Raw genomic sequence first — 144,179 nt, 5'->3', positions numbered from 1 at the left:
AAAGTGTTTTATTGTTAAAGTTCCATCGTCAAGTGTCGTTGATGGCTGTTAACCGGAATTGACTCTTCCGCGATTGGTTTTGAGTGTACTTGTAGATGTGATGTCTTCATTCGAGGCAAGTAATGAGAAAAGTGTTTGATTAAAACTCTCTGTTAATAAAATACCTTTCGATTTTTTATGTAATCTTTTTAGGTATATACTTGACAGAATGCTACCAAGAAAGTTTTGTACAAGACTTCTCACCTTACACGCATGCATAACAAAGCTAACTTAGTCTACGTCTAGAAAACTATGTAATTAGAAAATAGTTCAATTTTATTGATTAAGCTTACGAGGACTGCTCAAGTAATTCATCATAATTAAGAAATTTATTTAGGCAATAATAATGTAATACGAAGACGTAAAGTAAACAATAGTAATAATAATAGATCTCCAAATTTGCATAATTTCATGAATTGAATAACATTACAATTCCAAATAGCCGTAAGAGACTTAAACACTTGATAATAATTAGGTTAATGTACTGTAAATGTAAGCAAACAATATTGATGTACAATATTGATGTATTAGTATGCATTACTTAGCTACGCAGTTATGGCAATTTCTGTGAGCGTGACAGCGCTCTACATGACGTGGTACTTTGTCTCTTTTCCACAACTGTAATAGTATTACTTTAAGATGCTGTAGTAGACACTTTACATTTGTTATTGCAATTACGTTTATGTGAGACGACAGGTGACCTCTAGGTGATTTACGGCCGCTTTCTATATTCGATCTCAATCCCTAATTTACGGATCGAGATTGACATTTGAATCCATTTCCAACTTTTAGTGTTTCTATAACCGATCCATGGATCGTTTTCTCGCTCTTTTTCTTCAATCTATCTTTGGGAGGGCGGATCGAGATTTTAGATTGGTATTTATATGAAAGTGACAGTTATGCGTTTTCTATAACCGATCTCTGGTTTTGACAAATCGATTTTTGACGTTTTTGATCTATAATCGCGATCCCCAAATTTTTACGGATTGTACTGAGAAATCTGTGAAAATGGAAATATTTTCAAGTAATAAGTGGTAACGATCTTGAAGTATTAGCTCAGCTATCGGACTGGGATAGTAGTGACAGCGAAGACGAACAAAATCTGTCCTCAAAATTTGTAATTGTGATGTATCGAGTGGCTGTTTTTTTTTCTGTACTTTACTTGTAAACGGGGGTCAAGGATTTAAGCTGAAGACCAGCGCTCAGTAATTCTTTTGGATTGCTATGCATAAGCTGACGCTTAAACTTTTTTGCTTTCGGTATTATAGTTTTTGTGTACTAAGTACACTTTTACCAATATCTGTAATACTGGAATCAATAGATAACGATTATAATATTCTCGTTTTGATTTATTTATTTAAAACCATGAAGTATCATTACAGGGTTTACCCTAATGCGACAACTTAGAACTTAAACTAAACAAAAATTGCAACACATTACATTATTAAAAACACATAAACACGTCAGTCTGATTTTGAAGAAGTTGGTGGTGTGGAGAGCTCTTTTAAGAGGTGCTTTGGCGAGCAAATTTGTTCTCGCTGTAGGTGCGGGTTTCGCCGCCGCCACACGAAGCGGTCCGGTACACACGCTCAAGCGCTGCAATACTTCCGGGTGATTCTCCACTCCACGAAGCACCTTCACCAAGAAGACGACCAGTGCAAACTCCCGTCTCATATACAGTTGATCATTGCCAACCATGCTCAGAACAAACAGAGTGGGATCCATGAGTAGGTAGAACGGATACACCCCATACAGTTTCTTGTACAGATGGCGCGTGAACTTATTCTGAACGCGTTCGAATATTGCCGCTGTATTCTATTCTATAACTGAGACAACGGAAAAACAAACAACAAATAAACTTGCGATTTTAAAATATATTATGTTAATGTCAAACTGACTGACAACTTTTCGATTGACTGACGCTCCGTTGCTGGTCAATAAACGTTTATTGTCGTTTATGCTTTTTCTAATCTTGAGGTAGAATTACAGAATTTTACCGCTACGACTTCCCAATCATTTATTTTTGTATTTTGTGCACTTTCTAGTGATTATACATAAAATAGATAAACTTTAAGAAAAAAGTCACCATTTTACTCATTAATAATCGCTGAAGTACTTTTTCTGCACATGCGTAAAACAAAACGTTTAGCAGGGCGATCTATCCGTTTTTTTTCGATGGATTTCGAGACGAGATCGATTAATGAAATGCAGATTCAAGCTCAATCGAGGGATTGAGTAAAATCTGGATTGATCGGAATCTTAGATTCAGGATCGAATATAGAAAGCGGCCGTTAGAAGTCAAGAAACAATAGAATCAAGATTTTTACTCTTCGTTTTGTTTGACAGAATTTTGAAATTTTCCAAAATGTTTATTACTTACTGCGGAGGTTTTGTTTTTCAAAACAAAATACAAATTTATTACTTTTTGTTGTGTATAAATAAACTGATAACTGGTATATTTGTATTTTTGAATAGGGACGATGACTGGGTATAAAAAGAAAAAATAATTGAAAAGTATGAGACACGTATTTTTTCAGAAAAACTAGAATTGACAAAGATTACCTGCTAAAGTTTAGGAGAGGGGCCTTGTGACGTAACGATATGGTAAAATTTATACTCAAACGTGACGTCACGCGTACGTTTCATTCACTGTAATTTGGTCAATTTATGTTTGCGGGACGAATAAAAAAATACGTATCCATTATTATACAAAAAACTACAAGAAGGACACTGCAAAAGATAATTGTCATCATCCCTACTATGTGAATCTATTTATGTACAAAAAAGTCAATAAAGTGCGTTGGATGTGACTTGGAACGTCTAAAAAGAGCTGCAAAATATCGAGTGTATACTTTAATCTTGCTCTGTCAATTTTTTTTTGTGAAAAAAAAAGTATTTCGTACGTACTGCACGAAATTCAAATATCTAAAAGTAATTTTTAATAAAACAATGGACTTAATGGACTATCACAGCATTCATTCTGAGTGAAGACAGTTCCTTTTCATCATCAAAAGCATTTGATTGATAGCTTGACTGCAATAAATTAATATTCACACGTCCATGTGTTAGATATGAATAGTTTTAATAGTCTGCTTTCAGAACTTATGCATTTTCAATAGCTATCAGCAATATAGTAATAAATTAAACGCTATGAATGATTGGTCATGTATCTAAGAAACCCTGACATTACTAAAGCAATTAATCTAGGTCATGTCTTTATTTGAGGTGTCCCTCAAGGCTGCACACTGGCCCCTGTACTGCTAATCAATTTTAAGGACATATTTTTCCAAATTGTTTGACAATAAAATTACATCAAACATTGATTAAATAATGTGACAATAGTGACAGATTAAGTGACGAAACAGGTAGGTGTTAACAACTTGCCAATAAACCTTCGACTTGTAGTTTTATACATAGCGGTATTTTGGAGATAACCAACAGTTGGATCAAACATTTGTCGACCGAACACATGTTTGTCCCAATTCTGCTTCATGAATATTAAAGTGGTTTTAAATGAAGCCTTTACAAGTAAACGTAATATTTTAAACTACTGTGACAGCACGTATGTCATCACTAGAACATTGCATCAACATAGTTAAGTCAACTAAAACCCGGCCAAGCGCGAGCCGAACTCGTGCACGAAGGGCTCCGTACCATTATTTATGAAAATAGTAAAGATTTTTTTTTCAGTTGGAGCCGCTTTAAAACTTTTTTTTAGTGCGTTATTATTTGTTCTTATATCAGCAAAATAATATCTGAATGTAAATATCGTATATGAACATTTCAAATGTCTAACCATCACGACTCATAAGCAGCAGCCTGCCTCGTGATAGGCAGACAGATAAGGCTTCTGACCAAGTAAAACGGGTTCCACTTTACCCTTCGGAACCCTGAAACGGCTAATTCCGATAACTACGGAATGTTTTAGTGAACAGTGTTTTTTGTCACGGTAGCGAGTTCGCCAGCTACAATTATTTGCCATTCTGTTACAGCAGCCATGAAATCGTTTGTATTTCTCAACCTAGTTTCTTTATAAGATACCTAGCTAAGGTGATATTTAGTATTTGTTTGTTTTGTTTTTTTATTGTGAGGAATTAGGTCACGTCGCTGTGCGGCGATGCGAGACGTAACACTAAGATTATATTATAGAATGTTAGACAATAATCAGTAGGTAATGTGGTTTTCTTGTAAACATACAATTTTTAAGTTTATTAGAAAGATTCGAATTTATGGAGATGACAGGCCAAGATCATGTGACTTATCGAAATGAAATGTCATTTTCATACATTTGAGCGCAATTTATAGACTTTAACGATTGCAGATATTTGACTTGGCTATAGGGGCTGCGGTTTTCTGCTTAGTCATTACATAGGAATTACTCTTAATACTCTTATCGTGACGTCTTCCATATAAAACAAGCATGTAACGAAATCCATAGCGATTACCGCCAGCTCTACGCCATTATGTTTGTAGCAATCGAAATAAAAAAGTTGCATCGTTTACGATAACATTGGACGTAACACGACCTTGTATTTCATAACTATGGAATGAGGTGTAATGCGTAATGATATGTAACGTATAGCCTGAGGTTGCTGAAATAATATTACTGAAAACTTAGCTTGTAGATACATTTCTCCTAGTGGTAACCCTAATCGATTCACCCACATGTTGATTTATTTTTTCTGGCTCTTCTCGGTTAGTGTTGCCCAACACACGTTGATTTACATGTAAAAGTCCTTTCACTTTTTAAAAAAGGAATGTCGTTTGTAGTTTTTTTTTTCGTGGCTATAGTAATCCGACAAGCCATTATCTAGGCCTTATTGACTAGTGCAGTTTACACAGAAAACTCAACTTGGACGACAGCTAAGCCCGCATTTGCGGTCAAAGTTTGTGGTTGACAATCAAATCCGTCCTTGAATGGTTCAATGGAGTGTAGTGCTACGAGTTAGTACGGTCAGCATCAAAAGTCGGTTAACACAAGTCATGATAATAACAAAATTGTAGTATTTCGCATTAAATTATCGGAATTGGTGTTAAGTATGTTTTTAATAGCTGTCAACCCTATTATTTGACCTAAAAGTAAAAGAGCAAATTAATGAAATTTTGCAAATTTTGATTGTGTACCTTCAGTTGTTTTGAAATTTGGTTTATTTTATCCGACTTCTGTTGTTGACTGTATTAAGTACTGGTGACATTGAATGCATCGCTCAAAAAATAGTGATGCTTGTATTCTGATCACGAACGTCCAACGATGGACGATAGTGCGTGCGTCATCGTTAAGTTACCAAGCGCCCCAAGCGGTTGTATGGTTATCCATGAATGGGAGACGGTTTAACGATTTTATGTTCATTGGAACGCATGACTTTTAAATTTTGAAGTGTGTGTTCTTTTTTTAAATTTTTAGAATAGAATCTATAGTCAGATAATATCGTATCGATTTTTTAAAAGCACGTAAATATTGTTTCCAATTACAATTTTTATTATCTTTCAGTGCGCAGTAGTGTTGTGTATTATTAATTATTTAAACACAAATCGAAATAAGATGTTCTAGTTTTTGTTTCTTAAAATTATTGTATTTTCGGACGAAATTCGCTTGTAGATATCATCTTGTCTAAATAATTGCAGGTTTATAAAAAATTGCAGTTCCTTCTCACATTGCTTGTTTCAACAGTATGCACTTACTTATCAAATGCAATTGTAATCATAGTTTTCATAATTTCTATCTATTGCGATATTGTTGCAGCTGTTCACAACCTAGCCTAGGTTGTGAACAGCTATGTTCTGTTGTTCTAGAAGTTCAGCAATAATTGGCTATTATACTAAAAATTACATTGATTATACCTCGTATGTATCTAGCGATATCTTATATCATACATAGACGACATAACGTAATATATTCTTTTTACAAATCTTATTTTAATAAAAATGATGAATGTCTTCATATCATCTAATGAAATCTGATTGTTTTTAAGTTGTATATAATAAAACTCATTACTGTAAACCTTGTTGTGCGCAGAAACTAAAACCTTATTGCTAAGTGTAAAAAATTAATATCCAATAAACAAAAAAAAAACAGCTCATCATTTAGTGATTGATTTCCTGCCTATTTCGATTTAAGAATATTAGTATTCTGAATTTTAAAACATTTAATTTTTTATGTAGAATAGATAGAGCATAAAATTTTATTGGACGATTTGGATCCGCCATTAACGCAAGTTCTTTTTTTTTAATTTGTTTGCAAAACAAGTGGAGGACAAGCGCATTCAAGCTGAGTGTGGAAAACTACGCATAGCCAGTAACTATTAATTTGCAATTATCATAAACATTATATTCGAGGTTTTTATGATACCCAACGATAATTTAAAAATGAAAAAATATCTTACTCTATTGTATTTGATTTGCAATTCCTTTAAGTTACGGGGTTTTTTTAAAAGCCTTAGGTATGGCAAGGTTTATTAAATTTAAAACATATAGCACCGACGTCATTCAGCTATGTCACAGGCCCAAATTTTTTTACTAATGGATTGAAAACTTTAAAAGTATAATTCAACACTTTTTATACCAATCAACACCCCTATTATAATTACATAAGATATCCTACATTAGATACTTTGATTATTACTGTTAGGTTTCTAGTACCTAAATTAATTGTTATCATCAATTAACTGTTATTCAATTTGATGTATTAGCACTTATTAAAGTAAATTTGTTATTAGTTAAAATAAATTGCAAAAGTAAATTCTGTTTTTTTTTCAACATTTTGATTACATGTACCTATACCAGTAATAACATTAACGTGTTTTTATGTTGTCAAGTTGCTCTTTAACCCTTTGATATCACGGGTGATTGATATGCTATTTTCTGCATTGGCATTTCTATATTTATCATAAAACTGCATTCCTATTTAAAAAAATATTTTATAATCTAAAAATAGGTTTAAAAAGTAAAAGGTCCCTTATTATTTTATTAAACTTAACTATTGGCACATTCAAATAAAAAAAAGAACACGGCGAAAAAAAAGGAAATATGGATTGTTTTTTTTTAATAGGCTCTAGACAAAGATTAAACGTCCGTTGAAACAAAACCAAACTTTTTAATTTCTTATTGGCATTGACAGTTATATCCTAGGAACAGTCAAATAAACTCATTGATAATATTATAGTCGACCTTCATCGATAGTCAGTGTAGAGTGTAGTTTGTGCAATGCTTGCATTCACCGGCCGCTGGCACGGCTTGCGACACCAGCCGTGTGAGGGAGAACACCGCCATCCACTCCCATAGACAACTACTAATGCATTAGACAAATTCTTTTGGTTCACAAGGTATACAAAATATTTAAATATCTACTGAGAGTGGAAACAGTTCTGATACGATTTATTTTTATGACTTTTTTTTTCAAAGTCTGTTTAATTGCTCGATATTAGATATTTGCTTAGTAAAAAATACAATCTGCTCCATAATGTTTTTGAAAACGATTGTTTTTTTATGATTATACCTTTTTATATAAATTGTATCTAGTCTATATCTATATCTATATACTTATAATAAATCTGTAGAGAGGTCAATTCTGTACATAAAATATATTTAAAAAATAACTATCAAGGGGTGGTTAGGGATCGCTACTGATGCCAAAAATGCAATCAGTAAAATTTTTGTCTGTCTGTCTGTCTGTCTGTCTGTCTGTCTGTCTGTCTGTATATTCGTTATAGAAACAAAAACTACTCGACGGATTTTAACGAAATTTGGCACAATTATTTTTCATACTCTTGGGCAGGTTATAGTATACTTTTCATTACGCTACGACCAATAGGAGCAGAGCAGTGAAGGGAAATATTGGGAAAACGGGGTAAGTTACTCCATTTTTTAAGCTTCCGTCACGTGTGCAGGCTTATAGGTTAAAGCTACATAGAAATCATGTATGACGGAAATATTCTCCCTAAAATTATATAAAAAATATTCCTCGACAGCATATGTCTAACTTTTATGGTTGACTCACAATAACACGTGAAACTCCCGATAGCTTAGCAATTCGGAGATTTCTGATTGTATTTGTCTACTCTAACGTTTACAACACTATCACTCATCCCCAATTAAAAAAGTTAACATTATTACCTATTCAATAAAAAAAGAATCATGTAAATCGGTGTAGAAACACCAAAGTTATACATGAAATAATAAGAAATCGCGCGTGAATACAGAGTCATGCTATAAGGATTATTTTTGTGTATCGGTTGCCGCGCTCGACGCGCGTCGTGGCGGGAGGTGTAAAAAGGCGGGGGGTCCGCGCTCGAGCGTCATACAATATTTGGCTGTTGATGCGAATAGACGTTCAGACTGTTCGACCTTATTGACAATCAATAATTGTTATTTGCAAACCGTGCTTATCAGCACGACTTTTAGTCTTTGAATAGTTTATTTTTAGAATTGTTTTGTTGTTAGTTTATATAATAGGTATTAGATTAATAGTATTAGTAGTAGGTACACCTATTAGTTATTTTGGTAGTGTTTAATTGTATTAATAGTTTATTTTCGTAATTGGTAGTGTTTAATTATATTAATAGTTTATTTTCGTAATTTTTATATTATTTATTTTGGTAGTGTTTAATTGTATTAATAGTTTATTTTCGTAATTTGGTAGTGTTTAATTAAATTAATAGTTTATTTTCGTAATTGGTAGTGTTTAATTAAATTAATAGTTTATTTTCGTAATTGGTAGTGTTTAATTATATTAATAGTTTATTTTCGTTATTATTATATTAGTTATTTTGGTAGTGTTTAATTGTATTAATAGTTTATTTTCGTAATTGGTAGTGTTTTATTATATTAATAGTTTATTTTCGTAATTATTACATAATAACTATATATAATTGTAAGTGTAAGGTAGCTTCAGTTACCGTCGATTAAAAATACACAATGCCACCTAAAAAACGACCATCTTTATCTCGAAATTCGAGAGATGCTAAAAGGATGAGAAATGCGCGTTCTCAAGAATCGGCAGAGGAAAGAGCACATCGGTTAAACTCTATGAGAGTTAGTGCCTCAACCTCTCGAGCCAATGAAAGCTCTCCAGAGAGAGAGATGCGATTAGCAGCTGACAGAGCGAGACGAGCTACATCACGGGCGTCTCAAAGCTCTTCTCAACGAGAGCTGAGGCTTACCATTGACCGAGAACAACATGTGTTATCCCGAGATGCTGAAACTGCGTCACAACGAGAATTGCGTCTCACTGCTGACCGCGAACGGCATACATTGTCTCGCGAGTCAGAAACCTACACTGAGAGGGAATTGCGTCTCACAGCTGACCGCGAACGTCATATATTGTCTCGCGAGTCAGAAACCTTCACTGACAGAGAATTGCGTCTCACAGCTGACCGCGAACGTCATATATTGTCTCGCGAGTCAGAAACCTACACTGAGAGGGAATTGCGTCTCACAGCTGACCGCGAACGTCATATATTGTCTCGCGAGTCAGAAACCTACACTGAGAGGGAATTGCGTCTCACAGCTGACCGCGAACGTCATATATTGTCTCGCGAGTCAGAAACCTACACTGAGAGGGAATTGCGTCTCACAGCTGACCGCGAACGTCATATATTGTCTCGCGAGTCAGAAACCTACACTGAGAGGGAATTGCGTCTCACAGCTGACCGCGAACGTCATATTTTATCTCGAGAATCTGAAACTTTAACTCAATATGAAGACCGTTTGACAAATGATAGGGTGCACCATAATGTTATTCGATCTCTCGAAGACGCACATGAGCATGAACAACGACTAGAGTCGGTACGCGAATATTATAATTCTTTGAGACAAGAACGATCAGTAAGTTTGTCTAATGAAAGATTAAGAATCGAAAATATTCGGTCTCTTGAAACGGACGAACAGCGAGAGGCCCGTCTTACTGCAGACAGATTTCGACATAGCCTTAATAACTTAGATGTACACATAGAAGATCAATCTAGAAATTCGGTGGCTTGGTCCGACAAATATAAAAGTGGGTTTGCTTATAACCTCACAATTGATTATGGATCATCTTCTGTAATAGGCGATATGAACGTGGTATGTCGTTTTTGTAATGCTTCAAAGTGGAGTAAGGAGTCAGCTGGTTTCTGTTGTTCTACAGGTAAAATAAATTTGCCTTCATTCGAAGACCCACCGGAACCTTTGAAATCACTACTTTTAGGGGAACATATACAATCTAAACAGTTTTTAGATAATATTCGCACTTATAATAGTGCATTTCAAATGACATCCTTTGGCGCTCAACAAATCTCAGAAGGTCATTTCATGCCTACTTTTAAGATACAAGGTCAGGTTTACCATTTGATAGGATCCCTTTTGCCTGAAAACCAACCTAAGTTTCTTCAAATATATTTTGTATCCGACTACAACGAACAGTCGAATATAAGAAATCAATATTTCCCGAATTTAAATACTGAACTCATATCACAACTTCAGAACATGTTGCATCAGGTTAATTCGTATGTATGCAGTTTTAAATCGGCATTAGAAGCTCTTCCTCGAGATGATGATAACAATTATAAAATTGTTATAAATGCCGATAGGCGTCCAACTCAGGAACACCCTGGGCGTTATAATGCTCCATCCACGAATGAAGTTGCTGTGGTATTGGTCGACCAGGAATGTGATAGGCGTGATATCGTTATCCGTTCCAGAGATAATCGTTTGCAACGTATTTATGAAACCCACAGGGCTTACGACAGTTTGCAATATCCTTTGATATACTGTCGAGGGGAAGATGGTTATAATTTTGCTTTATACCAAACTGATCCGCGTACAGGCGCACCTAATTATAATAAAAAGATTTCATGCCTTCAATTTTACTGTTACCACTTGCAAGTAAGACGGAATAGGTTTGTATACTTTCAACGTTTTCGTGGCTTATTCAATCAGTTTATTGTAGACATGTACGCAAAAATTGAAACCGAAAGATTAGTTTATATACGATCTAATCAAAGGCAGCTGCGCGTTGAAGAATACGTGCACCTTCGCGACGCCATGCAGCAAGATAACGATACGGTGAATATGGGTCGTTTAGTTATTTTGCCCTCTTCTTTTACTGGTGGTCCACGATACATGCACGAACGTACTCAAGATGCTTTTTGTTACGTAAGAAAATATGGACGTCCCGACTTATTTATTACAGTAACTACCAATCCTAAGTGGGATGGAATTACTCGGGAGCTTCTTGAGGGTCAAGCACCGCATGACCGCCATGATATCATAGCAAGAGTTTTTCATTTAAAATTAAAATCAATGATAGATCTACTTACCAAAGATAAAATTTTTGGAGAAGTATTGTGTTATATGTATAGTATTGAATGGCAAAAACGCGGCTTACCTCACGCACATATCCTGCTTTGGTTAAAAGATAAGGTTCGACCTAATGATGTAGACAGTTTAATCAGTGCTGAAATTCCAAGTCCGATTGCAGATCCCGTGTTATACGACATTGTTAAAACTCATATGATACATGGTCCATGTGGTTCGTTTAACGGGAATTCTCCTTGCATGCAAGACGGTCGTTGCACTAAAAGATATCCAAAAGCCTTAGTGGATGGCACTGTAACAGGACATGATGGATACCCATTATATCGTCGCCGTTCAAGAGATAATGATGGTTTTACTGTTGAAAAGCGAGTGTCTGGACAACAAGTTACTTTAGATAATAGGTGGGTCGTTCCGTATTCTCCTGTGTTGTCCAGAGCATTTCAAGCTCACATAAATGTTGAAATGTGTAATAGTGTAGAGTCAATAAAATATATTTGTAAGTATATTAATAAGGGCAGTGACCAAGCTACATTTGCTTTGAGAAATGAACATGATGAAGTTACAAGATTTCAGTCAGGCAGATATATAAGTTCTTCAGAAGCTGTGTGGCGGATCTTAAGTTTCAACATTCACGAAAGATATCCACCTGTGACTCATCTGGATGTTCATCTTGAAGGCGGCCAACGTATATATTTCAACGCCGAAAATGTCACAGAACGGTTAGAGAACCCTAGACAAACAAGTTTATTAGCATTCTTTCGACTTTGCCAAACTGATGATTTTGCAAAATCTCTTTTGTATGAGGAAGTTCCATCGTATTATACCTACGATAAGCAACGGGGTGTCTTTAATCGAAGACGCCGTGGCAGGCCTGTAGATGGCGAGTCTGGTATTTTTAAAGAACATGTTCTTGGTAGAGTGTACACCGTTCATTCTAACAACGCTGAGTGTTTCTATTTGCGATTATTATTACATACCGTGCGAGGACCAACCTCATTTATAGATTTGAGAAAAGTAGACGATGTTGTTTATCCCACTTATCAAGCAGCTTGCCAAGCGCGTCATTTGCTTGAAAATGATCAGCATTGGGATGACGCTTAAGCAGAATCCTGTGTTAGTGATAATCCACGACGGTTACGCCATTTATTTGTAACATTACTCACATTTTGTAATTTGTCAGATGCTGTAACATTATGGGAAAAATATAAAGAAAAATTTTCAGAAGACTTTCTTAGAAATATACCTAACAATGATGAAGGCACAACTAATGATAATTTCCGTGATCTTGCCATAAATCAGTGCTTATTAGCTCTTCAGGATGACTTAACAGCAGTAGGCGGTAAATCACTCTGTGAATATGGTTTGCCAACACCAACCTCAGTCGGAGAGGTAACTAATAGGGAATATTCCGCAGAGATTGGTTACAATTTAACGGAACTGCTGACAACATTAGAAAACGGTGTCCCAATGATGACTGCAGAACAACGTTCAGTTTATGACCGCGTGTGCAATAGTGTTCAAAATAATTTGGGAACAATATGGTTTTTAGATGCACCTGGAGGAACTGGAAAAACCTTTTTGACTAAATTAATATTGGCTTATGTTCGAAATCAGCGTAAAATTGCTCTTGCCGTAGCTTCATCAGGGATAGCTGCAACATTGCTACCAGGAGGTAAAACTGCTCACAGTATGTTTAAAATACCAATTGATTTAGATCGCACGGAAAATCCAACCTGTAGTATTTCAAGAAATAGCGACAAAGCTAAGGTATTACGCGAGTGTAGTTTAATCATATGGGATGAATGTACGATGGCCCATCGAAAAGGAGTAGAAGCGGTAGACAGAACTTTAAGGGATATAAGATAAAATGATCGACCAATGGGCGGTATCACGGTTTTATTTTGTGGTGATTTCCGACAAACCTTACCGGTAATACCACGGGGAACCCGAGCTGATGAGGTTAGGGCTTGCCTGAAAAGCTCTTATTTATGGCGAGATATACAATCGGTGCATTTGACTATAAATATGCGAGTGAGAACTGGAGATAACCCGGATGATAGTCAATTTTCTGACACATTATTAAAGATTGGTGAAGGTACCTATCCACAACTACACCAAGGAAAACTTATACTGACGCCTGAATTATGTTGTATGGTGCAATCTCAACCACATCTTATATCGTCGGTTTACGGTGACGTAACAAATATATTAAATAGGGACAATTCTTGGCTATGCGAAAGATCTATTTTAACTCCTCGCAATGACCAGGCATCTGAGATCAATAACAAAATACTGTCGAATATACAGGGGGAAAGCAAAGTTTATAGATCAATAAATAGAATGGTCGATGAACAAGAAGCCACTAATTACCCGATAGAATTTTTAAATTCTTTAAATATGCCCGGACTTCCCTCTCATGAAATTTGTTTAAAAATTGGGATACCGATTATTATGCTCCGAAATTTAAAACCACCACAACTTTGCAATGGAACTCGACTAAAAGTAACCCAGTTGCAACAAAATATAATCGAGGCTCAAATTTTAACAGGTTACGGTGCAGGAGAAACCGTCTTTATTCCCAGAATACCCTTAATACCAAATAATTTTCCATTCCAATTTAAAAGGACGCAATTCCCAGTATCGGTGTGTTATGCAATGACAATTAACAAGGCTCAAGGGCAGACTTTTCGTGTTGCTGGAGTAGATCTCAGTGTCAGTTGTTTCTCACATGGTCAGTTGTATGTTGCTCTTTCCCGTGTTAGCAGTTCTAAAAGTCTTTATGTTCACGTGCCGGACGGGTCAACTTTCAATATAGTTTACCCGGAAGCTTTGCACTAAAGTATTTTCGTTTTATAGGTACCTTTACCTTACCTTTATAAGGCAGTGGTACTTATATTGCCACCAGAATTTGAACCTTAACACATTATTATAAAGTTTAAAAGCTATAAATATTTTTAAGTTCTGTGTCTTATAAAGGGTTAAGCCTTATGTGAACGTGATCTAAACAATATTACCAATATAAATAATAATAATAAATATTACCAATACATTAACTTAATACACAAGGAGTTACACGCTGACGGAGTCGCGGACACAGCTATCTATACTTTTCTGCCGGAAGTCACTATTCCACGCGGACGAAGTCGCGGGCACAAGCTAGTAATTAATAAAATTACTACTTAAAAAGTTGTATTATATAAATGCGCACAATATGTACGAAATTTTAAGTTTTTTTCTAAAATACTGATTAATAATACCCATCTAAAAGTATTATAATACAATTTTTTAATACTGGTTTACCTTGAATGAATTTTTTATTGTTATTTTATTCAAGCACTCAATAATCATTCAAATAAATAATTGTAATTGAATCGTCGAGAAACTAGTTTTACAAGTGATTAAAATACTATTAACTCTCATTCCAGTATACAATTAATTTGTATCATATCCGAAACTCATCTGATTTCAAAGTTTCCTTCTCTCATTTATTTTAATTGCATCGAACACTAAACATCACTTGTGATTTGATCATTTCAAAATTTGATCACAAAAAATATGTACTTTTTAACCTTCCTTATTTCAAATACACAAATAAAACAAATGTAAAACACGTAGTAGGTGTTGTCTTAGTTCTATTTTCCCACATTTTTAAAACACTCACTTTCTTGTTTGTTTGTCGTTTCGGTTGGATTTTTGTAACTCAATTTTGAGGTACTGCCCTATAAGCCAGCAGGCTGAAATTTTCAGGTTAGCTTCAGACCCGATGACAATACAATTTATAACTATAAAAACGGCTGGACCGATTTTAACGGAAATTTAAAAACGTGGGCTTTTAGATTTTTTTAAATCTTTTAATTACGATAAATAGTCGTTTATTTGTTTAATGAATCACTTCACAATGGACATAATCACAGATCCATCACCATGGTATTTGTTCGCTTAATTCGAATTTTAAATTCAAAAACTGCAATAATACGAAAACCGGTCTCGTGTTTTTTATCGAGTGTTTAACCATATTGAATTGTAATTGGTTACAGTATTTTATTTAACACACCAATGCAGTTAGTATTAGTGTAGGATTTGATTGCTTAACCTATCTATTTATAGACATAGTAACACTGAATCATGCTATTATTATTGTTTTGTCATTCATTTGTCATTTAAACTTTAAAATCTTAATTAAAATGGTCCAAAAGTCTAATAAATTTAACAACGGAAAGGTCAACTAAATATCGGTTCATAAATCATTTTATTATATTTACGGATATAGTTCTTTTTTATTTCCGTGATTGAATAGGTATAGCATTTTAATTCGAAGTTGTATTATCAAAATGAACGAAAGCTCCCAAGTTATTTTATGGAACTAAGTGTTGATAAAAATGTGATTTCTACCACATGACGACACACTTTGACAAAATTTTGTATTACATTTGTTTTCAATAAAAAATATATACATATACATAATATGTATGTTTATCGAAATATATTATTTTGGCTGTCAAGGTAACATTTTGTATGCTTAGCAAAAACATTCGATTTAGGTATAAAACATATTTCCAAAACTTAAAAGCCAAGGCATTAGTGCCTAGAAACCAAAAAAACAAATATTTAAATTTAAATATTTTGAACCGAGAAATCATTTTTCTCATAGTACAATCCAATATTTGAATTCAAGGATATATTTGCCTTACAAATATTTAAAAAACACGCAGGAATTATTTCCTTGTAGACTATAATGATTAATGATTAATAAAAAAATATCTAATTATTTGTAAATAGTGTTCTTTAGTCATTCTTTAAAGCGTATTACACTGTTTTTTCTACATTCAATACCAGTATTATAGAAATAGCAGTTGTTTATTTAACATTGTAGCTAAGGTATACTTAATATAATTATGGCAATCATGAGCTATCACATAACTCCCATCTATTGTCAGACTAGTAATAACTACTTACATATCGTATTTTATGACGCAATTTAGAGTAATTTTTGTTTATATAACTTTAATTGTGATGTTATAAAACCATCGAACTTAAGGCTCATGTAAACGAGGCAAGGAACATCGTGTTGTGCACAATACATTGCGGAGTCTCGCAGTTCTAATATCAAAAGTTATAAATCAAAGCCAGCAATGTATCTATTCAATTAGGCTTCATTGTCATTTAAATGAAATATCTGTCTTATTTCTTTGTGGTTACATGTTTTAATAAGTAAATGAAGTTGTTTAATCTTAAGAAACATGTATGAGTAGCTTATCATCCAATTGCGAAATATACTTTATATTATGCAACTATGTCTACGAATGTGGATCGCAGATTATAGTAAGACCTTACTAGTTAGACGTTATGGAATATGTATTGAAGATATTTATTTCAAAAAGATTTATTTTTTTATATACTTCCTTTAATATAGTAATAACATACGTCATGGATAGCCCGGTGGTATAGTTATAGCCAAACCCACTGTGATAGTACATTGTTATAAAATGACATCAAACTATATCAATGGAATTTCAATGGCCTAACATTTCTTGGTCATGTCACCGGGTTATCGTTTACACCTTAACTAATAGATAAATACCTTAAGAAATATATTACTAAGCAGTTCATAATATACATGCAATCTATCCCCACCCAATGAAGAAAACATCACGTACTTGTGTGACTGCAATCATTCTAATACCAATATTTCCTTTTATTACAGGTACAAAGCGTGCAGTGTTAAAACGTTCAGTGATAGTGATGTTCAGTGGTTGGTTAAACTAGAATATTAACAAAACAAACATGTCCGTGGAAACTCAAGATTACATCAACGGGATGAGACAGGGGCCCCTGACGAGGGAGATCCCAGAATGCATGCGGAACAAATACACCGTCGTGCAAGCAATTATAGACGTTATAATGTTTGTCATCGTCGGTATAGGCTATGTGATAAAGGCGACATACCAAAGTATCGTCGGGAAGCATAAAAAGGACTTGAAGGGCGCTGTGGCCGTGGTCACTGGAGGCGGCGGCGGCTTGGGCAGTCTCATATCCCTAAGATTAGCAAGGCTCGGCTGCACCGTCGTTTTATGGGATATTAACAAACAAGGTCAGTTAATTAATTGGTATATTATAGCAACTCACGTACAGATCATAATCATGATGCATGTTGACACGTCTCTCTGTTTTAATTACGTAACATTCTTATAGTCTCTTGCCTAGGCTATTTGAGCAAGATATCTAATATTGCATGTAGTTATTATTTAAATTGAACTTTTACATTGCAATTATTGTAAATTACTTGAATATTAACAAAAAGACTGTCTACCTAATGAAAAAAAGTAAAACAATCTAGATGTTTCTTTTTATGCAAACAAAAAGATATTGAAAAAATAAGTCTTACGAATTTTAGTGCCATATTGGATTTGGTAATCTTTTATGTTGTTTTACATTACTTTTTGTTGATTAGGTCTCGTTTTATTTTTGAAGTTCGATGACCTGAGTTTCAAGACAAAAAGACACACTAAGAGGTACCTTTTTTAAGTACCTGAACAAATGACGTACGAATCTACCTATAGCTGTATAAAGTTCAGAAACAAAAGTAATGTAATGGCATTTAGCGTTAATGTCTGAGTTGTTAACTTTGCGGGACATTTACTTCGCTATTAAATTCAAAAGTGTGAGAAATTCTGAACAATTGTCTGCCCATCGACAGGTTATAACATAAAGAGAAGGTTTATATCAAGTGTTAAGTTTCAAGAATAGAGAGCCTCGTAGAAGAGAGATGCCGCTATATGCGGCAATCTGCTCAATCAAATCTGCTATTTACAATGGCCGATAAGGTAATGGAAATTGGATTAAATTGAATGAATTTCCAATTATTGTGTTGGCAAAATGCTTGGAAGAACACGAATTTCCATTCAATGATTGGTGAATAGCGGAATTAGGACCCTGCTGTGCTTGCCATTCCAATAACGAATCGATTTACTAGAGATTTAATAGATGTGGTCTTAGGAGTCCAAAAAAAGTCTTTACTATGTGTTCATCTGAGGATAAGCAGAAAACAAAGTAGGAAAAACAATACCAATCGCATCATAACTCATCTCGATTGGCTTAACACCTTAAGGCTTAATGACTTCCTCGTCAATAAACCATAAATTAATTAATTGAGTAGCGCTAAGTACTGGTGACATTGTGGCTGACTATTAAATGGAGAATTGCAATCTTTTATCGCTTTTACGTTGATGTTACTAACATCCGGTAATGAATAAAGGATCGTCGAATACGACGCAACCTAAGCCTGATGATTTGACACAAAAATATCAAATGAAATTAAAATACCTTACCTTCAGAAGACGCGACCCAAATGTAGGGATCGCGTTACGTATTTAGGGCTCCATATCTAAAATCGGATGCCTATTAAAGATCAAGGTTAAATACCGGTTGCTTGCCGGGGCAGCGGGATTGTCCTAAAGGGTTAACGTGGCCCCGCTATAGGAAGGGCAAAGGAAGGAACATGCGCGGTTTTAGTCAGTAGAAATCCAACCCTGCCGCTCAACCCAAATCGGTTATTTGATGATTTCCAATCGGAAAAAAAGTTTAAACCCCGGTTACTTACTTTAAGTTTTATTACTGTCATAAAATGAATTTGAGGGTACTCACTTTTTTTGGCACCCAATCAATTTGATTGTCATCTAGCCTGTTTGTACGGAACTGTCGGTTATTTAAATCCGTATCGCACTTGACCCGTTATTAAACTTTCATGCGTTGATGGACACAACGATAGCTTAAATATACCTCTTTGAATAAACCATATTTGTTTGACCAAAGATATAATTTGAATACAACTAGACCAGTAATTATGGTGAATGAAATAGGACACTGCATTAGCCAGATGGCTAATAATCTTGTTCTATTGCATTGCTATGTTACGAAAAGCTCTGCTAATTCTTGCTTTTGTCTTCAACCCTTTTAAAGGTGGCTATGGCACTGGTTTACCAAGCTATATTGATAGTGATATGTGAATAGATGTTTCTATTTAAGTTTATAAAATTGTTTTACTAAATCGGCAATTACATTGTTTTTGTTACGTGATTAAATGGAGCTAAGGAGGGGTCTCATAAGTTAAGGGTAAGACGTGTCCAATCTATATCCTTCGGGTACGGAACCCCAAAAACAATCTTAGCAAAAAATACAATTTAACGTGTACACCTTTTAACATAAATCTGAACATTGTTAGATACAAAAACAAATTACTTTGAATCTGCTTAAAACCTTTTTTGCTTACTTTTGGAGGTCATTGAGTGTTCGTGCATATTTCGAATGCATAAGATGTAATTATTTTTGTAAGTCGGTGATTTAAGACAATGTAATGTATAATTTTTGCCATTTATGCAAACTCTTGTTTGATTGTTTTACTTTCAATGTTAGACAATCAAATTCATATTAGAGTTATTTTGAACTATAACTGAAGCGGGCATTAAAACAAAAACGAACTCCCTTTTTATGAAGTGGTAAACGTCATTAGAATTAAGAACTCCTTTTTGACGTCGATTGGAAAATATTTCCATTAAAACAACTTTTGACTAGTAATTGCATAAATCTCCATTTTTTTTACAACATGTTAATTAAATTATTAAGAATAATTCAGATAAGATTACCCATAACTTAATCTGTATTATTTACCATAAGTTCTGTGTATTAAGTACCATTTTTCAATATCAATCCGTCTTGTCCGGTGCGTGAAACATCTAAGGTATAATACACGGTTGACTAACATCTTCACACGAGATATTGTAATGCGCGTGCGTCGTGAAGACTGTGTTGTGTTTCCCAACACAAACTGTACTTTCCGCAAATGTTAGTGCAACAGACAAACATACAAGATATTAACGTAATGTGGAACCAAATGTACGAATCTAAATACCGTTGGAAATCATAAATAGTTGTTAAATTGTTTATTGGATAAATCAATTTTACAGTTAACGAGATATTTTGAAATACATGTCACGTTATTCAGACTTTATAATGTTTGCAGTTGTATTGACGTAAGCAACGTCACATACATATATACGAGCATTTTCTATCAAACACTAACAATTGTCAATATTTCATTTGACTAGAAGAGCAATGTAGGGCTCCTATTCTGATATTTACAATGGCCGATGAATTAATGAAATTTAGCTTAAAATGGCAATTTTTGTATTCTCTTAAGCATTTCTCCTATACAATAATTGGAAATTCAATACGGGACGGCAAACTCAAGGTCAATACAATGCATTTCCAATTATTCTGTTGTCAAAATGCTTAAGAGAATAGGAACAATTTCAAATTTTATCCAATTGACATTAATTCATCGCCCATTGTATATAGCGGAATCGGGGCCCGATCTCAAAGGCATCGTCAGTCACTTAGCAAAGACATGTGTTGCATCCAATTACGAAGGTTAACTCTCCTAAAGGTAAATGTAGTTATTTAAATGTGTTTTTTTAATGAGGCGATGGCCAAAATGATGGTTCGCATTATGGAGCTCAAGATAAAGCGGGACCGGTTCTCCGGTCAAGGCACTGAGCTAATTTACCGTTCTTTCGTTGCTTCTTGTTATTTTTTTTGGGTTCGAAATGATTTCGGTGTTGTAGGAATTTCGCAGAACACCTATTTAATTTAATTTATAAATCATTTAGTTGTGAATCTATACTAATATTAAAAATCTATGGAAATGTTTTTTTGAACTTGATTAGCAAGCAAAAAAAGAAATTCTGTAGATTCAGATTCTATTTATCAGGAAATAGGAGTCGGAATTAGTCAATAGGAGCAGAGCATAAAACGGGAAGACGAAACATGTAGTCTAAAACATTTAATGCGATTTTAAAAAATCCTTTCTTATACCTTCATAACCACGTGGACAAGGTCGTGGGCAACAGCTAGAGCTAAAGCTCACAGTCTTTATTGTTACTATTTCTCTACAATTCCTCAGAATTCTATACCTATTAATGGTTAAAACGTGCATTTATATTTAAATCACAGTAAAACCTTCGCCTTTAACTGAAGTCATACTTAACACCTCTTTTTTCCTCATTACATTCAAACCATTGATTTAAACCGATCATAAATGATTGTTTTTATTTCTTCCCTTGACACAACACATAAATTATATACGGACTCATAAATCTTAGTACAAGATATCGACATTTTAAAACGTCTTTATCTTGACCATACAACATAATTCAATGTTGCATTATTGAAATAAACATGCAAGACATTATGAAATAGGTCTTATATCTTAACTTGACAGCTAATAATTTAGAATTAAATAATTAAAATTAGAATGCATCTCAGGTTATTCTCTAAGTATAGATAAACTACTCAAGATGATGCATAAGATCTAAAAGGTAAATATATGCGGCTGCTTTTAAGGTCATCACAAAAGATTTTCCTAGTTCTAAGCTGTTTGCGTATCGCCCTTTAATGGTAATTGACGCATTTGCGTCCTACGCTTGTATTTTGTTTAAGGAGGTGTGAAAGGCCGATTAATTTGGTTTTATGTCATTTTAAAGATAATAGTTTTCTTGCGTCAGCGAGGAATAGGGATCTTATAAGAAAAAACGTCCTTTAGAAAACTTTGAACATAAATGATTTGGCTATCGTCAACCAACCCATGTTTCTTCCTTTGCCCTATGTCTTTCTCGCTAGCCCAGCAGACATCGGCGCAGGAAAACTTGGATCTGAACTTGCTGACATCTTGAGGTACACAGGGCTTACGATTTTCAAAATGTAACTTATCTATTGAGACTATCTTTTTAATTCCACCTTTTTAGTTGAAAATAACTACAGCCCCTTAGCCAGACAGCGAGATCTGTGCTACGAGTAAGTCAGGCAATTAGTAATGTTTAACGTTATTAGAACTAATTGTGCGCGTCATTGACTAGGCATGCAGTCACACATCTTAAGATGGTACTTGAAAAGAGATATCAAGTACTTATAAATGGATCTGCAGAATATGAATAGGTCTCCGTTATTAGTTTAATCTAAAAATAACTTCATCGTCGTGCGGCAATGGTTTTACGCAATATATGAACTCACGACAAACAAAGCTAAGGGGGAAATGGAACAAGGAAAGCCGGACTGGTTTTATATTTATTCAATCGTTCTAAAATTATATCGACGCGTGAAAAAGGAGCAACATGCAGGAAGCGAATAAAATATTTTATTAGTTCAGAGACCTTTAACAAAATTCATATTCGTGTCTGCGTTTAGATGCGTAAAAAGAACTTGTTTTTTTTCTCGCTTTTTTTTAGAACAGGAACTTTAAAATGTCGCTTATTTGAATTAGTTTTGATAAGATTAGAATACCTTTGTTCTCAAAAAGTTTTATTGCCTCTGTTTGAATATTTTTTATTAATTTAAACATTAAAAATTAAACGTGTTAGTCATCTGCATACTGATGAATTTATGTTTGAAAATACACGCAAATATTTATGTTCCGAAAAGATAAAAATCTCTGGCAATAAATTCAAATGCCATGTGCCTGCTAAAAATGTCTATACCTGAATGAAAAAAAAGTTTTTAATTTCAGTCCAAGGTCTGTTTTGATGAAGTATTTAGTTTTTAAAACACATTCATAAATGGCAGCTTATGAAGGTATGTGAGCTTGCTGCTTGCTCTAATTATAAAATTTTAAATAAATTGGCCAGCAGCAAGCCTTGGCCGCGTTAACTAATAGATAGTATATATGTTATGGTAATAACTTAAAGTTTGAACAAAATACTTCTTGATTACGTCACATTATGATGTAAACGAGTTTTCAATCGATGTGAAATAAAGCTGTCATCAATCTTTACCAACTTATAAATAGGGTGGTAGAAAATCAAACCACTTTTTAATACATTGCGAAGTCACTACTATAACTTTCATACCACATCCGTTGATAACGCGCAATGTATTCGCTCCTAACATCTTAGTATCGCGTTTGAGTCTTACATTCTGAGCGTAGTTCATTGTACGTATGTAGGTAAATATTTGTTGATCTCGCGCAGTTTTCGAAACAGCTGACGTTTGTCGCAGCCTCCGGTTATGTATTGCAATAGCTATGTGTAAAATAGCCATGAGCATGTTACATGCAGATGAGCATACATATTTTGTTTTTGCTAAGCGATAGTGGCTGGTATATTTAATAAAAGATTTATGTATTTTGTGGAATCAGTCTTTCCGTGTAATGCACTTTTATTATTAAATGATGTAACGGTTTACTCACGCGTATTCAGTTCGACTCGCGATCCCGCCGCGTCTGCTCATGATTAAGGACTCCGGTTGGGTCCGAAACTAGTCAGGCTACCCCGATAAATACGCGTGAGTAAACCGTTACATCATTTAATAATGAATCATTCTTACGACAGTAACTATCAAAAAAATGCACTTTTAGCTAGGAAAATGAAAAACTTTCCTAAAGAAACCAAAAATGTTGCAAATTAATAGTGTATAACAAACTTAAACTGTTCTACTTACATCCTGCTGAAATTTCCTACTTGTTTCCCTAATCGTATATTAGAAGTATGCAATCTTCATAATATTATAGAGCAAGAGTTCACGATGGCTTTTCATTATTTTATTAAAGGTTAAAAGTTTTCCTGTACATTTCCCCTTAGCGAATAAGAATGAAAAGTGCCTAAAGACTCTATACCTAACGTAACTGTAAATAACGAATTTCTGGCATTCGTGGGCTCTTCGGCTATTATGGTTAAACTATATCAAAAAATAAAAGAGATTCACAAACATAGATATAATTTACCCCATAGTCAATTGTTTATAATATTACGAATATTGAGTAATATTTGTTCAAATGCTTTTTTTATTAAAAGTTAAACAGAGCCGTGGAATTTTAAAACTTATTAAATATTTACACTTACACACACATTGACCTTCTATGTATTTTGTTTAGTGACCGAAGTGTTTGCATGTGTATGAAAGTTGAATGGATAGAGGAAAAGCATGAGTTCTTTTAAGTACTTCCTATTAAATAATCGGGAGACATATTAATACTGAAATTTAACTAATCAAGGATTTTTAGGGTTCCCTACCCAAAGGGAAAATATGGAATCCTTTTAATAAGGCTCTGGCTTCGTCTATCACCAGGCAATGACCGCGATTGTAAGAGAGTCTAATTTTTTGCAGAAAGATTATGTATCTATCTCGCTGCATGGTTGAAAAAAATTTGTTCGTATCAACCAAACATTGCCTATGTTTGGTTGATACAGATTTTTTTTCTCTTATATTATTTTTACGTCTATAAAGAACTCTCAGTGTTTCGAGTACGACAAGCATTGGATAGGTTTTTAATTTTATTGCATCACATAAACTGATGGCGATGATAGGTTCATCACAATCATTTTGTTTTTCGATATACTCCCAAAATAATACTAGCACACTTACACACACATTACTTATAACAAACCAATCGAAAAATTTCAGGGATAACGTCCAGGAAAATGTTCTTAAGGTGTAAAATGTGAATTGTTTTACAACCTCTAAAACAAGACGAACGTATAGCCAGCAATAACGTGTGTTGTTATGACGTATTTGATTGATCTATAAAGTTTATATGTTTTCGTTCATAAGCTATAAAACATAACAGTTAAGATATACCGGTACTATTTGTGTTAATATTAATGTTGAGAACCTCTGATGAATATAACGTGACAATTAATAAATGTACTCTGAATGGTCGAAGTTCATATTATGACCATGAATGTTTACTGTTACGAACTTCTGTAATAAATTATAAGAAATATTTATTTTTAAAATAAATAGGGCTGGCGTTTTTTGTTGGACGCTAACAACAACGTCACTATCTCGTGTGGCGGGAGCATATACACAGAAAATATTACCGTTAGTAAATTTAAGTACATTGTTGGTACTTAGTATTTGATCTTAAATAAAAGTTTGCCCAGCGTTCAAATACATATTTATCTTGGCTATTTACAACCGTTAAATGGTTACAAATTAAGATTTCTTTTATGTTTTGGCTACTCCATAATTATATTAAGATAAAGTACAGGAGCTGAGGTCATTTACCAGGGGCAGGGAGCAAGGATTAGTATCTCATCATCATACTAGACTTTTCCCAACTATGTCGAGGCCTGCGTCCAGTCTAATCGGATACAGCTGGCTATCCTCTGCAACTCAGTTACTTGGACAACGCGATACCCCTTAATCAGCTAGCCAGTAGTCAGTATCTATTGAGCCCATTATAATTGCGACACAAATTATTTAAAGTGTGTACGTCAGAATTACAAAAAGAGGTAGATATTTTTACAATAAGTCGACCTTCACACTGGTTTAGCCTATAATAACTACTATTATAACGTTTAATTACCTGAACCTCATACTTACAAGTATTTATAGCAATCATGTCAATACGTAATACGGAATTACCGATACTTATGACAAATAATCATTAAATAAGCTCTAACATAGCTCTAGCTCTTAAATACATATACTTACACTAGCTGTTGCCTGCGACTTCGTCCCCGTGGGTAGAAGATATAAGTTATGATTTATACCTGCCTGCCCTGTTTTTTTCACATTTTCCATTGTATCTTCGTTCCTATTAGTCGCAGCGTGATGGTTTATAGACTAAAGCCTTCCTCGATGAATGGTCTATTCAACACAAAAAGAATTTTTCAATTTGGACCAGTAGTTCCTGAGATTAGCCGTTCAAACAAACAAACAAACAAACTCTTCAGCTTTATATATTAGTATACATTACATAGGTTAAAACTCAATGTCGTTTGTCATTGATCACGTACTAAACGTACTTAACTATTATATTCATATTTAGAAACTATTAACTCTAATTTAAGCAAAAAATCAGTTACATACCGGCCACGTTCACAGTTACTATAAATACATAATACTTAGAAAACAATAAAATGTATAATTCGTTATTTTGTAGAGCAGGTGTTTGACGAATACAAGTACAAAATACATACGTATTATATGATTTGCTCACTTTTTGTAGTAGGTCTTTAAATCATAAATTCATAACTGTCGTCATTATGATATTAAACTTTTTTTTTTAATTATTAGCTCTCCGCTACAAACAAGTCTAATAATTTCTTAGAGGAAAACTAACTACATTATCTTGTTGGATCAGTAAACTGGACGGTTCTAATAGCTTCACCCCGGCTTGATTGTGCATCATTACAAAATTGCTACGTAAGTGAGTCGTAAGAATTTGAATTATACGAAAGCGGATCTGTAGGATGCCAGTGAAAATATTTATTCTGTGTAAAAGAAAATAGGTTTATAAGTATTATGCGTTTCATAATATTTAAATTGTGTCGGATTTTTTTTATGTTAAATTCGCGATCGTAAAAATATCTACAACATAACCAACAGAATTGAAATTACGACAGCGTTTTCAGCTTTTCCCAACTATGTTGGGGTCGGCTACCAGTCTAACCGGTTTCAGCTAAGTACCAGTGTTTTACAAGGAGCGACTGCCTATCTGACCTCCTCAACCCATTTACCTGGGCAACACGATACCCCTTGGTTAGACTGATTGTCAGACTTTTCAAGCTTCTGACTACCTGTAACGACTGACAAAGATGTAGGAATAACAGCCGGGACCCACAATTTAACGTGCCTTCCGAAACAGACATTTTCAGCATCATTAATTGTTATTTAAGATTTGAACTCTTTCCTTCTAACCGAACTTTCTATATTACAAAGTTTTGAGTATAAAAACTTCACCCTCTACTAAAACAGACATTGTATTAATCAACCGTTTATCTATTCAGTTGATGTAAGCTTGACACGCGACCTTTAATGGTCTGAAACCTTTAATCCTGAATATGATTAGCATCTTAAATCTAAGCGAACAATCTGACGACAAATGAGATATTATCTACAAATGTAATTACTCTGTACATGATACAATGTGCTTATTAACATAATAACGAGGAAAATCAAAACGCGGGCAAACATTAATAATATAGATCGATATATAACTAAGATAACTCTAGAATTCATAAACGGTTAGTGAAAATATACTATTAGCGAGAAAAGAAATAGGGAAAGCGCAACGGCAGATTATAATGGAATCTTTTTAACGATTAAGTTAATAAACTACATTATTAATATCTTCAATTAGAATAATTGGTAAGCAGTGGATAAAAAAAGCTACAGAAGTCATCTTACTAATATAGAGGCCCATGCCCAAAGCCTATGCCTATAATAAAAATAAAAATAATCTGTGGTCAGTCGGAAGAATTCGGAATTTAATTATTTACAGACCGGTGTGCCCTGTATTGCCAGTATCTTAATGAATATGATATGCAGATATGTAACCATTTAAATATAGGCTTAGGCCATTTGAAATCGTAAAATATTTTAAGTGGAATGGAATCTCGGTTTTCTACCAATTTCTTGTTACTCATAATATATGTCGTTAGGCGGTTACATGTATACTTAATTACTAGGCAACATTTGTTAATTTGCAAATTGCTATAGGTGTAAAATCGAACGCTATGGCGAATTAACAATCGTAATTTAAAATTGTAAAGAAAACGTCACCTTGACCGATTTCAAAAGTAGTTATTTTCGATGTAATCGCCAATACTTAAAACAACCGGTTTTTAATAATGGCAATTATTGTATACGCAATTTAATATTACCATTATATTGGTAGGTATGTTCTTAATATGAGACTTTGTGATAGAAAATAAAGTATTTAATTTGCGGTTTCTTTAGGACTACATTTACTTACTCATCATTTTGCATTGTGCGGTTAGATTGAAAGGCAAGCAAAATACGTTAGTAATCAATCAATTAGATTAAACAAAAAGTTAAGCATGATTTATTAACAATTTGGCATATCTTTATAGCTATAAAATAAATTTATTAAAAAAAAATTGTTAACACTATTAGATTGCATTGGCACATTCTTAACATGTTGTTGTGTAAGGATTTACGAAAATTATTTTCATATCGGTAGACTTGCTGTTGCTCGCAGCTTCGCTCGCCTGAATATCGCTTAGAGCTTTAATAACATTAGATACCCTTATTTAACGCAGTCGGATAGAAGTAGATATCCTATGTGTGAATTCCAGGTCTCAGCTCCTCCATACCATTCCAAATGCCCGTTGTTTGAGCCTAGAGAGTAAACAAACACCTATACAAACACATTTCGATATATTGATTTTTGTTCTGTTAAAATTAATTGTCTTGAAGCCGTACTAAACAGAAATATTCTGAATATTTTTCAAAAGTTCCACAGATTTGAAAGCCAATATATTTTTAAGGACATTTCGTATATTTTTATTAAATTTCGTGCGTGTAAAAGTAGTAATTCGAGTGCACAACCTTGCTTTTATTTGTTTGTTGTTCTTGCCAACAATAGTAGGGCGACGAATTGTATGTAGCGATATGTATTCGAACGAATGTGTCGATAAAGACTGAATCCTTGACCGAGGCGAAACAAGGCCTTTTAAGCTACATGCGTGCGTTTGATAATGCAAGTAAATATGTAGGAGCTAAGAAATATCGGTGATATTTGTAGTTTGGACGTCTTCTTTCATAATCAACTTTATTTATTCATGAACTGTTAAAGCTAAACATTTGAAATTTTTATGTTCATAAATTGTCACTCAACCTATTTGTTATGTTTAGCCTATTTATAATTGTAGTTTATTTGAGATAATTTATGATATTATGTTGATTAATGGAGAATGTGAAAAAAACAAGTCGAAGTTTTACCAAAATAATCCTATGAATACTCGTTTTATCGATAAACGAATTTGAGTATCCGTGATTTTTTTTATTCTATTTTCGACTAAGGTTAATAGCTACAGAACACAGTTTCGTATCAAATAACTTATCAATTCATTGAGAACGTGACCAATTAAATAGCAATCAATAATTCTGGCTTAATAGTGATCATCTAATGGTTTTATCATTTAGGTTTGATGAGCTAACAGCACTTATGATAAATGACGAGTGATGTAGGCTAAAGACTTCTATAATATCTATGGGTCATTAAGGTTAAAGGTTTAATGACTGAGACTAGAGGTCTAATTATGTCTAACTGTACCTGGTCGGTACACTCTGTATAGTTAGTGTTTAGTGTTCACGAGTTCAAGGTTCGAACACTTTATGTATCACAAGGTCGTCCACTCAACTACTCTACTACTATTTACATCTGACAACCGATTTTAACGTAACTTTAAGCTTTTATTAAGGGCCAAGAAAGGAACATGTCATGGTTGGGTTTTAGACAGTAAAATACTGACACTCCATTCCGTTCAACACGAATGGAGGAGTCATATCATGATTTAGCATAAAAAAGGTTTAATACGCGTATTCGTAAAGTCTTGTTCTTGCAAAGAATCCCAGGTAAGATTTCCGAAATTATAATGTTATTTATATATTTTTGTATGAGGAAAATGCATGCGTATATTTTTAACTCTTTTTACAACAGTTAGGGTCATTAAACTCAGTGTCATGCACTCCGTAATTCCTGTGTCGTATCTTCGGATCATTTGACAAATTAGTTTGGAGATAGCTTTGCCATCGCCATATCTTATACTAGCTGTTGCCCGCGACTTCGTCCGCGTGGTTAGAAGATATAAGTTATGATTTATACCTACCCTGTTTTTTCCACATTTTCTATTGTATCTTCGCTCCTATTAGTCGCAGCGTGATGTTATATAGCCTAAAACCTTCCTCGATGAATGGTCTATTTAACACAAACAGAATTTGAACCAGTAGTTTCTGAGATAAGCGCGTTCAAACAAACAAACAAACTTTTCAGCTTTGTATATTAGTATAGATTAATATCGTTAGTAGAGGGAGAGTGACAGAACGCTACAAAATGTAGAGCGGCATGACGGCATCTCTTTTCCACGTTAATGGAAGCGCGGTAGTTCGCTTTGATAATATGAAAGTGAATCAATAAGGTGTAACTAGTGACAGTTATGTGAACACAGGTGGGAATAATCAACAGTTATTGGCCATTCATTCGTTATGCTGTTGTTACTTGTCTATACTTCTATACTAATATTTTAAAGAGGAAATATTTGATTGTTTGTTTGACACGAATAGGCTTCGAAACGACTGGTCTGATTTGAAAAATTATTTCATTGTTAAGAAGCTACATTATCTCCGCTGAACATAGGCTATAATTTATTTCAAAAATATTAGGGTTCCGCAAAAAAATTGCGATATTGTAACCCAAGGTGTCATAACTTATATCTTCCAACCACGCGGACGAAGTCGCGGGCAACTGCTAGTAAATAAATAATTCTGGTCGGTTTTGTTTGTATGCGCCGTTAGTAATTTCTTAAGGATTGTAATCTACTTTATTTTTAATTACTCTAGCGCATTATTTCTCGTTTTTAAAATAAGCGATATTTAATGTTTATTTTTATTATTTAATTGTTATTATCTCTACGTAGGCTTTGAATATAGGCCATAAACATTAAAGTATCTATTCAATTAAGCAATTTTACTGTGTTTAATGTCCGCTAGCATTTTTATAATGCGATTTTTTTTCTGTTTGGACTACAGCTCTGTTTCTTGATTGAACGATGTGAGTACTGTGAGTAGTATGTTTTGTAAAAATTCAACTCGTTGTCTCTTTAATGTTTGTCAAGTTTGCCAACCCATCTTGTTTTGGGGCAAACAAACACAAAGTTGAAATTAGAAAGAGAAGAGCATACTTTCTGGATTTTTTATGAATAGTTTAAAAATTCTGACTTTCATAAAAAATAATTTTGTAACTGAAACCTCGGCCACGGTTCTCGATAATCATAATGATTGCCGGTAAATATTGTTTTGCCTACATAACCGCGGTTCACAATGTCTTGTATACCTATATGTGAATGTAAAAATAATACAAACAGTGGTTGGCGTGGTATTGTTTCTAACTAACTTACCTACTTACTTTTATGACAATTTATGCTTTATACTTAAGGCCTGATTCGCATGTACTTGGAAATTGTTTGTTCTATTTGAACGCTTTTTAACGGGCGTTAAAAAAGCCCGGGTGCGAATCAGGCCTAATTAGCTTAAGATTATTTTATTATATTGTTAAGGTATTTCAGAATTGAAACGAGTACTGCCATACATATTTTATAACATTTAGTTTGTATCCAAACTATTGTTTGTTTACATCAAAAATGTTTATTAATTAATTAATATTTTTGTTGACATTATTTAACATTATTTGTAATTAACAAATGAACAAAAGAATATTGTTTCAGCTATCTACTAAAACTTAAAAAACTAAAAATATTTAAAACAGAAAATGACCGGTCTTTATTCAATGTAGACTCAAGATATTATTTAAAATACTTATGTAATTTAAACTGAAAATTAGACAGTAAAATAGTTTAGACTGTGTTAAATAATATAATATTTAACACAGTCTAAACTATTTTACTAGATATTTTATGACTTTCGTCTGTGTTTTGTGTTGTTAATTATACTTTGCTCTGATTAACAAAGACGGGATTACGCAAACACTTAAAATTATTAATTTAACTGAGGTTTATTGTTTTAAAGTCTGTAGATCTGCACAATTTAGAGTGCTCTAGTAACTTTATAACTAGAATATTTTAGTTTTTAGATTTTGAAGCATAGGTAGGACTTTTTAGAATATTTCTTTTACGGGTAAATAAGATATTAGGACTCTCCTATAAATTTCTGTAAAGAAAACATGGGATCATAAAAAAAAAGAATTGATTATTTTGGAATTTATTTCATTACACATAATATATACCTACCTTTTTTTGTTAAGGGTGGGGAATCCTCATGGACACCCACTCCCTCGGGGAAAGAAATGGGTAATGTCAGACTCTTACTGACTAAACCTGAACCGCCGTGCAACGTCATCCGCGTGGATGACGGTGGATGGATTACAGATATTACTAGTTATTACTAGTATTACTAGTATTACTAGTACCTACTTATTACTAGTAATCAATATTTTTATTACTCGGATTAAAAACTATTTACTTTAAAGCACGAGTTTTATTAATCTAACATTACTTTTGTTAATTAAGTTATTCAATAACATTGGATAACATTATATACTGGTCGTATTAATCAAATCAATAACTGACTTATTTAATTAGACACTAGTAGACGCAGTTTTATCCGCTCAGAGTTAATTAAATTGCTCATGGAATTTAAGAAACAAAGAAAACAAGTCGCTCAAATTTCCATAAAATATGATAATTTTAAATGTTATCTAAATCTTAAAAAAGTTTTCAATTACTAGGTACCTACACTTAGTTTTTTCTTTTTAGATTTCTTGTTCTCGTAATTAAATATTCTTCCAAGTTTTATAATCTTTATTAATATTTTTATTACATTCGTCTACAGACTTATGTTACACACCACGTTACGGTTTGTATCCGGAAAGAACAAAAATCGTGAAGGTACTGGCAACTACATATCTATGTTTTTCGATTCCCGTTGCCGTAATTTGTAATCTCTTTTATACATTTTCTGTTACAATAATCTCAATGAAAGTCTTTTAATTAAGTACAATGCAGCCGATGTAACTTGGTACTTCGGGAAGAAGGTACAGAATATTGCCGTCTGTATCTCGTAAAACGTGTATGTATAATTTCGTCTCGCTCCAGCACTCTCTCTCTACATATACCGCACTGTCCTTGTACGCGTTTAGTAGATAATTTAAGGGAATACCAAACTTTTTTTTTCAGTATTTGTTTGTCTAAATAAAACAGAAAAGCAGTAGGCGTATAACTGTTGAAACACACACACGTCTGTAAGGATTAGTGAAGCGATCAAAGCCCAATCTTAAACCTCACAAAACTACATCATACCTATTAGAAAGTATTTGGCCTAACAATATTCTCGTAAGGCCTATTAAAAGATGTTAATGTTTTCACATTCTTGAGTCGAAACCAACAAATACATCACGTTTCTCTCACCAAATATAGCTATTTTGTTATGAGTTTCTTGCTATAGGATTACTAAGTTTTCCCATTAGACGCTTAAGAAAACTAAATTTCAAATGCTTACTTTGACGAACATAAACGTTAATAAGTATTAAACTTATGGTGGGAAACTTAAATTGATATTTAAACACTAAATAATTTTTTTACTAAAACGAAGGGTAGCTCTGCGCTGTGATGCTTCCACAATTTAAATATTTAGTAATGTTTTAGAGGCAGAAAGTTCAGTAAATTACCTTATTGTATAAATAATGGGGTCGTAATTTTTCATAAACCTTACAGAAAAATACTGTTTATATTTCTTTTAATCAACAATGATGTGACCAAAAACCAATGATCTGTCGACTTTTTTGACGCTTTGTAAATTATGTATATTTTTCATTTTATATTGATACAGTTTTAAAAATATAAATATTAGTTTAGTTTAATTTATTGCAAAAATAGTTTAGCAAATAAATAACTCATGAATTTCATGTACGAAAAAAAAAACAATTGACATTTTGTCGTAACCTTGTAAACCTGATTCGTGCATTAACTGAAACCCAACGTCTTCAAATAATTAGTGTAATTGTTTTCTCTCCATAAACAAACTTGTTTGCCTTAAACCAGAACATTATGTCAGGGACAATGTCCACATGAATGAAGTCAATTGTAATGTACAGTAAGTATTGAAGTTGATGAAAGAATGTAGATTAAAAAAAATGTTTTAATAGACTGCACGGATAGCTGAGAGTGATAGGTCACCACGCCAAACCCGCTGCACACGAAGTGTCGTTGGTTCGATTCCCACTTGTAAATGAATTACTGCGGTATAATTACTTTCGTTAAGAAAATATATATAAACGGTTGCAGTAAGAGTTCAGTACTTATCTGGTGTTATACTGGTACTTTCTTTTCCAGGCCGTATTGTAAGTTACTGTATTTCGGAGCGATATATTTTTAAAATTGTTTTTGCACTTTTTTGTCTATACTGTTGAATTCATAGAAACAAACACTACGCCAGCTTGTTGCATTCTATAGTATACAAACCTTTTTTAAAGGTTAAATCGTATAAAGTTGGTTAGCTACTGGCTAGGCGGAATAAGCTGAAAAATATACCTTACTACATTTTGATAAAGCCTATTACTGTCAATTTGGAATGTCGTAAATTTAACTCTACGTAAGCATAAGTAAGCTTTCTCTGTCAATTTAACAAATTATTTCTTAGAAAAATACGCTTACACCTACACAAAACAACATAAATATGAGCTTAAGTATATAATATTATTGACTGCTATATACATTGGTCAGTTCATATAAAAATAAGTAGTCACTTACCTAACTGGTATAAAAAAGTCATTAGATAAAAGACAGCTTCCGATTGGACAAATAACATGTATCAAATATAAAGAGGATTCATTCTAAAGATATTTTTTTTTAATTATTTTCGCGAAAAAACTATTTTGTTTTACTTTGTGGTATTTATTTTTTGTTATACTACTGAGTTATCTAATTAAATTGTAAATGAGGTTGTATTTTGTTATCCGTGAGATGATCACGACTTCCAAAGACAAATGCTTATAATTATGAGTACTCGTTTGCTACCTCAAAATAATGAAATGTTTAGACCAATATTGATAAAACATTGAATGGGAGCTGTTGCATTTCTAGATCAACATATAAATCACTGCTGCAACCCTTTGGTGTACAATAAAGAATATTCTAATCTAATCTAAATAAGCACTATCCATTGGTAAATATTTCGGGGCGCAGTTGTTTAAGTATTTTCTAAATATACCTCGTAATACATACTATAAAAACTACGTATTTCGAAAGTCTCAATCTTTCTAAATACTTTGGTACATAACCTATAAATATGGTCGAAAAATAACCAAATAACAAAAGTTAATTTTAATACTTAAAAGCAGTTTTACTATTATGTGTCTATAAGAAACCTTTCTATGAAACATTAACAGTCAAACTAATCAAATACTTTATATTTTTATAATAACTATCGTGAGACTGATTCATTATTAAATGATGTAACGGTTTACTCACGCGTATTTATCGGGGTAGCCCGACTAGTTTCGGACCCAACCGGAGTCCTTAATCATGAGCAGACGCGGCGGGATCGCGAGTCGAACAGTTCGACTAGTCGGGCTACCCCGATAAATACGCGTGAGTAAACCGTTACATCATTCAAATACTTTATATCCGCAATAATTTAAGTAACCGTTTATGAAGCGTCAAAGATAAAAGAAACTTTGAAATTTTAATTAACACCATGGTGAGAAAACTTTATACCGCTATTCGGTCTGTTAAGCTGGGACTTAACTGAAAATCATAAAACAAAACATTGAAAGATATTGGCACCAATAACTTAAACAGCTGTACGTATTTCAAATAAAGTCATTAAAAAATTTAAATCAAAAACTTTTGCCACGTTGCGGTATGTAGCATCGGCTTAGCGGCTTGGCGAATGTCTTGCTAGTTGCATAGATGATATGTGGAATAGGAATATCAGAGTTCTAAGAATAATTTTTTGTATCACTTCGGAACTATAGGTAGAACTGTAGGTGTAAAAATCGTGTTACGTTTATCATTTTGAACGTTTGGTGTTTGACGTCACAATTTGTTCCAATCATTTATTTCTAACGGTATTCTTTAAAAACCTCTCTCAAGTACTTAGTTTATGTTGCCTCTGAGATATTTCGCTTTCCTAATATGGAAGTTTTCAATCAGTTAAACCTATATCGGTAAATTAGCTGACGTGCATGTGTACAGGCTATTAGACATCTCCCAAACTGCTAGCGACCGTTATTTCTACCGGAATAAGCTACGCGACACAGTAATGTGTGTAAAGTAAAGAATACAATACAAAATTAAAAATATTACCAGGAGGATTTTAATTCTGGATTGTATTTTTAATTCTGGGTCGGGTCAAGAATAAAAACCCTCTACGCGCGAGGGTTTGGCATGATCAATCAATTAATTCAGAATTGCCATCTTCCTCCAAAGGTCCGAAGTCACACGGCTTATGTGAATGTTGCCACCTTTCATGGGAGAATAAGTTATGCACAAAGGCGCAATGCCTTTCAAAAGACCACACCCGCACTAAGAACAATAAATATGTAGAGTGTATTATGAAAGTACTGTCACAGTGTTTGGTTTAAAGGCTTGTATTTACATACGCATTATTTAGTTACACCTTACAACATTGTAACTGCTACATACATTCTATAGAACCTTTGTGTCGAAAAATATTCAGTATGTTTTATTACAAAACCAACATATTGAAATTATAATTATTTTTGTTTATTTATACCATATTTACCAATGTTATAAAAGCCTTTAGCACAGACATATTTTTTTCAATTCCAATGTAATATTCTAGAACATTTTTTTTTTTGAATACACGATACGTAAAACATAACAAACAGCTTCAATTTTGTTTTAATTATTTTTTATTATAATTATGATCATTTATTTCCTTAAGTGGTCTCGGAGTTACGATAATAAACTCTTTTAATTTTTATAACAATTAAGTATTCCGGTTCTTGAGCCATTAATTTTTTTCTTTATGTGATCTCAGATTTACGATAACACGAAGACGACATTAGGCCCTTGTCAATCAAAAATTACATTACTGTTTTTGTCTTTAACAAGAAGTTCAATTCACATAATGGTTTGCGTCATTAGCAAACTTTATAGAAAATCAGTTTTTCGTCGGATCCACAGTTCATTTCTTAAAACCAATAAATCTTTATTAAAATACATCAGTTTAATTTTAAAAAAACTTTTTAAACAACCCCGGACGTTAGTGACTCTGACTCTACTTGTATTTATGTCAGCCAGTTCTTTGGAACCCATTAGGACTGATGCCTACTGATAGCGGGGTTGATCGAAAAGGTTACCACAGACCCGGTACTCAAAGGGCAAAGGAGGGAACATGCTTGAGTTATAGTCAGTAAAAGTCTGACGATCCCATTCGCACAACCCAAAGCGGATTTGATGCCTTACCATTAAGAAAATTACTTCTATTTCCATACATATTTTATTTCGTTTACACAATACCATCAATACACTACGACATATACCATCTAGTTTCGCGTTGACACTGTTTCTCCACATACTCTCCCTCGACAGCTGACTCTACATTTGGATCGAACACGGCCTAAAAGTCAATGCATCTAATGACATTGTTCCAGAGACGTGATACAGGTGTAATCTATCAAAGCCACGTCTATTGATCTCCATTTGTAATAACACCATGCATGGGGCTCTCAGATAACGCACCGTAATTGCCGTCATTATTTATCTAGGGATGTCACAAACTTTTTAACATTTTAATTGGTTTACGTTATAGTTTAAAAGGAAATTATATAATGTTTTTTTTTTATAAAATGAATTTTAATTGAGAAATTTTAAGTCTTTTTCTTTAAGTATGTGCAAAAAACCAGTAACTACAAAATATTCTTTGAATGTTGTCCATAACAGGTTTCTGCTAAATCACAATATTTGAGATTCAGCAGAAACCTGTTAGGGAACCAAAATTTATGGAGCAGAAAAAACATTAGTTTCTAAATCATACATGTAAAGTGCAAAAAAAGCAAACAACATATCCGCACTCAACGTAATGCTCTTTCCACGATTTGTACATCAACTTAATCTTGGTCACAATAATAATATTCTTGCCGCAGGGAACTATTACAAAGGGCAACATCAACGACTCACGATGCTGTCAGATGGCCTGAGAAAACTTCAGAAAAACGAATGTACAAATAATATGCTCTCCGTAATAATGAGATATTTATTTAACAAACTCTTCAGGTCTATGTTCTTTTAAAGCTTAAACTACTGGACTGATATATCTGAATGCACATTCCTATCAACGATTATAGTTGTAAAGTTTTTCAGTTTTACAGCAATTTTAGATAATTACTAGCTGACCCAGCAAACGTTGTTTTGCCGAATATTTTTTTTCCTAGTTGGGTGTATTTTTAGTGCCACATTATAAAAACAAACAATTTAGTCCAAAACATAAAATTGGGGGTTGGGGGTATGAAAACTAGATGTTGTTCTATTCTCAGACCTACCCAATATGTATACAAAATTTCATAAGAATCAGTCGTACCGTTTCGGAGGAGTACGGTAACTAACATCGTGACACGGGAATTTTATATATTAGATGTATTGAATTGAAAAATTTTACGGGTTTTTTAAGTAAATTACCTATCGAGAAATACCTTTGCGCCTACGGGATGTGATTTTGTCTTCTTATATCTGTTTCGTACAGTCTTCCTGTCTTTATTTATTTAACTCTTTATGTACACACAAGTTTATAAGGGACACAAAATTTTCATAGTTATGTACCAAATTAATTGCGTTAATAGAAAAAACTATCCATGTAGGTATAATTTTAGCATTCGTTGACAACCCTACATATACATCATTATATTCGAGAAAATAACGCTTTAGATTGCTTGTCTTACATGCGAGTGATTGCGCTGCGGTTGGCCGGCAATTTTTCTTTCTCCGGATTCTGTGTTAGAGAAACCCGACCTTTGTAAAATGTACCTACTTATTTATCTCCGATATCTAATATATTTTTATAAACCATTGTTTAAAACCAGCATGGAACTTTTCTATTAAAAAGAAAAGTAAATGTTTGGATACCAGGGCCACAATTCCGCTATTTATAATTGCCGATGAATTAATGGAAGTTATACATTTGAAACTATTCGTACTCTCGTTAGCATTCTGCTTACACAATACTTGTATTAACAGTGAGTGTTCACTAATGAATAGACTTCTTGCCAACTGAACGAAAAATACACGGGTGTTTTGAAGGTGTAGATACAACGCTATTAATGTTACCAAAATACAGTTAAAAAACAGTTATCACAATAGAAGGGTACATACATAATTAAAGACCAAGGCCCTTATTAATAAACAACCTTTTTAAAAATAACTGTGACTCCTAAAAACATATATTTCAAGTATATACAAATATCCGTATTTCATATTGTTATATCAAAGTTCAAAGTAATAAACAACAATGTTTCATTGTTCACTTAACGGCACGCGTAAATATTGACGCATTATTCAGGGGTCAAGAGTGTCATAAAAAACGTCGTAATCTTTGACAATGCACATGATTGATAACTTAAAGTTCCATAACTTTCGTCTTAAAGTTGATTATATTCAGTCTATAATTACTGTAGTTAATGATTTTATGATTGTAATAATCTTAAATGTTGATGTCCTATTTAATAGGTGTCGTTTTAGTGCAGACTGACCTGTTTGTCTAGTGGTTAGTGGGACGTGAGTTCGATTCCTAACCAGGATGTGTTGTGTTGAGCATTATTATTTATTTTGAGCCTGAGTTTCATTTATCTATCTTTCTCTATATTATAGTTATAGTCTAGTCTCGTTACTAGTCGAGGCACTCTAGTACTCATAGTCTTCAATTAATCAGAGCTTGTATGCTCTTATTAATTTAAGACTAGCTGCCGTTGTGTAAAATAAAAAAATATATATTAGGTTATAAGACGGATAGATAAAGGGAATAATTATAATTATTAGTGATGCTACCCGTAAACTTTTTGCAATATGACAATTAATGCCAGGTTTCAACAGCTAATGATAACCAAAGAGGCTTACTTAAAAGTTTGACATCGAATGCTTACTCAGCGGCACTTTCTTTATTCGTATAGAGAGGACACAAGCGCTCACAAAAAAAAAAATATTGTGTGAAGTAGCGGAGTATATTCCATCGCTTATAATGATAAAAGTATTATTTTAAGATGTGAAGATAGAAGTTATTTCTATAGTTGCAACGAAGATTGATGTTGACGATTTGGCCGAATACCAAGTAGCCGTATGGCTCACTTCAACGCGACGTGGTACGGAGTTGATTCCCGAGCAAGCAATTGCGATCCGCAAAATTGCAGCTTGCTAAATGTAAAATCGTATTCTTGAGCCTTGACTTGAAACTTTTGTGAAACCCTCGGCTATGCAAGGAATAAATGAGTTTAGGAATTGTTGTAAAAAATACATTATAAGATATAATGAAGAACAATAATCGTTGAAAAAAAAAATTTAAAAGATATACTCAAAGAAAGAAGAACTTAATAAACGAACCGATACAAGATAGATACATTGAAAAGCTAACTTGCTAATTGCAAATTTTGACATAATCCTTCACCGTTAGTCAGCATTTAAGTTAGCCATAAAATCAGGTAGAAAAAGGTCAATCGTGAGGTATATTATTATAGCCTATAAACGCTAAATAATTTTGTAACTTGCCGAAAACAAACAATTTCTTCGACGATTGCTGAAATATTTTAATTGACGGTAATGTTAAGGCCAGGTGAATGTATCCAATGAACTAATTAACTAAAGAAACGTATTTCCAAATATTTAATAGAAATAATAAGTACCTTGAATATTGAAAATGTTTAAAAAAATATAATTAAGCAACGAATTAAAAAGTTATTTCGTCATATGAACGTAATATCACTTAAGTTGAACTTACAAAAAATAAAAATGTATTACAAATATAAGTATTGGTTAAAAACAAGCGTGTTTATATGAACACAATATATATTAAGATACGATTAAGTTACGATATGAGCAGTTTACGATATAAAATATAATTGAACAACAAGATAGCAATAACTAAACAGTAAATGTCAAAATAACATAAAAGTTACAGTCGTGTTAATGTTTATAACAATCTATGCATTATTATTTAAAAACAATGTAAATGTATGTATTAAAATAATAAACATACGAAGATACACCTTTTAGTGTACTACTAATAATATAGTGTAAATATATAAGGTTGTCAGCTATACACTTCACGTTTCAAGAACACTCAACATAATCGCGTAAAAATAATAAAACACAGTACATAACTAATTTATTACTTGTAGAACAACGCATTGTTCATCATCATCGGCCTAGCCTTTTCCCAACTATGTTGGGGTTGGCTTCCAGTCTAACCGGATTCAGCTAAGTACCAGTGTTTTACAAGAAGCGATTGCCTATCTGTCCTCCTCTACCCAGTTATCTGCCCAACAGGATACCCCTTACTTAGACTGGTTGTCAGACTTTCAAGCTTCTGACTACCTGTAATGAAGCAATGTTCCCGTCTTTATAATTTATCAGATTATTGAGATAAAATTCCAAATTATGTACCAAATTACATGTAGTTGTCAAGGTAAGCCGCCAAGGTTTGTGTAACGAACGCGGTCGATCAATTGAATCAGGCGCAGGTTTCAAGAGTAATCGGCCAAGAGCATTTGTTTGTACGCCTGCGCACGCGTACTGTTTGCCCTTTAAATATTGCACGAAACCTATTAGTTCTATTTACCTACATAGTTTGATATTGGAGTGTTTTTTTGTTTGTCTTTTATGTAAACGAAAGGTTGTGATGGAACTTTGATAAGGTCTGTTATAGGTAGTCGTAGGGTTTTTGGTAAGGCTGTTTGGTCAATTACAGAAATGTAGTAGATGCGTCAATTTAAACTCATAATAATTAGTAAGTTTTTTCATTTATTGTTCTTTACAATTTCTCTGTAAACGTAAATACCTATTACAGAATTTTCATGAACATTGTACTTCCTGAAAAATAACGTAACGATTCATAATACAGCTGAAATACATCCTCACACTGAACAACGATAACTTAATAATAAACAGTTTTATTACAACGAAATAAGATAGAGATTTTATTACTCGACATGAGTTTCCCATGTACAGTCTACCACACATTATTGGAGCATTGACGACCTTATTGCAAACGCATATGGTTCCTTATGGTGATACATTTTTTTTTACTCGTGGGGTGTATCGTACTGCGCATGCGTGTTGATTGCGCACGCGCGGATGCTTCCGTGCTTCACGGGCAGGCAACACTGACACACATACAAGATTTTTGTGAACTGCATTCGTTTAAATATAATTAATTTAGTAATTAAGTAGAACATAGCTCTTTACGGTTACGAGTGAAATAGAAAGTGGAGCTATGGTTCTATAGAGATATAAGTAGGTACTGTTGCTTCGTTTATCTTATGCGATAATTAAGATTTCATGCTGATATGTGCTATAAATTCACTGATATACAAGTTGATAGATAAATTCCCTATCTGTCAACTGTCACTTGAAAAAGTGTTTTTAATCTATTATAATTTTGTGCCCTTAAAACCTTTTCTTTGCAATTAACTTAACATAGATATGGCTGTATGGGCTTAGATCCCATTGCCGTTCCTATGTGGGATAAATTAAAAAAAAACACGTATTATCCTTTTATCGGCATTTTTTCGTTTTGAAAGGCAATATCTTAACAAACCGTAGTATTAAATACTTCATTGTTGAAAAGTTGTGGTCAATACACAGGCACTGAGAACCACACACAGCTACTTGTATCTACAATGAATTGTAACAGTTAACACTCGCATAAATTGGACAATCATGAAGCTCGTTTGTATGGACCCGTTACTTTCTACATGCACTCGAATTCACAAAAAACCTCATAACGGAGTCACCGTTAATAAGTATTTCCACCATCTCCATTAATGAAAGCGAAATATAATGTGTATTCCGTTATAAATAAGAAGGTTGAGGAAAGAAACTACTTACGTATACTGAAACGCAAATCACCATCACATTTAATTAAAAAGCCTATATCTGTCTCTAGTTTTTATGTTAGAATGAAAGAGACAACATTAGACTTAACTGATTGACGTTCGAGCTGTACCATAACTGTATAAACTAAGCATTTGTTTAAAGTTTGATCTTGCATGTCAATCAACAATTTGATGGTCAGATAAAACTGTAGAACAGAGGTTATTCACCTTAGTTCTTAAAAGGTTTGATGACCTTAGTACGCCACCAATCGCTGCTTGAATTTTTTTTATTCCACTTTATTAAAATGACTTTTTTGAAATGACATTTTAGGTTCAAAACACGATTGCATTATGCCAGTAATAAAGTTGTGTATACGCACTTCTTTTTCAATGAAGACCTTTTTTGTTTTAGGTTTGGAAGACACTGTGAAACTGGTCAAAGGAATTGGCGGGAAATGCTACGGATACGTGGTCGACCTGGCCAGCAGAGAAGACATTTACAGAGTTGCCAAGAAAGTCGAAGATGAAGTTGGCAGGGTATGTAATAATACTACATATGAAACACAAATACTAAACAAAAACAAACATAAATAAAATATTATTATAACGACAAAAATGAAGGCAGCCCACATTAAATTGAGCTCAAGGTATGAACAAAAAATAAAAATTAAATAAATACACAAACATTTTTGTAAGTTATTAAAAGGCCAGTGTTTTAATTATTTTAATAAAATTAAAATGCCCTTAACTCTTCCTCCCTTTCATTGCATGGCCTTAAAACGTTCTTATTTCAAAATAAATACCTATATTTCTTTACACAATACGGCCTTTCAGAAACATCTATTTTATTTACCTTGTATATGACGTCAGCGGTCCTATTAAGGTATTTCAAGTTTTGAATAGGTATTGTTTTAAACGAGTTCGATATTTGTTTACCATCGTCCTGTATGACATTTTTGGATTATAGGTACCAATGTTGACGCGATACGACCATCAACACAAGTCCTTTTGTATAGATTTTCAAAAAAACTTCAAGCATATTTACGCTATATTTTTTAAACGTGTCCCGAACTTACTAAGTTTAGACCTTGTGTGCAAGTGGTTTTATAAACATTCAAGTCACATGCACTAGGAGATTATGAAGTAAAAATAGGCGTGACACCTAGTCCAAAGTATACTAAACACCAATATATAAGTACATGTCAGGAAAAAGGCTGGCACTTTATAAAAAGGATTGCGCTAAAGATTTCTTTTGCAAACTGTACAAGAGTTGGACTATTCTATGAATTGAGCCCATATTTTTTGTTAACACAACCTTATTTTCTATGATACGAGTTTTAAAAATAAAATAATGATTGCTTTTGTAAATAGTCTCTATTGTAATCTGTAATATACCAGACTGCACAAAAAAATAATTGTTTGTATTATCTTATGTTAATGTTATTATTCAAAATCACACTAATCCTAGCTAAACTTATAATTGTAAATATACAGACAAGGTGCTTAGACAGCGGATATGATTAGATCTTGGTACCTACGTAATATTAAGAAATATTGAAGAATTATGTCAACACACTTGTATACACATTGAAGGTGTTTTGCAGCAGCATTAGCAGCCATGTTTGATTAACGTACCTATTTAAGCATTTAAAATGATATAGACAACTTTCTTAAGTACCTAATTAATAGCAAATTTGGCGAAGTCCATTTTGACGGGCTGAGGAAGGAGTCTAAAACCATCCAGGGCTGACGGCGCCAAAAAATCACTCGTTTAGGAGTTCGCCCGCAAACATAAAATTTTCGCTAGTACTTAAATATGGTAAAAAATTAAATAAATAAATAAATCTTTATTGACATAAGGCAATCAAGTTGCGAATTATTCGTGAAAACGTGCCTTAAGAAGAATGTCAGCAAATGTCCTCTAAATTACTTAATAGCAACGTTTATGATGATTTCGTTGCTAGCATTATCAAAAATAAATGTTGTAAAATATGTGTAGGTAAGGCTATAACGTTTGCTTACATTTTTACCATATTGCATCCAAAAGGTAAAATACGATAAAAATGACTGAGTCTCCGATGTCTATCCGTAATAGCTGGACTAAGCAAATATCTGAAGTATTTCTATTTCCGCTATGAGGTTAAGCAACGGTTGTTAGGGTCATAAATTTGCTAGTGAAGATATTTTCATTGGAAATAACTGGCCTGCTTACAGAGCTTACAATGTTAAAACCTCTTTTATTTTTACTTTCCGACATGATGAGAAAGTAGTTAAGTTGAAAACCCTCTTAGTCTATGGGCGTAACAAACACATATTCAACCCCGGATTACCAAAATAGTTTGTCGTACCCACGGGTCATATAACCTGTCTTGATTCAGGATCTCCTGTCAGGTTTTATCTAATCTCCGCAATTTTACTTTTCCAGGTGAACCTACTAATCAACAATGCTGGTGTGGTCTCCGGAAACTACCTCCTGGACACTCCCGACCACCTCATACAGAGAACGTTCGACGTCAACATTCTAGCTCACTTTTGGGTAAGCATTTTATTTACATAAACAAATTCCGTCTTTGCCTTTTCCTGAACTATGTCAATTGTCGGTAGCGATCAAATTAAGAGCAATCGTCGCGATCATCGTTATGGCAGGTATCGTTTTAATGCCCTGTCAAAATGGTTTGGAACATAAAAAATGTTTTCGATCGATCGAAACTTTCCGATCTATGCGTGGAGTGGTCCCTATTACAATTACGGCAGATGGGTTTTGGAATATGGGTCGTTAAAGTATTTTTCCCTCTTGTCTTCCCTGTCTATTCTAGTATAAAACCTTCACGCTATTTGCATAGCTTCTATGCAATGTCTTTATAACATGTTCAAGAAAGTTAGGTACGATTTAGAAATTGTTAAGAACATAATTATTTCAAGTTTTTCTCTCTTTTAATTATAGCAAAACGTAATTAAAAACATTATTACCTTAGCTTAAACCAGAATAAATGTGCTTAAAACGCATACAAACAGTATTTTTTTACAAAATGTTTATTTTAGTGTAGATATTCGAGAAATTCCTTTATTCGTAAAGAGTCATAGCGAAATCATACGCATTAAGACGACAAAATGACAATTTTAATGTTTAAACCAAGGAAGACTTCAGAAGTCCGAATCTCACACCTTTTGACCCCCCTTTAAGGTCATTGATTATTAAAAACCCTTCGTTACTCAGTACTTGCATATAACCTAATTATGCGTAATTTAAACTCCCATTTATCGTTCGGAAACATAAAGTTTAAAAAGGATAAATTAATCACTTTCTTGATAGGTGCGGAAAACGTATTTTACCATAGTTTTTCATGAATTGATTTTACCAATTAATCATTAGGTGGAACTTTTGCCCTCTAAGTATAGTTTTGATCGTCTGATAACAATACAATTTATTAGATGTTTGGTAGTGCGTACCATATGTTGTCCAATTAATACCTACTTATGATTTGTTCCTATTACCTGTTTCGTGGAGGCCTCGTGGCTCTTTGCGTGGATTTTTAAGCACGAGGTGCAGGTTCAGAAATCACAAATTTTATTTTTAAACATAATATGTATTTTCTTTATTAATGTAATCTACTGATAAACGGTGAAAAATAACATCTGGATTCTCAAATATTGGAATCGGAAATCGCCAACCGGAAATGAGTTAGCGAGGTGATCAGGCTCAATAATTGCTATGGAGTATAAGACTGACAGTATTAATATCTACATATGGAATATATCTCTTTGATCTGATTTCTTGCTAAATATGTTTCGACATTGCATTGTATTGCATTATGGATGTCCACTGATAAATCATGCCGGAGTAGTTTATAAAGGAAATGTTCGTTCAAATGTCATAATTAGTTTACGACTTCCTTCCAGCAGTTCCAGTAAATTAGACATGAATACTAATGACCTAATAAGTACGAAGAAAAAATAACTAATTTTGTATTCAGTCTTTTTCTCACATAATATGGCTGCTATACATATTTACTTTAAGACTAACAGCGCCATCTGTTGAGGCATGATTAAAAATCAACTTTGAGATTCCAATACAGAAGTCTCCTTACTGATCATTGCCAGGATGTAAACTTATAGCTGTTAACCAAAGAATAATTCTCACATAAAGAAGAAACCTTGATCATCATTTTTTTGGAATCTTATGTTACGTTGTCTCTCCGTTTGATATAATTGAAGAAGACTAGAGAAGTGTTAGAATTTCACACAAATTTTAAAAAAGACAAATCCATTCTTAGATCCTTCAAGTCACCCTGACATTTGACCTCTTTTAGCGTATTACTTACACATCTTATCTTTTATATCTCTTTTCGCCAGACTGTAAAGGCCTTCTTACCATCAATGATCGAGCACAATGACGGCCACATAGTGACGATTGCTTCAATGGCCGGTCACGTCGGAGTATCGAAGCTGGTCGACTACTGTTCATCGAAGGCTGCAGCCTGTGGCTTCGACGAGGCCTTGCGACTGGAGCTGGAGTGCCAAGGCATCAATGGTGTTCGGACTTCCTTGATCTGCCCATACTTCATAAGGTCCACTGGCATGTTTGAGGAAGTTAATTCAAGGTAAGGTTTTTTTCCATAAATATTTTTCTTGTGATTTCATGAGATAAAAAGTGACATTGTAAACGGAAAGACGGCGTGCTGTTGGGGAGTTTGTTGCCCCGTTCCTTCTCTTACAGCAATAGCACTTAGGAAGCTGTGAAGATTGGGTGAAACTGGGTGCTGTCAAATGTTATCTGACCTTCAAAAATTGCTACTTAGTAGCCCAATTTGAATGAATGCCTTTTGATTTGATTTAACATAATATATTATAAGAAGTTCGTTTATTCATGTACAACTTTTTTGGATCTTCGTAATACATATTTCGTAAGAATACTCAAATGAGGTATGGTATTTTGAGTTTTTTGGAAGCACACAGAATTTTAGTTTAGGTTTATAGTTACTGCTAAATAACATGTGTAATCCGAAGCATAGATTTGCATGTAGTCAAGAGCAAGCCTCGACTTAAAAACCTCAATCCTCCGTTGTTCTATGACCTTTATAATCAGCATCAGTGCTGTTCAGTAAAAACAGCACCATTGTATTATTCCGTAACTGAATTGCGTGAGACTGTTGCACAAAAAGTATCAATGTACCTCGAGTTGTTAAACAATATAACCATTTGTACTTGCGAAATATATTAAACATTGAACGCATTTTTTTTTCTCTTACATGTCATTGAATCGCTTTTATAACAAAAAGAAAAGCTTTAATCTGATAATTAGTAGTATACCCTCCTAGCGTGGCGACAACCAAATCAGTTATGAAAAAATACGCCACTTTGCATTCTGTGGTACCCCATCTCCCTTTCCACAATTGCAAAAATCTTAAAAAGATGGTTCTAAGCGTTAGTTTTCCAAATGCAGTCTTTAAAAATAAAGTTCTTTAACCTTCATTTCAGATTCGTGCCCCAACTGAACTCCAACGACGTCGCGGACCGCGTGATCCTCGCGATTCGCACGGACGAACCCTTCGCCCTCATTCCCGGCTACTTCCGCATATTACTGCCGTTCAAGTGGTGAGCATGACTTGTATGATATACGATAGCCTTAAGCCTACAGTCAGAAACAGAAGTCTATAAATACAACCCAATTTACAAAGAAACAGAATCGAATTTTTGTGACATAGTTTTGTTTTAAGGGTTTGGTAGTTATCAAGCCTATTTTGTTACCTAATAGCACTAACAGGAGTAACACAATGAAAACCATTGTGTACAATTGTTATGAAAAAATATTTTGCTTTCTGATTTCTGTTGCTGTCTCTACCACTTTCAAGTTGTGGAAGAAAGATGGCACTCTACGCCATGTAGAGCGGCATCTCATTTCCACAAACAACCGTTTCATTTTATGTGATGTTGTTAGGACCCTTAGACATTTGATACTGGCATACGTAACGTGAGTAATAGACCTTGAAGTATAACGAGTGTAAGGAAGATGACATTATGTAGTCTTATATTGGTGTAAAGTTAGATCATCTGACAGATTGGTTGACTTCACAACAGTAACGAGGATTGCGAGGCCATTGTTTCGACTTAAGAATAAAGTAAGCAAGCATGTTGTATCTGAAAAACTGATTAGGTTTTTGTTAGTTTTTCTGACGCTGTTCGTTTTTTTTTATGTAAGTCGTAGACACTTATTCCAAGTCTGAGTAGTTTTTTCGGTATAAGCACTTGCATTGATGTTCGTTGAGCATCATAAAGATGAAAATTACCTAGAAAAATAATACAGAAAAACTCTTAGGCTAACTAAGTACAAAGATTAAAATAAAAAACCGCTCAAGATTCATCATAAGACGAGTCATTTTTCTATTGATTCAGTTTCGTTTCTATAACAAGGTGTATTGAACATTCCAGGTTAGTGCCCTGGCCGTGCATATCGGACCTGATCCGCGGCCTGGTCCCCGACGCGGTCCCGGTCCCGACCGGGCCCCGCGCGGCCCCGACCCCGGCCCCGGCCCCCGCGGCCCCCGCCCCGGCCAAGCGCGGCGCGGGCGCCATGTCCCTTCTGCCGCCCGCGCGACACGACCGACACGTCTGACCTCATCTGCCACTAGTTATGATGACTCCACTACCAACTTACTGAATTTTGTATATTTTAAACAATTTTTGAAGGATTTAGTCCCCTAGCCAAAAATAATTCTTCAGCAGTTCTCTTGGACCTACAAAAATGTGTTGTGTAATACTCGGTGGGGTTTTCGGGTGTTAGGTTTTGGGGATAAGGCCGAATACCGGTATAATATCAGGCCACTTACGACCTCCCATTCTTAAAAAAAATATTAAATAGTACAAATGTGACTTGGCTAGGGGAGCAAAGCTAGAGAGAAAAATATCGAGCTTAACCCAACAATTAAATGTATGATTGAGATTTTTTGAGGACTTCCAAACGGCTTTATTCAGACTGGACTTATAAGGTAATATTTGTTTTTAACGGTAGTTTGATATAGTATGTAGACCTTTCTATTCTTGTTACAATATGCACCTCATAGGGGCAATCAATACTAAAGTTATACCTATAGTCTCAAATAGCTTCTTGAAATAGGTGTGCTGTGCGCTCTCTGACGAGAATTATTGCCATTGTGTAAATGAGACGCAGATATGTATAGTGTAGACTCTCTGTCACGTCCACGATGGCACCATGACCGTCATCATTGTCCTTGAAGAGCCCATATGTAACTTGACCATCAAAGCACTTATATTCAACATTCATGGTAGCTTTTTATACCCCTATTTATTACCTTTCCTGTAAAATTATGAGGCCTTAAAAATGACTTAAAAAGTAGATGTTTTGGTACGCATTTATATATTGTAGATTATCCTAAATAACAATTAGAAATGTCATATGAAAAATGTTTGAGATTCAAAAGGTTTCAATGAATACTTTGAAGAACCTCAAATAGTAAGAAAAACTAAAAGTCATATCGGAACTTATTTCTAAACTATACGTATGCATTTATAACCCCATTTCTAAAGGGGTAAAATAAACAGATTAAAAAGCATTTTCTATTTAAAACTATGCCTTGGCTATGGTCATTCACAAAACTCTAGTTTTGCTGATGAGATATGAAGAGCTTTTAGAATACAAAAAAAAACATATGCCTCTCGGGACGTTCAGCAAAAGCGATAATATAACTTAAACTATGTAAGATTGAAATTGTTTAACTTGAGAATAGAAGCCTCCCTACTACTGGTCACTGACAGATACAAAAACCAGACAAAATGGCGCCGTACCGCGTAACGTTACGAAGCGGCTAAGCCTCCCATAAGTATTTCGTTAAAAAAAATCGGTTCCCCATTTTTGTATATAACATGTTATTTTAAATTCCTTAAGAATTAGTTTTGTACGGTCACCTGTGGTACTTAGTCAGACTAAGTTTAAATTAAGATAATATACTGGATGTGATTTATAAATAAGAATATTTTCTACCGCTAATTTTAGTAATTATATACATTTTTCAATAACTGATGTAAAAAAATGTACTTATTAAAAACTTTTCTTTACCTGGGTCGTGAGAAAAAGAGATAGCGCTATAAATCGATATCGCGCTGTCCCTCTCTAACACGAGATATTATTTTTAAAATACGGGACCCTGTACTTACAAGTTTACCTCTTATTATGTAGCTATTATTTTTACTTAATTTTAAGAGTAATATCGGAAAGGATATAAATGCTTAAGTCTATGTAAATATACTTTATATTAGTTATTGTATAGTCTTCCAGCTAATATTGTTTGGGCATTAGGGTAAACTGTACCGTTATTACACTTTTTATCTACAAGAACTATAAAAAAACACCTTTTTCCCTATTATATCAACTATATAATCAAATTGAATCATGTACAAAGAAACAAAATGAATAACTTAAAGACGGTAATAGTACCCTTTACCCTATGGATAAATAGTGTTACCTCTCGTACTTAATTATTACCAATATGTTGTGGTGGAAGTCTTATCGCATTCAATTTATTGTTATAAATACAAAAATATACAAATATTATAAATATTTTATACGTACGAATGCGGAAAAATTAATAAAACAATTTAAATGTTAACGAGTGTTTTATTTTTGGTTTAGTTAAAAAAACATTTATACAACAAACTGTGACGTGACTATTTTTACTCATTTAACATAGAAATAAAGTTTTAAATAAAGAGTGAAAAGGACATGTTCGTGAATTGTAAAAAAAAGTTAACAATAACATTATGATAGAGACTGTTCTTACACTTAGCGATGCAATTCCCAGATACCTGACGTTTTTAATCGACTAAAAAAATAAGGAGATTTCCAATTTGACTCGATGATTTTCAGATTTTTCAGTACCATTAAAGACGCCCCTACTAACTCTAGAAGAGGTATTCAAATGACATTAAAAAAGTGGGTTTTTAGATTTTTTAGTATTCCAGTCCGTTTTGGTCTTAAGTTGTCAGGTATTGGAAACATGCACCGCCCCATTTACGAAAGAGGTTAAACTTACCTACGCGACGTAGTCATCTTAATATTAAAAAAAACATTAATTAAACTATTAATAAAATGCAATACTGCGGACTAGCAAAATCATACTAAAGTAATCCGAACTAGATTATGTCAAATTTAAGTACTTTTTTTACAATTTTAAATACATTTCGATAAACTAAATTATTATGTTAAATTATCTTAGAAATCTTATTGTGATGCAATTATAATTATTAAATAATATGGCGGTAAGGCACTGGTGGTTATTTTCGAAATCGTTTAAAGATTAAAAAGCTTTTATGTTCGCATAAGATTGGTACTTATAACTTTAAGGCCACGTTGGTTATATTATTTTGTACTTTTCTTTGTAACACTTAAGACAAAATACTATCAAAAATTGCGTTTTACTCAAAACTTACTGCAAAAAGCATTTTCTAAATTACCTTAAGTAAAAATGCCGCACATAAATACATTATATAGAACCCTGAATATTTCCCAAGCAAGCAAAACTTTTGAAATATCATTCTTATAATTTTCTAAGTTTAATTGGCAACAGAGATGTCGATTAACACAATTACAAAGTGGCAGTCATACTCGTAATTGAACTTTAAGGAGGTACACAAGGTTTAGAACCTCTTTGGTATCTTTTTCCTGGGTGTGAAATCACCCTTTGGTCTTTTTCACTTTTGTATCCTAATAGCTCAAAATCAACTTTGGGATTCGATTGTGTACTTAGGGTCTATCAACACGTCTTAATTGTGTTTATCGATTCCTGTTGCTGACCATACAAATATGTTCTCAGTATTATTCACACATCAGCTCAACATTCTCATTGTTTAACTAATACTTTTAAACCTAACTAATATAAAATACAATTCGCGTTCACGCTTCCTGAACTTTTAAGCGCGAACACATCTGCCATTAACTTAGAAAAAAGAATTTGTGACTCTTAAACTGCCAAAACCATCGACTCAATAGATCACTAAGTAGGTAACAATATCGAAAGTTATTTAACAGAAAAAAATGACAAATCAACATCTAATCATTTTTATCCCTAGGAAACGAATCAGGTAAACGGAATTCAGAAATAGGAGAAATATACAAAGGGTTTAATTCTTGCATATTTCGCCTACTTTCTTGCGCCTCCTTTAAAAATTTCGCGTAAGCTCTCCTATCGGACACAATCTGCCCACTTTTTACTGCTAAGATTATGATGAGACCAGCTGCAATAACACAGCCGAAAATAACTAGGCCACTGGTCATGATCATGGCGCTGGTGGGTTGGTAGCACTCCTTTGACCTGATGCTGATTTCGATGCCAGATTCGGACTGGACTGGAGAGTACGTGTATTTGTACTCGCACTCTAAACTGCCTTCTTCTTGCCGGAATATGCACATGACGTCACTGGAGTAGGGGTCTTCTGAAAATAGATTTTTATAAGTGTCAGTCTCCGTTTGTGTGTGCCGCGATGTCTCTTTTCGTTTTAAGACCCAGTACGCCTTTGCCCTAACTCCAAAAATATTATCCTGGATTAGCTGAATCCAGCGAAGGATGGTTATCGCTCAAAAAGATAAAGCTACAATGTGTCTTATTCCAAGCCGTAATCTATATTTTTTGCCAAAAGTTAAAAGAAAACCTTTCATTAGATTTTGTTTAAAAACTCAACAAACGACATTCAAACTTTTGTTTGAAGGAGTTAACCGCAACTCTTTCTCCACTAAAACTAAACCATCAAACAGTCCTAATTAAGTTCCGTACTTTTATCTCGTAACCGCTAACCACAAGCGCGGAGAAGATGGCGGTCATTAACAACCACAAGTATAATGCCACCGCAAAGTAGAGCTTCGTAATTATCCATAATTTAGTCTTACGAGGCACTTTCATTTATTACTTCTCATTAAACATTGTCACTGTCAGTGGTTTTGCTATGCCTCTTTGTGATGTTACAACTTTGAAATTCTATGCAAGAAATTAAGTTTTGTTCGAGTTTAATACTAATGGCTAGATAGAGTAATATATTGCACTCGGTTCTGCTTTATTATTTTATGAAGGTATCCATGTGAATAAAATCCTTTAAACATTAATAAAGATTAAAAAAGTACTCAATAGCTCCCATGAACTCATCTAGCTACTCATAGCTACATTTTTTCTTATGTTTCTACTCTACATTTGAACGCAAATAAATTACTTTTATGTTTCAGTCTTTAAAAAGGACCGCCCATTTAACCATGTAACTAGTTCTCCTGCACTTATGTGTTGTGCAATAAAGAATATTCGGTCTATCTATCTATAGCACACCTGTATTAGAAAGCCTCTCGATCACGGTATAGTTGACGTTCCCGATGGTGCAGGAGTCAGTGCAGCCGGTGTTCAAGTGACAGGAGACACACGGCTCGGCGTGGATACACAGCGGGTTCTCGCAAGTCGGACACGTCTCGCAGAACTTGCCGATGTACTTCGATCCGTCTTGTGCTATCGTACACTCGCAACTACCTGGAAACGATAAAGGACTGTGAAAATATGTTTTTGGTTTTGTAGCATTTTTATGAAAATAGATAAAGTAATAATTATCATTGAGAAACTTTCTCTTAATAGAGTTATATTCCATAATATGTATGTATTTGGAAACATATAAGTATGTTTATCGGTCGTCTAGTACTCATAATATGAATAGTTCAGTTTTAAACTAGATGGCGTTGTGTGAAAATTTATGGATTATTATTTGGTATCGAAAATCCAGATATTCAAAATCAAGCTACTCAGCTTACCGCAGACGCAGTCACCGTTTCCGGAGCAGACCTCTCCTCCTGAAGGTGGTTTACAAGTGTCGTTGGAGAGCGGACAGTCGCAGGCCGCGCCGACCCAGCCCGCCTCACAAGCGCACTGCCCACACACACACACCCCGCGATCCACACCGCCACACTCTAACTCGTTGTATCTGGAATATGGTAGTTATTACATTACAAGAGGTGAACTAGACATTTACATCAGTGCTTAGTCATTGCTGAATTTGAAAAACAAAAAGCACTGATAGTACAAACACCAGTAAACAGGTACACAACGCTGGTATAACTTAAATAAATTATAAAAGTCGTCCCTTCCATAGCGCATGCAACACCAAATGTGAACGATTCATACTTTAAAATTTTAATACAGTAAAGAAAAACATAACCACATTTTCGCCTAGATATTTACGGAATATTTTCAGTCTAAACAGTTCATTATTTAAACCAGAAAGTAGAAATATAAACAGACTGTTAACTAACTGAAATCTGACGCGGCTTCTAATTGAAATATGTAAACAGGATTCCGCAATATCCAGAAATAAATTTAAGTGGCGATAGTAATGTTCCGTGATATGTGCTAATGCTTCCAAACACTTCCTGCTCTGCTTAATGTTGCTTCACACTAAAATCAATGGGCGGCCGTTAGAGCAATAAAATCCTTTGATGGATCATCAAATGTGTTATACATGGTGTACGTCACGGCGCGGCGAGTCAATTTTACAAGTACTTTGGCAGTGTGGGACTAAATGTATTATAACCTATTTGTTATGAGTGTTTAAAATAAAAAAAAAACGGTGAAGTGCTGGTAGGACTCGAGACACTGACAAATGAGGATTCTCACAATTTTTTTTTTCAATTTGGCACCTCTGAAATATGATTCCGTTTTCGCCCTTTCGGTACGGAACAATAAAAACTACTTCTTTGTTCTTTTTGTCCTTCTTCTATAGTTATCCAGAAATTGAGTAGTCCTACTATTAAAAGCTTTATATCATTAAAACGCTCGCACACAGCGTCGCGCGCATATATGACTGAAACTCTTGGTAATGACTTACGAGCTAACTTCACAGGATTTACACTGGCAGTAGCGACCGCTGTACCCCCAGTCGCACTCACACTTGCCGCAGAGGCAGTCGCCAGCTCCCGAGCACAGGATCGAGCGTGTGGCGTTCGGTTCCCGACACTGCGCCAACAGCTCAGCTGACGCATTCTCGTCTCCAATCTCACAGTTGCATTGTGGACCCGACCTGAAAGGATGATGGCAAAAATGATGTAGATGAAAGTATTATAGTTGGGACATTTTATGATAATTAATATAAGAAAAATCTGTTCTGGAAACGAGAAATAGGTTCCTTACTTAGCTAAAGGTATTATTGTGGAAATGACGTATAAAATCTATTTTGTTATATATTTTCTAACCTCTAATACAGCTATATGTTGTACAATTAAAAAAAAAGAATTCTACGAACATCTCAAATTGGAAAAGCAAACTCATCAGAGCTTAGAATACTCAGAACAAGTTCGTTACTGGCAGCAAGGAACTAGGAAGCTACTAGCATTATTCCTAGAACAGTAAAACTGTACATTATTGCAGGCAAATACCAAAGACGATTGCAAGTTGACTGGACAAATTAGGATCGTCTAAGTTTGCTCAGGCTAGTAAGTGTTGGCTAATTTTAGACGCTTGCGTTCTAAAACTTACACTGGAAGCGAGAAGCCTATAGCCCTTGTATGTGCGCCATATCTATGAAAATACTAGCCCCCTAAACCAAGTGTATTTTTTTTCAACCCATCACGTAAATAGAATACGCAAGCTTTCGATATTATGGTGGTACCAGGGTAAAGTCGCGTGACGAATTGTCATCTGATACAATTGGGCGTTTTTTGTTGTTGTTGGAATATACAGAGATTTGATTTTTTCTGAAAGTTAGATATTGTAGGAAGCAAACTTACCATCCTTTATTACACTGGCACACACCGCAGACTAGGTGTGAATTGGCTGGACACATTGGAGTCACCACTTCTTGTACCGAATTGCTGCACTCACAGCCGCACTGGATATCCACCTCAAGGGTCAGAGCGTCCTGACCAAGCTGGCTTTCAGAGATACGGATTGTTTGCGTCGACTAAAAAACAAAATATTATAATTTTCAATTAATTACTCTAAAAGAAACATTATTTTTGTACAGTATGGTTAATGTACAATCTAGTTTCAGAATAAGCGTATATTTCTGACATATTTATACCATACAGAAAAAATACGATACTTATTACTGAAAATGTTGAAAGGAAAATTGTAAGGAACCCTGAATAGCCAATGTTGTAACACGAACTCGCTATCCTTCTCCTTCTTCACATGCTGAAGAATGCTTTTTGCACATTTTGCAAAGTTAGACTTACCGATTTGAAATCCGAGCATGCTTCCAACGTAACATGAGCCTCATAGTTGAGAGTCATGCCGTACTCCACTCCAGTGCATCTTGTTCCTTCAATCAGTGGTCTGCCCTTTACTCCACAATCCGTGAAGTATCGGACTTTAACCGGACCCGAACTGGAATCGTCATGGAAGTCCACAACACTCACGATGTCTTCGTAACCAGTCTTCACCAGTTTCAGAATGTTGGAACTGTCGCTCTCTAACTTGGCAACATATGTGAAATCTTCTAGTAACTGATTTAAGCTATCATAATGGTTTTTAACACTTTCCGTCACCGCGAATATCACGTTAACCTAAAAATAAGTTGGAACATTAATCCAATAGCTTTCGGTTTTGTAGGCTTTGTAGTAACAGATAGCGGCATTGTGGGTAATAAATAAATGTTTACCTTGTACTTGTCTAAAAGTCTATACATTTGCGCTACCGACGGATAGTCGTAAGTCGCCGCGTCCGAATAATAACCTCTTTCATCTAAATGGCATTGCTCGTCATTCTTTTTAGTAGCACCACCTGAAATTCATGTTTTTTTAACAATCATGTTAAAATGAGTGGCACTCTGTCAATAAAAAAATATTTATCGAATGCGTCATTACGTGATGGAAATTGTAATCAATTCCAATAAATAAAGAGGAAAACAAGAAGTACAGATCGATGAGTCAACGCTGAATGACACTACCTATTATAGACATGTTCAAGAAACGAAGGAAGTATTTTTTTCAGTATTGTCTCTCCTGTTCTTTGGCAGTAAAATTTTAATTTCCATGCACAAAACGATTTCTTCTCCATTTGAATTATATCCATAGAGTATCTGTGAACAAAATTAGACACGTTACCTAGTTTTCCGTCCCCGGCGGTATGCATTAAGCCATCAGACAACAAGATGACAATTTTCCGGCTATGCGTTGCCCAACCGATCTTATCGCCGCACGATATCACTTGTACTAAGGCATCCAACTGAGCTTCCGCGTTATCCAAGTTGGCGGTCACGGAACTACTGTTGACATGCTCTATGAAGTCTGATACCTTGAATTTGAAAAAGAAAAAACGAATAAACAGACAGTGGTAATGTTTTTAGATGTTTTGCTCTACATTTTAGGAAACTGACATTCAAAATCAGTTGTATGCAATAAAAATGATACCATTGAAAAATGAACCACAGTGTCTAACCAAAGTCTAATAACTGAAAGCTGGAATGTAGTTTAACTTTGTACATCTAAATAAAAATGTGATATAATCCCCTTATATTACGAATGAGTAACTCAAAGTTGGTATGGACTATTCCAAAATACCGTCGAAATTATTCATAAGTACCTAATTATAAATTCGCATCACGAAAGCTATTATACAGAATAGATTTCCTTAAGTGGTAGAGATTACACACGCTATGATAACACTTCAGATAACCAGATGTCATACAAGAGTTGGATTTCGCTCCTTATAAACAAGAACGTTGCATGTTTAACGCATATAACAGCGGTCTAACCAAGCTGTGATCACGACGTTACAAACATACTGAGGGTCTACAATGTAATGGAAGTTAATTAAAGCTGATTTAGACGGTGCGAAGTATAATGATGACAAGCTCCTCCTTGTTTCGGAAGGCACGTTAAATTGTGGGTCCCGGCTGTTATTTATACATCCTTGACAGTTGTTACGAGTAGTCACAAGAGAGACAGTCTGATAAGCAGTCTTACTAAGGGGTATCGTGTAGCCCAGGTAACTGGGAATGGGAAGTCAGATAGATAGTCGCTCCTGTAAAGCACTTTTAGTTAGCTGCATCGGTTAGACTGGAAACCGACCCCAAGATAGTTGAGAAAAGGCTAGGATGATGATGATAGCCGCAGCCACTTTTCCCAAGTAATATTTCTACAATCTTTAAGGTCAAATACTTGTCCTGAGTCTGCATGTATGGTGCATGCGATTTGAATGCTTGTGAAATTTGGAGCTTTGTATCGATTAAACACCTTATGGTGGGAGTCGTGATTTAGTTTCGATTAGCCTGTCATCTTCATGCATTCGAGTTTTTTCTATTCACGATGACGATTTTAGGTACTTAATTATGCCTTGGCCAGAGCGACTGAACTGCGTGCCTCGGCAGTATATTGGACCTCATAACTCGTATCGTCTCAGTAAGCCTTTACCCTTGTCTATTTACGAGCTTCTCAATATGGAATAAGGTATTAAGGATTTCCTTTTGAGTATCAAATGTAGTGGTGAACGTTACCTGATTTGTAAGCGACAGATGATGCCGGTAACTGTAGGTGGCTTCGCACGCCACTTCTTCCACGGAACAGGGGTTAGCCAGTCTCCTAGAGTCTGTACTTATGAATGGCATTAGAGGTTTTTCGGCGAAGCTTCCAAATCCAAGCCTAAAAATAACATGAAATTATTTTTTATTGTTGCGTACGAATATAATTGGTCTAATACAGCTCCTGTTATGCATTATAGCTAGTAGGAAAACTTTCTTTAATTATTTTCTTTTATGATCGGAACGTATCATCACTTAAATCACTAAAACCATCCCGCTGCTGATTTTCAGCATAAGGAGGAGACATTTGTTACCTTATACCACATCTAACCTTGTTGACAGTATAACCTACCAAACCGAAAAACAACTTGCAACCGACTTGAAATACACATTAAAGTGACTTGAAAAATGTGTAAATATGATTATTATTTTTTTAATGAGAGTAGCCAGCCTCTCATGCCCGTCATTGCAACTCCTGCAAGGCAGTATCTTCGATGCAACCGACAAAAACCACCGAAACACTAAGTTCGGTGTGTACCCCCCATCTGGTATAAAAAACCACTTACCTAAAGTTATCAGTAAGATTCTTCAGGAGCGTGGGCAGGTCGTCCCTCAAAGACACGAGTGTTTCCTTGTCATCCTTCATCGACCAAGTGAGATCCATTAGGTAATACAAGTCTAGTGGATAGTTTTTTGCTGGCCTAAAAGAGAAGCTGATTTTCTTCGTTTCTCCTATAAAAATAACAAAAAGGTACAATAATTTCGTGCCTATTTTTCTGAGGATTTCGACTAGATGCCTATCGAACAATAAAGATTTGTACAGCTTTTTTGTTGCAACACTAGGAATTTCATGAGGTCGATAGAGCTCATTAAAAATAAGGTTAAAAATAAAATCGTAAAAATACTAGATTATGATGTAAATAGTCCTTAGCTTACGTGGTTTCAAAGAAAGCTGTATCCTCTGCGGCTGTATCTGTATAACATTCTCAGCGCTGTTGGGTCTCATGTCTTGGAGAGAACTGTTCTCTACCACGTTCCACACTGGCTTCGCAGGGCGCTGGATGAACCCTTGGCTGCAGTTGGTGTTCACGAGACTGGAACCAAATACAAATGGCTACATTACATAGTGGATCTGGAGCAGGAGCTTGTCCAACTTTGGGACTGGGTGGGGTAGTTGCAAGGAGTTCAAAAAAACCTACTAAAATTCTATAACCTCTTATAAACACAATTCGAAAAGATATTCAGAGCATACCCTATATGTAAGCCCAAAACCTCTCTCTAAAATATCGATTAAAACAGTTAAGTCTTCAAACATTATCTTATTCAACATAAGTAAGTACATAAATAACACTTCAAGTAGATGCATAACGCACACTCATCTAACTGTTAATTCAGTATCAGATAAGTCAGGCAAGTACAAGGTTTTGTCTAGTGATATTTGTCTCTAAACACTGCACAAGCCACATGAGTCAGATTAATCGTTACCTCTCGTTCTTAATACCAAAGTACCAGCCCATTGAAAATCGTTCGATCGCTGCGCTCTTACAATGAATAACTCCGAACTATCAAACAACCATCTCTTGATTAGTTAGAGACGAAATTTCGGTCAGCGAACGTGGGAACAGTTCATGGGGAATGCGCTTGCGCACGTAATTGATCGAGCGAAATAAAAGGAATGGAACGGAACTTTGAACGTTTCTTATTCGTATAATGTGAATAGTAAAGTACTTGGTGTTTGGAGTAGGTTGACTAAATGATGATTGTTTTGTTTAAACTTTTAGTTGGCTTCGTTGATGTCTGAATGCTGGTTAATCGAGTTATATGGGTAAAGTTTTTTTTATTGTTTAATAAATATTCGTTAAGTAACTTGTAAAAATCAATGGGATTCAAAAAATTTGAAACTCTTTAAATACAGGTTTCAAATATTTACCTAAATAACCTACCTTTGCACGTTTACACTTCCAAGCTACGTTAAAATCTTACAAAAAGTAAACTTTGTAAATTAAACATAAAAAAAACTGAACAGGTGGTAAAGTTCTTAACTACACCTTTACGAAATTTAACCAGCAATTTACCTGTCAACATTCACACCCTAACCGACCCAAACGCCAATCTAGTCAAGGACAGTAGTCCTACCACCTTGCCTTAAAGTTATAATGTGGTAATTGTGGAAGCAGGACAGGGCTCGACAGGGCGTAGAGCACCATCTCACTCTAACCTCATCAACAGCATTATTTTAAAAGTTAGTAAGCTTATTGGTTACCGTATCCTCTTAAACGTTCTCTATCCAATTACCGTGGGATGTGGGTGGTTTTAATAGTCGTACGGCCGCCAGATCAACGCCAGATAACTAGATGATAGCCCCCCTTGTTATATCGATAGCCATTCCCTCTAAATACGTAGTTAAGATCTAATGATCGAAGCGAACATTAATTACAGTCGATACGTGAAGTTTTAGGTGGTAATTATAGTTTTAAAGAGTCTTATTATTTAGGTGTTAAGTATTTTGAAATGTAACTTTAATCGTTTGAAATTTTGAATTAAAAAGGTTTTACTGATAAGCCGTGAGGTTAATATAAGTGTGGGCTGTAAATTATATTTTTTTTTAAATAATAATAAAGATTTCATTTAAACCAATTTGAAAGCTTTGTCTGCAAGATTAATCATTTTTATGAGTACCAATTAAACGTCGTCAGAAAAAAAATGTTTAAGAAAAATAGTTTTGGAAAGCTAGAAACAAAGAATAATTAAAATCGACAACTGACAATTATAATGAATGGCGTAGATAATTAACTTGACTGTTTCGCTTGTTGAATGTTACAACACCGTGAATAAATAAGGCTTTTACGCGAAAGTCGTATTAATTATTAAACCGTTCATATTTATTGTTATTTATTTATGTTTAACAAACTTTGTTATTACGGCAATTAGTTACAACCCGGTTTCTCTTTGGAGTTAGATTTAATTAATTCTGAAATACCTTTATGTATGTATATCTTTACGCTTGAGTTTTAATTATCTTTAAGTTCCTCAGGTTACGGAAAACTAAAAACATATTTTTCGATCCTTAAGGACTCAGCTTTACATTACGTATTGTAATCTCTGTCTACTAAATCAAAATCAAAGACAACTTAATTACTACCTATAAGGGCTTTGCTTAATTCCTACGTTCGTTACCTATCATGACTACTACAAGAGGAATGGTCCAACCTCCTTGCAACATACCACTATAAAATAACTAAGTACTTATATCATCTAATTTACCTTCAAATTCCTCCAAAACCTTCAAATCTACGTTTCATATCACGATCAAGGCAAGGACCTATACTTACTTGTTGATATTATTGCAACTTGGTGCTGATGATATTATTAATGGGATTAGCGGAAAAACTGACTAACATATACCGTAATTACCATTTTCGATATACACTAAAGTGCAACTAGGTAATAAACCTTTGTATCTACTACCTTGAAAAGGAAGTGACACTCAGGATACTCGAGTGTGTCACTATTAGGAGATCGCGATCAACATCTAGCCGCCTCCTAACAATTTGGGGGTCGGCGTTTAGTCTATGCATATCTGACTTAATAGTTTTCTAATAGATTTTCTAGCTTCTAACTACCTGTACCGACTGACAAAAGTGAAGGACAATTTATCGTACCTTTCGAAACAAGGAGGAACTCTTTGAGACATAAGCTGCGATATAATCATTGATCAATTTGTGCAATCGTAGCTAAGCCACGAGACCCTCTTTAGATCACAATTAAGCTTAGCAAAATAAATGTTATTAGAAAAACAACTTCCTTCTAATCTTGTAAGTCCCAAGGTTCAGTAATGACATCTCCTTACCTCTCATCATCATTGCATCGTGGTGCTCCAGTGTTGTAGTTGGGATCTGCGCACCAGCGACAGTGCGACGCGGCGGAGAGACAGGCACCGCACTCATCATGCTCGATACACACCAGCTTGTTCAGCATCTGTTGTGCTGGAGACAAGAAAAAAATGTCAATGAACAAACTAAGAAGTATAAGTTGATAGTCAGGGTTTTATATCGCGTAGAGCGGTGTCTCTCTTCCACAACTGCAATGTCTTTACTCTTAGTGGAACTAGTAAGTGCCCTAGACAAAGATTGATTTCTGTTCGATGATCTACAATAACGTGAATAACGAAGAAGTTCGCTGTTAAGATTAAAAAGGGGGAAAAAATCAGGATAATTAATATTAATAATTAACAAACGGTTCTGCCAGCCAATTCTCTTACTTGAAATTGGCCTGAAACGCTCCAGCGTGTTTAGATATATTCTAGTAACTAGTAGAAGAGTAAGGTTTTTTAAAGCACAATTGGCTTTTTATACGATCCCGAATTCCTGGTCGTTAATTCGAGAAACGAGGCTTTAAATAACACCAATAAGGTGTGTAATTAATTGGATGCCAATCAACGATGAAACTCTAAAAATGTAGAGTATTTCTCAAGATAAAACACATGGAATGAAGCTACTAAAGTATAAAAATAGACCACCAAAATCGGAGGTGTAAGCGCACTGCATTGACACAATTTATGTGGGCGTAGACGAGATTACGAACGCATCGGGAGTCGCCGGCAAGTACAGAAGACTTACTCTGTGTAGCACTACGAAAATTATGTTGTTTTTCATGGTATCTTGGGGGCTTTTAAGAACTAGGTGTACAAGTTCCAAAATTGAAATTCCAAAAGTAGAGGATGATTACGAAATTACAGATTATTTACTTTTTTTTCTTGGTTTTATTTATTTTCTCTGGTTCCAAATCAGATGTATAGTGATCTAAAAAATCAGTGTAAATAATGCAGATTGTCTGCAATTCTAATAAATATTATTATGGTCATGACCAGAGATAATTTAATTTAAAATATTATCTAATTAAGTGGAACTTTTGCCGTTTCTCTCGTTGCGCGAACGAAGATAATCCCACCGTATATGGGACAATTGCTAGCACGTGCTCGCCGCGTTAATAGACCAACACTATCCAGGAACTGATAACTTATATATACATGTTGGTAACAAAAACAATCGCTATTAGTAGATGTAGGTGATAGAAACAACATGTGTTGTAAGAGAAAGACAAACTGCTGAATTATGAAGGAAGCTGTTGTAAGATGTTGAATTTGGGTATGAAGGGTATGTTGCTATGAATAGATGACTTGTAATTGACAAAATGAAAAATTGCTTAATTAAGTGAACTATTTTTGTAGAAGGGTTGTTGGAGATTTTTTACTTGCATAGATTCTTCACTTTACAATTACAAGATACGCTGGGATTGTTTTTCGCTTTCCAGGATAGATGAGCTATAAGACGCGATATACCTTATTTCCTATTACTTTCCGAGATGTAGGATCTAGAGAGACAGACGGATAGGCGGTCTTACAAATTTGACGTTTGATGCGCAATTTTAAAAACAAAAATGAAACTTCAAACATTGCCCATTCAACTGTTTATTTGGAATGCGCAAGAAAGTAAAAGTTTTCAAATTAGAGAAAATATTTGTGTGTTAAGTGTCCACTTCTCTAACAAACAGATCTCTCTCATCAACCCTATTATAGGTAGTATAACTTGAGGGCTCTGCCCAGTCGACTAATTATAACTTGAGGGCTTTTGCCATTTGTTGACTGAATATACCTGTATTTAAATCTATACTTTTATACTAATATATGAAGCTGAAGAGTTTGTTTGTTTGTTTGAACGCGCTAATCTTAGGAACTACTGGTTCAAATTGAAAAATTTTGGGTTTAATAGACCATTCATCGAGGAAGGTTTTAAGCTATATAACATCACGCTGCAACGTAAAGGTCGGTCCTTTACGTTACAATGAAAAATGTGGTAAAAACGGGGAAAAATATTCATCTTCAAGGCCAACGTTCTAAAATTCCTAACTTATATCTTCTAACGACGCAAACGAAGTCGCGGGCAACAGCTACTTAGTTAGAAATAAAAGTGAAATGAGACTCTTTAAATAAGTACTGACGGCATATCACTAAGTCTTGTATTAAGTCATCATTACACCTAAAATTGAGATTGATTCCGTTGTGGAAGCTCGACAGCGCGTGCACTTTGTAGAGCGCTCTCTCTTTTCCACAACAGTACTAATATTACTACAAGAAATAGACCCACTGGACTTTACTATCTTTAGTAGATGAAGTAGAGGTTATAAATGTTTTAGATGGAGATGTAATTTGCAGGATGCTGATTAGTTTTGTCTAGTTTGACAGGGTTGTCATTCGTCCGGGTATGTCTTAGTTTATAGGACCGCGACCGGCATGGAGCGTCCAGGGGCAGGTCATTTGTAGTCAATGTACAAGAATCTTCTTCTTCTTCTTATATATAAAAATGAATTGCTGTTCGTTAGTCTCACTAAAACTCGAGAACGGCTGAACCGATTTAGCTAATTTAAGTCTTGAAATATTCGTAGTAGTCCAGGGAAGGTTTAAACGGTGAGAAAATAGGGAAAAAATGCTGCAAAAAAAAACAGGAACTGTAAAATAATCACGAAATCCGGTACTACGCGGGTGAAACCGCGGGCAACAGCTAGTATATTATAATTCTAACACAATCTCTTATTTGAAATGCATTTTAATATCATAACATAAGTTACAATACTCGTAACTACGTGCCTAACAAATTAAACTCGACAAATAACAAATGACTAACGTCCACGATAACTCCTAGTTCAATGTCACGGCTAACCGCAGAAATCCTCGTGATTTATTGTTAAACTACGTGTTTTTACAACTAGGAAATGAATAAATTGAATAACGCTCTTGTTTTCCAACTAAATAGTTAATTGTAGAGGAAAAAGGCCCTGAAAACTACGATGATAAAGCACCTATGTTATTAGATATAATAATTACTTCCATGTTGCAATCGAAATCATAAAGAAACAGAGTGGTAATTCAAAGAGGACACAGTCGAAAGAGTTTCGATTGAATAAAATTGAAAACCGGAAAACTGCAAATCGTGGTGAAAAAAGACACTTTCCAGTTGAAAAAACTTTAACTCAATCAAATTTCCAACAGCAACTGCTTGCAAATATCTAATTTTTATTCCAAAAATATTGTACAAATTAAGAAAGAAAATACTTACTATATTAACCAAATTTAATTGCTGTTATATTATGGCACACGAGTAAGAACATTATTTATACGATTAAGACGTCCAGAGTTAGACGCTGCGCTTAAAATAACAATCGGGACAGTTAAACTAATTTGCTTTAACGCCTATAGTGAAACTAAACCGATCTTAGTGCTAGACCGATAAATCAATTTATAGACCAATATAGCAGGTCAGATAGAAACTAAAGACTAGATGCCATATTTATTGCTATAAGGCGTTCTATATTTAAATTATTGTGACAGGATCGTTTGGTAGTATTTTTTTAATCTCAGCGTAATATTACATAGTTGTTTTGTCATTTCAGAGGGTACAGTGAATGACAGATAAGAGGAACTAGGGTCTAATGGTCTATCACCACGTGTGAAAGTATCTATCATTATTATGTTTGTGGTAGTGTGGTGCGGTATTCAGTACCTAGACCTACAAAGAATAACAGAAAAGTTTGGATTTAAAACAAATACACAAATGTAAACACACAACTCACTAAATTTGAAAACGTCGCCGTATGCATGCGCCGTGTATTTTCTAAATAAAACTGTCAATCGTATTCGGGATAACTTCTATTTCGGACAACTTATGCCCGTAACAGGTGGGTTCCGGCGCCCGTCTGTTTTGGGCTATTTTAGTTTACGTATGAACATAAAATAAATCTCTTCGTTTGAAGATACATTTATGTCCGTGTTGAGATAAAGAATATTTTTATTTCGTTTTAATCTCTCTGTGTTACTATAATTACATTTAATACGGACTATTTTAACTTCCGTCCTGTTGTGAATGATTATTTAACTCTGGTTGGTAATAAAGTTTATTTACAACGTTACTGGATTTTTGAAGTTGTATCTGTTTGTTTACTTTATGGAAACGTTGTAATACTTAAAGTTTCTAAATCCCGGCGAATTAAAAGTACCTAGCACTCAAATATTTTTTAATTTATCAAGGATTACGTTAATACTTATTTTTACCAGTAGGTATTGCTTTAGGTGCCTTTTTTGCCAATGTTGCAATAATTCCGGTAGTTTTTTTTGCAAAATACCAAGTACGCGGTTTTAGCTGATGATTTCCTTATTGAGCGATTGAAATCGATTAACACGCCCCCTTTTATTCACGTCATATTGTATAGATACATAGTGAGGTAGTCGGAACATCAACGGTAACAACATATTACGACAACGAATCTCACAAACAATAATGCGTTGACAATAAAGGCTTTCTGCATTCAACTTTACAGTTTCATTTTTTTTTACTATATGTATGATATTTTTTCTAAAACGAAATACGGGAATTCTATTTTCAGCTGGCTGAAAAGGCAAAAGAAATACCGCCTGAAAAATCTAAATCGATCCATTTAGTATTACTGTAAACATTAAAGACTCCTTATCACAACCTTCACGGGTTAATCGCATAGTAAATACTAGTATTATACAAAGTTAATAACTGTAAATAGATTCATGAATTAAATGATCAAAGTTACTCCAGCGTAACGTTATTAACACACTTTACCCATACATACACATTACCTACACATACTTAAAATGATACGTAACCAAACATTTTATAACTATGTATACACAACATTTTCAAGGAAATATCTGAATCATAAAAAAAAACATAATAATACCAAAAAGTTAGTACCAAAAAGGTTTCATGCCCACCTTGACAGTTTCCATTTTCGAATTTCACGAATAATAGGCACAGAATCACAAACACAGGGACATACATGATCGGGAACAATTAAATCACATCTGGATTGAATCGCGCGTGTATCGAATGGCGGTGCGATCGGTTTCGCGATGAGTTGCTGATAACTGATAAGGGTTGATAAGGTACAGCGATACGGCGGGTACCGGCGCGGCACGCCGTATCGCGCCTTACGTCTTCGCCCGCCGACATCTGCCGCGCCTCTAACACTGTCTAATACTGAGTTCTCGCTGTAGCGTTTCTACGAGAGAAAATTACGCCAATTTGTTTACCTCTTGATTAGACAATGCAAGTGATAGCAGTAGAGTTATATGTGTCGTGAAAATGCGAATACTGTTCACTTCAAAGTAGTAATTGGTATTTTAAGTAACTTTGTTAACCCGTTGATAAGAAAATGCAAGTGATAATTGCAGAATCATACTGGTTAAGTGTTTGACCAAAAAAGTTTGAACTGAGTATTTATTTACATTTGTTACATAATCTGACAAATTATTGTTATGCGGTGAATAGGGTCTTTGCGTTGACATTGTAGTAAGTTAAATTATTTTTTCCGATATGTTCCTTAAATCTTTGTATTTTTAACCAGCTCCAAGTTGTCAGTGCCTGAAAAATTTGTAATGTACGAATAACTATTGTTTTCACAATTTTATTATGACCACGCAAATATTTTTGACTTTTTAGGCTTATTATCTTAACCTTCATCTTTCTCATTTTTAAACAGACTAATTTAGCACTTTGCTGTCTAAAAGGGCCTTTTCATGCTCATGAACTCCCACTTTCTTGGCTTAAGACCCTTAGATGATGTTTATGACAAACAGCCGATCGACAGCAGATACCTAGTTAACGTAGACTCATAGAAACATAACATAAGTATACAAACCGGACGTTCATTTAGTAGAACGGTAGATATGTCAACAAAGTAGAAAGGCATGTACCTATATAAAAAAAGGTTTGGTAAACGAAAAGAAAACAAACGCCTCATTTAGGAAAAATTGGATCGAACCCATTTAATCATTGAAAGAAGATTACATTTTTATGTCCTTCGTGCGTAAACGCTTAAGTAAACCCACCTAAACGCTTAGTTAATCTTAGATGACATCATACACTTTCAATGAAACGACTATCACACCATACATATACTTACCTAGCTATAGGTCCCTGGATCAATGTTTACGTAGCGTCATTGTATGTTTTGTAGATTTTCTTATGAATGTAGAGCAGATTGCAAGATAACGTATACTTATCGCTGAGTTTTGATCTTATAATATCAGCCAGTTTTAATGTTAGAATTTGATATTTTTAAGGTTCGCTACCAAAAGGTTACAGATACTATTACTGAGACCCACTTTTTATCGCATAACCGGAACATCTTTGCTAAAACTCGAACTTTATTTTTGCTATAGAGTAAAAATAAATACATTATCTGTGAAAATTGCAGCTATCTAGTTATTTTGGTTCATACAGTCTGGTGACGGACGGAGGGACAATACAGGGTAACTAAGTATCATAAGGGTTCCGTTTTTTATATGATTAATGAGTAGCCTACACCATGAAAAGTCTTTGCAAGGTGTGTCGAAAGGGCTTAGGAAATGGTAGCTGATCATCATTTTGAATTATATCGCTAACCGCTTTAAGACATTAACGGTGCATTCAACGCACTATAAACCTTTTAGAGTCCATCATAAATAAAGAACGGCCTATTAAACAGGTAGTTAAATCAACGTCCTTCACCTCGGAACCATTCCGTTGTCCTTCCTAATTACTAATTATGGACACCGAACATTAGTTCGCAAGATACACGGTCTCTAGTCACGCACTGAACCACACCTTTGCTACTCAAAAGTAGCGAAGCTTTACCACCATTTAAAATCGAACTACCTCTCCCCTCGCACCCGAACAAGATGCAGATGTAATAAGTATAACGCGTTAAGAGCGCAGGGATCTTTTTAGAATGGCTATTCAAATGTGGGTGTACATCCGAGGACAAATAACAAATCTAAGAGTTCGTTCACAGGCTTGATCAGTGACGTGATACCTCGTGACCCGTAGGCGGCCGGCAGTCTGCCGCTTGTACATATGACGATGCAAATTAATGTCATCATACCTTATACAGTCGTATGGTACTACGCAATCTCCATGAGACATTCTAATAAAGGTTTCATCAGTGGCCACTTGTTCTAAAGGTCTTTGTTTGTGAATGAACACCGGTTGATTTCTAATATCTATAATTGAAGAACGCCCCGTTTCACCGTAGGTTTATTTCACAGTACATGCATTCGTGGCCTAGTTGAGCATAAGCTTATAACCGTAACCATTTTAAAATAGGCAGGTTCAACTAAATAAATTATGATATGGTGTTACATAATTTAACAACTAACGGACTGTTTGCTTTTTTGAAGATTTATTGTGATCGCCATACAAATCATACTAAGTAGTAGATACTTATCACCGCTACTTAATGTGACGATAGAATAACAAAAATTTCGGACGTAACTGGGACAGGATGTCCGTTGGACCGAACATAGGTTGAACGTGTACAAGTATTTAATTTGACATTTAAATACCAACCAAAAATCCCTAATGAGTACTTAGGTAACTAAAAACATTCATCATCATAATACATAAAACTTTTTGCCAGCGATTGTCCTCAACTTAAATGTGTATCGTAAGTGGAGTTCAAACGAGTGTCACAAGATTGAGTGCCCCAACAAGTCGAGTGACTAACTGCATTAGCGGGTTTAAGTACCGAGTGCGGCAGTTTCTCAATCTACCATTCTACCAAACGTTTCCTTTGTTTACACTTTGTCCTATCGATTGTTTACATAAATGATTGGTACACGCCTTTAAATTAACATACAAGTTCACACTCAATAAAACAACTCGGTAACTAATTCTCTTGGCCTAACTCCGCACTTCCGCAGTTTGTACGTTACTTACACATTGATGTTCAATCATCCAACTCCAATGGTTTAGGGTCAATAAACTTGTTGATGAGGAAAACAAAACAAAGAAAAAATGGTAGTAAATCAACGTTGTTTACTCTCTAGGTATTTTGGAAGGTTTACCCGCAGAAACTTCAAGTTAAATAGTCCTATGAGTATGACGTCGTTTTACTTTAGTTGATTCCCGAGTTGTATCCAAAAATTCAAAGAAGTGATTTACCGGCTCGAACCAACCGTAGCCCGAGTCCGCTTTCCCCAACCAAACGTGCCCGTTAGGGTCTGTCAGTCTCAAGTGACCCACAGGGCAATTGTCGATGAAATCGCAATCCAATAAACTTCCATCAGGATAGGTGTATTGTCCGTGGTTATTGTAATACCAATCTTTAAATTGACCTTTATATGTTGAGCCGTCGACGTATGTTATAGACACCTCCTCGTTGCCACCAAATTTGTCTGATTCCCAGAGCCCCGTGTAGCAGTCTCCTTCAGCGGTGGTGTACACGCCAGGCCCTGTAATGGTGGTATTACGAGTCGGTTTAATGGTGCACCCATAAAGGTAGCTCGTAAAGTATAAGACAAACGCAAGTAAGTATAAGGAACGTAACCAACGCAACAGTTTAGGTAATTGGAGCGTAACGCTCCTCTGTGCACGGTTCTAAATGGATTACGATACGGTCCATTAGACCACACGATAAAACTGGAAAATATTCAACTCCGTAAGCTTAACCACCGATGAGAATAGATGTGTTTGCAAGACAATACGTAGTTTTGTTTCGCAAATGTTAGATTGAGTGTGCTGAGGTGAAGTGCAGTTACTTGAATTTTGCATAAGTGTTACACGCTAATCTGAGTTATAACCGCATTTATGTTAATATCAAAGGATTTATGTTCATGTTGAAATGTTGTATTGAGATAGTGGATAAGGTTTTGTGGAAGGAATTTGATGCCTTTATTAACTAAAGGCTAATATGCACAATAAGCACGCATGTATAGGTTGCGTAACGTGGATTCCTTAGTTTAGTATAGATAGAGCAAAATACTTCTTTGTCAGAAGCAATCCATTTTACGTCCAGATATTCTCATTTTATCATCTGATTTTTGCTACGTGAAACAATATTCCTGATTGGGTAGGTGTAAAAATTACCCTCCTTCTGAAGCAGTTTTAAACGAACTACCCAAGTATTTTATTTTCGTTACCATGCATCCGAACAGAACGATCTTTTTTCTTGGCTTCGAAGTAGCCATCATACAAATCGCCTGTGGTGTGTTTGAAGAATCCATGGTCTTGGACTACAGGAACCTCCTTGGCTGGCTTTTTGGAAACTTCAACGTCAGAGTCAGCCTCCGTTGGCGTATCAGTCATTTTTACTGAATTAAAATAAAGCTAGATCGGTGACGAATGAATTAGAATAATAATTAAGATTTGTACAAGTATTTTCTATAGCTTGGGTTACCCTGGATGAAAAGATCAGTCCCAATGCCTTTATAAATTGCACCAAATTACATTTTCTCTGCATTTATCTGCATGTCGAAATATAAATATGCGTAATATCAAGAATGAATATCTGCACTATTTGTTTAGGGTCGCCAGTTATTTTTACGACTACTTCATCATCATCATCAGCCCACATTCGTAAACTGCTGGAATTGACTGCTATTGATTTAATGATAGATATTTAAAGGCTGCAACTTAGTAAGTTGCAACTAAACAGAGCTTTTGAGACACAAAGAGTGCAAACAAAATGGCAAAAAATAAAGAACTGGGCGCTGAAAACATTCCTAGACACCACTATATAAAAAACATCGCCCAACATTCAATAAATAGGTACTTACGGCTTTCGTGTGACTTTTTATAATATTTTATTAATTTATATGTGACAGTATGACGGCTGGTGTGTCCGATATTATTATGTCACCTTGCGTGTTACGTTTCGCACGCGAACTCGTGACCATGGCCGTAATTATCGCAACGAGACTATTTACTGTAACACTAGGCTTAATTTGCGTGTAAACCATGTTATTTAAATGACACGTGCTATTCATGTCTATTGTTTAAACGCAAGGTAAATTTTAGAACAGGGATCGAAGTGCAAAAAAGGGTCAACGATAAAAGAAGTAACCAAACCCCACATATTGTCTTGTTGACCCCTTGTCCCCCAAATCACACGCAAGGCCGCGCTTTCCAGCGCTTTCAGTGGTACGGATGCTCAAGATCTTTTTAAACACCGTTTCTACTGGTCCGGATACTGACTGGCCGACTGAGATCGTAAATGATTTCTGGTCCAAGCTGCACTCTTTGCCGGGAATACCGACGACCCTGCTGTGCCGGGTATCTATTGATATACACACCCTGCTTGAGAAGTTCTAGAGCCCTGATTGCCTCGCCATGATTTTCTACAGATGAATTAAAAACCAAAGCCTTTCGGTACATTTGACTAAGTGTGCTTTTCCACCTGAGATAGATAGCTACAGTAATATGCCACAGTTCTCCAAAACTAGGCTAGCAAGATACGCGGGGCATAATGTAGGTATTGTTCTCTACACATAAGTACACCATTCACGATGACCCATTGCAGGTATTTAAAGTACGTACACATAGCCCGCACATAAAAAAAATGTTGCTTTCGTTTCCAGCGGTACTAAGCTATGTGCACCAATGAATATGATTGTTGTATATCAAACGCATCCAGCGGAGCGTAGTCATATCTGGTAAAAAAGTACCCTTTGCAATCTTTATCATATGGATGGTCATACCACCAGGCTATCATTGCAGCCTTTAGGGAAAGATCCCGTTAGAAAGCTTAGGAAACTGATGCTAAGGATGCCTTTTTTCTATTCCTTAAATTATGGGGACTATAAACTGGGTAAAAGTTCAAATAAAACAATAAGTCTATAAGTGAAATATATTCCACTAACGTTCATAAAGTTATCTGCACCATCAAAATATTTAAACAGGTGTAACAAAAAGACATATGCTCTTATTTGCGCCAAGTACATCAACCTATATAGTTACAAATATTATCTCAAAATAATTTCACTTCAGGCACAGAATAAATATAAATATTGATAGATCTTTGCTCCAGATTCTCTATTCAATCAACTCGATATGAATTTGCAATAAATATACCTACTATACAAAAATGCGAATGGTATTTGATTAGAAATACACAAACACACAAGACCACGATTTCGCGACGTTCTTTGTTATGTGTTTGTTACGATCTATTCACAGTATAACAAAATGGATGGAGCTTCCCATGCTGGATATTGTAAGATTACCATTCCTTATTAAACTAAATAAATAGTCACTTAATTTTGTTAAGGCTATGCGTCCTTCGATTAAGTGTCACTAACTCTAGACCGACTATACACTGCCTTACAGCGAACCGAACGTAAGAGCATCATCACAGCACTGTCAAACAAAATTAAACAAAACAAAAGCTAGAGTAATCACGTTAATCGTAGGACACACAGTAACACCGCCTCTTTACAATTTGATACCGGATAACTGATAAAAACAATACAAGAAATGTAAAACGAATAGACAAATAGCAACATAACTCAAAAATAAGTTCCAATCTAAAGTTATCCTTATTCAAATCTTCACAATATAAATCAAAAGGGGTTTGTTACACCATTTATAACTCTAGAACGGCTGAACCGAGTTTCATGATCTTTGATTTGTTGTCTCCGTCCCGAATAACAAAATAACTAAAAGAAACATCGAAAAAAAATCCACAGACAGAACTGCGGCATTCGGTTATAAATAAATAAAAAATAAAAAATGTTCGCTATGTCCATGTAACAAATTGTGTGGAGCGGCCTATGGGCAGTGTGGTGCTCAGAGGATGATGTTGGCGGGGTCCTCCATATTCTCCTTGAAAGCCTTCATCCACTGCGCGCCCACCGCGCCGTCGATAACCCTGTGGTCGGCTGACGCTGTGAACGTTGCGAACTTCGCCAGCCGGAAACTACACCAAAAAAATACATACTTTATGGAATGTAGAGCTACAAGTTTTTGGTATCTAACATATTTTCGTAAGGAAAAGGGTTGTAGTAAATAATTACAGTCAGCAATGTCTACATTAGACATGACCGTGATCTGTGAGCAATGCATTGTTTCTGTAATCCTGTCGTAGTCCTTATCGTACTTACCCTTGTGGTTCCTCTTTGTCAGGGACGACCAAGTCTTGCAGGAAGCCGCACGCCAATATTAACGACTGAGGAGGGTTGATGATAGCGTTGAACATTGTGATGCCTGCAAAACAAATTTAAGTTTGTACAAAAGTGTTAAAATACTATCAAATAATGATAATGATATTCCTCTATCCTTTTTTCTTATTTACTTGATTTTAAATTTAATACTACATAGTTCGTACTAGTTAGTCGGGCGACAGCCGACATTGACTAAAGGTAAAGTTCTTTAGTGCTAATTAAAGCACTAGCTGTTGCCCGCGGGCCCATCCACTACAAATCGATAATGATCCTTCGGGAACATACAATCGGAATAACAACTTTCCTATGTGTTAATCCAAGTTATAAATTATCTGTGTGTACCTTCACCAGACTTCCATACAAATAAACTGGCGCCTAATATTACTACGTACCATACATGCCGAGGTTTGAGACGGTGACAGTTCCGCCGACATACTCCTGCGGCTGCAGCTTGCCGTCGCGCGCTTTGGCGGCCAGCTCCTTCATGTTGCGCGACAGCTCGATGATGCCGCGCGAGTCGCAGTTGAACAGGATCGGCGTCAGCAGCCCGGTCGGGGTCGCTACTGCCACGCTCACGTCTACGTTGCTGAACCTAGTCATTCATCGTTTCAAATTATGTTATAATTACATGTGATAAGGTTTACTTTGCAATAGTAATTTGAATAGGGGATATTTAGGATAAGTTCCCCGAACATTTATGTACATAGTAATTTCTGGTTTGAAATTAATGTTATAATAAATAACATGTGTGATGTGATAAGGTATACTTTTTAATAGCAATAGATTATAAATATTTGTATAGCAGGATATTTAAGACAAGTTACACGTATATGGTAGGTATAGTATACCACAGATGTAGGTTAACAGAATCAGATTTATTTAAAAAGGAATTGGTTTTTAGTACGTTTTATTATAACTCTACTAGGTGTCAAGCCTAAATTGATATTTTTTCTTGTTACACACAAGAGAAACTAATTGAGTTTGATTGTGAAAAGTTCTTTTGATTATCTGACTGTGTTAATCTACATACTTTTAGTGATGTTAATTAAAATAACTCACTGTCTGATGTATGTATCCATCCAGTGTGAGTTTACAGCAGGTACACGCTTGCAGGCGCCGGCTACCGCTTTTATGATGAAATCGTTCATGGAAATCTGGAGTAGAAATAATGAATAGTATTATTCAGACAAGTACTTTCAAAGCTATGAAGACTAGATAAAAAGTATTAAAAATCGTCATCTACACCTACTTCTCATCAGACGATACATTGTATCTAATTGCAGTTTTATGTTTTAACTAGATTAACCAATTGGTTTGGATTCCGAAACCTGATTTCTTATTTTTGTTATGCCCGACAGGGCCCTCAATGCTCCAAAACTAATGTATCTTGTGTACCTACCATCAAAGTTCACATTGTGGAATGCAATAAACGTATTGAGTATTCAGGTAAAAAGGGTTCTAAGAGTTGAAATATGCCATGACAGTTTTGTCCCCTTTTAACATATACAGTCTATCTTCCAAAACTAAGTTCAATTATTTAAGATGATATACGGAGGAGCAGGCAAACCTTGATATCTGCCTTCTCCTTCTGCAACTTCTCGTTGACGGCTTTCCTCATGGCGATAGTCTTCTCGACGTTGACGGTGACGGAGAGCTGGTAGTGCGGGATGGTCTGCTTGGCGGCGGACAGGCGCTTGGCGATGGTCTCGCGCATGCCGGTCAGCGGGATGTCCACGTAGGCGGCGCCGGGCGCGGGCATGGGCGCGGCGGGAGCGGGCCGCGCCCCGCCCGCCGCCGGGGCTGCTGCCGGGGCCGCCGCCGGCGCGCCTGACAAGTCACTACTCTTCAAAGACCCGTACAGGCCTGAACCTTGACCTGCCATGAAATATTGGTTTTTGGTCATCGAGCCTAGTTACTGAATATTCATTTTATTCAGTAACTAGGTAATTCTAAACATTTTATATATACATGTATATATAATTTACTGAATATGAAGAGGAAATAATATTTATACGTGTTAAGGGAAAACCCGGTCCGCTTCTGTAGGTAGAAATAAACATCCACAAGAATAAGCAACTATCGACCATTTCGTAAAGGAAAGAACTTTTTTTTCGAATTGACTAGGTTTTCTAGAAAAAAGTTGCTTATTTCTATTCACAGAAGCGATATTTAAGGTACGACCGGGCTTTACCAAAACACGTACTAGAAGAGAAGAAAAAGAACGGGGCTTTTATTTCATGTCAGATCAAATCAAATAATAATTGGCACACTGTTCTATAATAAGTTGGCAATAAAAAATGTAACTGTTGATATCAAAACCTCTAAAATTGAGATTGCATTGTAAATTGATTGAATGAAAGACAATAGCAAGGCTGAACTTGTGTGACATTAAAGTAAATATGTCTTAAGTCCTTAAACACTAAGGTTGGGTTTTGTAAAAACTTTTTGTTATCAATAGGAAAATTGTTTTTTTTTTCCTTGACGTTAAGATTGACAATGTAGCATGGTAAATTCATTTCAATAATATTTATAACGAATTCTGGCCAATATAAGATACCAACACAAAACACTGAACTCAATAAAGGGAATAAAAATAGGTATTTCATTTTAAAGCAAGACCGTAGCTGGTAAGATTCATATTAGAAAGGAGATAGATTGGGCTGTATCGTTACCTGATAGCCTGACGCTCTTGATCTCGGCAAGGCGCCTAGCCATAGGGCTAGCATAGACCCTGTCGCCGGAGGGAGCGGCGGCGGCGGCGGGCGGCGGCGGGGCGGCGGCCGCGGGCGCGGGCGCGGGGGCGGGCGCGGGCGGCGGCGGGGGCGCGGCCGCTGGCGCCGGAGCGGCTGCTGGCGCTGGCGCTTCTGCTGCTGGGTTACGATATTTTGTAAGTTAGGGACACCTGCCATGGTCAATTATATCAATTCTAGTACTAGTAACTAGTAACTCTAAAATATATGTTTTTAAAAGTCCCTTATTGGACTTATCCCGGTGTTGTTTAAGCCTAGTCCGATGCTAGGCTTAAACAACACCAAAGTAGAAAATGCAAGTTAAAAGCAACATTCATAGGCAAGCATATACAACCATCAACTAATATACAAACATAATAGGCATGTAAAGATATATTCAAATAACCTTTGGGTTTGGGAGCTGGAGCGGCCCCTGGCGCGGCTGTGGGTCAAACTCAGTTGTTAACCAAACATGCAATGGTCATGGCATATTAGTGTTAAAAAAGTACAAAAACAACAATGAAAGCATAACACCACAAAATAAAATTCTTGCTTTATAAACAGTGTACTAAATAAAACTGTAACTTAACAAATATTTACATAAAATGGAAATATTCATATCTTAAACAGGAGTTGAACCTGTAACTCCTCTTGATTCAACTTTAATTTTGTGTGAAGTCCTTGAACACAATTTATAAAGGATGGAATGGCAATTAATTCAGTGATTTACAAGCTGGCCCCAAGGTTACTGTGTTGTTTTTTTTTACTTTATGTTAATCCTTTTCCCTTGTGTCTGCATGTGAGAATATTATGTCTTGTTACAAATACTGAATGCATACAAATAAAGCAAATATTGCACAGCAAACCATGATAAACACATATCCTGTATATTTGTCTATATAAAAATAAACTCCACATCTAGAAAATCACAATAATATTTAATTATTTTCAACTTACAGTCATCCTTAAAATCTTTGAATGCAGCAACATCTTCTTTATTTTCCACAATAATACATAGCAGCTTGCCTACAGGAACTCCTTTTGCACCCTCTGGGATCACAATCTTGGCCAGATAGCCTTCTTCTGGGGTTTCAAAACCCATTGTGGCCTTGTCTGTCTCAATCTCACAAAGTAGATCACCTATAAGGCAAAATAGAGACTATAAATAGATAAATAATAATAAATTAGCTGCTAAGTAGTAGTTTTTATAGGTTACTGAAGAACACATGTTTACACATCACTCAAATGTAACATAGTTTGTTGTATAGCTTGAGTTTGGTGTCTGTATAAACTGGCAAGTTAACCTGCCAAGTAGCCAAGTAAGTAAATTAATTTGCCATTCATTGCATTTTGTATAACATGAAATAATGCACTAATAAAAAATCTAAACAGAAAACATTTGAATCAAGTCTTTCATCAAAATAATTACACTGAAATGTGATTGTTGCAAGATATTAACATAGGTCCTTGATCCCTGTGTAGAAAAGCTCTAAATTTGCAAATTCTGTAACTCAATGATAAAGACTTGAATGGGCATTTTTTACCTTTTTAAATACCATGGTTATAAAGTTATGGAGTTTCTTGCCGGTTCTTCTCCTTAAGAATAAATCTTGGAACCGTACAACTAGAGTCAGTAATGTAAAGTTTTAAAAGTGCCTGAAAAATGGCCTATTTGAAAAAAAAACTTTGATTCTGAGTTTCATAATGTATTTTTCTATACCTTCAGCAAGTTTATCCCCCTCTTTCTTCTTCCAACTGACAATGGAGCCCATCTCCATGGTAGGGGAGAGAGCTGGGAGAGCCACTTTTGTGTGAGATGGTAGGTCTGCATAATACCTCTTCTGAATTGACCATTGTGGAGCCAAGACTCTTTTGGTCTGGGTACTTAATACTCTGAAAAGTAAAAAGAGCCATTCATAAACATTTATTTATTTATTTATCCATTCTTTCTGATACCCTAACCTATTGAAAACATACATTTAAAGTTAGACCATTAAACAAGATGACATAAATGTGGACCCTAAATTAGAGAAAAACAGCTTTTGCCTATTATTCAATTTTACATCAAAAACTTCTTTAAGACAAATAGTAGTATTAAGAAGTACCTACCCTTGCCATTAGCATACACTTAATTTGTTTTAACATTATGCGTAAGCCTACTATCAAAGTCACCGTGAGATAAAGTAATCAGTTTATATAATATTTTAGCTTATCAGTTACGCACAGTTGAGACATCTCAATGATATCTACAGTAATCTAAACCAAGTAGAAGTTTTACAAACAATCATGTCATTTGATAATCTAGTGATCTTGTTCATCATAACTTAGATTTAGTCAGCACTTTCATATTTAGAGTCAAACCTATACAAATACCATTAAAATGATTTATTAAGGAACTAATTATAGTTTATCAATTAAAACTAATATAGACATAACACAAAAATATTCAGACAATATTATCAGCTACAAGATAACAAGAATATAGTATTTCTGCACCAAATTTGATAAAAGGTGTATGATAACAATTATAAATTACTATAAATACTTCCTGAAGACAACTTCATATTCTTTTAAAGTTACAAAATGACAATCATACATACTAAATTGTTTAAACTTAAAGATGCACCAATGTTACTGCCAGTTACATAGAAATTAAAGTCAATAAAGGCAATTGACTCAATAAACATTACAGGCTCAATAGACAAGCCATAATGTCGTTCACAGAAAAAGCGCAATGGTATCCCCCATCTTTTTTTCATTAGGACACTAGTAGTAGTTGCTTTAGTATTCTTCTTTAGCATAATGAACTAAGTATGTGTCTTCACTAAGGTTGGGTATATTCTTATTAGAATGTCACTGAACCTACCTTTACGGAGCCGCTATTTTTCAGCGGTATTAGGGCACAATACATTACTTCCAGTATAATTATGTACTCGCAACATAAGACACGTGGAATAGCCGGCAAATATTCGGCGAAATGACAATCGGCAAGGTGAAAACCATTGACGTTTTGGTTATGCAACTAGTAGAATTTATTTGAACAGTAAAGAGACAGTATAATGAAACAATACATTTCCAACACAACAACCAACATAACCCAAATACGTAAAGCTATAATAAATAGTGTAAACTCACTGAAATGTGCAATAACTCACTTGTTAGAAAGTTTCCTCCTGGATATTTCAACTGCAGTGCTCATACATCTCGTGATATTTGACCGCACAGCTTTTCTGAAGCCATCATTTACTACTCGGTTTCGTACTAAGATCGATCGAAACATTTTGATTTTTATTTTGTAAAAACTAGCCCGTCCAGGTGATGGGACGGTTTTATTGCCGTAGGATCGACCTTTTTACAAGTTGTAGGTCGTTCTAAATGCTTGCAAACTTACAGAACTGGGTGCTGGAAAACTTAAATTCTGACAGTTTTCGCACCAATCACAGATGGTTAGAAACGAGTAATATAGGAAATGATTGGTTCGAAGCTGTGCCGTGTTTCACTACAAAATATACCATATTTTAAACACCATTACCCACGGAACTGATACAAAAAAAACTAAAGAAAAAAACAAACAAATTTTTTATGATAATATGATAAGTTCATTGTAAAATATATGGACGCTTTTTAGGTAATATTGTTTTAACAGCTTTTTTTGAAAACCAATTTTCTTCTTGGCATATATCTTTCTAAATGTGAACTGTTCTTTTCAGACAGTATTTGACTTTTGGCACTAAACCGTAAAAAAGAGGTTTTACAATTCAATCCCTAACTTGTTTGTACTTAAAATTATTTCAAATATATATTTTTACTAGCCGTTTCCCGATTTCACCTGTACCCGATCTTGTGGTAATTTTACAAATTTCTATTATTATTTTTTTGTCTTTTACGCAATGATTCCATATTTTCTCACCGATTAAACCTTCCTTGGACTATTTCAAGGATAAGAAATAAGTCAAATCGGTTCAGCCGTTCTCGAGTTTTAGCGAGACTAAATAAAAGCAATTCATTTTTAAGCATAAAAAAAAAACATTATATTTGACGGTTTACTTGTGACATTTTAATAAAACCGTTACTATCGTAGGCAGAGGGACCATTTCTCAGTCTACGGTTACTATTAATGTGTATTCGAATGTTACCCTAAATTATTTTATAGAAGCCTCCGCATCTTTTCTTATGCGAACAAATTGTCCGTAATAAAAAATGTAGGAATATCGGTTAACTGCGGAATTTTTATATAATTTTCACTTTACTCACCAGATGTAAATTCTGTCTACCTTAATTAGGGCCCGCCACGTTATTAAGGTGTAAATGATTCCGAAATTATTGAATTTATTGTATACCTTATAGTTAACCTTAATGGTCAGTGGAATTTTGATGCATTAATTTTTGCATCTGACATCATTTTTACGTTCGAATGTCAATCGTACATGGCAAGACTGTACTAGTGAACTGTCAAACCAAGTGTCTCTTCTTTTCTGTCAACCATTGAGTTAGACAGGTTATCAAAATGGTGAGAATTAAATTCGAAAATATTTAATGAATCCCTCAGAGATTTAAGTGTTGTAACTGATTTCACGAGTGCCAGTGTACAATGCAAAAGTGCTGAATAAATATTTTGTGCTTCGGACATGTATTGGCCTCCAAAAGTGTTGACAGGTTTTAGTGTTCAATGCAACTTACATTATATTTAAATGTTTTCAGGCCAAACGCACGAAGAAGGTCGGAATCACTGGTAAATATGGCACACGTTACGGTGCCTCTCTCCGTAAGATGGTCAAGAAAATGGAAGTCACCCAGCACGCCAAATACACTTGCTCGTTCTGTGGAAAGGTTAGTAATGAATTGTAAATATTAGGTTATAAAACGTTTACGACTAACATACTCCAAGTTAAACTAGTACTCGTATAGTTATTATTATTAAATTGAATGCTGTTACTCGAGACTGTTTTTAGAAATCGCTATTGTTTACACCCAGACAGCTTTAGCAATTCAGCTTAGGAACAACTAAATATTCCCTAAATTCGGTTTCGAGCCTGTGAGCCGGTCTGGCTTTTGATAAATGAATGAGTCTTGGTAGTTTTTTGTACAAAATATATTCATGTTATTGTGCCAGTTACATTGATAAGTTGACATGATGCACATAAATCTTTGCAGTTGAGTCAATCTTATAACTTACTGCTAATACACATCAGTCACATCCCTCCTAAGTATTTCTTCTTACTGCACAAAATGGAATACTAGTCATCTACCATAAATTAAATACTGTTTATCTGAGATTCGATAAATAATGTAATTCAAATAAAAGTTGGTACCACAACTTAACTTCTGATGTGCCATATCTATGAAATTACATGATTCTATTTAAATTGCATTATATCTTATTTCAATAAATGCAGCTGAGTGTAAAACCTTGGAATACTTATTATTATGTAGTGAAGGATATACTTATGAATATGTTGTTGATTCAATCAAAATGACATATACAAATACATAATATATAGTATTGTCGATAATTTTTGAAAGCAAGTATTGAGGAAGAAATACCAGTCTGTTATGAACCAAGCATATTTTTAAATAATAATACAACCTATCATACTTTCCAGGATGCCATGAAACGTTCCTGTGTCGGCATCTGGTCATGCAAGCGTTGCAAGAGGACCGTAGCTGGTGGCGCCTGGGTGTTCTCCACAACCGCAGCTTCCTCCTGCAGGTCTGCTGTCAGAAGATTGCGTGAAGTCAAGTAAACGTCTGACATTAGCTTAAGATAATAAACAAAAACACCAATATATTGTTTTATTTTTTTCTGTAACAGTTTTAGCCTGAAACATAATAGTTGTTTAAAAATTCTTCTAACTAGGGTATTTACTTCCAGTGGCAATATTTGTCGTTAAATTAACCTCAATTGATATATTCACACTGTATGGTGTTTAAGAATCAAGTATATAACCAGGTCCATGTCTAGGAAAGTGAGAAGGTTTCAATGCATACTCTGCTTGAATAATATATACCAGAATGAAGGTTATGCATAGGTAATTGTATTGTATAATTAGTAGTATGACCTGTTGAATTATCAACTTTTCTGTAGAACATAACGAAATAAATACGTAAAAAATCCAGCACTGAGGAACGTAATCCGCATTTAGAGAACCAGATCACAAGTGCAAAGAAATTGAGTTGAATAAAAGCAGATAATGCAAAAAGTAGTCATACTCACACGGGAATCGAACCTGCAGACTTGCGCTAGGTAGTGATTCACGTAGCCTCTCTAAACGACTGTTTGTGTGGGTGAAAACATGTTTGGTATTGTGCTGGTCTTGCAGTTCTGTGCATGGATTTTACACGAGGTGCAGGTTCGATCCCAACGCAGGAAAAGTACCAATGTCACTTAAAGTTATATGTACTTACTTTCTCAATCATTCTAAAGCACGTCTATCATGCGGTGTAAGGCGACCTGGTTCCCAAATACTGGAATCTGAAATCTACTAACCGCAGTGAGCTAGATGGTGATCAATGTTAAAACTTACTCTATACGAGAAGAGGCCTGTGCCCAGCATTGGGACGGAAATCTGTTTGCCACCTGTATAAAGAATGGTTGATTATGGCTGGCGTACCCAACATCATCCTGCAGCACCGCTAAGCTTTTTATAAAATGCCGCAAGGCGCAAACTTATTAGTTGTTTGCACAGATAAGAGATAACTTATTCAAATACTTTATGTATAAACAACCGCTGTAAGCGTGTGTCTTGTTGGTAAATATGCTTTGACGAGAAAGAAAGCCTTTGTTACTGAAATCTTGTACGGCGCAAGGAAGAAAAGCGACAATTCATATTACGGGATTTTCTACGAGTATCAGATAGTCCTTTTGAGTACGAAGGGAAGCTTTCCTGCCGGGGTAGCGGGATTTTCCGAAAGGGTTACGGTGGCCCCGATACACGAAGGGCAAAGGAAGGAACATAGGTGGTTTTTAGTCAGAAGCAGTCTGACACTGCCTTCCGCTAAAAAGCGAAGGACTCATGCGATGATTTTCTATACAAAAAAAGAACTTTACCTCCGTGTGGTTTTACACTACATATTAAAACTTTTTTTCGTCAAGCGAAATCATCTATTGCTCTAGTCACTTAATCAGGAGGTATATTTACTTAAATACTTGACCAGCGGCAGTGGTGAAATGCAATGAAAATAAATCCTCATAATTTCGTGATCTTAGTAGCTGTTGTGAGCGACTTTTTCCGTGTGATTATAAAGATAAAGCCCACACATAAAATCGTGATGACTGTGTATATACCTAAGTACTGCGTTCGTAGAATGAAAGTTGGGGAGTCAGTAAGGTTCTTATCTCAATATATTATCAAGTATTTTCACCTTCTGAAGTATAAGCATTTTGTTTTAAATTGATAAAATATTATCTCAAAATGTCTGTCAGTCAAATGGTAAGTAGGTACTTACCTTCTTAACTTCACCACGAAACAAAAAAATATATTTTGATGATCCCGCCAAATTGTGATCGAATCGGTTTGTTGCAAGATATTAAGATAAGGTATTATTTTACCTTACCTTGTTTTAAAACTCTGATGACTTCTTTTTTTAGTAAAACGCGGGGATCATCGTGTTAACCGCGTTTTCGGACGAGGGAGTTTAATTAACGAAAGTTGTGCAAGTATACCACAGCATTTAAATAATGTGTTCAAATACAAAACAATTGACACTGCAAATAATTTGCTTTTAACGATAGCAGCATGATTTAAAGTTCCTACCTATACAATTAAGACATTTAACTGGGTAATCAAATACCTAATGAGTTCAAATGGGTATAAAATTACTGCAGTAGTTAGATAACTTACTCACCTATCTGTTTTTATGAAGCAATTATGTTTTACCTACTAAGTAGGTACTCCACTTTTAATAATAGCTTTTTATATTACAAACTACTTAGTTAATGAAGCGAAAAATAATTTACGAATTACGAGTCTGCTCGTGGATCCGCACGGCTACCATATGGTAAAGAAAACCTCTGTTATAGTTTGAGTAAGTATATTTCATTTTATTCAAGCCGCGCAGATCTTCTCACATAGTTCCTTTGTGAAGAATCTGTTAGAGTTGCCTTGACAGCCTCCGTAGACGAATCTAACGCAAGCGTTCACTTTGGGGTCGAAACCGTATCTGAAAAGACGTGAGGCAAATAAAATGACCGGTAAAGAAAACAAATAGTGTCAAATTTTATCCAATTCATCGGCCATTGTAAATAGCGGAATTGGGGCCCAGTAATAGGGCGCTCCTTTTAGACTTTCGACACGGCACCATTAAAATGAACACAAATGACTAGGTATTTTCCGAAATTGGAAAGTGATTTCATACATCCGACATAGGTACCTATTAATTTCTGCACTGCAAATAATAGCCAGTGTGGCACAATAAAATTAATTCATACCTACCTAACTCTTATTATGAAATCTTATATAAAAAAATCTCGTGTCACGGTGTTCGTAATTGAACTCCCCGAAACGACCGATTATCATGATTTTTTTTGTGCATAGGTATTGTGTAGATCTGAGAATGGGACATCTATTTTCCAGACCAATTTTTTCCCCTTGAAGTCATTTGTATGGCAAAACAACGTTTCCTGGGACAGCTATTACTATAATACTATATGTAATTCGACAGCCTGCAGGGAGCGAGTGTAGGTAGTGCTCAAGCTCAATAACATAACATCTTTTGTTCCACCATATTTCAAACAAATAAATGATTTATTATTATATTATTATTATTATTATACTTTATATGAACTATGTCCTCCCTTCTGAAGGGGTTTTTACATCTAATCACACGGACCTTAGTCAAGTGCAATTAGAGTTTATATGAGTGTAGTATAGGCAGTGGAGATGGCGGATGTGGTGAAGAATTTTCGGGTGAGTCGACAGGTGTTCAGTATCACAGCTTTCTGAAGGGTGTTAAACGTGTACTTCGGTATATCCAGAATATCAAGACAGCGCTGTAGACTCTTCGGTATGATTCCTGTTGCCGAGATGACGATAGGGACTACATGAATGGTTTCTGCCCGCCACTGGCGCTTTAACTCAATCGCTAAATCTTGATATTTTGACAACTTTTCAGATATTGTAGCCTGTATATTATGGGTATTGGGAACAGCTATGTCAATTAAGTATACAGTTTTACTAGTTTTTTCATGCACTGTGATGTCAGGTCTATTATAGTGGATATTATTATTATTATTATAAGCCTTCTTCAGATGGGTGGAGGAATAAAAACGTGGAGTTCACTTACTTGTAGAAAAGGGCCTGACACCTTCCTGTCTCCAGCGGTTGTAGGCATCTAGGGTCCCTGGCGGCTGGAAGAATATTTTTAATTAAATGAAATAAGAGTAAAGATCTTTGCGACTTAGCAGTTGTAAAAAGTAATCTGTTCCGAAAAATAAAATAGAATAAACTTAATGATAGTAAATCGTGATCAATTTCTACCCAATCAATACCTATTAAATCTTTTTTTAAAGGCTTATTAAAATAAACCAATTAACTTTTTTTTCAAGGTAGTTAACTTAGAAGAAATTATTTTAGTTACCTTCAGAATGGGAAGCCATAGCAATAATAGCGGCAAATAGAACAAAAACGAAACACTTCATTTTGATGATCACCAGAGTACAACTGACTTGTTCTCTAAAAACCAAGGTTTAAATACCTACTAAAACTATTAACTTGTTACTAATAGCGTACATTACTAACGAGGAGATAATGTCTTACGCAATTGTAATTACCTAACAAGTTTGTGGAATACCCGAAGACGAACGAGACGCCGCCCGCGCCGCTCTGTGGTATGCAGCGTGCTGTTAGCTTGGTGACGGTAAGCTGTCGGCGGTAGTAGCTTGCGCGTTTACTATGCTGTAAACCAATCTAGGGACTTCATGTATAAATTACCAAACTCTTCTGGAATTAGAAAAGATCTGTATTGTATCTACTACAGGCTGACTATTTGATATAAGTAATACCAGCCTATTTATACGGAGGGACAGTGGCGGCCTTAGGGGGTGGCGAACGGGGCAATTGCCCGGGGCCTCGCTCTTGCAGGGACCTCACGCCTTTAAAATTTGTGAACTATATTTATTTTATTTTACACATAACGGCAAAGTTAGTTAACTAATTCATAACGTTCAGGTGTCTTATCTAAAAGAAGCTCGATTGATTTTTCACGAAGTTCGATTTGGTACGGGAAGTAGCAAGTACGCAAATCATTTTGTTAAGACCTTCCGCCCGGAGCCTCGCAATGGGTAAGGCCGTCGCTGCATAGGGACTACCTCAACAGACCTTTTCCCGTAAAGGGTAGGTTTGAGCATTGATCACCACTATAACTCAATGCGAGTTTGCGATTTAAAAATTCCAATATTCGGCATACAGTTTACTGTGGGTGCGTTTGGATTGAACCTGCACCTCGTGCATGAAAATCCATGCATAGAACCACACGCGTCTGTATTATACTGAAGGATTAACGAGCAGATTATTCAAGAGCCAAAAACACGTCTAAAACTAACTTTAGTTTCATTCAGAAAATGAATGTAGGTTCATCAAGATCTGGCAAAGAAAAGCTTTGGTGCACCATTTCGTTGTATTATTCGGACTATGCCGAAAAATAAAACGAAGTGATCAGCGCAGTGAGTAAATGCTCCACTGTTAGCACCTCTTCTTTTCACCTGTCTTCTAAAAGAATTGTTGATGTTTACAAGTTAGGTAAATTATTTGAGTTTACAGTCATCATGTGAGGGTGAGGCAGACCAGCATTTATGATATTTAATACGCAGGGTAATGGCGAGTAATATTACTGCACAATACCGACTAGTTGCTCTAACACGTAAGTGCTCCTTCACAAGAACACAAAATCGATGCAACTGTTCAAGAGTTGCAATGCAACAAACGAAAAGCCTCTAAAAAAATTAAACTCAGTCGTTTTTGCCTCGGTTAAATTAATAGGTAAATAGCTATAAGAATTTGATAAATTAAAAGTATGCTAATTATATTATTTGTAAACGCGTCGCTACGCTAAGAATGATTCTGCCAATATTAAAAAAAGTACTTACCAATTTAATTGAGTTACTTTATCAGCAATCCCGGGATTTGGAATAGTGCCCAATTATTGTATAGAATTAACGTCTAGACATGGCTCGACCTGAGCCTTGATATCTAGTGTAGTAGGCACTTAATACTAAATTAGTCAATTAATTATGAGGAACAGACTGTACTGTGACGTTTTAAAACATGACTGTGTAGTACCTAAGCTAACCAACAGGATATTTGTAATATTATAGTTTAAGAGCCATAGTTTATTTTACAATATAAACTGGTGGCTTTACTTAATTAAATGGACGATTTTTTATTAAGTAATCGAACATAATTGATTATATATGCTTTTGTGGAGCACTACATATTGTAATTGTCTATTTAACAATACTGCATCTTGTAAAACAAACAAATTATTTCAATCTGCACTGGTTTAATTTCCCTAATAGCTAATTATCCTTTAAGATAAGACTGGTTACTGAGTCGGGTTTCCCTAATACACATAAATAAATACCTAGGTAAAGAATAATATGGAATATTTGTTAAAACACAAAATTAAAATCAACAAGTTTATTTAAATCACAAAACTCCATCAATGTTTTATGTAATTATAAAAATATCATCTTTAATTTTTCATACTTATACATATTATGTAGCACCAATATCAATTATGTACTTAAGTCTTACATTAATGTACATTTGCAAAACGATTTTGTATAATTTAAGTACATTCACTATCAATTAAATTGAATTTGTAAAACATTATCAAACAGATTTCACAGTCAGGCAAGAGAAGAAAATGAATAGTTAGCTGATAGCATAACATTTTCCTAAGCAATGTGCCCTTATTAAGTACACATCAAGTAAAAAAATAATGGCACAAGAATGCACACACTTAATTACAATTGCTTTAAAAAATACTCCCTTACACTTAGTTATTATTAAAATTCTCAGTTTGAGCTGTTCAGGCAAATTATTGTGTGTGTACTGCTAGTCACCTAAATCACTGTCTTTATCACCTATAGCATATAAAATACTGAATGCTACACCCAGTAGTGCCGTGCCCAGCAAATCCCCAAGTGCCGTCAGATAAGGTATCGCTGAATTATCAGGGTCCATACCCATTTTCCACATCCAGGCCACCATGTAGTGACTAATTGTTAACAATAAGAATACTTGTAGCATAGCAGCAGACATATAAATTAAAATAAATGTGGGTGTGGTAGATGTGTGGCCAGCCCTTAAATATCCTATTGTATAAATAAATATTAACTGGCCTGGTATCACCATAAGTAGCAGTAGTTTAGTTGTGCTACCTATAACAGAACCTTCTTTTTGCCCTGTGTGAAGTTGTGTTGACAGCCTGGAGGCATGTACCGCCACCATGTTACCACCAATACCATTGATAACTAGCTGGTAAACAGCTATGCCTGTGTATATGGATACAGTGTGATCCAATATCAATCCTCCAGCACTACTGATCACCATTGCAGAAACAACTGGCACCCATCCCTCATCCAAAGCTTGTCTTGTAAAGTCATTGCTCCAGGCTATATACCCACACACAGGCACAAGGAGTGCGCCAATAATGATAATAATAGATGGCAAGACTAAACTAGTGCCAAGAGACTTGTATAGCACAGATGCTATCCAAGATAACAGTGCCAAGGTTGTCAGGTCTCCCAAGCTAGCTGCTATGGGTGTGGCAACATTGTCAGGATTTATATTCATTTTCTTAGACACAACTATTACTCCAATCATTATTAAACCAAGCACAAAACTAGCAGTTGATGCAGTTAACACGCTAGACGCACACAACAATGATGCATGATGTATGTCAAATTCTCCTTCTGGTATCCAACCCATGGCGACAGCTGCCATAGCAGCCAGGAACCCCACGAGGACGGCCTGACACTGTATGAGACATAAATTACCCATAACCAGGGATCCCAAACTAGTGTCCAAATGACCCAAATGGGCATGTGTTGATAGTCGAGATGCTAATGTCATTTCAAGATTACCTTTTAACCCGAGCAAGGCTGGCACTAGAATATAAACTTCAGAGACTTTGGTGAAGACATCCCAATGCTGGACAACATCTAAGAGAAGGCTGGCCGCCACCATGCCAAACCCAGCCAACAGGAATGACACAAACATTTGAACTCCTGCCACCCATGAGTTTTCTTTTTCATATTTAATGTCTGGGGGTTTATCTTCATTTTCGATAAGTCGATATGCATCTGTAGTCTTAGTTTCTGGCTCTGATTCAGTACTTCGCGCCATCCTAGAATTGTTCTTGTTTCTGTTCATAATTATAAATTAAATTATTCCGATATGAAATGACACGTATTGATTACCTAAAGTTTAACACTTGTCTAAATTAAAAACAAAAGCGAGACGTACGCTAAAAGATGTTCCAGCTGCTTCAGTCCTCTTCTGTATTTATTGTATGTACGATAAGAAAAATCATTTTGTCACACCAAACCGCTACAACATTAATTGGGTTTTCATTGCAATACAATTAATTTGATGTTTTGACGTCTCTTTGTTGGCGTATTGACGGGACACATAAAAACGTAGAGTAAGTACACAACGTTTATGAAAGTTCTTAATCAAACTTTAATCTCAGTAGTTAGTCTCGCAATAAAAGTAAAAAAAAAAACTAAATATTTCAACGTCTAATCAAATTCAAACTACACAGTAGCCGTGTCACCGCTAGGTGGATAACACATATCTATCTACTGCTAGCAGCAATGATAACAAGTAACAACTGTCGAAGTCGAATCTCTGAATGTCACCTGTCTTAATTGACAGTAGCAGTTTCTAATGTCAGAAATGAGTTTTATCAAAAATAGTTAATAAAACGCAAATCTTTCTCTATCCCAATTAGTCAATAAAATCTTACTCAAATTCACATTTCGCAATTTTCATTTTCTACCCACTCTTTATGCTCATTCTATCTTGAGATTATTTTAAAATTAAAATAATTTGTCTCTTCAATCTCAAGATTTATTATTGATATTGGTAAAATTCAGACACAGAAAAAGGGGACGCCTATAACGACATTACTAGGACAAAGACTATGGAATTATGGATGATGGTGATGTCGAAAATACGAAGAGCAGTTACACTAGCTCTACTATAAATTACACATTGTTTTTCTGTTCACAACACGGTGAAAAACAAAACAAATCTTTAAAAAGTTAGAAATTGTACTTTAGTACGATGTCTTTTCGATTAACGAAATACGAGTTATTTCTACGCTAATTAAAGTTATTTTGTTATGTTAAATGGCGTTGTTATTCATTTATTGTTAACTTCTTTTCTTAAACAAAATAACAAGAACAAAAAATTATTTGGTCGTAGAGAATTATATACTCTATAACGATTTGACACGGTAGAAAGTTTGACGTATGCATTTTGGCTTGTCGCGATTGGCGATTGTCGATGGAACTGATTGTCGTCGACGGCGAGCCGAATGAATGTCGACCGCAAAGCCAACATTCACTATCGTTTCGCCACAGAATTAAATAGATTTCACTAAAATAAAACGGTAATTTATATTAATCTGTGACTTTTGTGTTGTTCAAACGTATTAGTTCAAACCAGTGTTAATAAAATATGTAAAATCCCAGTAAAACATCGCGAAGTATTTGGTGCATTATTCACAATTTAGATCCGGAAACCTACTTACTGTGAACTCTGTGAAACTGTGTCTAGATTTTTACATTTTACAAAGACTAGTTTGCTGACTGTAATGTCTCGAGTATTGACGAATTTAATTTAGGTCGTGTCAAAGTTAATTTGGGTGTACGTTCGTAAGTTAGTTTAGCTTTGTTTGCTCAAAATTCGCGTGTGTTGCAGGTCGTGGAGATAACGTGACATTCGTGTGGCGGTGTTGTCATGAGGCAGTGAACTCTAGTGCGTACGAACTTGATTATTTAAAATGTTCAGGAGTAAAATACGGATACACACGTGCCGGATAATATTGCTTACATCGTTGGTATGGCTGTTAGTGGACGTAGCTCTCCTGGCCATGTACTCCGACTGTTTCGGAGATGGCTGGGACTGCAGCAAAAAGGCTAGTGAAAATATTATCCAGGTAAATATTAATGATATAATTTATTCAAGTAAAAATATTAGTTTTAGGTGCCCTATAAAACATTAAAAATAAATCAAATTTGTTTACACTCTATGAAATACTGAGATGTTGGAAAAACAATAATTTTATTACCTACATAGACTGTAACTAGGCTGACTGATATTTTAAACCTAGTTTTGTTCAAATTTATGTGGGTGACACAAAGTGGGCACTAAAAGTGCACGTGAGTAGTGAAAGGGAGACAAATAGTTCCTAATTTAATTGACTGCCTGATGTTAACTTTTTTAGAATATGTGAGAAGAAAAAGAAAATATGCTTGCTGGAATATAATTATTTTTATCTTTTTGTATTTGTAGGTAGATGTAAAAAACAGCAACTCAAAAAACACAATATGTTAATTCAAGAAAAGGAAGTAAAAATGTTATGTATATATTAGCAAACATGCATATAAACCCAAATCAATCCATAATAAAAATAAGATGTAATATTTTTTTAGCAATCAGAATGAGAGTGCCTGTGCTCAGCAAAAGAACAACCAAGGGAAATTAAAAATAGAACAATATGTTTGCATTGAAGTGCAATTAATTGCATATACTGTTTAGTTGCCTATAAATAGTGCATAAAGCATATTTATGTTATCAATAAATAAAATATCTATGACATTGACACTGCTACATAAGATATACATATTACAAAATAAATATGAAACAAAAGAATCATTAACGAGGTTTATATTACTGAATGTTTGTTTATAGGCAAAATCAATAGCAATTTTACCTATACCAAATGCAGGACAGATATATAAAGTGAAGTAGATACATTGATATCAATTATTATATGCAACCATAATATTGAAATGAAATATGAAACTAGAAGATACAAGCATTTTACAGACAAAAATCAAATATTAAGTTTATTACAGTCAGTCTCATCTTACCTAAAGCCTGTCTGCTTCTATGCTATTTGTAAACATAATATGGTGTTTTATATTATTATTTTTTGTATTATATTTCGAGATTTTTTGAGTTATAATAAGTTTGAATAACTTATAGATTATGCTTTTTATACCTATTGTACATTTATATGTCTGAATATGTTTACACAAAAAGAAAGTATAGTTTTGTCTCTAATTTGACTTAACTAAGAAAAAACAGAAATTGATTGAAGATACTATTTTTAAATGTTATTTATTTTTAAACTTTATCTCGTTTTCTTTTAAATAGCAAAGTAAAGAAGAATACAGAGGGAAGAAAGCAGCCATAGCAGCTGCCTTACAAAAAGACCAGATTGATGATGATGACACCAATTTGGAAGTGAATGAAGTGGAACAGGATATTGGAGAAGATGGCATAATACTCTCACCATACCCAAGGTCGAGGCTCAAGAGGTGGCAGCCAGCACCTTCAGTGAAACCTATAGCAGAGTCACCAGGAGAACTGGGTAAATAGTAGCTTATAAATTAGATTTTTTTCCAAATAGGACTAGTAGTAGCTTAGTAGCACTTTTTATTAAAGCTATTTTTCATGCTCTTTAACAATTATTACTTAAATACATTCCACATTAGGTTTATAGGAGAATTCCTTGACTTTGACAAAAACTTTTCTCTTAGTAAAAAGTTGTCAGATAAACTTTACCTTACATGTGAAAAATAGTATAAAACTTTGAAAGGTAATCAATTCCTCTCACGGATTTATAGATAGATAGATAGACCTATCTATAACTATTATAAACCATAATATGTTAGATATGACTTAAAATAATTGTCCTTTCTAAAAATATTGTCCTTGGTTATTTTTGTGTACATTGCAGTTTGTGTCAGATTTGTTTATTGGAAATCGATTTCTTTTTCCGACGCACGTGTACCTCTAACTATCTGCCGATAACAATAAAAATGACGCTTAAAATTACGAAGTTGAGGTTTACTTTCGCTCTTCTTACTAGCGTTGTTTATTCATGGTGCGACTAGATATACAGTTGTTTATATATACGATAAATGTACTGTATCTGTAGCCTGTATGAGTATTAGTCAAAATCTATAGAATCCGTTTAGTTCGTCAGTCGACACGAGCGTCGTGTGAACCAGTACATTGTCTTGCAAAAACAACAGGCCGCGTGCACTTCCCACGTCGTCGTATGTATGTTTAACTCGTATTTTAGATAACTTTGACCATCCATTGAGGTTTTATTCAAGCCAGTAACACTCAATGTTACGAGTTTCGTTAGAAAAAGTATTTTCCCAGTATTCTACAATCCAAGGGTAATTATTTAGTAGAATTGAAACTCCAAGCCCTTACATTTTGCACTAGGTTGCATTAGGTTTCTCTCCTTAAACGGAATTCTAAGTATTAATTATGTTGTAAATATAGTGGAAAATCTTCTGTATAACCGATCTTTCATTATCGTATTCTAGGAATATATCATTTGTCACTCGAATAATTTTAAAAATAAAAATAATTTGCAAAATGTATTCTTGTCTTTGGTTTGGTGTTATTATTCTGTTGGTACCTACATTACTCGGTGATTCCCGAATAACAGGATATGCGAACTTAGTGTTGCCATTGTATTCTCCCAATGATAAGTATGTCAATCAAATGGTATATTTTATGGGATGTACCTACAAATAGTAATGTTTGTGATTTTGGTCATTTTGCGCTCCTCACTTCATCAGTGGTACATCAAACATTAAACAGATTACACTATTTATTATATTATTATTAAAAGTAAAAGTATTTACAAAATTTAGCCGAAATGTTGGGTATATATTACATAATTTATAAACATGTGAATAAAACAAGGTACATCAGTTATTAAAGTTTATAAAATAAATGTTCTTGAAGGATTAAACTTTACGATTGTTGACACGTAAGGCAGAATACATCGTGCGTAAGAACGCATGCGCATTTATAACTTTATTTTGCATTGTGTGAACAACCTGTTAGAACAATAGCCTAATCAGTAATTGATAACTATACAGTTGTTATTTTTTATCACAATAGGTCAAGACTGTACTTTAGTAATTGTGCATACAGTCCGTGCAATTAATGAACTCATAAAAACTTGTTTTGTTCATAAAAAGTTACTTCATTACAAATTACAATATATTTAGCGAACCATTTGTAACATAAAAAAAATGTTTTTAATAAAAAGTTAACTATATTTTTAAGCTATAAATTCTTATAGATCTCCATTTTTATAGATCAATGTTTTGATACCGTGCCCAATAAGTGACCTAAATTTGAAATATACACGACACTAAATGTGCAAAAATTTGAAAATGCGTTGTTAATTATGATTTCAGTTAATTTTCTTGAGCACTATGGTTACAGTATTCAACATTACGCTCATGACGCTTACCAGAAACGTTGTTAAAAATAACTTACTGTGACAGTTTCGTGAACTTTGACATTTTCTTCCTGTGCTATCTAAGTTCTGTACTTTCTATAACAACAATTACATCGTCTCTAGTAAACTGATTTTAATTCCCATCAAAGTTTCTGTATGAAAGATGAGGTCTACACCCCTTAACAAGCTAAGTGTTTATAAATTCCTAATATTGATACCTTGTATTTGGTAATATTCCAAAACAGTATAACACTTAATGACGATTTCTAACAGCTAAGTGTCGTTCTTATATTCGTCCGAAATCTCATGACTATAAAAATTTGTGACTAACACAATTTAGAAAAGTAGAAATGTATTTGTTAAATAAAAAGTACCCTTACAGTTACCGTCATATAGCTCTTGCTAATAGGACACATGTTTATAGTAAAGTTGATTATTAACTAGTATAATTAATAAAATGGCAGTAGATGACTACAAACGCCATAAAGTATTTGTGTAATTACGACGATTTGTAATAAAAGCACATTAAAAACTAAGTATAAAACCTCATTTCTCATATTACTTACCATTTGGCGGGAAAAGGCGAGTTAATTAGTACTGAAGAAATACACAAATTAGGTAGCACAATGTATATATAATTTCAGTAGTGTGTGTGAGATTAGAAAAGTTTTAGTTTAGAAAAGAGAAAGGACTCTAATTTATGTAGCAACTTTTAAAATTATAAGTTTGTTTGTGTATGTTTAATAGTCCATTGTAATGATTTATTGCTAACGTACGTGTCATTGACACTTATAAGACCTTTTTTATTCATTTAGCTACCATGTTTATAGCCATTGACTTCTATAGTATACTAATAGTAATATACTCGTGATAATAAACTGGTCAAAGTAACGGATATCCACTGTGACTATTTGAGATTCTTTCGCGATTGTGTAATAAAAAAATTAACAGCTTATGGGACGGGCAATCTGTAGGCTCTCTCAATACTAACACATTATTAAATGTTGATACATTTAATAATGTGTTAAGTTTTTTGAGTTTTTAAGTTCAACGTATGTATTTTCACAGAGGTCGATATATTACACTTATTTACAGTTCCTTGGTATTAAAATATGTCCTTGTTCCAGGTAAGGCGGTGAGCATTCCGATTGAACAAGAGAAGTTGATGTTGGACAAGTTCCAAGAGAATCAGTTCAACTTGCTGGCCAGCGATATGATATCACTTAACAGATCATTGACGGACGTTCGATTCGAAAAGTAAGTAATAAGTGTTAATTTTAGTATAGAACTGATAAGTAGATGGAATTTCCCTTACTTTCCGCAGCTTTAATACTGGAGTCAATGTCGCCTTAGGACCTTATTCTCTTCAATTATTGTCGATTTTTGAAGTCTGTTAAATATCCGGTTTGATATGAAGATTCATTGTATAATGAAAAAAAAAGTATCTCGTATAAATCTCGTGGTGCCATTTCCTTCTATTTTTCTGTTCCATGGTCTTCAATAGCCTCTACATGCGTACTGAAACCTCATTAGCTACTCAAATCGATGTTAGTCGATTTCCTAAGTTATCGTTCATGCGCAAAATCGTTATTGTGTTCCGATTTATATACAGATCGAAACTAAGTTGACAACATCCCTAATAAGCTACTTAGTCCATGTCGAATATTATGGTGTGGTAAACTGATAAAGAGTAGTCCTAATGATCGTCGAATACTAGTACTACACTATTCAATATTAATATTATTTGGTTTTGTTTCTAAGAAACTATTGCTTAAGTGGTGGTTTTCAACATAAATAGATCTATTAGGCCACGGTTTCTGGAATGTTCATCCATGTTATAATCTGTTTTCAATTCAAACGAACGTTTGTGATTGAGTATACAAGGTTTTTCGCAGCGCTTAAACTAAAATTTGACAGTCGAATAAAGATTTTTAGTTCGATCACCGTTTTTAAAAAAGAGCGAACTTTGTAATTTTACTGAAAGTTACAAAACACATCTCAAATCTCTTATTTAACGATTACGAGGTTAACCCTATTTATTACTCGTAGCTATACATCAATCTACTGATTAAGCTAAAGATTAACTCAGTGTTTCTATCCGTATAAGGATGTGTAATATACAGATACACTACTGCGAATTGCGCATTATATGTACTTAGTCGGATGACTGATGTGTTATCATTGTTTAGTACTTATAGTACCTAAATCAGATGTTTGATAAATCCGAAATGTATCAGGTTTATGTTCCGCTCGTTTTTATCCTTTTTATAAAGATTAACATTTTTCTTATGGGTTTTCTCAAGCGCGTGGTAGTAGCTGCTAAATATTTCCTTCCTAAAGAAGTTATCAAAACCAATCAGTTAACCTACCTCGTACTAAAGTATCGGCTCCATACCTAGTTCATCAAAATTGGTCAAGCCGTTTGGGCGTGGAAATAAAACAAACAAATAATTACATAAAAAACCTCGCAACTTACCGCTTCTATAGTATCAGTATGATGGTTTCATAATATCGTTTATATTATTTATTTGTTAAGCATTACTAAATTTGACTGAAAAAACAGCTTGCGTGTCGTGTGATTTACGAGAGATTTGTTTAGTATTGTACTTGTATTCGATATCCAAGCAGTTAAACATATTTTACGTCCGCTATAACAAATTTAATTTACGTAATTCACATATTACCGGACACTAACAGAAAGCTTATTTAACAAACTTAAATTCCGTTTTCGAGCTATGCTCAGTGTTTCTTCGAAGCATAAAATCAAAAATAACCGGGGAAGAACTATAGTATCGACATACTGGACTGCCCATGTCTGTCAAAGGACTGATGGCTATCAAAGCAGACGAGTCCTTGAGCAGAGACCACACAGTGTAGGACACCCTTCAGACGCATGACATAAAAAAGGAGCTGATTCGGACTGGATGCGGGGTTGAGGTGCAACTTGCGTGAGGCTATGCCCAGCTGTGATTGCAATATTAACGGCCATATATTCTATTAAGGCTCTTCTTTCGTAAAAAGCTTGAAAAAAGCATGCAGATGAATCAGCTTTTCGTCGGCACTTACAGAGAATTTGTATCTGCAAAAAATAGTTAGTAATCTACAGGATATGATACGTAATTTGTTTTAGCCATAATTTTTCTATTGGCATCACATAACAAGTAAAAAAATCCCCAAATCACCTCCAATTCGTAGAGATAAAACCATTTTACTGCTTTATTTTTAATAAAAGAACATTAGAAAAAAATCGACTGCTTTGCAATACATAGGAAAATGATTTGGTTTGGTTACTTTTTAAAAATATGTCTGATTTCTATAATAACTATTTAAAAATGCGTCCCGTATAAATACTGCATCTAAATCAAACCCGCACTCGTCGAAATGCACAAGGTCACTAGCGAGAATACAAGCCTTAAATATTGATAGTGAACTAAAATATATAAATCTTAGTTCTAAGATACCTACTCGCCCCACGGTTTCACTTGTTTTCATGCCGCTTCTAATGAGATAAGCTCGTTTCAAATAAACTCAGCTGTTTAATAATATTAAAATGGATTACAAACACCCATGTTAGTTCTTTACCCGCATAATTTCCACTGCGAAAAAATTCCAATAAGTTTATGGAAATTGAAACAGTATTGCGGTAACATCGTGTAGTTTCACATTTCACGGAACTGTTTCATAGAAAACGTAATTTTTAAGCAACCCACAGATTATTAGTCGAATTATCTATTTGTCAAATTAAAAAAAATCATATCTTATCATTATTCGTGAAACTATATCACTTAGTATTATCAGAGAAGGATGCTTTACAATGAAATACAATTAATGTGATGATTTTTATTTGAAGTGATACTCTATCAAGATTACTATCAATTCATTTAATGGATTCATTAGTACTGATAACTAGCCCGGACGAGCCTGAATAAGGAGGTAAGGCCGGATGCTATACACTAGTTTAATTAAAGATTATATTTTTATCTCTCTAATCAATCTGCTACTTATGATGGTATTAAAAATATTACTAGTGAAAATACAATCAGACTTTTCTTGGAAAATTACCAGAATATATTATTGTTTGTATTTGTCAACAAGAAATTGTTGCAAAAAGGAACGATCCGCGTGCTTTCGTTTATTAAAACGAGGAGAACAAATAAAGAGATTTTTTGAATTAAAATTAGATATTTTCCATGCTTTCTTTAACTGTTCTTTGTCGTGAATTTAAATTTCTTTTTTCTAGTAGGATTTTGTAAATGGTCGGCTAGTATTTTTTATAGTGCCTTAGTAAGATTCGTCGGTTACTTATAGTTTTTATGTTTCTTTAGCATATTTACGAGCAGGTATTTGAAATACTTGGGTCGTAAAACGTCTGTGAAAAAAATGTTATAGTTTTTCAAACTATATATTACTTGTTTTACTTAGATACAGATTCGAACACATTTTTTTGACATTTCCGATGAATTCTGCAAAAATACTGTCATGTTATCATGTACTAAGAACTGTACACGTAAATACTTAGATAATAATCAACGTTGCTGTTTTCACTTTTACTTAAAAAAAAAACGTTAATAATGCGTGCGTTTGATGGAGTGATAGTCTCTCCGAGATCGTCTATGTACTGTCGTGAAACATTCATAGCATATTCAAGTCATAATATTTCGATATTCGCTTAAATTTTGCCATAATTATAAAAATCTTAAACGTGGTATACGTTGATGAACATTGCTTCAAAATCAAGGGAATTTCGCTTTGACATACCTACTTTGTGAAGGGTACGCTACTTTTAGCCTTAGTAAAATGTCGCAAAATTTATCCAAGCAAATTCATCCCCAAGAATTATAGTATTTCTGACAAGTGGGAGAAAGGTTTAATATCCGAGTAATCTTACACTTTCAGTATAATAGAAACGAAACAATATTTAATCGCACTGCAATTAATTAGTATGCAGAAACAATAAACAGTACTTATGTTAATATACCGATCTAAGTAATTTAACATCACATGTGATGTTGTAGAAAGTGCGATAAAATTTTGCTACACATTTTAGTCACAGCACGGTGAACCAATATACTGATTGTTCAATCTGTAAACTCTATGGACGTTAGTATATCTAAATATAATTTATAACAAATATGGAACTGCTAATTCGATATTTGATTTTTAAACTTTTGTAAAACTATGCTCATCTTATACATATTATATTATGTCAAACTATGCACCTAAACAATTTACACAGCAGAGAGAACGTAATATAAAAAGGTAATAATCAGGCGCTAATTCAACTCATTTTTAGCAATAAAGAGCATTTAAAACTAGAAAAATACATGCAGCGATACATTCACCAACGTAAAACATCACATTAATCAATTAAAATTGCAAATTTCATCTCGAATGTATTATACTTGTTAACCGTTTTAAATGCGGATATATTCAGCAATTATTCGCACTTAGTAGCATTAGCATTCCATATTGTCGCTTGAATTTAGAAACGAGACGTTTGTTTCTAACTGAACCATAACTTGAATGAAACGTAGTTACAAACACTTCATACACGGTATAACATAATGATTTAATTAAAAATAATCAAAACAAACAGTCGTTATGACAACCATGCATGCAGTTGACGTGAACGCCACTCAAACCAGTTTCATTTAATAAATTCCATTTTTAAACATGTAAAGCACGTAGAGATTCCTGAAAATGTGAGCTTGGTTAAGACCGCTTGACCTAAATAATTAATTCAACGGAACGGTTAAATATTCATCAAATAAGCGTGTTTGTTTCGTGTTTTAGTTATTCTCTGGTGACAAATTACCACAAAGAATTGTAACATATTCCGAAATATTTACATGTTTGCTTTCGTATGGTCAGCAACGAACGTCATTGAAAGAAACATTATGTTAAAAATATGTGAAAACTTTATGAAATACTCAGCAAGGTTTCACTAAGAAAAGGTGTTTTTACGTTCCTAACAATACTAAGAAACTGTATTTAGGACTCTTTCTAATCTATTGAGGAGCTCGTGGCTGGATTACAACAGCGCAAGTTGATCAATACTCGATATTTTTATTGCGCTCCATACGTAGACATAATTTTAGTATAGTACACTATGGGCCCTGTAGGGCACGGCAATGTAGAAGAGAGGAGGATGCTAATTTTATTTAAATTATGTATATACTGTATCACAGATTATTTTTATTTATTAGGTAAATGTCTCAATCAAAGGTTAAGCTTCGTTTGATACAGTTGTACTTGGATGAGCACATCTATGTCAAAACGAGTTCCTCTGTGTTTCGGAAGGCACCTTAAATTATGGATAACCTTTAATTTAAATGTCTTTGAGAGTCCTTACGGGTAGTTAGAAGCTAGAAAGTCTGACGACCAGCATGAACAAGTATCATGTTGCCCAGGTGACTGGGCTGATATCATCAGGTAGGCAGTCGCTCCTTGTCAAACACCGGTACTTAGTTGCATCATGTTAGACTGGGAGTCAATTCCAAAGTAGTTGGGGAAAGGCTAGGCTGATGATAGTATTTTTAATTTATTATTGTTGCTAACTGTACAGTAACATTTTGTGTGACCTGAATATGTATGCGTCCATTGTTGGCCTTAAAACCTTATGATTTTGTTAATGTTGTTAGTTAGGCGGCCTTTGTCTTTTAACAATGTGTCAACGGCACTGTTATTGTTTATGTTAAAGACAAACTAATTATAACATTGCGCTGGTTGAGTTTTGTTAACGAGGTCGAATCATGCACATCGGAACGATGCTTTCACACATGTAAAAAAGGAGAGTCAAGTTCAATACAAAATGTTCGCCGCAAAATGTAAGAAGATATAAATAAGTGCCAAGATCAATACAAAATTAAAATAAGTATTACAGTCTATATTTTTGCGTTTTGTTGGTTGAATAACTTTATATAATTACCAATGTAATAAAAACGTGATGTGGTATGTACTTGGTACAAGGGATTTTGGGAACCACTTCAATATGGGTGGGAATGAACATGGAAATATCTTTGGCTGTGGAGATAACGTATCTTTTTAAAAATGTCATATGAAACTGGCGAAAAGCACAATTAGAAAAAAACACGGAAATAAAATAGTTATGCTTTGACGTAGAAATTTTGAAAATGTTATTGAATCCTCCCCCTGGATTAAAAGCTGGGTACAACCATTACTACGTGTTAAAGCTTTATGGGGTCTCATCTGTTACAGTCCATTCACATTAACCTCGCTGACGTCCATCCTTTCGGGTGGGTACACTTTGCATGAGTTTATCGTAAATTAGCTACGCTATGTCTTTCAAACGGAATGATAATGTCGCGATTAAGAGAATTTTGTCGAATAATTGAAATGCAAAATTCCCTCATATAGATAGTTATCTAGTTTTATAAAGACTATTTTTTATTAGCTGTTCTCGCGACTTATCAGCGTTCTATAAATTATCTTTAACTCTCTTAAATTATGCTCCGTAACCACTGGTTATACTTCCACCAAATTTCCACAATCATTGTAAAAGAGGAGGTAATTTCAGCAAGCAGATTACCTCATTTAAACAAATAATCTCGCGACTTTATAATGTCCATATCGATTATTAAACCTAGCAGTTTAATGCTTATATGCAAAAGATGTAACACAATAACATTTAAGATATAAGTATTGGCTAAGACGTTACGCCACAGCTATCATCGTGACGACTTGGCTTCGTTAACAGCCGTTAGCAATCAATGGAGTTTGCTCACGACCTTCACGAAAGTGACGGGTATTGCCAAGATATTGGAGATGCCAAACGCTTGCATTGTAGGAAGCTCATCTAAGATTCTCGAGCCACGTGTGAAATAAAATTGATAGTGAAGTCTACTATTCAATCAGTGTTGAGTGTTGTCCATATACGGCTTCCATTAAGAGTGAAATCAATAATGTGGTGACGTATATGTTTTACTAGCATTTACATGAATTTTTCATTTACAATGACTGCTTACGAAGCATGGTAATACAGGGTGAATACTGTTTTTTAAATTTCCTGATGTTGTATAAAGTTGATGTTTGCCCGTTGTAATATTGCAAAGATTGTTTCTTCTTAGCCTATTTATACGGATCCCGCAGTGTCGCGAGTCCGCCTCGCATTTGACCGTTTCTCCTAACGACCTAATGCTTTCCAGTAAACTAAACATGCTGGTAAAAGTATTGAAATTGGATTTCCAAGATAGTCGGGAAGTTGAACTGTAAGTTAAGTATAGAATTTAGAACTTTCAGACTAAAAGATAAAGTACTAGCTATCGAGTGTTTTATCAGCATCGTTAGTTGTCGACAGAGCGTAGTTCCATCACGTGCCACTCCTGCAATTAGCTCTGGTGTCGGTTTCCAGAGCACCAACTCGATCTCAATTGTATTGAATTCACAAGAACTCGATTAAGCTTACATCTTACTTGCTCCTTCGCTAACCGGCGGTGTGACCTGCGCTTTTTACAGTTTCCCAGTAAAGACTTAACCTATTCTTAGACTGAATGTCCATTATGGAACGATTGTTCTAAACAGTGTAACGGTTATTTCTACAAACTGCCGGTTTCGCAAAACTAGAGATCAATGCCCTCTTAAGATTATCCTTTATCACGACGATGACTCCATCAAAGCTTGACTAATGTATGGTGCCATGCTTTTTATACGAAATAAACATAGGAATGGTGTCCTATCAAATGTCAAGGCAGTAAATAACATTTAAATATTATTCATGGTGCCATTGCTCCACTGAATAAGACAACAACCTAATAGAGAACCATATCTGTAGTTTTGAATCTTATTTTGCAGTACTTAAATACTACTTTTGCTTGAACTTTTATTACGGACGTAAAATTTTCGGATATAATAACTAGGTACTGGGTATGCTTAGTCCGTTTCCTAAGTACGTAATAAAATGACTTAAATACTCTTGTTTACGACTTATTGCGATTGACTTTATGTTCTTTGTACGCAATGAAACCAAACAGTTTTAATCCATAATGCTCTTGTAACGACGGTTTTATCACCGAAGTAATTTTACAAATTTGTACCACTTTCGCACGGTAATTGATATGAAAAAAAAACGTCTTTAAATAAAATAATATTACGTGGAGGTAATGTATACTTACCCATTAGATACCTATATAAAACAATTAATAATACTACTTAAATAAGTAAAAGATAATAATAATAAATAAGAATTATTACTAATCACTTTATACTTGACTGCCGAAAGTGCAAAATATAGAAATCGTTTTAAATTCAGTTGAATCGTTAATGTGTTAATGCAATTGGAGTTATATATTTATTAACCATATTCTTTAGTGTTAGAAGCGGACACTATTTTGTAATACCTTTTGAAATGTTACATAGGTGTTATGCTGGCAACTTATAAATGTTTGAACTAATTGTCAACTTTACTACTAACTAAATTAGTGACAAAATTGCAACACAGTGTTGTCGCAATTTGAAAGTGCTTACTGTACGTTCCATTACACACAGTATTATAGCCTTATTGCCCTACTAGCAAGTCCTCTTGGTATTTACTGGTCGTCACTACGTAACAACTTTAAATGATGTAACAGCATTAAATATCATCATCATGGTCATAGGTATAATAAATGCCCTGAGAAAAGTAGAATTCCTTGATTCAATTCAATTTATGTTAATAAATAAATTCAACAAAACCCCATGAACACTATCAGATTCACAAAACCTAATTCTAAACAAGGAGTTCAAACTGAACACCAATTAAAACAGATACTTAAAACAAATTAGTAAGTTCTTAAATCCGATTGTCCATCGACTTTTGTTATGTTACAAAAATTTGACCAAAATCATCAAATCTTATATAGAGTTCTAGTAATATCTTACTTGTTGTGTCTTCTTTAGCTTATTATTCGCTTGTTACCAGGTGCAAAGACAAGCCGTACCCCACATTACTGCCGACGACAAGTGTGGTGATAGTTTTCCACAACGAAGCCTGGACGACCCTCATCCGTACAATATGGAGTACCATCAACCGGTCGCCGCGGCCCCTGCTCAAGGAGATCATACTGGTCGATGACGCCAGCGAAAAGGGTGAGTTTTTATTACAAAGCGACTCCCGGCTCTAAGAAATTTAATTATTGTGTCGCGAGAAATATCACACAAGCTTAAGAATTTACGATTAAGTGAGAAACAAGTGCACATATTCTTCACTTGGCTATACTTGTAGTCACACTAAGATGAGCCTATTTGTCCACGGTTTTATTTATTGCAATTAATGCTATTCTTGACTCTTGCAACTCAGCCTCTAGTATAGTAAACAGCCTGAGGTAGTTATTATTAACTTTTAATTTAAATATGGCCCATTAGTAAAATAATAAAATAAGCAATTTATGCTCATTCCTTTTTTAGTTTTTTCTCTTTCACACGTCATTGCGTCAGTAAAAGGGTGAGCTTATACATTATGGATTTATTAACTAATGTTTATTAATACCTTAACTTGACCTTGCACCTATTAGCTCTAACATATACCTCTTTATGGTGCAGTCACGTAAATAGCGGGACTCAATCTATGAATGCCGCGGCCGTGTCGGGCACATGATTCTACCAAACAGTTAATTTTCTCGCTACTCTTACTGCTAAACAAAAATTACACAGCGATAAGTACTGTTGATCACGTAAGGGCAGATCTGTCAAGTTTAAGGTTAAAAATTGTCCTGTTTTACAAATTATACCCAAGAAAAAGATGAGATTACTCGCGAGGAATTTATTGACTAAGGTATATTTATAGTTCCATTTGACCTCGCACCTTTTTAGCGAGAACTATTTGAAACTCGCTAGTCTATTAACTGCTATAGGTAGAACAGATAGCATTTATAAAATCAGTGCTTCAGTCAGGTTGATGGAATTTTGCAAAGTATTCGTGAAGTCGTAAGGTGAACGTTTTGTGGTAAATCTTTATTGCGTCGAAATATTCTGATCTTCTTACAATCAGTTCATTATTTTATTGTGTTATGTATATTATTCTCGAAGTGACCTCCATTTTCTTACGCAAAAAAGTATACCTACTTACATCGTCCATGCAAAATCTAGTCTCTCCAAAAATATAGATATCTGACATTTTAACGCGAAGCTCAAGTGTTAAGCATGAATATATGTTCCGTCAACTGTAAGCACTATACTATAGTAACAGAACACATTATTTTTGTATGTAGTTTCAATCAAGCTTTCGAGATGCAATTCAAGATTTCGCCGTGATTGCAAAACTGGTATTTGAGTGAACAAAACGAATGCTATCCATTTAAAGTTAAATCAAAATTTCTTAAGTATCCGTACGTAAGCGTACAATCGCTTTATTTATATATCATGCGTGAGTTGTTGTGAATCCTCGACCTTTTTGGCGTTTGACCTCGTTGCGTGAAAAGCTCGCATTGAAGTTAGCTAGTCGCGTCAGACGAATCGGACAGAGAAATGTGCTAGCTTTTTACTTTCGTTGAAAGTATAGTGACAGCTGTCTTAATGATAATTGGCTGGATGATTGGTTATGATACTTTATTATGTCAATTTCTATAGTTAAAGAGACAACTAATCGAAAAAATGGCGGGGCAGTAAGTAACCGTAATTTTCCTCAAGCCACGATACAAACATGTCTAATTTTCAGCAATATCAGTTAATTTAATAAAATCTTGATAGCGGCTGATAATCAATTCTAGCTAATATTAAATTAATAACGTATCTTATCGAACAATTTACATTAATTTGTATAAAATTCTGTAAGTAGTTCAACATGATTAACAACGATGCCACGTGACACCTTATTTCATAAATAAAAATTCATTCTTATGTAATGCTGAAGTTTTTTGGTTACATCATCACATCTTAAAAATAACATGAAGTTAAGAAATGGCTTCATTTCACTGATCGACTTGTTGTAATCCTTAAATAGCATTAACTAATGAATAATTAAAGATGATGAATAAAAATTAAAGTGAATATTAATAGTTGTAACATTTAATAACGTATCCCTTACTTCAGTTTAACTGCAATACATGAGTCATGACCTAAAGTAAAATAAAATAAAGTCTAATAAGATAGGACATTGTAACTGTAGATACTAGGGAAGAAAAGTAACACTAATGCCTCATTAATAGGTGCAACACAATTCGCACAACGTAATTCTCAAGGGTCCAAGCAATTTCTATCGGATATCTTATCTGCAACGTTGCGGCTATTCTCGATCCATATAATTGAGTAAATATGTAAATTATGATCATGAATAAATAAAATTAACGTTCACCTTGAATGCGTCTTAGGCTGGACGCACACTGGCGAAGTGATGCCGACCGGGTGATTGATCTAGTTTTTACTGAAGCCTGTGATAATTTCACGCTGTATTACGAACAGCGTATTGTAAATACTCAATGCTTATCGATCGATATACTCGTATAAAAGCGTGACCACGTATTTAAACTTGGTTTAACTTTGCCTTACGGTGGATGCATCCATAATGATCCGTGCGCAATTGTTTCGTTCTAGTGATAGTCGTGATACTGAAGTACTTTGAATGAGATTTGTTGACCGCCATGTAGTTGTCCAGCATTCATAGAATAATGATTGTAGTTAATGTACGTAGAAATCTATAAAGTTTGACTCTCAAAGATTAGATTAGAGAAGATACGATTTATATTGTTGATTTCAAAATCAGATACCCAATAAGAGCGTACAAAATACACTTTAGCAGACTGAAGTAATAGAGAATTTCATATAGACATGCGACCTTGACTATTATACAATAACAATGTTATTACCTATATCCACGCAACGAAAAGACAGGCGTACCACTTTTCCGTGCCGCTGTTAATGACAGGTACAGGCGTGCGGAATGCTCAATATCTTTTTGTCAGTGCAATCACACCTTTACAAATGAAGCGACTTTTAATGCAACCGACCGGATTTTCTTTTTTATAACATGCTTTTGTAACTGTGTCGAACTAATTCTTTATATAAAAATTGTGCTTTTATGTTACCGAGTAACGGGATACTATTAATACCTCTTTAAGATGACATGTTGACGACGTGAAATGAGCTGTGAGAATGGGGATGTCGACTTTTTTAAAGCCCGTCAGGTAGATTATTAAAAAATAGTGACACGTATTTTTATTAATGTCTTGCGGAATGATATATTATTTTTTACTAACTTTATTTTTATGAACTCTAACTATACTTCTACGAAAAATGAATAGGAAATATATAACAATAATACTCCATCTATTCAATTAGGCAAAGCTTGTATTATAATTACTAGAGAACTGATAAATATTACATATTATACATTAATTATAGCCAGACATAGGACACAAATGATCGTGCACGTCACACAAACATTTGTCCTGGGTGAAAATCGAACCCCCGACCTCCGGAAGTGGCTCCTACCTCTAGACGTAGAAAATACTATATATGTGCATGCTCAATTTCCAATAAGTATATGTTCTTCATATAAACCAACTTTTCAGTATGTCTATTAAATGTTAATCCCTAATTAAGCGTTGTTTGTTTGTCACCAGAACATCTCGGCAAGAAGCTAGAGGACTACATAAAGACGCTGCCAGTGCCGACGCATTTGTTCCGTACGGAGAACAGGTCCGGTCTCATCCGGGCGCGTCTTTTGGGGGCCAAACATGTCAAGGGTGACGTCATCACGTTCCTCGATGCGCATTGCGAATGTACAGGTAAATTATAACTTTAAAATTTTAAAGGTTGCTTATGAGAATTTTGTCCGCATGATAGCAGGATGAATGCAAGGGACAAGAGAAAGCCTATGCCCGCCGTGTTTTTTTTTCAAAACGACTCCCGCATTTAGTAGTATAATCCTTGTGTCGCGGGGGCTTCACAAACGTTCAATTCACATGCACAAAGACACCTAGACTGATGACAAGCGTTCGTGGATCACACAAACGCTTGTCCTAAGCGGGGATCGAATACGAGACGCGTCGAGCTCTGTGGGTTTGGTGAGATGACCTTAACCACTCGGCTATCCATGCAGGTATTGACGACCTCCGTGGTCGAGTGGCGTACGCACCGGCTTCAAGGTGTCGCTAGCTCTGAGGTCCCGGGTTCGATCCCCGGTCGCGTCAATGTAAAAAAAACACATTTCTACATTGTCTCGGGTCTGGGTGTTTGTGGTACCTTCGTTGTATCTGAATTTCATAACACAAGTGCTTTAGCAACTTACTTTGGGTTCAGAACAATGTATGTGATGTTGTCCGCATTTATTTATTTATTTATTGCGATGATATTCATGAGAATTTCGCCCACCGGCAGTAGCGGTACCTCGTCTAGGATGATTAATGCCCGTTTCTTCTCTTCATAAGATGTGGTATTTCAATATCAATGAGACAATGTAGCTATTATGATTACATGCGGATGTCAAATTTCTTTATTCGTGCCATAATAGTTTATGTCCTCTTTAGAATGCTTGTACAGAAATTGTTATGTATATTCATATATTGTGGTTTCTGTACACAATTAAATTGAATTGTTTTCCTGTATGTAAAGTACCATGATCCATCAAAACAATGTTGCTTGAAGTAATAGAAGTATTGCATTGTCGTATTGCACGCACACATACAAACTCTTGCTACGATACAGGAGGTTGTTTATCACTTCTTATTCTTTCTTATTCACTTTTTCATATCAATAATATGTCCAATCGACGATTAAACCAGCTCAGGTCTACGTCATACAGAAATACGACATAAAACTCTGAATTATTTTATTGCACTCATTTCACGAACGTGCGTAGTTACACAATAAATTGCGTGAATGTATCGTGTAATACCCAGGCCCTTTTACTCAAAGAATCTAACAAAAACAGGTTGTTACAAGAGTTAATAACTTACCCGTTTGCCTTAGCTGACTCCTACACTACAAGGTTTATTCTATCTATAAACCTGACTGAGTATTTTTAGACTGCATTTGCAGTATAAATGAAACTTAAATATACTTAAAGTACTTAAATTAAATCCTTTGGTGACCATGTAACGCATGTGATTGTGAAGTATTGCATCATCCATTACCCAGAAATCATTTTTTGTATCATAATCTGAATTACATTTGTCCACTTGTAAAGTTTAGAATTAGTGTGAAGATAATTGAAAAGGGTAAAATCGATTTCACAGAATCGTTTAAATAGCGATAAAAAATATTTACCTATACAGCATTAATCTTTCATTTCTTTTCTCAAAAAACGTACTAGACCTCAAATGTTTGTTTAAATAATTAGAACAGCATGAACCGAATCGATTGATGAATTCTTTGCAGACAACAATAGAGTAAGCAATTGATCGCAATTTATAACTATATGGCTTAAGAATACATCAGTGATATAAAATGCATTGTTTGTGGCGGGCGTAGATACTGAATGTTAATTCGAAATTCATGCATGCGTGACGTTCCACCGTTATTCGTACACCATATTTTTATCCACCATTAGTTTCTTATGCTATGCTAAGCGTATGGTCAGTCTGGGTTTCGAAGTTTTCGAACTCTCCCTGCATGCTCATGTCTATATTTAATTTGCAACAGGTAGTGTCCGCGAATAGAACTGTTATCGATACGGTTTTACCAAATATTTTCTTTGGTGCACGTGTCTGGAAAAACAAAGGTTTAGATTTCAATAACTGTCTGGTTATTACAGGTGTTAATTATAGTAAGCGGAAAGTAAACTGTATACTTTTCCTTAATGTATAAAATGTTACATTTGTAAGGAATTGGTTCCATTATCTTTTGTTCTACATAAGGTAAAGGTTTTACACCACAAATTGGTAGTATAGGATAACAGTGGTAATTGCTCCTACTTAGACGTTAATCTCTCTTTTGATTTCTTTAGATCGGAACTAAAACAGTTTTTGCATTGGCGCTTCAGTTCACTGACTCTCGCCACGATTTTGCGTAATTATCTACGGTAAAAGAAATTCTCAGTCAATTAATAACAAACTAGATTGACTTAGCAAACAATAGATTAAAATTTGATAATAATCTATCGTTTAACAACTTTCCAAACGCAATTGGTTCATACTTTTGGAAGTTACGATGCCAAGCTCAACAATACATATACCTTAATCCTGTGAGGCTGTGAAACACAAAACTATGCGCTGACTGTAGAGATACGAGAAAAAGTCTATGTATAAACATTAACCCTTTTTGGGTTCGATCTATAAGAGAGTACCAACACCTATCGAAATAATACTGTTACTGTGGTGCAAGCAAGACGGCGCATAACCTAACGTAAAGTGGCGTCTCACTTCCACATTCTCAGCAATCTTACCTTACGGGATAGTGTAAGGTTTTAACCCAAAGCATGTTTTTTAAACCTCACTTGTTTTTCTAGAGGGCTGGCTTGAGCCGCTCCTGGCGCGGATCGTTGAAGACCGGACGACAGTGGTGTGCCCCATCATTGACGTCATTTCGGACACCACCTTCGAGTACATACAAGCTTCGGATATGACATGGGGAGGATTCAACTGGAAACTGAACTTTAGGTGGTGAGTATTCAGTCCAAATTTGTTTCTGCCATCTGGTTTAAAGTATAGTCTATTTTTATATTGAAGTCATTCATATGATATAGTTTCATGTTAATATACTAGACGGTGATACATCTGAGTTATGAAAGGAAATCATCATCTATATTTTTGTATAGGTAGTAGATTCCGTTCCCACTCTCTTGCGTATTAAGGATGACTGTCACAATCCTGAGAAAGTATTTGTTTTCAAAACAGTATTCAGTTTCCTATATCTTACTTAACAGACTTAAGCCTGTGAATAATTGCGACCGTTTCATTCCTTAGTTTAAAACTGTACATTGATTCACTGTGATTTTTTCTTCTTCTATACCATACTCTTTCATAAAATGGTGTACTAACCAAATTTCTCCTGTAAAACAGAAAAAAAAACATCTGAATGAGAAAATGAATGAACATACGACCGCTAAACAGTGCCCAATGTTTCCACGCTTGTAACAACAAGTTATTCAATTACCTGTTTAATGTTACTTAGTTGAGACTTTAGGCGCGTGCACTGTACTCGGTCACAACCGTACGTGCTATTGTTATTACAGGTTATTTTGATTGCATAATCAGCTGCGTCTCATTGTTTTCATTTATGACTGTACAGGTAAATCCACCCCTGTATTATGATGTCAAGTTTTGCGCCATCCAATGTGATGAATCATTTTATTTTTGAATTATACTGCAACTGTATAATTGGCGCTGATAAGAGTTCCTTGAAAATTGAGGTTTTTTAGAGATATAAAGAGTTCCTTGAACTTTATATCTCTAAAAAACCTCAATTTTCTAACTTAGGTCGATAGAAGAAAATAAACAAGTATACGATACCTAAATGAGATTCTTCGTTTCAGTCTTTTAAAATATTCGTTGAAAACTTGAACTCAGGTCAAAAACTAACAACTGATATGTTTTTGTAACATATAATATTGTTGTAGTTTTCACATCACATCATTCGGTTAATGTATACGGCACCTTTCTACGATTTCGCCTAAAGGATTAGCTAATCGGCAAATCTGTGATTTCATGACTGTTTGATTGAATCCTAATCGATTTTGATTACTTAATGAAATTACAAATGAGGCAGCTTGTACCATTAAGGAGCTATATATGGATATTACGACCTTTAAAAATAAGAATCCCGTTACTATAGAAATAGTTGTCTAATGTAGGGTACATAAATAATAGAATTTCCTAATAGGTCTTGGAATCCGATGCGTGGGCACTCCACTTAATAGGCAAACAACTGAAAGTCGCCTAAAGAAGTATCACAATGAAGTAGTCACGTATTTGGAGCAGGATCCCATACTAAGAAATGTGACACTACTCAAACTAGTCATTAAACAAAGCTTCTTAAATAAAATTAAAGAGAGATTCAATCATTTCTTGCTTCTTACTTTAAGATGATTGCTAGCATCACACTTAGGGTCAATTTACACTTAAAAAACAGCGACCGGGCGCGCTGCTACATCTTATTTACTGAAGCAAATTATTTTGGATCTTATCGACGTGGGAGAAAACTTCTAGCGACTCTCGCAGATTTGTTCAATCACTGAATTTATATCCACTGCGCGCAGCCGCTCTTCTAGTGGGTTTTGACCCTAAGCCGAAGCCTGAAGTCGACGCCCTCAGTGAACGCTACCTACGTATTTAATTTCTATCATTGCTCTGACTATAGGCTCCACAAATTAACCATCAATCTTCCTTATCTGTAACCGTAACAGTTGGATAAGCGATAAATCATAAACTATTATGTAAAAAAATCATTCACCATTAAAACAGTGACGACCGAAACCAATCGTATAATTACTTATTCATAAAACGCAATCACAAAGCATTAAGCCAACATTTGACGTATTTTCGATTTAAGAAATATGCCTTATATGTTACCATGGTGGATTTCGGTAACGGCGATATCGGTATTAATGCTAATATTAGAACAAGTGTGTTTTTATTTTGTCACATTTTTTTCGTAGACTTCAAGTCAAATACGATAATTATAAAATTACGGTCTTACTATAGTGTTTATACATTTTGGCATTGGATATCGCGGAAAACATACGGTAGGGGTCGCCGAAGTCTATCATCTAAGATGGAGATATAAAATAACATACTCCGAAGATTATTTCATGCATAAAATTCAAGGTGATTGTTCTTGGATTTTGTTACTTTGTGTCTAACCAACCATGATAGAAGGGATGAATTTATAGCGATATCGCAGTGAGTATCTGAAACAATTTATGACCAAAATAGAGATATGAGAACATCTACAGATGATCCATGCTCGTTAAAAGGACGTCACCTTGCAGAAATGCTTTAATAGCTCATAAATATGCGTCCAGTCGGCCGCGCCGTGGTCTGGTTTGTCTAGTTTTCGCGCGCTTTCGCCACTCATGGTTGGTTAGTGTAGGTTAGGAGTTGTTTCCGTTTCCGCTATCGCAAAAAAAAAATGGTATTTATTTATTTAATATACAAACTTGTTTTGTCTAGACATGTTTATTGACAATATTTATCGGTTATAGTCATTTTAGAAAGTTATTCCTTTATGATATGTCTGCATCACTCGTTATATATTTGATACTTTTTTCCCAAAAAAATATTTCAAGACACTGTTTTTCACTTTGCAATCTCAATCATTCTTCTAAAGTCAATTGACCGGAGCCTTGAACGATTTCCATCAACAGCATGCACTACGTGATATATTTCCTTGTTACACTTTAGGTATCGAGTGCCGGAAAGGGAAATGGCGCGTCGAGGGGGCGACCGTACAGCGCCACTACGCACGCCCACCATGGCCGGCGGGCTCTTCGCCATAGACAAGGACTACTTCTACCAGATCGGCTCCTACGATCAAGGCATGGACATCTGGGGAGGGGAAAACCTCGAGATGAGCTTCAGGGTAAATTTAATTAGAGAAAGACAGGAATTGTTTTGATAAGGTTTAAATTCAAAAGGTTCAACTAGGCTTTTGTCAAAAAAGACCTTCCTAGACTAAGGTTTTATACGGGTCAACATGGTGAAGAGCCGATGAAAGAAATGTGGGACAGATTCGGCACCATTCCAGAAGTTTCAATTTTATTATATTCGTAGGCGTCAGATAGTCATTTCTTTTTCCCCTAAGGCAGTTTAGACAAGGATGTCTAAAAATTATCGATGGTTGTCTGAACTTCGAAGGACTCTTAATAAATACTAGCAAAAATAGGAGAAAATCTAAGGAAGCTAGTTAATAGGTTGTTATCTCGTACTATAACTGTGTGGGGTTGGCAAGGTGTGGCAGTGCGGCGGGCGGCTGGAGATCGTGCCATGTTCGCACGTGGGCCACGTGTTCCGCGACAAGTCGCCTTACTCGTTCCCCGGCGGTGTTCAGAACATCGTGCTGCACAACGCCGCGCGCGTCGCCGAAGTCTGGATGGACGAGTGGGGAGAGTTCTATTACGCCATGAACCCAGGTTCGATTCTGGACAACTGTGCCGACACTGCTAACATTTTGTTCTTGACTTTTAATTATCTTATTTGACAATTAGACCCAGTTTCTGAAAGGCTTGTCGAAGTAATATGTTATGCCAGCTCATGATGGTTGACCTAAATACTACAAATCGGCATGGGTACAATGTAGAAACAACAACTGTAGAAGTGACAAATAATTTACATTTATTAATGAGAATCGGCCATTCAGAATCAGGGCTTGGTACAACATAAACTAGAAATATAAATGGTACTTATTTTGTTGATAATCTTGTCTTTGTGATTTAGAGATTCGCAAAGCCTTTCAGTGTTCGAAGCAAAGAGTTTATCTCGAAGTATTTCTAATCTGAAAGTTAGTCATAAAAAGTATAATTTCTTGCTATTATGTCAGGTGTGTTGTTTTAATAGCTTATCTTAATCGCCGATGGAGTTACACTGACTTAAGCGCAAAAGAGTCCATGTTTAATTCTGTTGCTTTCACTCTTTCTCTGAAAAATGTGACATCATCAGATTTAAAAGTCAGATTGTTCGAAAAAGTTCGAAAAGCGTTTAAAATATACGTCATAGACAAAATGATAGAAGTGAAGGTACAAAAAAAAAACTAAAGTTTTGTTGTGGCTTGGGATAATACACTAACAACGTAAAATTTTGTTACATCATTAACATTCGGATATTCAGTAAAGCTTCAACATTAACCACATTGCGGCTGCATTCATTTACCTCAGCATGACATTTTTTTTCATTCATTTCGCTTTGTAGCTTTTTTATAATCTGTGTTTTCCACTCCTTTGTTAACTATGAAAATTTTCTTACTCTTAAATTGTGGCCCAAAATGAATTACCTAAATTATTACTTCGTAATTACCTAATGATATATTTTAATGCTTTTATAAATTGTCTTGTGTTTTTAATTTAGTCCTTTTGTACGCTTTTTTATTCAGTTCGCTGTTTTCTATATTTTCTAACTGTATACATTTATTTCGGCTTCTTCTTGATGCAGAAGCAATGAGTTATAATGATATTTGTCTACCGTCGATAATAGATTAACCACAGCAATCCTTTTAGAATGAGTTGTGGTAAATTATATTGAAAAAGAAATGACTTAATTTCTTTGTTATTTTTTGTAGATATAAAATAAAAAACGAAAGTTAAACGCGCCTTTCGTGCATTTAACATAAACTTAATTGTAAAAAAGCCAATAATAGAAAATTTTAAAAAGCGTTCTATAATTTAAGTTTTAAGGCTATATAATAAAATTTATTTGTTTCAAGTTAAAGACTTTATTAACTTAAACATATGTGTACCTAAATATAAATGTTACTTCTGTGGTGTAATAACTTGATCACTGCCTTTTACTTAGTTCTTGTTAGCACACTATTTGTTGTCTAAAATGTGACCTATATAACATCTGACATAAGTTTATTCTATATAATTTGCCTCAACTCGTCTTTTTATCATGGCTTAATAGAATTATATGTAATGCGATAACAGCATATTTATAAATAAACATTAAAGAGGAAGAGATAGATTAACATAAAAATCGGTTCCTATTTGTTTATCTATGTGTGTATTGTTTTTATACAACAATGAATTGTTCTAACAATTTTATTAATCCTAGATTGTTGTTAATATTCCAGATATGGGTATGTACATGAAGCATATTATGTAAGATCTGTTTCAATTGTCGGGATCGTTAGTCTTTGCGAATGATTCTATTAGATAAAGTGATTGTTCGACCTGAGATGTTCCTTCCTGTTTGCAACGAGCATAGTTACTCGCTATGCTTGTTTAGAATGGGGGTTTTCCAAATGCTCTCGTTTGTACTACGTCGTTATAATGCAAAAATATTATATCTTGTAGTCGTTTCCGTTTCTATAACAAACTTTTTAATTAAAGTTAACTATTATCAATAATAGCAAGTAATCTTAGAATGCTCTTCCCGTTTCGATTGAATCTGTGCTGGTTTACAATGGGTATTGTTTCTTGTTTTCGTCTAAGTACAAACTACGTCGATACGAGTTAAACGAAGAATGAAAATCGAAGAAAAACTTGGGGTTTATTTTGATTTTCTATTTCCTTAACAACAATCTGATTAATATAATCTATAAACTTAAAATAGTAAAACAAAACCATTTGTTTAGTTTCACTATTTGAATATAAACACATATTTTGTGCTAATGGTCGTAATATTAAAACTCATTACATTAATATTGTTCGAATCACACGCAATAATTTAATGGGTTACTATTATTTCGCTATATTTAAGTATACTTCATAAATTACCAAATTAATCGTTATGAGTATTTATTATTGCTTGTGAGTATTTAAACATTTTACACTTATAGGGTGTTAACGACCAACTGTATAAACATGATTCTTATTTGCGAAACGTCACACTGACGTGTGTGAACAAATGGGATACGAAAATGAACCTTATATCCTTGAAATAAAGACATTGTCAATGTCAAGTTTTCCGTAGCACCCACTGATTGTAAAATGTAATGAATAACATTTACGTAGCCAGGAAGGAAAATGTATTATTTTATCTTAAATTTCATACGATATTCAACAAAATTCTGTCAATATTTTGGTCTATTATACACGAATAGTCGTGTGTTATACGTTATAAATGTTACACTTTGGTACAAAATACACCAAATGGAGTATTTCAGACTTAAGTAAGTAATAAGACAGATTCCTGAATTGTGACCGAACATATCTAGTTCTGCCTTCTTTTCAATCGTTATTCCTTATAATCGCCAACTGGTTATCTCCATCGGTTACGTTTCGTTGCTTGGTGAAATTCTGACCCTTTAATATTGACCGAATTTTGCAGCTATATTAACCTTACCTAAAATGACAACAAACAGTTATTTAAAGTAAAACAAAATCTAGTAAAAAAATAAATAGAGTAAATTCGTTCCTGGTTATCGCTTGGGTGGCTAACACGGTGTGAGGGGACGGGCAGGTGTGGATGTGCGGCGGGCGGCTGGAGATCGCGCCGTGCTCTCACGTGGGCCACGTGTTCCGCAAGACGACGCCCTACTCGTTCCCCGGCGGCACCGGCCGCGTCGTCAACCACAACAATGCGCGCCTCGCAGAAGTCTGGCTCGACGAATGGAAGCAATTCTACTACAATATTAACCCGGGTACATATTAGCGTGGCTGTTCTCAATTTATTTGGCATGGAAAGTTAAGCTTTGAAATTTGACCCTGCACATTTAAATTTTTAACTAAGAATCGGACGTGGCGAAGAAGAATCGGTACTGAAAAAATCGGTTATGAAATTAAATCTCTGGTTATTAATAATAACAATATTGAATTGAGTTTCAAAGCTACTAAAGAGAATGTTATCCGTTTTTTTATTAGATGAGAACTATAAAAAATACATACAAATACTAATAATTATAAAAAATACTGGCACTAAATAGCTACATTAAAATTTGTCTCTACAACACGTCTACATGAAAGCAGGTCTTATATTATTTTCCGTCGCTGACTAAATTCAGAACAGGTGGGCTAAGCGATAAGCGTTATTTCAATAGGCATCATAAATGTATCGATAACAGTTAGAACAAAGAAGTCGAGGGGTATTTTCTACTTTTTTTGTGTCAATGATTTACTTCTTACGTGTTTGTAGCTCAGTTGAATGATATATAGAGTTGATTGATCACTGGCCAGCTTCACAATAATGCATTTTCTTAAGAATTTTAATGTTACAGTAGATTATAATATTTATGATAAATTAACCCTATATATTCAATGTCACATTTATTTACGTTTTTTTCTTAAAAAAAAAACGTAAGTAAGTGTGGCGTCAGCATGCATTTCACAAAATTAACCCGTCATTAACATTTGATCACATCGACAATCATTTTGTAAGTCATGTTGGGTAGGTATAACCGTTCATGCTTCGATACTAACATAGTTTAGACATGCAAAAGTAATTGATTTTTCACGCGCATTAAATATGTGACATGATTATTTGTGTTCGGGTTGTCCTTACTAATGAATGTGGTCAATATAAATTGAGTATTTTCAATTAGTTCTAACAAATTTTCTTTCTAAATGAGGGTTATGACTAGACTATATTTATTAACTTGTAGATTAATAATCTCGCCTTTAAGGGTCTCCTTTTGGTATAAGGACCGGGGAAATGTACGGAAGGACTAAAATTGATATGACTATGCTAGTATGTATTCTTACGTGTATAATTATGAGCAGGGGCATTAAACGTGCCGGTCGGTGATGTGAGCGAGCGCCGAGCGTTGCGCGAACGTCTCAAGTGCAAGAGCTTCCGCTGGTACCTCGAGAACATATACCCCGAGAGTCAGATGCCACTCGACTATTATTATCTCGGAGAGGTGAGCTATTTCCACACACGCTCTTAGACTATAGGTACGGAAATGTTTCAGCTAAATATGGAAGAATGCGTTCTGTTTTATTTGTGGTATTCTAGTGTTTTATAGATCTAAGGTCTATTGTTGATTCGATTTCCTGACCGTGCTTTTAAATTTTCAGCAATTTTCAGCCCTTAGGCAAAGTTTGTTACACTATGTTTTATATGAGATATTCAAAAAGCTATGTAAAAAATAGTTGATTCCATGCAAAATATTTATCAAATTGTTGTCAAGCTTTACATTTGATTTACTATATTAGCTCTGTTTAACAAAAAACTATGTAAAGTTATACATTACCACAATCAGTCGCTATTGTTCAATTAAAACATTAAAGTGTTGAGCGTATTATATTTTACGAATGTTAATAGATTATTTTACCAAAATGTTTGCTCAAGTGGTCGCTACGTGTGTTTGATGACAAACATCGAATGTCCACAGATTCGCAACGCCGAGACATCGAACTGTTTGGATACGCTCGGCGGGAAGGCGGGACAACCGCTCGGCATGGGGTACTGCCACGGAATGGGAGGAAACCAGGTAAACACATACTCACTACAAATACAAAATAAAATATACAGATATAAAATTTATAAAAACGATTGAAGTAACTAAATTGCCTACCGTTACAAAACCAGTTCAGAAAATCAAAGAAACCAAAGAAAAGCCGTCCACGAGAAATAAAATTAAGTAACGTATGTATTTGTTATGTTAAAAGTGTTTATCGGCACGTAACATTGGTGTATACATAACTTACATTTTTGTACACAAATCTCATATAATATTACAACACACTAGAATTAAATAGCCAAGAGTTGTTTACTAACTTCACCAAACATTGTAAGGTGCGCACAATATGTACTGCTCTGAAACCTAACTATTGAATTTGTTTGAGGAAAGACGATTTGAATACTTTATTAAAAAGCACTCGTCTGGGTTAAATAAATAATATAAATGATTTCATATGCATCCGGATAAGAACCACCAGGAAAATGGGAATATGGTTTAATAAGCAATGATAAATGGCTTTTTTATTGTAAAACGCCCTTTGGCCGATTTGCTACGAGCTTTTCAGTGTGCGACTAATATTTGATTGATTGACAATGTTTACGTAATTTAAATGTCTTCGCATCTTTACGCCCAGGTTTTCGCGTACACGAAGCGTAAACAGATAATGTCTGACGACAACTGCTTGGACGCTGCGCACCCGCGCGGGCCCATCAAGCTGATACGCTGCCACGGCATGCGCGGCAATCAGGAGTGGACTTATGATTCCAAGGTATGTAACCATAACTTACTTTTTAAGAAATTAGTATGCAAGTACAGTGGTATCCCCTCCCCCTCTTTAGAGGGTCACGAAATAAAAGTAAAATTCAGTCCGGTGCGTGTGCTCAAAATATTTTTTTACATTGCAACTGTTAATGCTGAACTGTCACTTACCAATTTTTTGTCTACTCTGCCTAGCTCCGCATCTGTGCAACTGTCAACGCAGCAAGATTTAAGCACGCTATTCTGAGTTGTTAAGCCTATTGAATGCTCATTTTAAAAGGTCCTCTAAGATCTCATTTAAATAATTATACCATTTGGAGCAGCCGTGAAGCACACGTTATTACTTTTTTGTAATTTTGTCCCTCAAATAAACTTATATTCTTTCTTTCTTACTATCGCAGACACGAACAATTAAGCATACAAACACAGGCATGTGCCTTGACAAGCCGGAGTCTGGCGACGTGTGGAAGCCAGTGCTGCGCGCCTGCAACCGCTCGCGCGGCCAGCAGTGGCTCATGCAGGTCGACTTCAAGTGGCAGGCGCGCAAGGCCGCGCGGGAACACAGCTAGTCGATAAGGAACTCAGGTGACCATACCATATTACATAGAATATGACTCACGGCCGTATTTCCCATACTCTTCATATTGAATAAGGTGTAATGCAAGGAACATGTACAATTAAGTTGCTCTAAATATTAGTGTAGCTACAGTACTGCACGGGTACTGGTTGTAGGTGTCCGGTTAAAGCAAACAAATCAGGCCAACTACAGTAGAAAATACCGATGCTGTTCATTATCAAGGCTACAGTGTTGCTTGATTGATTCAATTCACACAATCTGTACTTGTATCCACACTGACAGAGATTTACTAGTGGTCAGTCACAGACAAGAGGATATGATAAAATATTCTGGCTTTCCTTACATGTCGGCATCCTTTACGTTTGGTTAAAATCGGGTATGGAATGTTTTCGAGTGATACGGTAAATACCAGCCGATGTTGGATGTTGACGCCTAAGATTCTATTACCATGAAAATTGATATTATTATATCAATAGCGCGCGTCAAACTTACTCTGCCGGCTGTTATGGAAATTTTCTTTTTCCGATTAGTTTAAGATCGAATATTCCAAAGCAATTTTGTTGCCGGTTATTTCATTCAGCACTCAAATTGAAACAGTATCTATGGACAGAGTTACTAATCAAAGTAAACGTGACAGCAACTAAAAGTGCTTTATTGATTTTTCTGTTGTAGTTAGTTCATTTTGTAACTACCATAACAGGTTGCAATAAAAAATAATTTGCACTGATATTGTTGTAAATGCAAGTGCATTGACAAAACACAGTAAAGGGTCTTATTCATGCCAAGGCATATAATACAACCATTGATTTGTTTAATTTAGCCTTTATTATTATTTGCTTTCATTATATTCCATTGTGCTAGTTTGCTTTGTTATTGAAAAACATTGAATTGTTGTCAGATCGTTGACCTACCTTAAGCAGTATTACTATTTTAGGTTTGCCTCAGTAAGTAATAGATTTTTCTTTTGTTTTTGTCATGATGTGAAGAGTCCTTTTATACAATATATTCTTGCCGTGACTCTGACCATTGCATTATTTAATAGCATCCTAATGTACATTTTGCCACCGCTATTTTCCCCTAATTTATTATATCAAGGCTTCTTAACTATGTCGAATCCTAAATATATCTTTTCTTTTTCAGGAATGACAACGATTGACCATACCAGTCTTCCCTCTCGTTAGATATCAGATTTTATTCCTTATTCCTATATCTGAAATTTTATATCTATTAGATTTAATGTATCGACACACGTGAACTATTGACAATACGATAGATGCTGACATGTTTGTTGTATTCCCTGTAAACGTTGCTCAATTTTAGTATTGCGTCGGATGTTTTGAAGTGCGCTTTATTTCACGTTGTTCTTGTTTAGGCGTGTCTATTACGAAAGATATTTATTGAAGAATATATTATATTATTATGACTACGAAAAACTATATTTTTTTGCTTGTCTGAAGCCAGTGTATTCTTAAGGTGGGCTGTGCCGGTCCGTAACGACCGGTGGTTGCGCTCAGTTGCAATTTAGTTAGTACTTGAAATCGATATGATGCGTATGCGCATAACTGGATGGCTCTCAAAAGAATACTCTATGCCATGACCAGTAACAATATAAGTATTTTTTATTAATATGGTTAATGTTTGTCTCTCTTTATATATTTACAGCATTTTCTTTTATCGTTAAGACGATTGTTTTTATTTTTCAAGTATTCAGGATAAGTATGCCACTTTAGCATTTACGATTCTGTATACATTCTTTTTCTAATACTGTATATTCCATTCCAAGAAGTACATTACCTACATGAATCAATACTTCTGATCTATCTCGTTGTTTCAAGTATTCGTATAGAATGTGTTTCACGCTCGCGGTGCTAATCTTTGCGACTAAGATTTTTATCATCGATCGATTAGTAATGCTAGAGGCACATCAGTGTCAAATCCATTATCAAACTGCCTTCAAGTTGCCACCAAGATACCGATAGTGTAAGTTTAACCTGTTCTATTATATATATATAACAAACTGTTAAGTTCACTGCGGCCATTGTCACACGGGAGAGTATTTTCATAAATGTATGTTGAGTTAGATCTAGTTGTCGTATGTTGTTTCGATAGTTGTCACAATCGCGTTTGTTGCGATGTCACACTACTTCGACTGTGAGATTATTATACTTGTAGCTGAGGGGACTGTTCCGAATGCCTGTTGTTACATCTGCAAGCCCTGTGACGTCACACAATTGACAGCATCTGACGCTTTACTCCTTGCAGGTGTTACAACAGTTATATATTTTAATACAACTGTTGCCTTAATTATTTTTATGATGTTTCAAATCATGGCGTTATTGTTAGGAGTTAATGAAGTAATGATAATATTTTAGTGAATATATATCATATTAAAAGGCTTGATGGAATTGCCTTTATTATGATTTTGTCGTATTAGTGTTAGCTAAGTGGAAGATTAGCAAATTTTCATTCCTTTATAATTTATTAAAATATATTGTATGTAATTATCATAATACATCGGGCCCTGACAACGAAAATATGATAAGGCGGCTATTATAAGATGTCGCGAATGTGACATTATTTCCATTAAAACATATTAATTTAGTTGAAAACAAAGGGCCGAGACTGTTCCTCTCGATGCCGAATTATTTATGTACATGAGTTTGGTTATATTTTAAATTGGTTAGTGATTTGATTTATGTAGCTTTTTCAATTTATTTATAAATTTAAGATCATATCACTATGTAAAATAAAGATATTGTAAATTTTATCATAGACGTAGAAATTTTGCAAGTTTATTTATTTACCTAAATTGTATACAGTACATCACGGTCTATAGTTGTATAAATATACAATAAAATATTCAGTAAATATAGATTTTCAAGGATTTCTGTTCAACCGACACTATTTTGTATATTGTTGAATGTTTGTATCGCTCAGGCTCGGCCGCGCACTGCGCTCGCCGCGGCTCAGTATTAGTCATGTAGACGATTATTGTAATTATATTGTACATAAGTTGTTACTTGAAGAATCGTCCATAAAACACACCAGAATGACGTTGTGTTCATCGTTAAAGCATTTATTTGTCTAAGGTTTGAATCTCAAGAACTATATTGATGGATTTATAACCAAGAAGTGCCAAATTCATCACCATGCCTATGTTTGTAACATTTTTCACCATTCCAATAAACAAAGAAATCTATATTGTGACTATGACAATTGAAATAAATTATTTGGACTGACGAGTTTTCTTTTATTTGTTTCAAAATAGTTACGCAAATACGCAATGCATGTATGAAAGAATCAAATTAAAAATTTACGTGTTGAGACAATCATAGCAATAAATCATTTAATGTGCCAATATAAATTGTTATATTTCAATAGAATCGAGCAAAACCGGTTCGGTTGCGAATTGATGAGGCGCATTGTTATTTGCTAGCTTCGAAAGTGATCAAAACCAAATCGATGCTTATTGTACTAGTACTCGGTAAACAAAGAACATTACTGTTGATATTTATTAAAACATTGATGTTCATTGATTCCACTACTATACATGGATGGACTGTTTTTTTATTTATTCCAGTAAAGGTTTCCGAAGTTTTATTTGCAGGTAATGGCTTTTTTTTTTATACTAGAGGACCATGGGTTGGGACCCAGCGGATGAATGTCGCCGCTGTGTACGGCATATTAAGCGATGGCGGGAAGTTCTAAACAATTACCACGTGGACAGGGCCCTAATTCTGCTATTTTACTATGTCAAATGAATGAATGGCAGTTGGATTAAATTTGAAATTATTCCAAATCTCTTAAGCATTTTGCCAATACAATAATTGGAAGTTAATTGTATTGACCTTGAGTATACCGTCCCATACTGAATTTACAATTATTGAGAAAAATTCTTAAGAGAATACGAAAATTGTCATTTTAAGGCAAATTTCATTCATTCATCGGCCATTGCAAATAGTAGAATTGGGGCTCAGGTTACACGTGGCGGCCCGTCATAGAAAATAGTGAAAAGATGTGGGGGAGGCCTTTGCCCAACTTAAGGACGCAGTAGGCTAGATAAAAAAAAAATAGCTGATGCGGGAGCTTGGTTTTGCCGGGCTCATTTGTAAATCAAAGCCATAGAAAGTGTCACCCAAAAACATACATAAAAACATTTATGTCGGTCCAGCCGTTTAGGAGTTCATCGGCAATTTAATGTTCAAAGATAACATTATTCTGCAACGAGCTAGGAAATTACATTCTGTATTGATCAATGATATTGGGTTTTTTTTTTAAATAAAAAAAAAAGTTGTTTTTTACAATTTTTACTAAACTTAACATAATTTAACTTATCTAATACTGCTAATACTATCTTACATTATATACAATCAAAACAAATGCATACCACACTGTATAATAAATGATCAAATGAGACAAAATAATAAACAAAATACATTTCTATTATTCCGTATAAAAGTATGACAAAGTACTTCAACGTTTTATGGAACACGCACATATAATAAAGCACTAAAACGTGCTTTTACAACGACATATAGACATCAACGGTGGTCCCACGAAGCAGCGTCTAACTTTAGGCAGTGTATCTGTTGCTATCACTTTTGCTTTTCTTGAACCAGATCAAAATTTGTTGATAGGCTCTTAGAGATGAGAAAAGTGCTACAAATCTCAAGATTTTTGTGGTTGTTACCACCTTATTTAAATAAATGGTGAGTAGATTGTAACAATATATTTAAATGGGCTGAGGCCCAACTTCCTAATAACTTAAGCCGACGAAAATCAACGTTACAATCTGACTTAAAATGACATTTACGACTCGTTGGAATTAATCTGCAAGGACGAAACGCATTAAATTCTGCAATTCTAGTAGTTCGTAGTTCTAAGGTCACAAATATGCGATACAACAGATTATAATACTACGTTAGACACCAATTCATGGTAACACCGTATTTGTTGACGGTGGATAAACGAATGCTGTATGTGTACATGTGAAATAACGAAACTAAGTAAAATCTCAAGGCTACAAAACTTTATTCTTAGGATGACAGTGCGTTTGTACACAGGGATATGAATCCGGTTTGTATTGTTACTATACGAGGTCGTCACTCGCTATTTATGAATAACATCTTGACAGCGAGAAGACATACAGTTGACGTGTAATTTAGTGAAAATAAATATTAAATTACGAGTCGCATTTTCGTAACAGTTCTGTTACTAGAGTATAAATTCGGCGTCCGCAGCATTTCTAAACAGTAAAATCTTTCTTGGTCTCGTCTCCATGGCAACAGGCTGTTCATATGTGAGTGACTGTGTACAAGCGCCAACAATATCAACATAACATGCATTACAAACTAAACCTGTATAAGGAGAACGTAGAGTTGAAGGCTCATTTGGTATGTTGAGATCAATGCGAGCACTGCGGCGTCGTGAGGCGGCGGCGGCCGCGTGACGTCACAGTACACGAGGCTGCTGAGTGACGTCACTCGTGAGGCATCTCCTCTGGATGTAACCAGCTGTCGTTTTCCGCTCGCGTTAGTTGCTTCTTAAGGCTGCAGTATAGCTTGATCAGTGAGTCCTGAAATAATTAAAAATAGGGTTTTAGTTTTAATAATTGGGAAAAGTTGTTCAAGTATGTAGATCTAGGGATAAAACGGCGGGAACAAAGGGATTTTGAATTCAACGCTGCTTATAGCTCCAGTTAACATTCAAAACTGCTCCAGTTCTTCAGTAACTAAAAATCTACAAGTTACTTTACTGATTTACTGAAAATATACTTTGATTTGGATGGATTTTTTACCTTTTCTTTCTCTAAATTTATAATCTCTCTCTTCTGCCGTAACTCGTCATCGTCCATTTTCTCTTCCAATTCTGCTTTGTGATTACTGAGGTAAGCAAACTCAGTCTGTATCTGTAAATGAGAATAAATCTTATATTAATATAAAACTCGATATGCTACAAATCTTGTTTGAGAATTGGCAGATTCGGAAATCCTGGCACTTCTGGTAAATAGCGATGCAGTACTAATTATTAGGAGTTATTAATTAGACATTTTGTTACTAGGCAGCATCGCAGACCAGGATCAGAAAGAAAAGATTTCCGAATCCCCGTTAACTTTAAATCTTAGCCAGTATCTTGGACCGACGAGTCAACCTTGAGTATTTCCCGTTTTAGATGCGTTTCTCTGATTACGCTCATATAGAATTCCACAGTTTTCAGTATAAGGAAAGAAAAGACCTCGGCGTCTACCATAATACGGTCATTGCTGTCCTGGAAGAAATACGCCACTCAACGCCATTCAGTGCGCTGATACGCTTCCTTCTTACAGCTACAAAACATTACTTTCAGACGTGGCTGTATGCCTTCTGATATTTTTAAATTTGCGTTGTTGATTTGTATAATGTTGTGCTTTTTTGTCTGTATTAGATGATAAGACAATACATAACGGTCCGCTTCCCAGAGAACAAGCAAAATAGCGGTAAACACTTATTGTTATAAAATCTAGCTTCTTTTTTAATTATTTTATAGCACTGTAGACTGGCATTATTATAAAAACTAAACTTTGTTCCAAATGACACTAACTTTCGACTTTTCCTTATTCTCCCAAGAATTGTAATCTTTTATCCGTAATGGGCGCATACTAATAGGAAAAACTTAGTCTGTGAAGATTTTCAGGCGTATTCAGAGCCAGCCTTCAGAGATGTTATATAAATTATGCTTTTGATTTTGTATTCGCAGCAGATAAACGCAGGATGCACTATAAGTAGTTTAATGACCACCCATAAGTGGTTTGACGTTCCAGAAAGCTATTAGTAAGAAACTATTCAAGTGGAAAACTGTAAAACTGGCTGAAAGACTAATTGCAAAATTGCTTTGTATATTGTAGTCAGAGATATTTTTGGAAATTCCCAGAAGTGCAACAATTTAATTAATGGTGGCGCGGTATTTCCCTAATACTTTGTCTTACTCCTTGTAAACGTATACTCTTTGTTAGATATACTTATCAAGATATGGGAAAGACGATCAAAAAATGATATGTCGTTTAAAAACTAGTTGTTGGGTATTTACCTTGAGGTACTCCTGCGCAAGTTGCTTGTGCTCCTCAAATATCCTCTTGGACTCCTCATTGTTGAGGTCCGGCGAGATAGGCCTGAGGTGTGGGTCCAACATCATGTGCATAGAGTCTAGCGCCGGGTCGGGCTCCGCTGGCGGTGCGGCGCCTTCGCCCCCCGTTGACGCGTTGCTGTTACCTGCGAAAAACAAACAAACATTTATTAAACACGTTTAAATGGCGCGCTGGATATAAACAATACATATAAACGCCACCTTAAATATATTCTTTTAGAAAAATCAAAATTCTTGTAACACTGTGTTCTATCAAACAGTCTTGTCTAATATAAGAAGAACAAAGCCGCCTGTGAAAACTCAAAACTACGTCAAATAGAGCACATTTTAGCTATACATACATAAATCAACACTGAAACAGTCGTAGCAACAAAATATTACGTATCCTAAGACGCATACGCAACTAATAATAATGATGCCGCGCGCGATTCAATGACGCAATTAAAACAATGATCGTCTAATAGAGGAGCCAATGCGAGAACAATCTTAATGTTTAGAGGAATCGGTCGCGGTCCCACGGCACGGTTAAATACGTCAAGAGTTAAATTTACTCCGGACTTGCTGATGTCAGACGCTTCACCTAGATTTCTGCTTTCAGCATTATGATTCCTTTTCCCGCAAATAGATGGCAGCAGCATACGAACACCACTAACAAGGCGTTGATAAGCAATACATCAACGGCCCAGTATTGTTGCTGCCCTTTTCGGCATAATAAATAACTACTGTTTGTGTTTAGTAGCACAAATGTTATGCAAGTATTCATTTTGTTTTAATAATTTACCACTTACAATTAATATTTTAATACTCTATGCGGAAGTAGGAACTAGTTTATTTTTTCCATGTTTTTTCTATAGAAACACGTACGCAAATTTTCTCAAAAGAGCAAATATCCGATTAGAATTCCGTAAGGCGTATTTTCCTTTCACGTTGCACTAAATTAAGCACATAATCTTGTATCGGGAGAAATCACGGAAACCTCAAACAAACTCTAAATAAGAAGTCATCGACTATGGGAGAACAAACGCAGAGTTTGCGAGGTGCGCTATCACAAAATGTGGTCCACGACGAGGGGCGATTGGTAGTCCGTGCGGGCGACACTCACTGTAAAATATCCAACTACAGCTGACTGTGTCCCTGATGGTGGTGACGATGGCGGCGTCGCGGCGCAGGCGCGCGGGCGGCGCGGGCAGCGGGGGCATGGCGTGCGCTCGCCGGGGCTGTGCGCGCAGCACTGTGCACGCCGCGCCCGCTCGAAATAATCGGCGGGAGAGCCGGGAGCGGGCGGTGCAACAAACAAACCGCCGCTATTCGCGGAGCGGTGACTCAGCGACGTCAGCCCGAGCTAAATGCGGACACCGTGTGCTGCCGCCCTTCGTGAGGTTTTCTGCCGTTTTCGCTGGCAGGGCTCCGTGCAGCGGTCGTCGACCCGCGCCCACTCGCTGCTCTTGCACCCGGCACCGCGACCCACCACCCGACTGGCTCGGGCCGCACCCCGCGCGCACCTGACGCCGGCTTTTCCTTTCGATTCATAACCTACAGGTTATTGATGATTGTAAACTTCGCTTGGCTTGTAAACATACATGCAAGCGGTGCCGACGATGCGCTCGCGTCACATGACGCGTGCGAAGTGGGTGATGTTCGCGTGGCCGCTTGCGCAAGGATAAATCAGGGCCCGAGCGATTGCAGCATCGCAGCCCTAATTAATAGGTGCGATTGCGACGTGCATAGTGAGGGCACCGTGCAGTGCGCAAAACAAACGTAGGTCCGACGTAAGTGCATGTCACCGTTCACATGTGACATGTGTTGAACGTCTATAAAACTGTCACATCACTTGGGCGTGTTATTGGAAGGACTCGCCAAAAATTGAGTTCGTATTGACGAACATTGTACCTGCACGCAGATGGCACGCGGACCACCTGGTCTTCACTCTTGATGTTGTGTGATACTACGGCGTAAACAACTTGAATTGATTTATGAAGAAATAAATAATTAAACATGTGAGTGCTGAATAAAAACCTAAGAAAGCCTACACTAGGTTCTTTCTTGTGTTAAACATAATAAATAATTCAGGATTTAGGAAACACGTTAGTATCGCGAGCCTTTTTTATATTCTGATTCGTAACATAACTCTTTTAGGAAACAATGCAGACTATTGTTTCGTCGATGACTAACGATCTAAATAAAAAGCAATCTCGGTGGACGTTTTTTGTTGCACATCAATTAGAAAACAATGCGATGCAGGCAGGCTATGACAACAAATTACTAGGTGGATGTCATCGGGTGTGAGTAGCACGTGCCCTTAGCGGTGTTGCCGGCGCGGCGTGCCAACTCCGCCGCTTTAATAGCTCATTATACCCGGAGTATAACTTACGCAGTCCTAAGAGCCCAGAATAATCCGACGCATAAATCTTAACGTACAGCGGAAGTGGGGAGTTAAGTATTTGCTTTAAATCTCTGCAACCAGAACTCTGCTAGTAAAACTACGAAGAGAAAATATTTCATTATTTTGTAATCGATTGGGTTCACCTTTTTGTTTTTTTTTAAACGTATGGGATTGACCCACTTGTTTGAATATTTGTTGATTTAAACATAGTTTTAATTTGGTAGTAATCGAAAAATGCCTCTTCTTGGCGTTAAACTTTTTTATTAGAATTTAATTTGGCAACGCTGTTGAAAATATTGCAAATAGGTGGTTAATTCGGTTTTCGAAGTGATAATGAACGTGCGGGAGGCGTAGAAAAGGCACCGGAGGGCAGACTCGCTAACGGATGGCTTACGGACGGCTACTCGGCGATCATGACTAACACGCTAAGTTTACGAACTTCGATGAACCATCACATTACATACCAGAACAGATTCTGGTAACCCAAACAATTGGTTTACTTGGAAAGAAGTTCTATTTGTCCATTTAGACGACGTTAAGGGGATGATGTAATGTGGATTTTATCAACGCAGATTAAGTGCAAGTTGAACCATGAGTGGGAGGCATACGTATTCGATTCTGTTCTGAACTACATTTGTTATTTTTTTTTTGTAGTACTCCAGCTGGATGAATGCTTATGTGTTTAGGTAATTTTTCTCTTCCTCTCTGTTGCTTCAATAAAAAGTTTTTTTCAACACAGTTACAGGTTTCCTGTCTGAATTATACTTGGTTTCTACATTGCAAAATCGCAGCTAGCAAAAAATTAAAAAGCAGAATCCTTAACTACACATTTTTGATAAGGCACTTTTAATCCATGTTTAATGTACCGGCTGATCTACAAAACATTTCGGTAATACCATAAATCTGGTGAGCGGGGGAAAGCTCTTTGATCGGTGGGTTTTAATATGTTTAGAGTTTGGCGTCGGGACGGGGCGCAGACCGCTCGGATTGCGTCAGAGGCGGTGACACCTCGCGGAAACTGTCCACGGAACGACACTTATTCTATTAGCGGTCCGATTTATGACCGGCTGCATGACAAGCAGGCAAATGTCTGTCTACAAAGTCGGTTAACGCTTCTAGACGTTGAAATGTTACATCGAGCCGCGGAAACTTGTACATGTAATTAACGAAATATATTTTTAAATGTTCACAAAATAGGTTTTTAGAAAGAAATTGAAATGAATGCCTTCACTTACTTCACCAACGGGTGCCAAAAATCTACAGAATGTCCAAACTTTTAATGTTAGGATCACGTTGGGCAACTGACAGGGAATTACGTCTTACATTTAAAAAAGTCTGATTCACCGGAGACACTTTCATTCGATACGGAAATAACTACAGAGCAAATTTAGGCGTCCTTGTGTTAAACTGCCTAAAGGACAATAATACATGCGAATCTGTTACGGTGACCACACATTATGACTCACAAAGAGATGTGTAGCATATTTTTTCACTAGCGATAAAACTTTACTATATCTATTAGGAGATAAGTACACCTGACTAAAATGAATTCCTGCTTGAATTGCGCATGGGATATGAATGCTTACGCTTTTGTAGATGATAGTGAACACAATTTTATAGTATAATGCTATTTGGATATTTAGCGCCTTTAGTAAAGAGGGCAGTTTACAATTTCGTGCCAACTTCTACGGCGAATCTAGAACTGGGCCAGTCACCGTTAATACGCTATATAGGTGATTGTATCCAGATCACATCAAAGAAACGTCTAACGGTGGATACAAAGCAGGACTAATTCGTAGGACAGATGCGACTGAAGATTTGCTATCTTAAGAAACTCGTAAAACTCTATCGAGACGAACGTAAACTTCAATGATACTGGATCACGATTCACGAGTCGTGAATGTTTAATCTGATGTTTGATGTTAGAGTTTCCGAAGAGGAGTATTTAATGTGATTTCAAAAGAATGATTGTATAAACGAATCGTGTAGTTGTGTTAATGTACGCGAACCGGCAACCGCGATAGATGTGAAGTTGAAGAATGTTGTTGTGGTATAGTTTACTACGCGGAGTGGGTGGCCGGCCTGGCGGTGGCAGACCCGCTCGGAAGTGGATTACATGCGCAACTCTTACTCTGACGTTACATTCGCTACGTTCATATTGACAATTATGTATTTTTCGTCACTTTTTGTGTTACCATGTTCGCTCTTGAATGAAATAATACTTTTGTGAGCGCTGGCATTTTGCAATATTTTAGTTACTGAAACTATGCTATCTATTATGGGGTTAACAAAGAACCCAACAATTTAGTAATTAGAACCATAAGTAACTTTAATGTGCTGTGCTTTATCATCAAGAATCTGGTTCTTAATCAAATATACTGTGACGTATGATTTTGAAGATGTAGCAATACTATTCAAATAAACTGGCAGACTTAAGTACAATAGCATTTGTTCTGTCAAAATCTCCGTAATCAATTCTCCGTATTAATTTGATCCGATAAAATCCATGCAGACATATCGATGTTTTTCAATACCTCACATCTCTCTGTCGAATCAAAATTTTGCGCACACAAATATTGTTTAATGTCGTCATCAAAGAGTAAATAATATTGAAGAAAACCCATCGCAGACTGAATTATTGAGAGGAAACTTCCAATAAGTAATGGAAGAATATTGTAGCAGCAATAGGAAGTAATACAAAAGCTATTGGCAAAGGTATCGTTGTGAAACTGTGCGATGAGTCAGCCGGGTATTTGTGAGGAGCGCACCCGCGCGGCCGCGCGCTACCAGCCCCTACGCCACAACACACGCTCTGGCTTACGTCGGTTTATATCTTACGATTATATTCTTACGCGTTCGTTATTCGTTCTAGATAACATATAACAGGTTATATTTTTCTGGTCAGGTACTGTAATAGCTATAATATTTGAAAAAACTTTTCAGTGAAAATGTGATCTAAAATTAAGTAAATGAATTTCAAATTGTCTATGCTGTATAAGTACGCAAACCTTAAAAATCTCAGAAAAATGGTTTTGATTTTAAAAATCATAGTTGAGATACAACGAATTCGAAAAATGATTTAAACATAAATGCAGTTTTAAAAACAACACAATCTCTTGAAAAATTCGAGGGAAATCATGAAATATTGCAAAAAGTTATACGTATTCAGAAAAAGTGGTATTGACTGGCACTGCGGCCGTTATCTGCAGAGGAATATAATATAGCATAGTATGCGATGGCTTAGAAAAACAGTGTAACGATTTCGCGTAAACGTAAGCGCACGGTGAGCGGCCGCGGCCAGGGCGCGCGTGACGCAGATGCGAGCCCCGACCTACTTATGTCGTAGAAAAAATCAGCAGATGTTCAACTTTGAGGCGCGGGATATATCGAGCAGAATGTGTTGTTCCGAATAGAAATAAACTTGTCACATATTTTGATTGTATCTAGAGCGGGCAGCGGTTAGTCATGTCGTGATGCCGATGCCAACGGCCCGGCCGCTGCGACCAACCACCATCTATAAAGGCAATCGTGTTCCAGACTGAATCACTACAGGCGCCGTCTGCAAAATGTCTCATCACTGCCGTATTTACGATGTTTATTAGTATTGTGTATATATATAGTTATTATGGAGAACACAGGCTACCAGTTTGGACATTTCGTTTATCGTGAAGGTCACTCGAGTGTATCGCTATTGGTAACAGATCAAGATCAGATTAGATAAGGTCTAGAAATAGATTTGTTTATAGGTAAGGTAACGCACCAGCCTACACATTAAATGAAATTTAAAATCAACTTAAAAAGTTCAATCCGTTATGTCGGTTGCATGACGTCTGTAAGTTCAGGGTCATTTATAGCCGGCGCGTCTCAGAGACACGCTTCATCACAAATCTGTTTGATCTGCCAATTAGTTCAAAAGTGAACCAGAAGCACCATTCGACAGAAACATACGGCAAGAGCGTCTCGTGTCAAGAAGGGTTACGTGAGAACATTACACGATACGGGACATAAACAACATTATTTTTGAATCTTCAAAGAGGATTGTTTATAAGCGTCGCTTAGAGATCTCTTAAAACAAAAGAGTTAACATTGGGAGTAAATTTAGAGTCGTAATTTTGGATAGCAGCCGAGAAGCTATGGACTGATTTGGGTAAGTGTTGTCATCCTAGGTTCTGAGGTAGGGGAGGGTGGTAACTGGCAGTAAGTAGTCAGGTTTACGGGTGGTACGATGTAAGTGGCTCGTCTAATTGTTTATCACGGCTGTCACACGCGCGGCTTTGCTCGCGAATCATAAAATAATTAGCAATGATTCATCGTCGCGCCGAAAGCGTCACTCGACGCTGCTAGATAGCCGTTAGCTGAGAGATTTTGGCATTACCTTTTGACAGACGATTATTTCACTGTCGCCGATCGTTAGTATAAAATTTACCGCGTGATTACTGTGTCAGTCAATTCAAGTTTTTTTTATTGATTGATGGATTTTTCTAACAGTAACATCTTTTGGGGGGTTCAATTTATCTGGTGGTTTTTGCTTTTAATTAAAATGTTGGAAAATCCAAACAGAAAAGTCGAAATTACTTTGTCTGTACAAATACATAATAATTGACTTCCTAATTTTTGGGTACTGCATCAGATGGTGAATTAAATTATTTAACGGGATTATTTATTTCATATCGATCCGTTCTGATATTCGGAGCATTTTTGAAAAGCATTTTTAATGATGGTCTCAAGTGGAAATTATAACTATAATTTTCAATTTATCATTTTTGTGAGATTAACTAACTATAAGAACTGAAGGTAAACTATTGACAATTTATTGTAAAATATATATTACCATAAGAATTTTTGATTTCTACTAAGAATTCAATGATTTCTTTTTAAGTAGTCAATTAAAGAAATAGGAGACCAAAATTAGTACGTTAATTCAAAAGGATCCTATTTGTTTTTAGTTATTTTTTAATTGTGAATATTCAAAATTAATCTACATTGACAGTAAGCTTTGTCAAACATATAATGCTTTTTCAGAATAAATCTCCAGTCAAGGTGCTACGACCAGGTAGCCGGTAAGTTCAAGGACTTACTATTTGCGATGATCTAGAGAAATAATTTCAAAATCGTATAATATTGTGTAATAATTTTGGTCGAGTACATTCAACGATTTTTTGATAATTACCTGAAAAGCTCCTCAAAAATTTAAAGTACTTTTTTTTATAATTTTGTATACAAATTTTTAACGTACAGCAACTTAAAATCCACTACAAACTACTGTCAAACATCGGACTACTCACTCATGTAAACGTCAACGAACACTTGCAATTTATCGTAACCGGGTTGCACTGTTATAGAAACCTGAACGGAACAGTCTGTTTGCGGCATTTCACTCGATCACATGCACACGGGAGCGCGGGCGGTCGCGGGCGCGGCGATGCATCCGAGTGCAGTGCGCGGACGATGCGCCGGCGCGCGGCGGGAGCGCGAGACTGTACGTCGTCGCAGAACCCGACCGATGCCTCCCCGATAACCTTAAATTAGATTAATTGTATCGCGCTGATTCATGCGTGGCTCGCGACGCGCTTCTTTTTGTTGACACCGGACAAATGCGTTAGCTTTATTTAGAATTTGAGGATTATGAGAGGTGAATGAATTTTTTTACATCCATTTAGTCTATTAATGATGTGTGAAAAACGGAGCATATTTTTACAGCGCTTGCAGACTCATATAAGCCAACTGATAGAATATGTACTTACTGAAGCAGACCTTATTTCTTCAATTGGAATTGAGCTTTTTTTGGAAACTTTTTGAGAGCGAGCTCATTATTGGAAATAAGCCTAGTAAAAATTAACGCCTCGCCTCATAATAAGATGATAATTAAAATAAAAAGTTACGGTAGCTTACATGTTCAACAACGCTTGCGATTGTTGTAGTATTTTGAATTATACGTTCCTATTTGGTACCTAGATTTTCTATTCGATTTAGCTTGAATTTAGATTCATTTAACTTCTTTATCCTGACGATAAAGGGATGATGATAGGGTATAAAAAGAAGATCTTTTTAGTTAGATAGAATGAACACAAAATACGTGTATTTGCCATTATATGAACAATAAAAATTTACATAGATAAACTGCTTTAAGTTTAGGAGACTTGGATTTGTCTAGGACTTGTGCCGTAGCGACTTTACAAAATTTATGCACAGAAGTCACGTCATGAGTAAGATCCTAATCAAACGAAATCTGCTTTGGCCAAAAAATCTTTTCCCCAAATATCTCTATTGCAGTATGACCAGTTCCGATATAATAAACTCTGAACCTAAGTTCTCGTAGCTACAAGTTTTGGAATATATTCCGGGTAATGGTCGAAGCGAGTTTAGAATACAGATACAACGATGATAGTTAGCTGGAATCGCGGTTAGATTTGTTCGCTACTGGAAAGGCCGATACTGTATAAAAATCAACACGTTTGTTTATTTGAGCAACGCATAACGGGCGAGATGCCCGCCGCGGCGGCACCCATGAAAATATTACGACTTATTTACTTTACCGCGATACTGTTCTTACCGCATTGACGTCTGCTCTCTGAGTCAGCAGGGCACGAGCCACGAGGCACGTCTCACTTAACACATTTAAGAAATTTGCAACATCACTCCACTATACAAATTGTTTCTGTAGCACTGAGTTACTCTTGTTATTTTTGTATGCGAACGTAGTGCATTGTTTAGCTGCTCTCGTTGCACAATAGCTGAAGAGTGAATTACGAAACTTTGAGTCGTAGCGTATTGAGAAGTATCAGAATAAAAGCTTGTTGTAGGCAAATCGGATCGGATATTTCGTCCAGATGTGATTACGAAACTGGTTACCAACATAAATGAAAGATGAATCGGTTAAACCCGAATATGACAGAGCATGTTAAAAAACTGGTATTGGTTGGAGTTCGAAGAAAACTCCATGAGGAAAACACCGTCCTTGCGTCCATCCTTCAAGATTGCAAAAAAGATAATGATTGCCGGCGGTTATAATTGAAGATATAAGGATAATTTTGACGATAATATTTGGGTTGATGCGGAAATAGCGTAATTAGACTATGCTCAGTAAAGAACACTTAAAAGGCTTTGTATTTGTTTAAAACGGACGACAAACATCAGATAAAACGGATGGTCTTTATTCCCGCAAGGTTAAGTTACATAGGAAATTAGAATCATAATAACAGTGTAGAGCAAAACATTTGTCGCTATGTGTAGTGCTTGTTCAATGCGACGGGCGGAAGCGGCAGATAAACAAAAGGCGATCCGTCTAGCCATCTGCGCGGATGCAAGCTGACGCGACACACATACCGCCATCATAACACTATTTACAGATCATACCTATAAAATTTAATGGCTTTTGATTCCCGAATACATCGACTTCTTGGACTATTCTTGAGCATTCTATTTTTCCGTTACTCAAATTAAATTCAGTTGTTTTAGTAATTGCGTGAAAAGTGAGCGAGAGTAATTTTTATTAGTATCCCCAAGAAACTGTAGAGTTAGTTATTCTTAAGACTGTAATTGGGAAATTATAGAGGCAAACCCAGTGGGGATAGATATCTTTCTTAGGATAAATGTAGAAGATACCCCAAAACATGGCATTGCTCTCCAAAATCATATATCCTCAAAAATAATGGAGTTCACACAGATCAGTGGACTAATCGCTAAGCTTGAGGAACGAATCCATCGACGAGAGAGCAGTTTCAAGAAAAGGACTTCCTGGACAAACTTCAATAGCGAGAACGAAACTAGGATCTTAGCGGCAAGGAACAACCCCGTTACCGATCTAACAATACTTTGGCTTTGCGATCGGTCGTTGGTCCCACTACCCGGTTCCTAGAAGGTAAGCGGACACAGTCTAAAATAGTCGCGGCCCCTTCCGAGAACCGTGACTCATGCCGGGACGGTCCTGGCCGCATCTGGACCGCATATACACACGCATATAACTAATCAATATATGTACGTCAACGGTTGATGGGGTTTCTTTCTTTTTTGTAGTGGTGCAGATAATGGAGAATTGTTTCATAATGAAGGGCTTGTGGTATTCTGGTTTCTTTTTGCCCAGACTGAGCGTTGATTGTATAATGCTTATTTTTCTCGTTATTTTTGGTAAATTCTTGATTCTTCAAGATTTTTGGTCCCAAAACTAATTGGATTCGATTAAAGTAAATTTGCATATGGCAAGGAAATGGAATCGCATAAAAAGTTAAAGTGGTAATTTCCCTTCAGTTTCTTGTCTCTACGTAAACATCAAGATTCCAGATTTCAGTCTACAAGGAAAATAAACAGATTTATTGTCGGGGCAGTTTCTAAGAACTGTCGTTGTCTTTTTAGTGATGTTGAAGAATTATTATTTTTCTAAAATCTAGGGCTAATTTTAGCTAAGAATATTATGAAGAAGCTTAGTTAGTACTCCTAATAATCACATCGGTGGCGGAAATGCTTTCTTTAAATAAGTTATTTCATTGTGCTTAATTGCATCAAGCTATAGTGTTACATTTCCGGGGTATTATAAACGGAACTTTTCCTAATAGAATAGTCTGAACTAACTATTAGCAAATTATAATGCTAGGAAATGTTTTTCACACGAACTGTAAGTATAAGTTAAACTTGAACAATAACACTTGTTTCCGATATACAAAACAGTTTATGGAAAAGCAAATAAATGATTACATTTACTGCCAAAACATTTGCACGTTAAGATAAATAGGTTTTTGAATCGACGTGTTTTATTTACTATAAATAAAGAATGTATGCAAAAAATGTAGATTAGTGTATGGCGCCACCACACTGCGGTAACTCCTAGTCCCGCGCTACTATGCGCCTACGCATCACACAGTTTATGCAACGCCACGACATTTACGACAAACACGCAACGCTTTTATCGCGAACCACTAAAAGCTGCTAATAGAAGACACTTTAATAAACACTACATCTATTTGACCCCAATCTGCCTGCCTACATAAAAAAACTTATGCTACAGCAAAGAGCAAACAAATATACTTATGATCTCACCCGGAATCAGATCTAGAACTCAGTAACGCTTTACATTTCTATATAATAATGCCGGAACCTCACTGTCGAGATTATATTTATTACAGCGAAATACAAAATATCCTCACACTTTTTTCGCCAGCGGTTAGTAAATAGGTTACAATGTATTATTTCTGGCAATGTTTGCACTAATAATTCTCTCCCATTGACAGATTTTAAACAACAAAAAAAAGAATGAGATGTAATTCAAAAGGGGATTAAACAGATTCGTAACATAACATAAATAGTAATATCAAGGAGATTGGCACCACCATCTACATTTAAACATCCATCCACATATAACGTAAGCGATGATTCACTTCGTGTGTTAAAGCCTGGATTAGACTCAGTAGTATCTTTTAATACTCTAACGCACTTATTTCGAGCAAAGTGCAAAAATAAGTTATGTAATAATAAAACTAGTATAACATGTCTGTTGAGATGACTAAGCGCTTGATATTTGAGTGCGCGGTATTTGCTGTCAGATGGCGGCGCGCCTGATGGCTGGACTTCCGAGAACCGCTAACACTACGCATTATAATTAACGCTAGGGCTCTTGTTGTTGCCCGGCTGTAAGTGATATCGTTGCAAATATGGTAACATATACGAACAGAAACACCACTGTCTTATACCCATACTAATATTATAAACGCGGAAGTATCTCTGCCTGTCTCGCTTTTCCCATAAAAACTACTAGGAACCAATTGTAACGAAATTTGGTACATAGATAATCAAGAGCCTGAGAAAACGAAATGGATTACTTTTTAACTGAAAAAGAGTGGGAAGGTGGCAAAATTATAGTTTTCCCGGAATTGACTATGGCTTTGACATTTGGATTTAATATTGTTTAAGTATTACTAATATGTACACAGCGGTTTTTGGGTTTTTAGATTATTAGTTTATAATAGTCTTTATTTATCTCGGTATTCCCACGGAAACCACCGCTTGTTAACTAAAGTCCTTACGAACGGAGTCGCGGGAAACTGTTAGTATAAATATAAATAAATGTGCGTGTTGAAAGGTATCAGAAAAATGAAGACATTTGTTGTAACGTGCTCTAATAGTACAGTTTGTCACAGTCAGCGTCCAGATCGGTGATGAATGACTTGATGACAGCTGTGTGAAGTCTTAATTAGTTAACTATTGTTTATACACTCAGGTGCACATTACGTGACGTGGGCTATGTGTCTTACTCTGTTTTGAAACAGTCATAAAGCATTAGGAATGATGTTTGGGCTTTGAAATATATGGATCCATGCTGAATTGTTTGTTTCAGGAGCTGAATTAAAATTATGAAAAAAAATATCTCCACTTTTATACTCAAAAGAAAAAATACCGGAAAATTCTTATAAGAACACCATGTATATGAAAGAACTAATCTGCACTAAATAAATGAGTAAACTTAATCCAAAGAAAGTAACAAATTCAGATCGTGGTTAAAAAAACCCTTACGAATTACAAAGCTCTATTCGTTATTAAAATAAAACTCAACCGCAATTAATAGAAATACGCACAACTCATTTTCACCTCACTCAGAACCAAACTTTTGACCTAAAAAAGGTCCTACACACACATGAACGCCCAAGATTTATTTACTAACAAAAAAAAACACAACAAACACACCGTATGATAAATAAACGCTAGCGTGAGTCACGGCGCGATCGTGTCCTGCCAGGACTTCGCTATTTCGACGCGGTTACTCACGCGCAATGATGCATTGGTACGAGATTAGACGACAATCTCGGATCACTTGAATTATGTTTGATCTGATGTTTACGACAAATATAACTTGGATTATTTATGGAGTTTAATTATGTGATTGCATTTAAAGCTCAGTTGTTAGATCACCGAGGAACTACCGATTTGGTTCGGGACAACATATTTGATTTATAAATGTGTTTTTGTTTGAGAGTTTTTAGTGAGTATGAAACCACTGCGATTCACTAAATTGTTGTTTTGTCATGATCATATTCAGTTTTATTAGGTAAGTTGAAATCTAAATAATTCGAAGTCTTTGTTACAAAATAAGTAAGGTTTTTTTGAGTTTTAAGTCTTGCCTATACGGCGGACTTAACATTAATATGAGACTAAAAGGACCAGTGTATTTCCTTTTTATAAGACATAATATTACATCAATTAATTTTATCATTAACATCAAGACTCTAGGTAAACCTATTTTTTTATGTAGTTATATGAAGCAATAAAATTGTTCCTTAAGTAATTTTAGTAAATTGAGTAGGCATGCAAAAAGCTCAATTTCAAAATCCTCCAATTTTTATGTTGTACTTTATGTTTCAACAATGATTGCAAGGAAATTAGCAAATAAAATAAATAAAATCAGTTTGTAATTAAAAAACATTTGGATTACATAAATAAAAGATTTGGTTTTGTGAGTCAGGTAGCTACATTTTTTATAGTTTTTTAATATCGCATTGTATTAAAAATACGATTGGGGTTGATTACCTTCAAAACACAAAAAGCGTCACCCGGCATTACTTTTTTGGAAATGATGAGAAATGCCAATTTAGATAAATCAGTTTACAAATTGTATTATTAATCATTTACATCAAAATGTTTTAATTTACCCTTTATTTATTAATAGGTTTTGATTAAGTTCTAATCCAAGCCTTATTTAGGTGTCCCACAACTAAACAACATTTAAAATTGGAAAATGACTTTTAACACAAGTGCCAAAATAATCTTTATAACGGTTTTTTTAATATTACACGCGA

The 144,179-nt window shown here is 35.2% G+C and overlaps 8 protein-coding genes across 15 annotated transcripts in view; 3 read left to right on the top strand and 5 right to left on the bottom strand.

Moving 5' to 3' along the window:
* Window positions 1-49,517, top strand: part of LOC113507744 (estradiol 17-beta-dehydrogenase 11-like) — a 54,660-nt gene extending 5,143 nt beyond the window's left edge. Inside the window, exons 2-7 of the mRNA XM_026890691.1 lie at window positions 17,036-17,422; window positions 43,317-43,441; window positions 45,330-45,440; window positions 47,258-47,505; window positions 48,383-48,499; window positions 49,334-49,517. Of these exons, the coding sequence (XP_026746492.1) occupies window positions 17,116-17,422; window positions 43,317-43,441; window positions 45,330-45,440; window positions 47,258-47,505; window positions 48,383-48,499; window positions 49,334-49,517 (1,092 nt within the window). The 5' untranslated portion in view covers window positions 17,036-17,115. The remainder of the gene's footprint in view (window positions 1-17,035; window positions 17,423-43,316; window positions 43,442-45,329; window positions 45,441-47,257; window positions 47,506-48,382; window positions 48,500-49,333) is intronic.
* A 2,004-nt stretch (window positions 49,518-51,521) lies between these two features.
* Window positions 51,522-68,456, bottom strand: LOC113507743 (integrin beta-nu). 2 transcript variants are annotated; one of them, XM_026890689.1, is made up of 13 exons: window positions 68,196-68,456; window positions 63,249-63,384; window positions 60,335-60,492; window positions 59,965-60,130; window positions 59,375-59,519; window positions 57,984-58,173; window positions 57,539-57,660; window positions 57,114-57,443; window positions 56,667-56,839; window positions 55,769-55,960; window positions 54,699-54,868; window positions 54,229-54,423; window positions 51,522-53,350 (listed from the first exon to the last, which is right to left on the bottom strand). In XM_026890689.1, exons 1-13 carry the CDS (start codon window positions 68,260-68,262, stop codon window positions 52,968-52,970), a joined length of 2,427 nt encoding a protein of 808 aa, XP_026746490.1. In that variant the 5' UTR covers window positions 68,263-68,456; the 3' UTR covers window positions 51,522-52,967. The 2 variants fall into 2 exon arrangements, with proteins under 2 accessions (XP_026746490.1, XP_026746491.1); XM_026890690.1 differs by having other exon boundaries at window positions 51,522-53,347.
* Window positions 68,457-71,255: 2,799 nt separating this feature from the next.
* On the bottom strand, window positions 71,256-73,992 carry LOC113507741 (phosphatidylinositol 4-phosphate 5-kinase 5-like). Its single transcript, XM_026890687.1, has 3 exons — window positions 73,017-73,992; window positions 72,381-72,551; window positions 71,256-71,693 (listed from the first exon to the last, which is right to left on the bottom strand). The coding sequence occupies exons 2-3, from the start codon at window positions 72,544-72,546 to the stop codon at window positions 71,323-71,325; spliced, it is 537 nt and encodes a 178-aa protein (XP_026746488.1). The 5' UTR covers window positions 72,547-72,551; window positions 73,017-73,992; the 3' UTR covers window positions 71,256-71,322.
* An 80-nt stretch (window positions 73,993-74,072) lies between these two features.
* LOC113507738 (dihydrolipoyllysine-residue acetyltransferase component of pyruvate dehydrogenase complex, mitochondrial) lies at window positions 74,073-81,794 on the bottom strand. Of its 4 annotated transcripts, none has more exons than XM_026890680.1 (10): window positions 81,283-81,794; window positions 79,848-80,020; window positions 79,085-79,267; window positions 78,534-78,569; window positions 78,071-78,268; window positions 76,966-77,273; window positions 76,458-76,552; window positions 75,791-75,990; window positions 75,339-75,441; window positions 74,073-75,154 (listed from the first exon to the last, which is right to left on the bottom strand). In XM_026890680.1, exons 1-10 carry the CDS (start codon window positions 81,405-81,407, stop codon window positions 75,025-75,027), a joined length of 1,551 nt encoding a protein of 516 aa, XP_026746481.1. In that variant the 5' UTR covers window positions 81,408-81,794; the 3' UTR covers window positions 74,073-75,024. The 4 variants fall into 4 exon arrangements, with proteins under 4 accessions (XP_026746481.1, XP_026746482.1, XP_026746483.1 ...); XM_026890681.1 differs by having other exon boundaries at window positions 78,071-78,265; XM_026890682.1 differs by lacking the exon at window positions 78,534-78,569 and having other exon boundaries at window positions 81,283-81,793.
* Window positions 81,795-82,528: 734 nt separating this feature from the next.
* LOC113507742 (60S ribosomal protein L37a) lies at window positions 82,529-83,911 on the top strand. Its single transcript, XM_026890688.1, has 3 exons — window positions 82,529-82,637; window positions 82,829-82,957; window positions 83,731-83,911. The coding sequence occupies exons 1-3, from the start codon at window positions 82,635-82,637 to the stop codon at window positions 83,869-83,871; spliced, it is 273 nt and encodes a 90-aa protein (XP_026746489.1). The 5' UTR covers window positions 82,529-82,634; the 3' UTR covers window positions 83,872-83,911.
* Window positions 83,848-91,976, bottom strand: LOC113507740 (solute carrier family 41 member 1-like). Of its 2 annotated transcripts, XM_026890686.1 has the most exons (5): window positions 91,594-91,976; window positions 89,211-91,492; window positions 87,897-88,065; window positions 87,410-87,473; window positions 83,848-86,287 (listed from the first exon to the last, which is right to left on the bottom strand). In XM_026890686.1, exon 2 carries the CDS (start codon window positions 91,471-91,473, stop codon window positions 90,181-90,183), a length of 1,293 nt encoding a protein of 430 aa, XP_026746487.1. In that variant the 5' UTR covers window positions 91,474-91,492; window positions 91,594-91,976; the 3' UTR covers window positions 83,848-86,287; window positions 87,410-87,473; window positions 87,897-88,065; window positions 89,211-90,180. The 2 variants fall into 2 exon arrangements, with proteins under 2 accessions (XP_026746487.1, XP_026746485.1); XM_026890684.1 differs by having other exon boundaries at window positions 89,211-91,976.
* Window positions 91,977-92,632: 656 nt separating this feature from the next.
* Window positions 92,633-126,131, top strand: LOC113507745 (polypeptide N-acetylgalactosaminyltransferase 5). Of its 2 annotated transcripts, none has more exons than XM_026890692.1 (14): window positions 92,633-92,743; window positions 93,055-93,292; window positions 94,516-94,732; window positions 97,762-97,891; window positions 106,551-106,717; window positions 110,188-110,352; window positions 113,013-113,166; window positions 115,906-116,083; window positions 116,453-116,633; window positions 120,873-121,012; window positions 121,487-121,585; window positions 122,190-122,324; window positions 122,716-122,899; window positions 124,032-126,131. In XM_026890692.1, the coding sequence occupies exons 2-13, from the start codon at window positions 93,137-93,139 to the stop codon at window positions 122,881-122,883; spliced, it is 1,890 nt and encodes a 629-aa protein (XP_026746493.1). In that variant the 5' UTR covers window positions 92,633-92,743; window positions 93,055-93,136; the 3' UTR covers window positions 122,884-122,899; window positions 124,032-126,131. The 2 variants fall into 2 exon arrangements, with proteins under 2 accessions (XP_026746493.1, XP_026746494.1); XM_026890693.1 differs by having other exon boundaries at window positions 92,634-92,977.
* A 1,051-nt stretch (window positions 126,132-127,182) lies between these two features.
* On the bottom strand, window positions 127,183-137,869 carry LOC113507734 (mitogen-activated protein kinase kinase kinase 7-like). 2 transcript variants are annotated; one of them, XM_026890675.1, is made up of 4 exons: window positions 137,682-137,869; window positions 129,957-130,138; window positions 128,689-128,799; window positions 127,183-128,466 (listed from the first exon to the last, which is right to left on the bottom strand). In XM_026890675.1, the coding sequence occupies exons 1-4, from the start codon at window positions 137,767-137,769 to the stop codon at window positions 128,371-128,373; spliced, it is 477 nt and encodes a 158-aa protein (XP_026746476.1). In that variant the 5' UTR covers window positions 137,770-137,869; the 3' UTR covers window positions 127,183-128,370. The 2 variants fall into 2 exon arrangements, with proteins under 2 accessions (XP_026746476.1, XP_026746475.1); XM_026890674.1 differs by lacking the exon at window positions 137,682-137,869 and adding an exon at window positions 131,116-132,510.
* Window positions 137,870-144,179: the final 6,310 nt, after the last annotated feature.

This window comes from Trichoplusia ni, unplaced genomic scaffold (assembly GCF_003590095.1).
Source record: "Trichoplusia ni isolate ovarian cell line Hi5 unplaced genomic scaffold, tn1 tig00003116, whole genome shotgun sequence".
NCBI classification, from domain to species: Eukaryota; Metazoa; Arthropoda; class Insecta; order Lepidoptera; family Noctuidae; genus Trichoplusia; species Trichoplusia ni.
Note: the sequence above shows the minus strand (reverse complement) of the source record. Positions and strands in the feature narration are given on the sequence as shown.

Coding starts and splice junctions, on each gene's coding strand:
- LOC113507743 (XM_026890689.1), bottom strand. CDS start 68,262: ATGTATGTCCCTGTGTTTGTGATTCTGTGCCTATTATTCGTGAAATTC. Junction 60,493..63,248: donor CGATGCAATGATGATGAGAG/GTAAGGAGATGT, acceptor ATTTGGTTCCAG/TCTCGTGAACACCAACTGCA. Junction 56,840..57,113: donor CATGCTCGGATTTCAAATCG/GTAAGTCTAACT, acceptor TTTGTTTTTTAG/TCGACGCAAACAATCCGTAT.
- LOC113507741 (XM_026890687.1), bottom strand. CDS start 72,546: ATGACTGATACGCCAACGGAGGCTGACTCTGACGTTGAAGTTTCCAAA. Junction 71,694..72,380: donor TCGTTCTGTTCGGATGCATG/GTAACGAAAATA, acceptor CCACCATTACAG/GGCCTGGCGTGTACACCACC.
- LOC113507738 (XM_026890680.1), bottom strand. CDS start 81,407: ATGTTTCGATCGATCTTAGTACGAAACCGAGTAGTAAATGATGGCTTC. Junction 77,274..78,070: donor CAAGAGCGTCAGGCTATCAG/GTAACGATACAG, acceptor ATTTCATGGCAG/GTCAAGGTTCAGGCCTGTAC. Junction 75,155..75,338: donor GACAAAGAGGAACCACAAGG/GTAAGTACGATA, acceptor TTTTTGGTGTAG/TTTCCGGCTGGCGAAGTTCG.
- LOC113507742 (XM_026890688.1), top strand. Junction 82,958..83,730: donor CTTGCTCGTTCTGTGGAAAG/GTTAGTAATGAA, acceptor CATACTTTCCAG/GATGCCATGAAACGTTCCTG.
- LOC113507740 (XM_026890684.1), bottom strand. CDS start 91,500: ATGAACAGAAACAAGAACAATTCTAGGATGGCGCGAAGTACTGAATCA.
- LOC113507745 (XM_026890692.1), top strand. CDS start 93,137: ATGTTCAGGAGTAAAATACGGATACACACGTGCCGGATAATATTGCTT. Junction 97,892..106,550: donor ACGGACGTTCGATTCGAAAA/GTAAGTAATAAG, acceptor GCTTGTTACCAG/GTGCAAAGACAAGCCGTACC. Junction 121,586..122,189: donor ACGGAATGGGAGGAAACCAG/GTAAACACATAC, acceptor CTTTACGCCCAG/GTTTTCGCGTACACGAAGCG.
- LOC113507734 (XM_026890674.1), bottom strand. CDS start 131,212: ATGCCCCCGCTGCCCGCGCCGCCCGCGCGCCTGCGCCGCGACGCCGCC. Junction 130,139..131,115: donor CTGTAGTTGGATATTTTACA/GTGAGTGTCGCC, acceptor TGTTTTTCGCAG/GTAACAGCAACGCGTCAACG. Junction 128,800..129,956: donor TTGCGCAGGAGTACCTCAAG/GTAAATACCCAA, acceptor TCTCATTTACAG/ATACAGACTGAGTTTGCTTA.